This window comes from Salmo salar, chromosome 04 (genome assembly GCF_965601325.2).
Source record: "Salmo salar chromosome 04, fSalSal1, whole genome shotgun sequence".
NCBI lineage: Eukaryota > Metazoa > Chordata > Actinopteri > Salmoniformes > Salmonidae > Salmo > Salmo salar.
Genome location: NC_138294.1, coordinates 76,667,013 through 76,811,191, shown reverse-complemented (window position 1 = coordinate 76,811,191; position 144,179 = coordinate 76,667,013). Strand labels below are relative to the sequence as shown.

At 42.6% G+C, this 144,179-nt stretch overlaps 4 protein-coding genes across 8 annotated transcripts; 2 read left to right on the top strand and 2 right to left on the bottom strand.

Moving 5' to 3' along the window:
* Nucleotides 1-8,988: 8,988 nt before the first annotated feature.
* Nucleotides 8,989-16,901, bottom strand: dcps (decapping enzyme, scavenger). 2 transcript variants are annotated; one of them, XM_014197828.3, is made up of 7 exons: nt 16,667-16,901; nt 16,070-16,220; nt 11,527-11,672; nt 10,706-10,819; nt 10,410-10,520; nt 9,706-10,006; nt 8,989-9,590 (listed from the first exon to the last, which is right to left on the bottom strand). In XM_014197828.3, exons 1-6 carry the CDS (start codon nt 16,868-16,870, stop codon nt 9,740-9,742), a joined length of 993 nt encoding a protein of 330 aa, XP_014053303.1. In that variant the 5' UTR covers nt 16,871-16,901; the 3' UTR covers nt 8,989-9,590; nt 9,706-9,739. The 2 variants fall into 2 exon arrangements, with proteins under 2 accessions (XP_014053303.1, XP_014053302.1); XM_014197827.3 differs by having other exon boundaries at nt 8,989-10,006.
* Nucleotides 16,902-49,311: 32,410 nt separating this feature from the next.
* LOC106603771 (uncharacterized) lies at nt 49,312-84,108 on the bottom strand. Its single transcript, XM_014197831.3, has 2 exons — nt 83,835-84,108; nt 49,312-53,634 (listed from the first exon to the last, which is right to left on the bottom strand). Exons 1-2 carry the CDS (start codon nt 84,025-84,027, stop codon nt 52,823-52,825), a joined length of 1,005 nt encoding a protein of 334 aa, XP_014053306.1. The 5' UTR covers nt 84,028-84,108; the 3' UTR covers nt 49,312-52,822.
* A 30-nt stretch (nt 84,109-84,138) lies between these two features.
* Nucleotides 84,139-96,416, top strand: nhlrc3 (NHL repeat containing 3). Of its 2 annotated transcripts, XR_014392217.1 has the most exons (8): nt 84,139-84,346; nt 88,998-89,153; nt 89,385-89,535; nt 92,754-92,954; nt 93,421-93,512; nt 93,829-93,968; nt 94,738-94,850; nt 94,994-96,416. XR_014392217.1 is itself a non-coding variant. In XM_014197830.3 (7 exons), exons 1-7 carry the CDS (start codon nt 84,254-84,256, stop codon nt 95,247-95,249), a joined length of 1,062 nt encoding a protein of 353 aa, XP_014053305.1. In that variant the 5' UTR covers nt 84,139-84,253; the 3' UTR covers nt 95,250-96,416. The 2 variants fall into 2 exon arrangements, 1 of the variants encoding a protein (XP_014053305.1); XM_014197830.3 differs by lacking the exon at nt 93,829-93,968.
* Nucleotides 96,417-99,015: 2,599 nt separating this feature from the next.
* On the top strand, nt 99,016-124,457 carry emsy (EMSY transcriptional repressor, BRCA2 interacting). 3 transcript variants are annotated; one of them, XM_014197834.3, is made up of 20 exons: nt 99,016-99,379; nt 104,298-104,394; nt 104,531-104,630; nt 104,776-104,850; nt 107,087-107,262; nt 107,844-107,993; nt 108,194-108,453; nt 108,677-108,920; nt 109,158-109,382; nt 109,501-109,650; nt 110,351-110,524; nt 113,430-113,566; nt 113,938-114,114; nt 115,338-115,527; nt 115,866-116,039; nt 116,896-117,054; nt 119,495-119,652; nt 122,007-122,549; nt 123,193-123,621; nt 123,798-124,457. In XM_014197834.3, exons 1-20 carry the CDS (start codon nt 99,377-99,379, stop codon nt 123,993-123,995), a joined length of 3,819 nt encoding a protein of 1,272 aa, XP_014053309.1. In that variant the 5' UTR covers nt 99,016-99,376; the 3' UTR covers nt 123,996-124,457. The 3 variants fall into 3 exon arrangements, with proteins under 3 accessions (XP_014053309.1, XP_014053308.1, XP_082830848.1); XM_014197833.3 differs by having other exon boundaries at nt 104,286-104,394; XM_082974722.1 differs by lacking the exon at nt 99,016-99,379 and having other exon boundaries at nt 104,286-104,394.
* The last annotated feature ends 19,722 nt before the right edge of the window (nt 124,458-144,179 follow it).

Here is a 144,179-nt window from a genome sequence, read left to right as displayed (position 1 = left end):
CTAATTGGGGTTAGCCTTATAAAAATCAACCATGATTTTGTGCTTTCTATAATTTGTGATCATTTACCTCAAGCTTTGATCATTACTAAACCAGCAAAATTCAAATTATTTATGCAAAGAAAGATTCTACAAGAGAACATTGTAAGAGGTATTGGTTTTATGGTCCTGCCAACCGTCCTAAGCATATTATTTATTTTTTTACCTTTATTTAACTAGGTAAGTCAGTTAAGAACAATGCTTTGTGGGTCCAATGCTTTGTGTTTCTGCTTCGGACGGCCTATGTTAAGATCGAAGATTAGTTGGGATTAATAGTGTCATTGATGGCACACATGGCAGTTGGTATCGTACAGAATACCATTTGGGATTGAATATTAGGCCATATCGTCCATTCACTGTAATTTCTAGACAGACAGTACGGCACAAAGCCAATAAACAACAAAAAAACACAAAAACAAAGCAAAATAGAATGAATGTTGTGTGGTACTCTAAATTAACACATAACTGTTGTTCTTGTCTTTATTGCACCATCGCCAATTTCGCTAATAACCGCTGCTGCTTTTTAGGAAGGTTTTACTTGCAATAACTGTGATATGTAGTTGCTTTACCTACCTTATCTGAATGCACTGACTGTAAATAGTACTGCTTCCGGTTTGGAGCGAGCAGTCGCACTACGCTTCGCTCCACAGGTAATATTACACTTCACTACATTACAACGGTTTGATTTGTTTGATCTGAGCAATTCTTCTTAGCTAGCTACATAGCCGTCTTTGTATCAAAGATAATTGTGTAGTTTAGAGTAATTAGAGTAATTATCGAGGTTAGCTATCTTCGTCCTCCTAACGTAGTCAACACTGCTAGCTAGCTAGTCAACACTGCTAGCTAGCCAACCAGCCAACTTCTACCGACTAGCAGCACTGTAGAAACTATTACATTACAACGGAACGACTTGATTAGTGTAGTGTTAGTGTTAGTTAGCCAGCTACATAGTTGTCTTTGCGGTCTTTGTATCTAAGATAATTGTGTAGTTTAGAGTAATTATCGAGGTGAGCTAGCCAGCCGCGACGCGACGCCAGACTTAGTCAACACACCTAGTCATCATTAACCCACTGCTAGCTAGCCAACCGTTACCGACTAGCAGCACTGTAGATACTAATACTTTACAACGGAACGATTTGACTAGTGCAGTGTTAGCTAGCTAGCTACATAGTTGTCTTTGTCATAGCTTGATAATTGTGTAGTTTAGTAATTATCGAGGTTAGCTAGCCAGCTATTTCCGTCCCCCGCGACGCCATTTTTCCAAACCCAGCCAACTATCACCGACGAGCAGCATTGTAGAAACTAAATACATTACAATGGAACGTCTTGATTAGTGTTATGTTAGCTAGCTACAAAGTTGCTTTTGTATCATGACAAGGTGTAGTACTGAAACTATCGAGGTTACCTAGCCAGCTACACGTTCAAAGTCAACAACGCAGCCACTGCTAGCTAGCCTACTCCACCAGCCAGCAGTACTGTATCATTTTCGTCATTTTAGTCAATAAGATTTTTGCAACGTAAGCTTAACTTTCTGAACATTCGAGACGTGTAGTCCACTTGTCATTCCAATCTCCTTTGCATTAGAAGAGGCTACCTCTTCTGTAGCTTGTCAACTATGTGTCTGTCTATCCCTGTTCTCTCCCCTCTGCACAGGCCATACAAACGCTCCACACCGCGTGGCCGCTGCCACTCTAACCTGGTGGTCCCAGCGCGCACGACCCACGTGGAGTTCCAGGTCTCCGGCAGCCTCTGGAACTGCCGGTCTGCGGCCAACAAGGCTGAGTTCATCTCAGCCTATGCTACCCTCCAGTCCCTAGACTTCCTGGCGCTGACGGAAACATGGATTACCACAGATAACACTGCTACTCCTACTGCTCTCTCCTCGTCTGCCCACGTGTTCTCGCATACCCCTAGAGCATCGAGCCAGCGGGGTGGTGGCACTGGAATCCTCATCTCTCCCAAGTGGACATTCTCTCTTTCTCCCCTGACCCATCTGTCTATCTCCTCATTTGAATTCCATGCTGTCACAGTTACCAGCCCTTTCAAGCTTAACATCCTTATCATTTATCGCCCTCCAGGTTCCCTTGGAGAGTTCATCAATGAGCTTGACAAGTTCCTTTCCTGAGGATGGCTCACCTCTCACAGTTCTGGGTGACTTTAACCTCCCCACGTCTACCTTTGACTCATTCCTCTCTGCCTCCTTCTTTCCACTCCTCTCCTCTTTTGACCTCACCCTCTCACCTTCCCCCCCTACTCACAAGGCAGGCAATACGCTTGACCTCATCTTTACTAGATGCTGTTCTTCCACTAATCTCATTGCAACTCCCCTGCAAGTCTCTGACCACTACCTTGTATCCTTTTCCCTCTCGCTCTCATCCAACACTTCTCACTCTGCCCCTACTCGGATGGTATTGCGCCGTCCCAACCTTCGCTCTCTCTCTCCCGCTTCTCTCTCCTCTTCCATCCTATCATCTCTTCCCTCTGCTCAAACCTTCTCCAACCTATCTCCTGATTCTGCCTCCTCAACCCTCCTCTCCTCCCTCTCTGCATCCTTTGATCTCCTCTGTCCCCTATCCTCCAGGCCGGCTCGGTCCTCCCCTCCTGCTCCGTGGCTCGACGACTCACTGCGAGCTCACAGAACAGGGCTCCGGGCAGCCGAGCGGAAATGGAGGAAAACTCGCCTCCCTGCGGACCTGGCATCCTTTCACTCCCTCCTCTCTACATTTTCCTCTTCTGTCTCTGCTGCTAAAGCCACTTTCTACCACTCTAAATTCCAAGCATCTGCCTCTAACCCTAGGAAGCTCTTTGCTACCTTCTCCTCCCTCCTGAATCCTCCTCCCCCTCCCCCCCCTCCTCCCTCTCTGCGGATGACTTCGTCAACCATTTTGAAAAGAAGGTTGACGACATCCGATCCTCGTTTGCTAAGTCAAACGACACCGCTGGTCCTGCTCACACTGCCCTACCCTGTGCTTTGACCTCTTTCTCCAGATGAAATCTCGCGTCTTGTGACGGCCGGCCGCCCAACAACCTGCCCACTTGACCCTATCCCCTCCTCTCTTCTCCAGATCATTTCCGGAGACCTTCTCCCCTACCTCACCTCGCTCATCAACTCATCCTTGACCGCTGGCTACGTCCCTTCCGTCTTCAAGAGAGCGAGAGTTGCACCCCTTCTGAAAAAACCTACACTCGATCCCTCCGATGTCAACAACTACAGACCAGTATCCCTTCTTTCTTTCTTTCTCTCCAAAACTCTTGAACGTGCCGTCCTTGGCCAGCTCTCTTGCTATCTCTCTCAGAATGACCTTCTTGATCCTAATCAGTCAGGTTTCAAGACTGGGCATTCAACTGAGACTGCTCTTCTCTGTGTCACGGAGGCTCTCCGCACTGCTAAAGCTAACTCTCTCTCCTCTGCTCTCATCCTTCTAGACCTATCTGCTGCCTTTGATACTGTGAACCATCAGATCCTCCTCTCCACCCTCTCCGAGTTGGGCATCTCCGGCGCGGCCCACGCTTGGATTGCGTCCTACCTGACAGGTCGCTCCTACCAGGTGGCGTGGCGAGAATCTGTCTCCGCACCACGTGCTCTCACCACTGGTGTCCCCCAGGGCTCTGTTCTAGGCCCTCTCCTATTCTCGCTATACACCAAGTCACTTGGCTCTGTCATATCCTCACATGGTCTCTCCTATCATTGCTATGCAGACGACACACAATTAATCTTCTCCTTTCCCCCTTCTGACAACCAGGTGGCGAATCGCATCTCTGCATGTATGGCAGACATATCAGTGTGGATGACGGATCACCACCTCAAGCTGAACCTCAGCAAGACGGAGCTGCTCTTCCTCCCGGGGAAGGACTGCCCGTTCCATGATCTCGCCATCACGGTTGACAACTCCCTTGTGTCCTCCTCCCAGAGTGCTAAGAGCCTCGGCGTGACCCTGGACAACACCCTGTCGTTCTCCACTAACATCAAGGCGGTGACCCGATCCTGTAGGTTCATGCTCTACAACATTCGCAGAGTACGACCCTGCCTCACACAGGAAGCGGCGCAGGTCCTAATCCAGGCACTTGTCATCTCCCGTCTGGATTACTGCAACTCGCTGTTGGCTGGGCTCCCTGCCTGTGCCATTAAACCCCTACAACTCATCCAGAACGCCGCAGCCCGTCTGGTGTTCAACCTTCCCAAGTTCTCTCACGTCACCCCACTCCTCCGCTCTCTCCACTGGCTTCCAGTTGAAGCTCGCATCCGTTACAAGACCATGGTGCTTGCCTACGGAGCTGTGAGGGGAACGGCACCTCCGTACCTTCAGGCTCTGATCAGGCCCTACACCCAAACAAGGGCACTGCGTTCATCCACCTCTGGCCTGCTCGCCTCCCTACCTCTGAGGAAGCACAGTTCCCGCTCAGCCCAGTCAAAACTGTTCGCTGCTCTGGCACCCCAATGGTGGAACAAGCTCCCTCACGATGCCAGGACAGCGGAGTCAATCACCACCTTCCGGAGACACCTGAAACCCCACCTCTTTAAGGAATACCTGGGATAGGATAAAGTAATCCTTCTAACCCCCCCACCCCTTAAAAGATTTAGATGCACTATTGTAAAGTGGTTGTTCCACTGGATATTATAAGGTGAATGCACCAATTTGTAAGTCACTCTGGATAAGAGCGTCTGCAAAATTACTTAAATGTAAATGTAATGTAAATGTAAATCACTCTGGTATAAACTAAATGACCAAAATGGAAATGAATGTCACTGCTGAAAATAACAAATGACCCATATAAGAAGAAAGAAACACAAGAAACTATCGCTGTGTCAAGTGAATGGGAAACTTTGACTAAACCGGAAATCACACAGAGGAGGAAACAGCAATTAGACCACACTTTACTCTGTGTAAAAACAGCATTTTTCACAAGTTCTCTATTTCACTAATTCACCCATTAAGGTCAGGGGTTGAGCTTTCCAAAATAATTTTCACACCATTGATTGAAATATGGTCATTACTATGGATCTGCATTCGTTCCACTCACAAGGTAGTGAAACTCTCACAAGGAAGTGAATTTGAGAGTGGTTACATTACATACATACTTTCCCAGCCCCACCACTCAGCTTTCTACCGAACAGAAAACATTGGTTAACTGCTTGCGATGGTGGCAGAGGTGGTAAGAGATGCCAAAGCAAATTCTAGGTAAAGATGTAGTCCCAGCCCGCTCATCTGAAAGTGGCACTTCCTACGTTGTTTGTGACACATTTGTAAAAAAAATATATGACCCCAGTCTTAATGGTGTCTGTAGGCTGAAGTACCACTGCAATTTGAAATATATTTGAGAGTATGCACATACACACACACAGACATGCCTAAGTTAGAATAATGGTGAAGCAATTCAAGGTTGCAGTAGGAAAGATGTGCCATTATACAAACTCACCACTCATTGCCCAGACCAGCACAATCTTAGCAGGATCTACATCATAATTATGAAACTTTCCCAGACATTACTGTGTAACCAATAGACCTGCCCCAACAGGACGGAAACAGACCATTTTAGTGAACAATGCTTTCATTTTAGTGAACAATGCTTTTTTTTCAGAACCCAGCATCAAGCACATGGCTCCCCACTGGGAAACGGGGTTAATTTCCTGTCTCCAGCCTTCCTCCTGTGTCTCCCTAATCTCTCCATATGTGTCCATGCCTGTCTTAACAAAGCATGAAAAAATACCTTAAAGTAGAGTGAATATCCACTCTCTTTAAAAAACAAAGGTCACTTCAACGTAAAGTAAAAGACGCAAAAACTAAACTTAAGAACAGGAAGCATATAAATAACGCACATAGAACAGATCTAAGACTTCTTAGACTTGCTTTCAATGAGAATGACAGTTCTATAACTAAACATTTCCATGTGAAGTTGATCATGTTGATTGTGTTTCACAGAGAAGACAAACACTGCACCTTGAATTTTTATCTCTACATCAGATAAGCATTTTGAAATAGTAGCCTGTAGTCACTTCCTATCAGTTTCTTGAGAAGCACCTGCATCAAGGATAAGATTACATCAATGTGACTGTTCACAAATAGCCTAAAAAACGTTGTCATTTAGTTGACTTGAAATTCACCCCAGTTGACGAGTCAGAATCGCTCAGTCTCACTTTATGTGATTAGTCACATTTCTACATTCATAACATCTTTAGGATTATGAAAAAATATGTGATTCCTCAGGATATATCAAAGGTTATGGTGTTTATTATTGTTTAGAAAAATGAAGCACATTAAAAGGGGTCTTCTTTTGAGGCCTCACAATTCTCTGGGCTGATACCAAAACAATGACTCTACAGCAAGACTCTCCAATCCTGTTCTGGGAGAGCTACCGTTTACTCTAACTCTAATCTAGCGCACCTGATTCTAATAATTAGCTGGTTGTGTAGCTGAATCAGGATGGTTACACCTGGAGTTGGAGCGAAAAACCCACAGGAGGGTAGCTCTCCATGGACAGGATTGGGGAGCACTGCAGAGAGATAAGCTGACACAGGACTTAACATACACCTGCTTACAAACTAAAAAAACAACAGCCTTAAGGTGACATTTAATTTTGAACTATCACAACACAGTTAAAACAGTATGTGTGTGTTAAATGTGTGTGAGATAGAGTCTGTATGTCCTGTGAGAACGTGAAGGGGATGTGAGGGAGACTAATCTTGTGGTGAATGTGTGAGAAGAAATGTTTCCACCACCACTACTATAGGCACACTACTGTGTGCACAACAAAGGGGTTTGAAATTAGTATTATTGAGTTGTCTGTTGACTGAGCCACACAGGAGCTCCCAAATACCTATAGATTGTAGTGAGATGTTGGTCCTAGATGCTGATCTTGGGTCAGTTTAGCATTTTCCACACGAAAGGTTAAGGTTAGGATTGAGGGAGGGAAAGCTGATCCTAGAGCTGTACCAAGGGAAACTTCACCTCGGAAACCAATAGCAGCAGACCCGATGTCTGTAGCAGTGAACTCCTGGATGAAGACCTATAAAGTTTACGGCATGGAACTAGCCCATTCTGACGGAGCACCTATTACATCAACAAGATTAGGCTTTAAGGCCTGCTCTGTGATCACTTATTTTGACCAAGGCCCAGTGCACTAATTTATAGGGAATAGGCAATTTGAGACAGAGTCGATGTATTATTTCAAAAGAAAATGAATAGAATACAATGTAGCAAAAGTAACCTCTTTAGCCTCTATCTGGCTTCTATAGGGCTACACACCATATTTAACGTTTCCCCAATTAGCACCAGCTAATTACATGTCTGTAATAGGTTGGTGAGTTTGCAATGAATCAAACTACTATTCACCATCCCTTCTTTTATCTAGCATGTCACATTTGAGTTTGTGTAAAAAGAAAAAGTCAAATTAACTCTTTAAATCCTTCACTAGTCTGATAAATGTAGCCTATTCTTAAAATCAATGTTCTCATATTGTTTGAGAACTTTAAGTCCCCAGTTCAAATTATATCATTTTTTATGAATATGAAATCATATGGCATGATCATATTCCTTAATCCAAACATCATCGTTATAAATTAGTGCAGGCTACATTAGTTAAAATGTAATGCTGCAATGTTGGTAGCCTAACAAAAATTGCATGAATTCGATAAATTATACACATTGTTCAGTGATGCCATCCCAGCTAGCACAGTGGATCTGGGCCGATTCCCGGCAGAGTCGGGCCACTTGGCAGAAAGTCAGACTCGGCCGACGTCAAGTGGCCCAGTCATTCTTTATTCATGGCTGTGTTCTTAGGCACAATTGTGAGTGAGCCCACTCCCTTGGCTGAGAAGCAATCTCACACATGAATGGTCTCAGGATGCTTTACTGTTGGCATGACACAGGACTGATGGTAGCGCTCACCTTGTCTTCTCCGGACAAGCTTTTTTCCGGATGCCCCAAACAATCGGAAAGGGGATTCATCAGTCCAATCCCTGTACCTTTTGCAGAATATCAGTCTGTCCCTGATGTTTTTCCTGGAGAGAAGTGGCTTCTTTGCTGCCCTTTAGACACCAGGCCATCCTCCAAGTCTTCACCTCACTGTGTGTGCAGATGCACTCACACCTGCCATTCCTGAGCAAGCTCTGTACTGGTGGTGCCCCGATCCCACAGCTGAATCAACTTTAGGAGACAGTCCTGGCACTTGCTGGACCTTCTTGGGCACCCTGAAGCCTTCTTCACAACAATTGAACCGCTCTCCTTGAAGTTCTTGATGATCCGACAAATGATTGATTTAGGTGCAATCTTACTGGCAGCAATATCCTTGCCTGTGAAGCCCTTTTTGTACAAAGCAATGATGACGGCATGTGTTTCCTTGCAGGTAACCATGATTGACAGAGGAAGAACAATGATTCCAAGCACCACCCTCCTTTAGAAGCTTCCAGTCTGTTATCCGAACTCAATCAGCATGACAGAGTGATCTCCAGCCTTGTCCTCGTCAACACTCACACCTGTGTTAACGAGAGAATCACTGACATGTCAGCTGATCCTTTTGTGGCAGGGCTGAAAATCAGTGGAAATGTTTTTGGGGGATTCAGTTAATTTGCATAGCAAAGGGGGACTTTGCAATTAATTGCAATTCATCTGATCACTTTTCATAACATTCTGGAGTATATGCAAATTGCCATCATACAAACTGAGGCAGCAGACTTTGAAAATGTATATTTGTGTCATTCTCAAAACTTATGGCCACGACTGTACTTTACCATTTATATTTACGACAATTTAGTACTTTTTGCACCACTGTACTTAAAGTATCTGGTTTTAAATGTACTTAAGACAGTATTTTACTGGGTGACTCCCTTGAGTCATTTTCTATTATGGTACCTTTACTGAAGTATGACAATTCAGTTCTTTTTCTACCACTGCACCTAACACACTTGTCCAAATACATCAAGCATATTCAGATAAGTCACAACTGGCAAACAAAAATGGTCGTACAATTCTTTATTTCTGTTCAACAAATATATTTTTAAAAAGTTTAACAAAAAATGAGCAACTGCAAATTCTGAATCCACCAAGGCAATACAGTACAACTACAGTTGAACCTCAACCCTCGGAAACAAAATAATCTATAGGCTACAGAGAAACAGATACAGTGCTTTCAGAAAGTATTCACACCCCTTGACTTTTTCAACATTGTGTTACAGCCTGAATTTGAAATGGATTAAATCGATTTTTTGGCTCACTGGCATATACACAATTACCCATAACGTCAATGTGGAATTTTGATTTTTGAAATGTTTACAAATGAATTAAAAATGAAAAGCTCAAATGTCTTGAGTCAATAAGTATTCAACTCCTTTGTTATGGGAAGCCTAAAGTTCAGGAGTAAAAAAAATTGCTTAAGTCACAGAAGTTTCATGTACTCACTCTGTGGAATAAATGTTTAACATGATGTTTGAATGACTACATCTCTGTACCCCACACATACAATTATCGGCAAGGTCCCTCAGTCCAGCAGTGAATTTCAAACACAGATTCAACCAATAAGACCTGGGAGGTTTTCCAATGCCTCACAAAGAAGGGAACCTATTGGTAGATGGGTAAAAAAAAAACACATCAAATATCACTTTGAGCATAGTGAAGTTAATAATTACACTTTGGATGGTGTATCAACACAGTCACTATCCCTCTGAGGTCCTACCATAGTAGTGTTATCTTGTTTAGGCGTCTAGACACTACAGCTTGCCGGCATCCTTGAACTTGCTGAGCAAGCCTTCGTCAGCCCGCAAGGGAAAGGAGAGGGAGCGACTGTGGTAGTACTGGGAGTCTGCCTGGAGGTTCTGGATGATATCCGAAAGCAGGTGGGCATGCTCCACCCCGCAGCCCGGGGCCTCGTAGCTCAGGGCGTTGAAGTGGATGTGGAGGTGGTAGTAGGACGGCTGGTAGTGGAGGTACACCTTCAGCTTACTGGCTGCCACACCGTACCTCTTCAGAATGCTCTCCTGTGATAGGGGAAAGCACCATGAAAAACAAGCACAACTATTTGACAGAGTAAGGAGAACTTGCCCCAAGACCCATCAAACTCAACTCTGGACCTCAAAGCCAGTTCAACTGCAGATTTTCATTGTTCCCCTCTAATTAAGAACTGATTTAGACCTGGGACACCAGGCGTGTGCAATTAATTATCAGGTAGAACAGAAAACCAGCAGGCTACAGACCATGTAGTGTAAGAGTTAAGTAGTGATGCTGATCATTAATCTGTACCTAGGGGAAACTTCACCCCGGAATGTATTTGACAGGAAAAGTAAATGGTTTGATGACAAGAAGGTTGCTAAATAAACAGTCAGTATTCCTAGATTTAAATTTAAATACGAAAATATGTATGGATTATAGGATCCTTCTCACCTCTCCCAACTTGCGGATGTTAGTCAGCAATGGCAGATGCAGCGCTGTCAGGTCTCGCAAACTTTTGATGTCCCTTCGATGAACGATGGCAATCAAATGCAAGTCATCCAACTAGGGGGAGGGGGGAAGGGGAAAGTAACCATGTGCTCAATAGGAGGCTTGAATGGCATCTCCATTGTCCACTTTGGCCCTATGTATAAAGTGTCTCAAAGTTGAAGTTCTGATTTAGGATAGGTTTAGACTTTTAGATCACAATGAATAAGACTACTTGGACAGGATCAAACAAGGTATGTCACCTGCTTTTGGTCCCACTTGAAGTCTGGGAGCAGGACAAAGCCGACGTCCTGATCTGGGTCTTCATAAACGATGCGCTCTGCCTCCGCTTTCTTCTCCAAGATGTTGTACACCCACTAGAGGGGAAAAACACAGCGACAAGAAAATCATTGCCACATAAATCATAGAAGTGCAGGTTTACAAATGACAGTCTTTCAATATTGGCAACCATTAACTGGATATTCGAGTGATATTAAAGTAAACTATACCTGACAAGTATGAGAAGTTTAGGTTAATTTCCCCATCCTTTGTGAACTCTGCTTGTCAAGCAGCAGAAGGGCGCATTTGCCGATGTACTGTTACTGTACACTGTTTCAAATACCTGCCATTTGTTGAAAATTGCCCACTCGTGGTCTATGTGGTGATGCAAAGACCTTTATTAGTGAAAGGCATTTCAAGTCTTTTCAGTTAGCCTTTCCATTCCGCTTTGTTCACCTAAAAGAGCCGGCTCCAAACACTTTTTTGTTCAGTAGCCATGATTGTGTTAAACATGGGTGGGGCCTCAGACTGGCCTCTGACGGAGGCCTCCAAATCACTAGTCCGCCCATGACCGCGGCATCACGTTAACCCTTTAAGATCGGAGGAAAGCCCTTACTAATGACCTCTCAAGCATCCGTGACACATTGCCCAATCTGGCTCTTCTATATGGATGGTATTGTAATCCCAGATTGAGGATGATCCCCTGTAAGAGTCGACAATCAAGGCCTCCGGATGTGGAGTGGGAGACTGTGTAGTGGGATACTGTGGGACTAATATTTTCACCTTGAAAGCAATGAAATGCTACCTGTACACTGAAGCTCTGACTCTGAATGTAAGGTAGGGTGATAGAGCGGTAGTCCTCCCCAGTCTCCTGCACCAAGTAGGTCTCCTGGCGCAGGTATTTCTTCACATGCTTCTCTGTGGCCGGACACACCACTGTGGTCTTGATCTCTTTGGAACAAGACAAGGATCAATATCACATCAGATTTCAGTCAGAGATTTGAATTCCATTAGGAAATGATAATGTTGCCACTTCGCATTGCAGAATTATTTGATTTGGTCTAATGTATTGAATCTACAGCTGTCCCCGACTAAAGCAAATCTTGGTTGACAGAGAGTCGTTCTGTTCCAATCGATTGGTCAAAATGTTTAAACTTGTTTTTCCATATATCGACAGACACACCTTATGTGTTTGAATAAAACCAACTACATATGCACTGAGCTTGTCTGATACTTTAAGCACACTGTTTGATTAAATAATTAGGACACACACACACGACTCAAGAAAGAGCCTGATGGTCACACAAAGTTTTAAAAAATGACAGCGAGTGCCCGTGTGACTGGCTCACGTTTTCTCGCTCTCCTCAATGCAGCGGAAAATGCACAACAGCACAGCAAGTGTTTATTGCACTGTCTGTGTTGAAGCTGCAACAATTTCAGCCATTTAGTTTCTTGTTTTTGAATAAAAAAAACTGTTACCGAAATCCCTAATTTGTTTAGGAAAAAAACATTCCCTATTCCCTCAACCCTTGCATGTGACCCTATTGGTCACATGCATGCAATGCTCACATGTTTCGAGTAAAGACATTTCCTCGAAACATGTGAGCATTGCATGCATGTGAACAATAGGGCCTGACCTATAGCCAATCAATCACATCAATAAACTGGTTATAACAAACTCCAAACACAGTAATGTCGACAGCAAAATGGATGCGGAGGACGTGAAAAATGAACTTGTAATGGGCAAATGTTTACAGGTTGCTCAGGAGGAAGTCAGATCTGTGGAAGACATTTGACTAAGTTGTGGAAACTACTGGAGATCTAGAAAAAGGAGGGTATAGGAGCAAGCGTTGCATGAGTATTGTGTGCCAAACAGTTGCTGTTAGAATATAATATTATTTTTTCTGACCGTTTGGAACAGTGTAAACGGTAAATACATTTGTGTACCAGAGAGTCTGTTCTAAAGAGAAAAAAAAAAAGATATCTAAAGCCTTTATTACAGCAGACTAAAAACAGTTGAATGCATTCGTGACTTGTAGTTGATTTATTGTTCAGGCTAATCATTCAAAGCTCCCTTTGTTATTACATTTTAAAACTAAAACGCTTGATTGCTTTTCAAAGCATGAATGTCTCGTTTGCTGTGTGATGGTATGAACGAATGAATGACTGGTTGACACAGTACCCTATATATTGAAATATAGGCTAAGGTATTAAGACTAAACAGGACGCGTTCTTAGGCCTACAGCTCGATGGTGTTATACAAGGCTACTATGCAAAGCCTACTAATGATAATGACATTACTTATTATGATGATCATAATAATTGTAATAATAAGGAGATCAAGAAAAAGGACGGTATAGGAGAGCTGCGTGCATAGTGTGTGTGACAAACAGTTGCTATTAGATTACAATATTATTTCTCCGCTGTTTGCAACAGTAGAAACCCCACTAAATAAATAAGTAATACTAGTCTGTTCTAACGAAAAACTGTAAAGCCTTTATTACAGCTTAGCAAAGATGATTATTTTTTAATATTTTTTAAAAAACAGACAAATCTGTGAAATTGCTTTATCTGACATTTTGCCGTTGCATGAGGCTTGGTGCTCACGGAATCAGTAGGCTATTAAACAAACACTCAAACAGGCAACATCTGTCTTATTTCTGTAGATATACGTGGATGATTTATAAAGCCAGGCACATTTAACAGTTAGGCTATTGATTATAGACATAATTTAAGTTGGTTTGTGCTCTCCTCAATTTTCGTAGACAATTAGGCTAAGCCCTATTCGCACGGGACTAGTATTACTAGAGAATGTTGGTTATGTAATTATTACCCCAGAATGTCCATTATTCCAGGTAGCCCGTATTTGTTAATAAGATTTTTTCTTAACTGACTTGCCTAGTTAAATAAAAGGTTACATTTTCCAAACTGCCTCATGTAATTATTTTTTTTAAATGAATTGACAGTTATGATGGAAGCCTGGAGTTTTTTATCTAGACTTCAGATGTGAGGTAAACGGTGCACTTGCACTTGAGATGCGTTTAAGGCTATGCTTGCGAAAGTGAACTTATCATTTCCAAACGTTTAGGTCAGTTGTATGCTGCTTTGCGATCTAGTACACAGGAAGGGTTAAGTTAAATAGGCAACAACAAAAAATACTAATACAAAAGGGAAACCCAGCCGCAAGCTGCCCAGTGACGCAAGCCACCCAGACGAGATAAATGCCTTTTGTGATCACTTTGAGGGAAGCAAAACTGAAGCATGTATGAGAGCACCACCTGTTCCGGACAAATGTGTGATCACGCTCTCCGTAGCCGATGTGAGCAAGACCTTTAAACAGGTCAACATTCACAAGGCCGCGGGGCCAGACAGATTACCAGGACGTGACTAAGAGCATGCGCGGACCAACTGGCAAGTGTCTTCACTGACATTTTCCTCCTCTCCCTGACCAAGTCAGTAATACCTATATGTTTAAAGCAAACCACCATAGTCCCTGTGCCCAAGAAAGCGAAGGTAACCTGCCTAAATGACTGCCACCCCGAAGCACTCACGTCGGTAGCCATGAAGTGCTTTGAAAGGCTGGTTATGGCTCAAATCACCATCATCCCAGAAACGCTAGACCCACTCCAATTTGCATACCGCCCCAACAGATCCACAGACGACGCAATCTCAATCACACAGCACACTGCCCTTTCCCACTTGGACAAAAGGAACACCTATGTGAGAATGCTGTTCATTGACTACAGCTCAGCGTTCAACGCCATAGTGCCCACAAAGCTCATGACTAAGTTAAGGACCCTGGGACAAAACACCTCCCTCTGCAACTGGATCCTGGACTTCCTGATGGGCCGCACCCAGGTGGTAAGGGTAGGCAATGCTACATCTGCCACGCTGATCCTCAACACGGTGGCCCGTCAGGGGTGCATGCTTAGTCCCCTCTTGTACTACGTAGCCAAGCACGACTCCAACACCATCATTAAGTTTGCTGACGACACAACAGTGTTGGGCCTGATCAACAACAACGAGACAGCCTATAGAGGTCAGAGAACTGACCGTGTGGTGCAAGGACAACAACCTCTCCCTTAACGTAATCAAGACAAAGTAGATGATTGTGGACTACAGGAAAAGGAGGACTGAGTACACCCCCATTCTCACTGACGGGGCTATAGTGGAGCAGGTTAAGAGCTTCAAGTTCCTTGGCGTCCACATCACCAACAAACTAACATGGTCCAAGCACACCAAGGCAGTCGTGAAGAGGGCACGACAAAACCTATTCCCCCTCAGGAGACTAAAAAGACTTGGCATGGGTCCTCAGATCCTCAAAACGTTTTACAGCTGCACCATCGAGAGCATCCTGACGGGTTACAACACTGCCTGGTATGGCAACTGCTCGGCCTCCGACCACAAGGCACAACAGAGGGTAGTGCGTACAGCCCAGTACATCACCGGGGCCAAGCTTCCTGCCATCCAGGAACTCTATACCAGGCAGTGTCAGCGGAAGTCCCAAAAAATTGTCAAAGACTCCAGCCACCCTAGTCATAGACTGTTCTCTCTGCTACCGCACGGAAAGTGGTACCAGAGCACCAAGTCCAGGTCCAAGAGACTTCGAAACAGCTTCTACCCCCCAAGCAATAAGACTCCTGAACAGCTAATCAAATGGCTACCCAGACTATTTGCATTTGCCCCCACCCCCCCCACCCACCCACCCTCGTCTTCTATGCTGCTGCTACTCTGTTATTATTTATGCATAGTCACTTTAAGAACTCTACCTACATGTACATATTACCTCGACACCGGTACACCCTGTATATAGCCCCGCTATAGTTATTTTACTGCTGCTCTTTAATTATTTGACATTTCTCTCTCTTTTTTAAAGTATTTTCTTAACTGCATTGTTGGTTAAGGGCTTGTAAGTAAGCATTTCACTGTATGTCTACACCTGTTGTATTCGGCACATGTAACATATCAGATTTTAATAAGATATCAAATGTTCATATATATCCCCAGGAATATTGACACTTTTACATTTTCTGACAAGCGAGCACTTAGATATGGTCATTTTCACATTCATATGTTTGGAAATTACTTATAGTAAGGATTTGTGAAAATTAGATAGCAATATAGAGTGGGAAAGCGGCCGTGCGTTTGGACAATTAATAGACACTGCAGTAAATAACACATTTGTCTTGTCCAGGCCCGGATTCTACACAGACCAGTGAGCCATAGTCAATCAGAGATACAGTAGGACCTATATGCAAATAAGCTCCCTCAAGGGAATCACGAATTTTCATATCATAAATGTTCATGTCATTTTGGAGCAGATCTAGCCTATGTATCCTGGGGCATACCATTCAAATGAGCAGGGGGTTGGAGTTGATACGTGCTGTAGATATCATTCCTCATGTCCAACTTCAGTCTGGAGCCATTGAAAATCTCCAACAGGGTGTCTTCCCTGATAGGGGTCTTCTCCAGAATGATGACCGCATCCTGGTCGTTCAACTGATAGGGAAATAATACATTGTTGTTTGAGATTCAATGGACAGTCCACCTTGTTAACTAGCTACCTAGACAATCGAACGTTAACAAGGTTAAGTATTTAACTACATGTATTGTTCTCATCTAGTTGCACAGGACATGCATGATACAAATAAACTATTTTATTCAACAAACGACATCTCGCGGCCGTAGGAGGCCATCGCTAAATTGGTTCGTACACTGACGACTGGTCACTTTGACAACAGGCAAGCAAGACGAATTATGCGATGCGAACTTCTACCAAGCTACTAACATTTGCAGTTTAAGTGTCTGCAACCACAACTTTCCAACCTATAAGATATAGCTATTTAACGTTACCACTTATAAACATCTATAAGCTTTTTGGTTTTATTTTAGCTAACTATTAGCCAACATTGACTAACTAGCTAGATACCAGTAACGTTAGTCACCTTTCCGTGTACGAACATATTTTTCTCCCGTGCAGAGTCCCGCAGAACCGTTGTTGTTTTAAATCCGAACAAAGGATTTTCAGATGCTGAATTATTGTGATTATCTTGGTCACTATTCGGGTCATTCTTTAGACGTTTGGCCTTTGCAGCATCAGTTTCATTTCTGTCCGCAAAATCAACTTCACGTTTACCAGACTCCGCCATTTTTATTCTGAGGTACTTCTTCTTCGGTGGGGTTTTACGGCAGACTCTACATGCTTATTGCCGCGACCTACTGGGTGGGGTGAAAACTGAGAAACTTTAATATAGGAAATGAACGAAGGGTGAAAAAACACTCATATCCCCCCAAAACAAACAGCCCAAAACAATATAGCGGCAGCGTAGCCTAGTGGTTAGAGTGTTGGACTAGTAACCGAATCCCCGAGCTGACAAGGAACAAATCTGTCGTTCTGCCCCTGAACAAGGCCGTCATTGAAAATAAGAATGTGTTCTTAACTGACTTGCCTAGTAAAATAAAGGTAAAAAAAATGATTCATGTCTACTCAGATCCCTACACAGGCTCTGGGGCCTGAGAGGGGGGAACTTATTTGGACAATATTCCTTGCAATATTTCAGCTGATAAGTCATGTAGATCCAAAAACCTTTTAGACCCTCACAATGATTTCCAATTTGTACTAGTTTGGCCAGTTCAATGTATCACCTGCTCAATGAATGCAACAAAATCCACTTTCTTCACGATCATTAAGGCCTACTGTGTGCTGAGAATGTTGTTCAACAGTTGCGTTCCTGATATAGGCCTTAATGATCGTGAGGAAAGTGGATTTTGTTGCATTCACTGCCATGTCTTCCTCATCTTCATTTGGTCTAACTATGTCCACTGCCTCCGCATAGGAGACATGCTGGACAACCCTGATACTTGGTACTTCGATCCAGTAGCGGTGCGTAGCGGTGCGTAGCGGTGCGTGGGTAAAATCACAAGCCTAGCCAGTAAAAAAGCCATATTGCAACCTGTTGTGATAATTGCATTGTTTGCTCTATAACCCATTTGTTCATAAGCCATCATGATATACAATGGTCGTAACAACAAAAAGACAACAGTCACACAGTAGGGGAATAAATTAAACTACACATACATTTGTTTCATCACAAAACCAGAGAGCAACATCTGTCCGGTGTAGTCCACATAGCAAATATTGCATGTAACAAACAGGTATATCACCTGCAGCATGGTCAAACAAGTTCATGTTTTCGCCAGTTTACTAAACAGCTATTGATTTAGAACATCGGAGTTACTGCAAGTCAGCACAAAGACAACAGGAGCACTGCCTCCGCTATTCCAGCACCATTTCAACTTAAACAGTTAAACATAATCAAATCAACAAGGCTATATATGCTTACTTTAATACACTGAAAATAAACTTAAAGATACCAAAAACTATTTAGTGCAATCAATGTTGCTAAATATCATGTGGCTGTCCATGATTTCTGTCTGTGCCTTTGTGTGTTTAAAAAAAAAAAAATGAAACGGTCTATAGCTCTGTCATACAGTACACTTTTAGTTTGTGTTGTCATAGGCTACCTAGCTAAAATTCAGTGGTGTAAAGTACTTAAGTAGTACTTTAAAGTATTTTTACTTAAGTAGTTTTTGGGGGTATCTGTACTTTACCATTTACATTTTTGGCAACTTTTACTCCATGCATTTTCCCTGATACCCAAAAGTACAGGAAAATGGTCCAATTCACACACTTACTGTATCAAGAGAAAATCTCTACTGCCTCTGATCTGGTGGACTCACTAAACACAAATGCTTTGTTTGTTAATTATGTCTGAGTGTTGGAGTGTGCCCCTGGCTATCCGTCAATAAAAAAAAGAAGAACATTTGGCCGTCTGGTTTGCTTAATATACTGCTCAAAAAAATAAAGGGAACACTTAACAACACATCCTAGATCTGAATGAAAGAAATAATCTTATTAAATACTTTTTTCTTTACATAGTTGAATGTGCTGACAACAAAATCACACAAAAATAATCAATGTGTCACGTCCTGGCCAGTATAAGGGTTAATTGTTATTGTAGTTTGGTCAGGACGTGGCAGAGGGTATTTGTTTTATGTGGTTCAGGGTGGTGTGTTATTTAGGAGGGCATTTGATTTATGTATTCCAGGGTTTTTGGGCACTGTTTGATATTCATGTAATTCTATGTTTAGTCTAGTGAGTCTGGTTCTATGTTTAGGTAATTGGGGTGGAGACTCAATTGAAGGAAGGTGTGGTCTATTTTCCTTTGATTGAGAGTCCCATATATTAGGGTGTGTTTGTATTTTGTGGGAGATTGTTTCTTGTTTAGCGTGAGTGAGCCTTTCAAGACTGTTCGTTGATCGTAAGTTCGTTTTGTTTGTTGTTCTGGTGTTCACTTGATTATAGTTTAAATAAACGCAGTGGCCCGTCCGCTGCATATTGGTCCTCCTTTGCCAATGACAACTGTGACACAATGGAAATCCAATTTATCAACCCATGGAGGTCTGGATTTGGAGTCCACACTACAGGCTGATCCACCTTTGATGTAATGTCCTTAAAACAAGTCAAAATGAGGCTCAGTAGTGTGTGTGGCCTCCACGTGCCTGTATGACCTCCCTATAACGCCTGGGCATGTTCCTGATGAGGTGGCGGATGGTCTCCTGAGGGATCTCCTCCCAGACCTGGACTAAAAACCCGCCAACTCCTGGACAGTCTGTGGTGCAAAGTGGCGTTGGTGGATGGAGCGAGACATGATGTCCCAGATGTGCTCAATTGGATTCAGGTCTGGGGAACTGGCGGGCCAGTCCATAGCATCAATGCCTTCCTCTTGCAGGAACTGCTGACACTCCAGCCACATGAGGTCTAGCATTGTCTTGCATTAGGAGGAACCCAGGGCCAACCGCACCAGCATATGGTCTCACAAGGGGTCTGAGGATCTCATCTCGGTACCTAATAGCAGTCAGGCTACCTCTGGCGAGCACATGGAGGGCTGTGCGGCCCCTCAAAGAAATGCCACCCCACACCATGACTGACCCACCGCCAAACCGGTCATGCTGGAGGATGTTGCAGTCAGCAGAACGTTCTCCACGGCGTCTCCAGACTCTGTCACGTCTGTCACATTTGCTCAGTGTGAACCTGCTTTCATCTGTGAAGAGCACAGGGCGCCAGTGGCGAATTTGCCAATCTTGGTGTTCTCTGGCAAATGCCAAACGTCCTGCACGGTGTTGGGCTGTAAGCACAACCCCCACCTGTGGACGTCGGGCCCTCATACCACCCTCATGGAGTCTGTTTCTGACCGTTTGAGCAGACACATGCACATTTGTGGCCTGCTGGAGGTCATTTTGCAGGGCTCTGGCAGTGCTCCTCCTGCTCCTCCTTGCACAAAGGCGGAGGTAGCGGTCCTGCTGCTGGGTTGTTGCCCTCCTACGACCTCCTCCACGTCTCCTGATGTACTGGCCTGTCTCCTGGTAGCGCCTACATGCTCTGGACACTACGCTGACAGACACAGCAAACCTTCTTGCCACAGCTCACATTGATGTGCCATCTTGGATGAGCTGCACTACCTGAGCCACTTGTGTGGGTTGTAGACTCCGTCTCATGCTACCACTAGAGTGAAAGCACCGCCAGCATTCAAAAGTGACCAAAACATCAGACAGGAAGCATAGGAACTGAGAAGTGGTCTGTGGTCCCCACCTGCAGAACCACTCCTTTATTGGGGGTGTCTTGCTAATTGCCTATAATTTCCACCTGTTGTCTATTCCATTTGCACAACAGCATGTGAAATTTATTGTCAATCAGTGTTGCTTCCTAACTGGACAGTTTGATTTCACAGAAGTGTGATTGACTTGGAGTTACATTGTGTTGTTTAAGTGTTCCCTTTATTTTTTTGAGCAGTGTATAAGGAAATTGAAATTATTTATACATTTGCTTTTCATACTTAAGTACATTTTAGCAATTCCATTTACTTTTGATTCTTAAGTATATTTAAAACCAAATACTTTTAGTAGTATTTTACTGGGTGACTTTCACTTTTACTTGAGTAATTTTCTATTAAGGTATCTTTACTTTTACTCAAGTATGACAATTGAATACTTTTTCCATCACTGCTAAAATGCTTGCTAGCCTAACTTCATCATATGGGCAACAATGAACCACAGAACCAGCTAGCTAGCTAGTTAACATGAGCCTACTAGGCTAAATCTAGGCTACATACTGTATAGAACTTAAATTGTCTCAGGTCCATGGCCCAACATTAATTTATGGTTAGATCAAAATTGCCATCATAATCATTGGCCTGTACAGAGAATTAAGTCAAAACCACAAGTCCAAATCCCCATCTCCATCCTTGGCGTAGAAAGGGCAGATTTAGCAAGCTAGCTATTGCAGGACATTAACACAAGTAGACCAGAAACAGAAGTTTTTCTGAAAATGACATTTTGCTTAGGAAGTGATTTGGTTGGTTTGAAGCCAAATCCAAACTGGCCTCCCTTGGTGGGTGTTTTTGCTGCACCAGGACAACCCTAAGTTGAGCTCACCTGAATGCTTATTGGCTAATTATATATATGTTTTTTTATCAAGGGAGGCCAAATGCTTGCTGGCATCAATCAATCAAATGCTACGACAGCAACATGTTATGTACTGTACTCTTTTGGTCAGACAGCATCAGATACCTGGGCTACACATACTGAGACAGAAGAGGGGCGCTGTTTCCCTCACTCGGAAGATTTCTCCGGTGAGATTCATGAAAATTAAGAAAACAAAGAGAGAGAAGATAAATTATTTTATTATTTTATTGGTAAAAAAAATGTTGGCAAGCCTGGCTTCCCTTGGTATCCATGAATACACGCCACTACTTCAATCTCCTTCATCCTAACGGGACACTCCTGGAACATGATTCCCTCTACTTTTTTAACATCGTTGATCCTTAGACTCTACTTAAGTGATAATGCCCGCGAAGCCGGTGTTTGTAGGATATATTGGCATGGGTGTTGTTAGGCCCGAGACAAAGTCGAGGGACGGCAAACCGTGCCACTATATCCTACAAGCACCGGCTTTGCGGGCATTATCACTTATTTTGATTCATTTATTCATACCATTTCACCCTTCCAGAAAATATATTCCCGACACAAATCTAGGGTTTCTACCCAAGCCGGCTGGTCACTTGTTCTATTGGTTCGGTTGTCAGAGATGCAAGCCAGTCATTCAGTCTTTTTGTTCTGTATCTATGGACGCCACCCAGTCGTTCGTTCTAAATGTTCCATTGCCATACTGGCTGGCAACATTCTTATCCCTTGCTTGCTAGCTTGCTAACTACGGCTAACTTACAGTCACGTCAAACAGTGCAGCCAGAATAACAGCAAAGTAGACACTTGCCAGGAATCCAAACTTCCTACACTTGCAACGTTGTAGTGGCTTTTGCACATATGCTCTCACCACATATTTTATATATGAGCCATGACTACATGGAAATCTATTCCACAACAGGTAACTGATGCAAGTAGTAGAATCAGATATTATTATTTTTTTTAAATTCACCTTCTAGAACAGTGGGGACTGTGAAGCAACAAACATAGGCACAGACACATGCATACACACACATGATAACATATGCACTATACACACACGTACACGGATTTTGTGTTGTAGATATGTGTTAGTGGAGTAGGGGCCTGAGGGCACACACTTAGTGTGTTGTGAAATCTGTTATGAACATATTCTAATGTTTTTAAAATTGTATAACTGTCTTAATTTTGCCAAACCCCAGGAAGAGTAGCTGCTGCCTTGGCAGCAACTAATGGGGATCCATAATAACTACAAATATAACCCCATCTCTCGAAAACCCTTCTCTGTAGGGTTTTTGCTTGCCAAACATTTTTTTTTTGAAACATATGCTGTTATGCCCCTTATCTTTCATATCAGCAAGAAATAACATTTTAAATAAAAATATACACTTACTGTAGCAGTTTTGCACAGATTAATACACTATGTGTGCCTCCAGTTGAAGAAACTACACTTCCTTCCTAGTTATGCTAACACACAGCCATGTGTTCAGAGAACTCTAGATCGCTAATTAGCACAAGTTGGCACCTATGCCTTCCGTCTGTCTTCCATAAACAAACACTGTAACATGGAGATATGGCCATGTGGGAACACTAATCCTAACCCTAGTTAGCTGGGTTAATATACCCCAGCATTACATCTGCAGGGAGAATGTCATCAAACATCACTAGATCCCTGGTCCGTGGAGCCTTAGTGCCTACTTCTTCTGCTCTTTGGGTAGCCAATCACTCGACTTCAAAAGCAGTACCTCTTGTGGCAAAACTGCAGATACTGCATTTTTTATGTTTTTATTTTACCTTTATTTATACTGGTTTATTCTCATTGAGATAAATATCTCTTCTCCAAGAGAGACCTGGTCCAATAGCAGCAAGGGGAACAACGTTTCAGACAAACCAAATTACATACTCACACACAACATTAAACAAAACTAGAAACACATATACAGTACAACAAAAACATATTACATTTAAAAACACATATCTTGACTAAAAACAGCTGGCCTAAAAACAATTACACTCTTCTATAATATATACATCGATCAAGTGTTTGAACTCCGCCAACGAAACTAGATCATCACATTTTAAAATGTTCAAAAGAGAATTCCAGGACCACGGTGCTAAGTAACTAAAACTATTTCTACCATGACCTGTTCTAATTTTTGGTACTGTTAGAAGCAAATCAGAATGGGACCGTAATTGATACTTATTTACTGACCTAACTAAAAAAGAACAGAGATAAAATGGCATTTTACCCAATATGGCCTTATAAATCAGTGTATACCAGTGTATAAGCCTACGCAAGGTCAATGACGACCAGCCAACAGCGCCGTAGAGATCACAATGATGTGTTAGACGTTTCTGATTTGTAATGAACCTGAGGGCTGCATGATACACTGAATCAAGTGCTCTCAGGGTAGTGGCTGAGGCCTGCATATATATAACATTACTAAAATCTAAAACCGACAGTAATGTACATCGTACCAGTCGTCCCTGGCCACAAAAGAAAAACAAGCCTTATGCCGGTAATACAATCCTATTTTCAGCTTGAGCTTCCTTATCAAGTTCTCTACATGCACAGTGAAGCTCAGCTTATCATCAACCCACACACCCAAATATTTGTACACTTTAACTTGCTCTATATTATGTCCAGCCAATGTAGCAATGACATGATTTGTAACATGCCTGGCATTTGAAAATACCATGCATTTTGTTTTACCCGAATTTAGAATCAGCTTTAAATCAAACAGATTCTATTGTATGATGTTAAATGCTTTTTGGGCATTTTCAAAAGCTAAAGATAAACTACTACCACTTGAATAAAGAACAGTATCATCTGCATAAAAATGAACATCCGCTGTTTCAATAAGATCCCCAATGTTGTTGATATACAAAATGAACAACAGTGGGCCCAAAATAGAACCTTGCGGAACACCTGAGCACTCCTCTATAGACTCAGATTTGCAACCATCCGCCATTACACATTGTGTACGATTTGATAGGTAATTTATAAACCAATCTAGAGCATGACCAGTAATTCCACAACATTTTAACCTTTGCACTAACACAGCATGGTCCACGGTGTCAAAAGCCTTCGACAAATCAATAAAAACAGACACACAATGTAAGTTCTTATCAAGAGCACAGTGGATGTCCTTTAAAACCTTCAATGTTGCTGAAACAGTGCTGTGGCCAGACCTAAAACCTGATTGCATTCCATTTAAGATATTGTTTTCTTGGAAGTAGGTCTTTTGCTGCCTACTAACTAAGGACTCCAGTACCTTTGATAGTACAGACAATTTTGAAATGGGTCGATAGTTGTCAAGTAGCAAGGGATCTCCACCTTTCAGGAGAGGCAGTACAAAAGCAGATTTCCATAACTTGGGGATTTCCTTAACATCAAGCGTAAGGTTAAAAATACATGTTAAGGGGGGAACAATGATGTCAGTGGCTAGGTGTAGGAGGCAGGGGTCTAGTTCATCAGGGCCAGGGGATTTTTTTAAATCAATTTCTTTCAGGGCTTTACACACTTCCGAAACAGAGAAGGATGAAAAGGAAAACCTGGTGAAGGAGTGCACAGGGGTGTCAGGTAAATTTATAGGGGGCTCAATTATAGCTTTGTCCTTTTTAAATAAACTGCCTGCATCTAAAAAATGCTGCTTCAAGGCTTTCAGAATGGAGGTTCTCTCAGTTACAATCTGAGTGTCGACCAACAATTGTTTAGGAAGCTGTGTATCTTTTCTGCACTCAAAACCTTTTACTACTTGCCAAAATTTGGATGGATTATTACAATTTTGTGAAGTAGATTTCAGGTAGTGGTCTGCTTTCAATTTACGGATCATAGCCACACCCATATTTCGAAGACATTTAAAAGCCATCCAATCATCTGCCAAACCAGTCCCTCTTGCTTTAGCCCACATAGCATTTCGTTCCCTTATGATTTTTGTAAGGGTTCTCTCTGCCCTTAATCCTCTTTAAAAGGGGCATGCCTATTGCATACATCCTGGAATGCGTTGTGGAAGTAAGAAAAGGCTAGTTCTACATCAGGGATTAATTCCATTCTATTCCATTCAATGCTAGATACATCATGTAAAAACCCTTGAATATCAAACTGCTTCCAGTTTCTTTTCGTAATAACACGTGGAGATTTCTTAGGAATTTTACCATCTCTCACACAGGCAATAGCACAGTGATCACTTATGTCATTTGCAAAAATACCAGAAGCATTAAAACAATGAGGAGTATTGGTTAAGATCAAATCAATCAAAGAGGATTTCAGAGGATATTTTATATTCAACCTAGTTACACTGTTGAGAATGACCACAGAGAACTTGTCTTTTACACATACAACAACACCACCACCCTTAGATTTACGATCTGTACAAAAAACATTGTAACCATTTATGCCAATATTTTTGTCTGTAATAGATTTTTTAAGCCAGGTTTCAGAAAGCATAAATACATCCGGGTCGGCAGTTTTTATCCATATATTCACAAAAATCAAGCTTCGGCAGAAGGCTTCTTACATTCATATGCAAAAACTTCAGGCCACTCTGACTACTTAATTCGGCAGGGGTAAGAATGTCAGGACCTGGATTAGACTGGACATTTCCAGACAAAAGTAGCAGCAAGATAATGGCAAGTCTAGATCGAGGGTTACAACATTTGGAGTTACAGACAGCACTTGAACGAGAATCCATAGTCACCAGAGTCTTTAACGCCGCATATTTCAGGAGATGTGTGAAGTCGAGAGACATGGTTAAGTACCAAGAGAACAGTCCTGACATGTAAGCGCAAGAGTCTGATTTCTCCCATATTGCTCGGGAGAAATGTGCGTAGTTCTCATGTGCATTTCCGGAGCAAGCATGGGGTTTCTCACAATACTTGAAGGAGAAACAATCATATATTTCCTCATTCACAGTGCAACGGGCTCCAAATGTATCGCCAACATTGTAAAAGCCAAGGGTAGACACCAGCAAAATGAACAGCAGCATCATGTTGCCACAACAAAGGAGTTAAATACTTATTGTCACGACTTCGGCGAAGTGTTGCAATGAGGAGAGTGTTGCAGTGAATTGGCCCAGCATCGTCCAGGTTAGCGTCATCCAGACCTATGAGGGGTGATCCAAGCGGTTCAAAGAGCTATTTTTTTCTACCAATCAAATTTGTCTGACAATCAAAGTTCCTCAGAATAACTCACGTCGGAGAGTTAGATAAGATGCAAGCATAACCCTTTACTCTGGTATAACATGTTACAGGCCATTTTGTAATGCATTGCTAGGTGCCTCCAGCTGTGGCAATGTCAAATCAAATATATTTATAAAGCCCTTCTTACATCAGCTGATATCTCAAAGTGCTGTACAGAAACCCAGCCTAAAAGCCCAAACAGCAAGTAATGCAGGTGTAGAAGCACAGTGGCTAGGAAAAACTCCCTAGAAAGGCCAAAACCTAGGAAGAAACCTAGAGAGGAACCAGGCTATGAGGGGTGGCCAGTCCTCTTCTGGCTGTGCCGGGTGGAGATTATAACAGAACATGGCCAAGATGTTCAAATGTTCATAAATGACCAGCATGGTCAAATAATAATAATCACAGTAGTTGTCGAGGGTGCAACAAGTCAGCACCTCAAGAGTAAATGTGGCCAGAATTGAAATAAACCCAACCTAAAGAAAACTGTTACAGTGCCTTTCATTCCGTAACATACATTATTTCCTATCATTGCACAAATCTCAGGTTTGGACGAGACTAACTTTATGACCAAAGTTAACCTATTTCAGCTGGGTAGTCAATTTTTACACAATAATAAATGTTTCTGATTGATATTGATGACACATAGGTCATTTTCAAAATGAGAAATTGCTTTTTACGGGCAATCATTCATTAAATGCAAAGCTGAGTGTTCTAAAATAAAATGTCATTTGTCAAATGCTTTGAAAACAATACATGTAGACTAACAGTGAAATGCTTACTTACAGGCCCTTCCTAACAATGCTGAGAACAAATAATAGAAAGACAATAACACAATGAAAAGATATACAATGAGTAACGATAACTTGGCTATATACACAGGGTACCAGTACTGAGTCGATGTGCAAGGATACGGGTTATTTGCTCATTCAAGGGTTTTTCTTTATTTTTACTATTTTCTAACTTGTAGAATAATAGTGAAGACTTCAAACCTATGAAATAACACATGGAATCATGAAGTAACCAAAAAAGTGTTAAACAAATCAAAATATATTTTATATTCTTCAAAGTAGCCACCCTTTGCTTGATGACAGCTTTGCACATGCTTGGCATTCTCTCAACCAGCTTCACCTGGAAGGCTTTTCCAGCAGTCTTGAAGGAGTTCCCACATACAGTTGAAGTCGGAAGTTTACATACACCTTAGCCAAATACATTTAAACTCAGTTTTTCACAATTTCTGACATTTAATCCTCATAAAAATTCCCTGTCTTAGGTCAGTTAGGATCACCACTTTATTTTAAGAATGTGAAATGTCAGAATAATAGTAGAGAGAATTATTTATTTCAGCTTTTATTTCTTTCATCACATTCCCAGTGGGTCAGAAGTTTACATACACTCAATTAGAATTTGGTAGCATTGCCTTAAAATTGTTTAACTTGGGTCAAACATTTCGGGTAGCCTTCCACAGGCTTCCCACAATAAGTTGGGTGAACTTTGGCCCATTCCTCCTGACAGAGCTGTTGTAACTGAGTCAGGTTTGTAGGCCTCCTTGCTCGCACATGCTTTTTCAGTTCTGCCCACACATTTTCTATAGGATTGAGGTTAGGGCTTTGTGATGGCCACTCCAATACCTTGACTTTGTTGTCCTTAAGCCATTTTGCCACAACTTTGGAAGTATGCTTGGGGTCATTGTCCATTTGGAAGACCCATTTGCAACCAAGCTTTAACTTCCCGACTGATGTCTTGAGATGTTGCTTCAATATATCCACATAATTTTCCATTCTCATGATGCCATCTATTTTGTGAAGTGCACCAGTCACTCCTGCAGCAAAGCACCCCCACAACATGATGCTGCCACCCCTGTGCTTCACGGTTGGGATGGTGTTCTTTGGCTTGACAAGCCTCCCCTTTTTTCTTCCAAACATAATGATGGTCATTATGGTCAAACAGTTCTATTTTTTTTCATCAGACCAGAGGACATTTTTCCAAAAAGTACAATCTTTTTGGAGAAATTTGTGCTGTTGCAAACCGTAGTCTGTCTTTTTTATGGCGGTTTTGGAGCAGTGGCTTCTTCCTTGGTGAGCAGCCTTTCAGGTTATGTCAATATAGGACTCGTTTTACTGTGGATATAGATACTTTCGTACATCTTCACAAGGTCCTTTGCTGTTGTTCTGGGATTGATTTGCACGTTTCGCACCAAAGTACGTTCATCTCTAGGAGACAGTCATACCTGAGCGGCATGACAGCTGCATGGTCCCATGGTGTTTATACTTGCGTACTATTGTTTGCACAGATGAACGGGGTACTGTCACGATTCCCACCGACGGTGGCGCCCCCTCCTGCTCGGGTGGCACTCGGCGGTCGTCGCCACCGGCCTATTAGCTGCCACCGATTGCCTTTTGCTTTTCCCATTTTTTTGGTTTTGGACACCTGTGGTCAATTAGCCATTAGAGGGGCTATTTAGTTTGGCCCGCTCCTTGTTGTGCGGGATTGATTGTTGTATGTCGACTTCGTGTTCGTGTCGGCTTTGCATTGTCGCTCATTGTGTTTATTCCCCTGTGCTTGGGAACTTTGTTTTTTCTTCAAGTGTTATTAAAAACACCACTCCCTGTGTTCATTGCTTCCTGCGCCTCATTCCTGCAACGTGACTACCAAAGCCCTTACAGAATCCCGCACCTTCTGAAAAGGCATGGAATCAGCGGGAGCAGCGGGCACTCCTCTGCCCTCGATGGAGGAACGCGTGCTCCACCACACGACGGTCCTACACCGCATCGGATCGGCAATGGACCAGATGATGGAGAGGATGGACCGATGGGAGAGAAGTGGTATCCTCTCTCCACCTCCCCCGATACAGCCATCTTCGCCTCCCACGACGTCTAGCTCTGGCGCGCTTCGTTTGGCGCTCCCAAGGGAGTACGATGGGGCGTCGGCTGGGTGCCAGGGATTTTTGCTCCAGCTTGAGCTGTACCTGGCCACCGTCAGACCTGCTCCCACGGGAGAGGAGAGCGTGAGTGCCCTCGTTTCCTGCCTGACGGGCCGAGCTCTGGAGTGGGCTAATGCGGTCTGGAACGGCCCAGACTCAGCGAGGGACCACTACCCAGAGTTCACCCACCGCTTTCGGGCCATGTTCGACCACCCTCCGGAAGGAAGAGCGGCGGGTGAACGGCTGTTCCACCTCAGGCAGGAGACGAGGAGTGCTCAGGACTTCGCGCTGGAGTTCAGGACCTTGGCTGCTGGGGCGGGGTGGAACGACAGGGCCCTCATAGACCACTACCGCTGCAGTCTCCGGGCGGACGTCCGGAGACTGGTGCGTATCAAGAAGGGAGACGAGTGGAAAACCGCCTTTAGTACCACATCAGGCCATTATGAGTACCTCGTCATGCCGTATGGGTTGAAAAATGCTCCAGCCGTCTTTCAATCCTTTGTTGAAGAAATTCTCAGGGACCTGCACGAGCAGGGCGTGATTGTCTATATTGATGACATTCTGATATATTCCGCCACCTGCTCCGCGCATGTGTCCCTGGTGCGCAAGGTGCTTCGTAGACTGCTGGAGCATGACCTATACATTAAGGCTGAGAAGTGTGAGTTTTCCAAACGAGCCGTCTCCTTTCTGGGTTATCGCATTTCCACCACGGGGGTGGTGATGGAGTGTGACCGCGTTAAGGCCGTGCGTAATTGGCCGACTCCAACCACGGTGAAGGAAGTGCAGCGGTTCTTAGGCTTTGCCAATTACTACCGGACGTTTATCCGGGGTTTTGGCCAGGTAGCGGCTCCCATTACCTCACTGCTGAAGGGGGGGCCCGGTGCGTTTGCGATGGTCGACGGAGGCGGACGGAGCCTTCAAGAAGTTGAAGACGCTGTTCACCGACGCACCCGTGTTGGCGCACCCGGACCCGTCTTTAGCGTTCATAGTGGAGGTGGACGCATCCGAGGCTGGGGTGGGTGCCGTGCTATCACAGCGCTCGGGTACGCCATCGAAACTCCTCCCCTGCGCTTTCTTTTCGAAGAAGCTCAGTTTGGCGGAGCGTAACTACGATGTGGGGAACAGGGAGTTGCTAGCGGTGGTCAAAGCCCTGAGGGTGTGGCGGCACTGACTTGAGGGGGCTAAGCACCCCTTTCTCATCTGGACCGACCACCGAAACCTGGAGTACATCCGGGCAGCGAGGAGACTGAATCCACGTCAGGCAAGGTGGGCCATGTTCTTCGCCCGGTTTAGGTTTACCATCTCTTATAGACCGGGTTCCCTGAATACTAAAGCCGACGCGCTGTCCCGTCTCTATGACACGGAGGACCGGCCCATCGATCCAACTCCCATCATTCCAGCGTCTAGGCTGGTGGCACCAGTGGTATGGGAGGTGGACACGGACATCGAGCGGGCATTGGTTTTGGAACCTGCGCCTGCGCAGGTGCCCGTGGGGCGCATGTATGTGCAGCTCGGTGTTCGTGATCGTTTGATTCGGTGGGCGCACACGCTACCTACTGCGGGTCATCCTGGTGTGGCGAGGACAGTGCGGAGTCTAAGGGGGAAGTACTGGTGGCCCACCTTGGCTAAGGACGTGAGGTCCTATGTCCCTTCCTGTTCGGTGTGTGCCCAGAGTAAGGCCCAGAGTAAGGCATCTACCGAGAGGGAAGTTACAGCCCCTCCCCATTCCACAACGACCATGGTCGCACCTGTCCATCGACTTCTTGACAGATCTTCCCCCCTCTCAGGGGAACACTGCGATTCTGGTGGTTGTGGATCGGTTCTCTAAGTCCTGCCGTCTCCTCCCATTGCCCGGTCTCCCTACGGCCCTGCAGGCTGCTGAGGCCATATTTACCCACGTCTTCCGGCACTACGGGGTGCCGGAGGACATTGTCTCTGATCGAGGTTCCCAGTTCACATCCAGGGACTGGAGATCGTTTATGGAGCGGCTGGGGGTCTCAGTCAGTTTGACCTCCGGTTATCACCCAGAGAGCAATGGGCAGGCGGAGAGGGTGAACCAGGAGGTGGGCAGGTTCCTGAGGTCGTATTTCCAGGACCGGCCAGGGGAGTGTGCGAGGTATATAGTCCCTGGGCTGAATTAGCCCAGAACTCACTTCGCCACTCCTCTACTAACATATCACCCTTTCAGTGTGTGTTAGGTTACCAGCCGGTCCTGGCACCATGGCACCGGAGCCAGACCGAGGCTCCTGCGGTGGAGGACTGGGTCCAGCACTCCAAGGAGACCTGGAGAGCCGTCCAGGACTCACTAAAGGAGGCCAGTGCGTGGCAGAAGAGGAGTGGTGACCGCCACCGCAGTGAGGCGCCCGTGTTCGCACCGGGAGACAGGGTCTGGTTCTCGACCCGGAACCTGCCCCTCCACGTGCCCTGCCGGAAGCTGGGGCCGCAGTGTGTGGGGCCCTTCAAAGTCCTGAGGAGGATAAACGAGGTGTGTTATCAGTTGCAACTCCCTTCCTATTACCGTATTAACCCCTCGTTTCATGTGTCTCTCCTCAGGCCGGTGGTAGCTGGTACCCTTCAAGAAGATGAGGTGCCGGAGGTCCCTCCGCCCCCTCTGGACGCTCCGGGGGTCCCCGGCGTACAGCATACGGGCCATTCTGGACTCGAGATGCCGGGCGAGGGGCCTGCAGTACCTCGTGGACTGGGAGGGGTACGGCCCGGAGGAGAGGTGCTGGGTGCCGGCGGAGGACGTCTTGGACCCATCTATGTTGAGGGATTTCCACCACCTCCGTCCGGATCGCCCTGCGCCTCGCCCTCCGGGTCGACCTCGAGGCCGGTGTCGGCGCGCTGCGGGAGCCGCGCGTCAGGAGGGGGGTACTGTCACGATTCCCACCGACGGTGGCGCCCCCTCCTGCTCGGGTGGCGCTCGGCGGTCGTCGTCACCGGCCTATTAGCTGCCACCGATTCCCTTTTGCTCTTCCCTTTTTTTGGTTTTGGACACCTGTGTTCAATTAGCCATTAGAGGGGCTATTTAGTTTAGCTGGCCTGCTCCTTGTTGTGCGGGATTGATTGTTGTATGTCGACTTCTTGTTCGTGTTGGCTTTGCATTGTCGCTCATTGTGTTTATTCCCCTGTGCTTGGGAACTTTGTTTTTTCTTCAAGTGTTATTAAAAACACCACTCCCTGTGTTCGTTGCTTCCTGCGCCTCATTCCTGCAACGCGACTACCAAAGCCCTTACAGGTACCTTCAGGCATTTGGAAATTGCTCCCAAGGATGAACCAGACTTGTGCAGGTCTACAATTCTTTTAATGAGGTCTTGGCTGATTTCTTTTGATTTTCCCATGATGTCAAGCAAAGAGGCACTGAGTTTGAAGGTAGGCCTTGAAATACATCCACAGGTACACCTCCAATTGACTCAAAGTATGTCAATTAGCCTATCAGAAGCTTCTAAAGCCATGACATCATTTTCTGGAATTTTCCAAGCTGTATAAAGACATAGTCAACTTAGTGTATGTAAACTTCTGACCCACTAGAATTGTGATACAGTGAATAATACGTGAAATAATCTGTCTGTAAACAATTATTGGAAAAATTACTTGTCATGCACAAAGTAGTTTTCCCCAAACTCTAGTTTGTTAACAAGAAATTTGTGGAGTGGTTGACAAATGAGTTTTAATGACTCCAACCTAGGTGTATGTAAACTTCTGACTTCAATGGTCCAACTCATCCCAAACCATCTCAATTGGGTTGAGGTCGGGTGATTGTGGAGGACAGGTCATCTGATGCAGCACTCCATCACTCTCCTTCTTGGTCAAATAGCCCTTACACAGCCTGGAGGTGTGTTGGGTCATTGTACTGTTGAAAAAGAAATTATAGTCCCACTAAGCGCAAACCAGACCATAAGGACCTTAAGGACAGATTTCTACCGTTCTAATGCCCATTGCTCGTGTTTCTTGGCCCAAGCAAGTCTCTTCTTATGATTGGTGTCCTTTAGAAGTGGTTTCTTTGCAGCAATTTGACCATGAATGCCTGATTCACGCAGTCTCCTCTAAACAGTTGATGTTGAGATGTGTCTGTTACTTGAACTCTGTGAAGAATTTATTTGGGCTGCAATTTCTGAGTGGCAGTTAACTCTAATGAACTTATCCTCTGCAGCAGAGGTAATTCTGGGTCTTCCTTTACCGGATTGACTGAACTTCATGTCTTAAAGTAATGACGGACGGTCATTTTTCTTTGCTAATTTGAACTCTTCTTGCCATAATATGGACTTGGTCTTTTACCAAATAGGGCTATCTTCTGTATACCACCCCTACCTTGTCACACACAAATGATTGGCTCAAACGCATTACGAAAGATAGAAATTCCACAAATTAACTTTTAACAAGGTACACTGGTTAACCTCTTACATCTAGACGTTCCGCTAGCGGAACACCTGCTCCAATATCCAATGATAGGCGTGGCGCGAATTACAAATTCCTCAAAAATACAAAAACTTCCATTTTTCAAACATATGACGATTTTACAGCATTTTAAAGACAAGACTCTCCTTTATCTAACCACATTGTCCGATTTCAAAAAGGCTTTACAGCGAAAGCAAAACATTAGATTATGTCAGCAGAGTACCCAGCCAGAAATAATCAGACACCCATTTTTCAAGCTAGCATAAAAAACAAAACCACAGCTAAATGCAGCACTAACCTTTGATGATCTTCATCAGATGACACGCCTAGGACATTATGTTATACAATACATGCATGTTTTGTTCAATCAAGTTAATATTTATATCAAAAAACAGCTTTTTACATTAGCATGTGACGTTCAGAACTAGCATTCCCACCGAACACTTCCGGTGAATTTACTAAATTACTCACGATAAACGTTCACAAAAAGCATAACAATTATTTTATGAATTATAGATACAGAACTCCTCTATGCACTCGCTATGTACGATTTTAAAATAGCTTTTCGGTGAAAGCACATTTTGCTATATTCTGAGTAGATAGCCCAGCCATCACGGCTAGCTATTTTGACACCCACCAAGTTTAGCCCTGACCAAACTCCGATTTACTATTAGAAAAGTTTGATTACCTTTGGTGTTCTTCGTCAGAATGCACTCCCAGGACTTCTACATCAATAACAAATGTTGGTTTGGTTCAAAATAATCCATAGTTATATCCAAATAGCGGCGTTTTGTTCGTGCGTTCAAGACACTATCCAAGGGTGACGAAGGGTCATGCGCACGACGCATTTCGTGACAAAAGATTTCTAAATATTCCATTACCGTACTTCGAAGCATGTCAACCGCTGTTTAAAATACATTTTTATGCCATTTGTCTCGTAAAAAAACGATAATATTCCGACCGGGAGTGGTGGTTTTCATTCAAAGACGAAAGAATAAAAACATGGAGTCGACTCGTGCACGAGCCTCAGTCTCATAGTACTCTGACCGGCCACTATCCAAACGCGCTAATGTTTTTCAGCCAGGGCCTGCAAAGCCACGATTCAGCTTTTTGCCGCCTTCTGAGAGCCCATGGGAGCCGTAGGAAGTGTCACGTAACAGCAGAGATCCCCTGTTTTGGATAGAGATAATCAAGAAGGCCAAGAAATGGTCAGACAGGGTACTTCCTGTGCAGAATCTTCTCAGGTTTTGGCCTGCCAAATGAGTTCTGTTATACTCACAGACACCATTCAAACAGTTTTAGAAACTTTGGAGTGTTTTCTATCCAAAGCTAATAATTATATGCATATTCTAGTTTCTGGGCAGGAGTAATAATCAGATTAATTCGGGTACGTTTTTTATCCGGCCGTGAAAATACTGCCCCCTAGCCATAACAGGTTAATTTAATTGCATTCCAGCTGACTACCTCATGAAGTTGGTTGAGAGAATGTCAAGAGTTTGCAAAGCTGTCATCAAGGCAAAGGGTGGCTACTTTGAAGTATCTCAAATATAAAATATATTTTGATTTGTTTAACACTTTTTTGGTTATTCCATATGTGTTATTTCATAGTTTCGATGTCTTGATGTCTTCACTATTATTCTACAATGTAGAAAATAGTAAAAATAAAGAAAAACCCTGGAATGAGTAGGTCTGTCCAAACTTTTGACTGGTACTGTAGATATAGGTAGAGGTAAAGTGACTAGGCAACAGGATAGATAATAAGCAGTAGCAGCAGCGTGTGTGATGAGTCAAAAGAGTTACACCATGCCCAAACCAGATGCGCGTGTGCGCATCGTGTGCAAATTTATTTTATCCCCCGACACTAAACGTGATCACGACACGCAGGTAGAGATATCAAAACAAACTCTGAACAAATTATATTAATTTGGGGACAGGTCAAAAAGCATTAAACATTCATGGCAATTTAGCTAGCTTGCAGTTGCTAGCTAATTTGTCCTATTTAGATATCTAGCTTGCTGTTGCTAGCTAATTTGTTCTGGGATATATACATTGAGTTGTTATTTTACCTGAAATGCACAAGGTCCTCTACTATGACAATTAATCCACACATAAAACGGTCAACCGAATAGTTTCTAGTCATCTCTCCTCCTTCCATGCTTTTTCTTCTTTGGACTTAATATGGGGATTGGCATCTAACTTTCATCGTTACCACAACAACCGACTGAACTCAGTTCATCTTTCAATCACCCACGTGGGTATAACCAATGAGGAGATGGCACATGGACATCTGCTTCTAAAAGCCAATGAGGAGATGGGAGAGGCAGGACTTGCAGCGCGTTCTGCACCACAAATAGATGCAACTTATATTTTAGCGCCTGGCAACGGAGACGCTCGTTGGTGCGCGCGAGCAGTGTGGGTGCAATGATTGAATAACATGTATGTGTACATTTATTTTGCGACGCTCGCGCATGCGATGTGGCCGGTGTGGTCAGCATGTCAATGCAAGGGGGGGGGGGGGGGGGGCAATGCAGATGGTCTGGTTAACTATTTAGCAGTCTTATGGCTTGGGGTAGAAGCTGTTCAGGGTCCTGTTGGTTCCAGACCTGGTGCATCGGAACCGCTTGCCGTACGGTTGCAGAGAGCAAAGGCTATGACAATTTTTAGGGCCTTCCTCTGACACCGCCTGGTATTGAGGTCCTGGATGGCAGGAAGCTTGGCCCCAGTGATGTACACACTACCCTCCGTTGCACCTTGCGGTCGAATGCCAAGCAGTTGTCATACCAAGCGGTGCTGCAGCCAGTCAATATGCTGTCAATGGTGCATCAGTCAAACTTTTTGAGGATCCAAGGGCTAATGCTAAATTATTTGCAGTCTCCTGAGGGGGAAGAGGCGTTGTCGTGCCTTCTTCCCGACTGTGTTGGTGTGTGTGGACCATCTTAATGAGGTGGACACAAAGAAACTTGAAGCTCTCAACCCGCCCCACTATAGCCCTGTCTATTGTGGACAACAGGTTTTGTACTGTGTGTTGATCAATGGCGGTCAGTGCCGTATAAGATGAGCGAGAACGTTTTTTTTAAATGTTTTATGAGCATAGCCTTATTTATATTACAGCATACTGGATGACTGTCATTCATATTCCATTCACCCAGTTCAATGTAACATCGATAGGTTTAGGCTACTACATGATACTCACATTTTCCCTATACCTATTATGAGGTTGCTACAACCTACACTATGAATTAAAGTTTACAACGTAGGTGCACACAGGCCGAGAAAACATTTTAGGGTGACAGTGACACATTGGCAGACAAAACGTTTCTTAAACGGTCTAACACAAATCGGCGGAATGAATAAACCCCTGATCACACGTAAACACAGTTCACTTTCATAGCAGCCATGTTGTATTCCTTCTCGCATCTATGCTCTCTCCTCCTCTCCCCTTTTCCCTTCGCTTATGGACTTCAATGCACAACACATCAGCTGTATGTGACCAGGAGAAAAAAACTTTCCAAGCAGTAACGTTACAGCGTTCAGTTAGTAAGCAGTTTAGCAGTTACACCGGCGGGCCCCGGTGGCAATAAATTAGTAAAACCTAAAGCTTACCTTGACTTGGAAGAGTTCCAGTGTTGTGTTGGATAGTCATAGCCAGCTAGCTAGAAAGCATCCCTTTGTTTGAGCCAGATGTTTGAGTAGGTTAAACTAGCGAGCTGCATTTGCTAGCTAAGTAAGCGAAAGCGAAAAAAATGACAAAATATATCTCGCTTCTCCTTCATTTTTGAAGAAATTAATTGCTTAAAATCTGTTCAACTATCGTCTTTCTCTCTCTTTGAGTCAACTACTCACCACATTTTATGCACTGTGCAGTGCTAGCTAGCTGTAGCTTATGCTTTCAGTACTAGATTCATTCTCTGATAATTTGATTGCATGGACAACATGTCAGTTCATGCTGCAAGAGCTCTGATAGGTTGGAAGACGTCCTCTGGAAGTTGTCATAATTACGGTTAAGTCTATGGAAGGGGGTGAGAACCATGAACCTTCTAGGTTTTGTATTGAAGTTAATGAAGCTAGCAGTCCTCCGGCTACACTACAGTGCTACATTAGAGAGTGCTGTTGAGGCTACGGTAGACTGTCATTGCAAAACAGTGTGTTTTAATCAATTATTTGGTGACAAGTGAATATATTTACTATAGTTTTATCTAAAAAGGATACATTTTAAATGTTTTACTATTTTTATGAAATTCAATGAGGATGGTCCTCCTCTGAGGAGCCTCCACTGGTGTTGATGTGTGCAAATAAATACACAATATACGTAGAAATGTGTTGTGTAAAGGTTTCTTGTATAAATTGAATGGTAGAAAGTCCATTCTTGCACAAATAACTTTAGTGTAGGTTATTGTGAAAAGAAATTAGGACCAGAAGATTAAATTGGGATCTGGGAAACAGAGTGTAAACAAAGTACATTTTTTGTTGTTAAATCTATTAAAAAAAACTTTTAAACACATTTGTTTTACAATTTACACAGTAATGTCTATAAGTAATGTTTGTCCCAGAACAAACTGTGAGTTTGGAGATTCCCTAAAAACACGCCACTTCAATACATCGAATCCAAGATGGCGTAGCAGTCAGACGTCTTTGTCTTTGTCCTGTCGTGTCCCTTGTATATATCTTTTTACATCTTTTTCTTCGCATATCTTTTAAAAATATTTTACTAAACCTCAACTTCTAAATACTCTCCTGCAACCCGCCTCACCCAATGTGGCGTGGACCTGTTTTTTTCCTAAAGTATTTATATTTACTTCGGATCTGGAATCCCTCAACTGAAGCTAGCCAGCTAACTACCTACCAGCTATCAGTCAGCAAACCATTGCTAGCGGTCATCAGCTAACCTTTAGCTCGGCAAGCTCTCGCCAGTTCGTACAACGTGACTCAAACCAGAGCATAACGGACCTATTATTATTGTTATTTTTTTCCCCCTAAATCCCCGGATTCCTACCGCAAACTCCTGAACATTTTCATCTGGATCTTCGCAACTAGCTAACCACAATCCCGGGTGACTACTCCTGGCTAGCGTTTCCATCCCGGAGCAAGCACCAATTAGCCTGAAGCTAGCCAAGCCAGGGCCCCTGAACTACCACTGAAGCCCACTCCTGGGCTACAATATCCGGACCCCTTCTACTGCCGGTACGGGGCACGGAATCCCGCCGATCCTCTACGACTGGAATACCGACATAATCTGCCCGAGGATTCCAACAGGCCCCTCAGGCGCGACGTCCGCTGAAGGCCCATTCTGCTAACCGCGGCCTACTAGCTACCTAGAGCTACTTGGAACCCTACTAATTCCACGACTGGTCTATCAACGTCACCGTGCGAAGAGGCAAAAACAGACTTACACCCATCACGATGTCCCCCAAAGGCTAACTTGCTAGCCCCGGTCTGCTAACTGCTAGCTTGCCTGCCCCGGTCTGCTAACTGCTAGCCCCGGTCTGCCAACTGCTTGCTTGCTAACCCGGTCTGCTAACTGCTAGCTTGCCAGCCCCGGTCTGCTAATGGCTAGCTTGTTTAGCCCCGGCCTACTAACTGTTAGCTTGTTAGTTAGCATCGGCCTGCTAACTGTCTGAATCGCCGTGTCCCCAGTCAGCCCAACCACTCACTGGACCCATATGTTCACTTGGCTACGCATGCCTCTCTCTAATATCAATATGCCTCATCCATTACTGTCCTGGTTAGTGATTACTGTCTTATTTCACTGTAGAGCCTCTAGCCCTGCTCAATATGCCTTAACCAACCATGTTGTTCCACCTCCTATATATGCGATGACATCACCTGGTTTAAACGTCTCTAGAGACTATATCTCTCTCATTATTACTCAATGCCTAGGTTTACCTCCAATGTACTCACATCCTACCTTACCTTTGTCTGTACACTATTCCTTGAATCTATGCTATCGTGCCCAGAAACCTGCTCCTTTTACTCTCTGTTCCGAACGTGCTAGACGGCCAGTTCGTATAGCCTTTAGCCCTACCCTCATCCTACTTCTCCTCTGTTCCTCTGGTGATGTGGAGGTCCTGCAGTGCCTACCTCCACTCCCACTCCCCAGGTGCTCTCATTTGTTGACTTCTGTAACCGTAAAAGCCTTGGTTTCATGCATGTTAACATTAAAAGTCTACTCCCTAAGTTTGTTTTACTCACAGCTTTAGCACACTCTGCCAACCCGGATGTCTTAGCCGTGTCTGAATCCTGGCTTAGGAAAACCACCAAAAACCCTAAAATCTCCATCGCTAACTATAACATTTTCCGCCAAGATAGAACTGCCAAAGGGGGCGGTGTTGCAATATACTGCAAATATAGCATGCAGAGTTCTGTATTACTATCCAAGTCTGTACCCAAACAATTCTAGCTTCTACTTCTAAAAATTCACCTTTCCAGAAACAAGTCACTGTTGCCGCTTGCTATAGACCTCCCTCTGCCCCCAGCTGTGCCCTCGATACCACATGTGAATTGATTGCCCCCCATCGATCTTCTGAGCTCGTGCTACTAGGTGACCTGAACTGGGACATGCATAACACCCCGGCCATCCTACAATCTAAGCTTGATGCCCTCAATCTCACACAAATTATCAATGAACCTCATAGATGTCATCCTAACAAACTCACCCACCAAATACACCTCTGCTGTTTTCAACCAAGATCTCAGCGATCACTGCCTCATTGCCTGCACCCGTAATGGGACTGCGACCAAACGACCACCCCTCATCACTGTCAAACGCTCCCTAAAACACTTCTGCGAGCAGGCCTTTCTAATCGACCTGGCCTGGGTATCCTGGAATGACATTGACCTCATCCCGTAAGTAGATGATGCCTGGCTATTCTTTAAAAGTGCCTTCCTCACCATCTTAAATAAGCATGCCCCGCTCAAAAAATGTAGAACTAGGAATAGATATAGTCCTTGGTTCTCTCCAGACCTGTCTGCCCTTCACCAGCACAAAAACATCCTGTGGCGTTCTGCATTAGCATCGAATAGCCCCCGTGATATGCAACTTTTCAGGGAAGTTAGGAACAAATATACACAAGCAGTTATAAAAGCTAAGGCTAGCCTTTTCAAACAGAAATTTGCATCCTGTAGTACAAACTCAAAAAAGTTCTGGGACACTGTAAAGTCCATGGAGAATAAGAGCACCTCCTCCCAGCTGCCTACTGCTCTGAGGCTAGGAAACACTGTTACCACCGATAAATCCACTATAATTGAGCATTTCAATAAGCATTTCTCTAAGGCTGGCCATGCTTTCCACCTGGCTACCCCTACCCCGGTCAACTGCCCGGCACCCTCCACAGCAACCCGCCAAAGCCCCCACCATTTCTCCTTCACCCAAATCCAGATAGCTGATGTTCTGAAAGAGCTGCAAAATCTGGACCCATACAAATCAGCCGGGCTAGACAATCTGTACCCTCTCTTTCTAAAATTATCTGCCAAAATTGTTGCAACCCCGATTACTAGCCTGTTCAACCTCTCTTTCGTATCGTCTGAGATTCCCAAAGATTGGAAAGTTGCCGCGGTCATCCCCCTCTTCAAAGGGGGTGACACTCTAGACCCAAACTGCTACAGACCTATATCTATCCTACCTTGTCTTTCTAAGGTCTTCGAAAGCCAAGTTAACAAACAGATTACTGACCATTTCGAATCCCACCGTACCTTCTCCGCTACGCAATCTGGTTTCAGAGCTGGTCATGGGTGCACCTCAGCCACGCTCAAGGTCCTAAACGACATCATAACCGCCATCAATAAGAGACATTACTGTGCAGCCGTATTCATCGACCTGGCCAAGGCTTTCGACTCTGTCAATCACCACATTCTTATTGGCAGACTCGACAGCCTTGGTTTCTCAAATGATTGCCTCGCCTGGTTTACCAACTACTTCTCTGACAGAGTTCAGTGTGTCAAATCGGAGGGCCGACTCTCTTCTCTGTATACATCAATGATGTTGTTCTTGCTGCTGGTGATTCTCTGATCCACCTCTACGCAGATGACACCATTCTGTATACTTCTGGCCCCTCTTTGGACACTGTGTTAACTAACCTCCAGACGAGCTTCAATGCCATTCAACTCTCCTTCCGTGGCCTCCAACTGCTCATAAACACAAGTACAGCTAAATGCATGCTATTCAATCGATCACTGCCCACACCTGCTCGCCCGTCCAGCATCACTACTCTGGACGGCTCTGACTTAGAATACGTGGACAACTACAAATACCTGGGTGTCTGGTTAGACTGTAAACTCTCCTTCCAGACTTACATTAAGCATCTCCAATCCAAAATTAAATCTAGAATCGGCTTCCTATATTGCAACAAAGCATCCTTCACTCGTGCTGCCAAACATACCCTCGTAAAACTGACCATCCTACTGATCCTCGACTTCGGTGATGTCATCTATACAATAGCCTCCAACACTCTACTCAACAAACTGGATGCAGTCTATCACAGTGCCATCCGTTTTGTCACCAAAGCCCCATGCACTACCCACCATTGCGACCTGTACGCTCTTGTTGGTTGGCCCTCGCTTCATACTCGTCGCCAATTCCACTGGCTACAGGTTATCTATAAGTCTCTGCTAGGTAAAGCCCCACCTTATCTCAGCTCTCTGGTCACCATAGCAGCACCCACTCGTAGCACGCGCTCCTGCAGGTATATCTCACTGGTCACCCCCAAAGCAAATTCCTCCTTTGGTCGTCTTTCCTTCTAGTTCTCTGCTGCCAATGACTGAAACGAACTGCAAAAATCTCTGAAGCTGGAGACTCATATCTCCCTCACTAGCTTTAAGCACCAGCTGTCAGAGCAGCTCACAGCTCACTGCACCTGTCCATAGCCCATCTGTAAACAGGCCATCTATCTACCTACCTCATCCCCATACTGTATTTATTTATCTTGCTCCTTTGCACCCCAGTATCTGTACTTGCACATTCATCTTCTGCACATCTACCATTCCAGTGTTTAATTGCTATATTATAATTACTTCGCCACCATGGCCTATTTATTGCCTTAACTCACCTCATTTGCACTCACTGTATATAGACTTTTTGTTTTCTTTTGTTCTACTGTATTATTAACTGTATGTTTTGTTTATTCCATGTGTAACTCTGTGTTGTTGAATTGCTATGCTTTATCTTGGCCAGGTCGCAGTTGTAAATGAGAACTTGTTCTCGACTAGCCTACCTGGTTAAATACAGGTGAAATAAAAAAAAAAAAAAAATTAAAACATCTACGACTGCAAGTGAGTATTTCGTCGCAGGTTAGGAGAACTTAAGTAGCAGGTTAGGAGAATTAACGTAGCAGGTTAGGAGAATTAGGTTAATAAAAGTGTTAGGTAAAATGCTCTCCTAAACTGCTATGAAAAGTCCCTTCCGATCGTAGCTGTATCGAAGTGGCATGTTTTTAGGGAATCCTGTGTGATTGTTGGATACTGAACATAACATCCGCCTCACAACTTAATAGTGGATAATGGAGTTTGCATGAAGGAAACAGACACAAACTTATGATCAATTTTGATGGGAATTACTGGGACAGTGATTATCCCCAGGTTTAAAATGGCAGATTCAATGGTAATTTTAACACACAGCAAAATATAATGTTCCACAAATGCCATGTTCTAGAATGCCGCGGTGGGGTAATGTATTAGATCGACACATTTCATTTCTCAATACAAATTACAACTTTGTCTACAAACTAAATTGAATGTAGAAAGTTGCTGGAGACTGCTAAGAAATCCTTAATATATCTTCAAAAACAACAAATGAGGCCTTCAGAAAATGTACATTCGTCACATCATACCGATTCGAAGGGCCAGAGACTAGAGTGGTATGTCCTTCCTATTCTCTGACATATTTCTCACAAATGACATTGTCATGCTTCCTCCCTCTGGACCAAATAAGGGCTGGGCAATATGCAAACATTTAGTATGCATGGAAAGGGTGAATGGGAAAATAAGTTTGAAGTTTCCTCAGCTCTCTGTCTTATTTCAAATAAAATAGAAATTCCATAACTTGAAAGCCCCCATTGCTAAAGTAATTTTGGGATGGTAAGCTTTAATATCAGTTCAGCCATTTTGGCACAGTGACTCACTACCCAAACCAGATGCAACTGGTTTCATGTAGCTATGAGAAGTCATGTGATCTTCTACTGCTATCTTGTGGATGAACTGGGAATCAGGAGATATACACAACATGACCAAAAGTATGTGGACACTTGCTCGTTGAACATCTCATTCCAAAATCATGGGCATTAATAAGGAGTTGGTCCCCTCTTTGCTGCTATAACAGCCTCCACTCTTCTGGGAAGGCTTTCCACTAGATGTTGGAACATTGCTGCCTGGACTTGCTTCCATTCAGCCACAAGCATTAGTGAGGTCGGACACGGATGTTGGGCGATTAGGCCTGGCTCGCAGTCGGCGTTCCAATTCATCCTAAAGGTGTTCGATGGGGTTGAGGTCAGGGTTCTGTGCCAGGCAGTCAAGTTCTTCCTCACCGATCTCAACAAACCATTTCTATATGGACCTCGCTTTGTGCACGGGGGCATTGTCATGCTGAAACAGGAAAGGGCCTTCCCCAAACTGTTGCCACAAAGTTGGAACAGAATCATCTAGAATGTCATTGTATGCTGTAGAGTTAAGATCTTCCTTCACTGGAATGAAGGTGTCTAGCCCAAACCATAAAAAATAGCCACAGCCCATTATTCATTCTCCACCAAACTTTACAGTTAGCACTATGCATTAGGGCAGGTAGCGTTCTCCTGGCATCCGCCAAACCCAGATTCGTCCGTCGGACTGCCAGATGGTGAAGCGTGATTCATCACTCCAGAGAACGTGTTTCCACTGCTCCAGAGACCAATGGCGGCGAGCTTTACACCACTCCAGCCGACGCTTGGCATTGCGCATGGTGATCTTTGGCTTGTGTGCGGCTGCTCAGCCATGGAATCCCATTTCATGAAGCTCCCAACTAACAGTTATTGTGTTGATGTTGCTTCCAGAGGCAGTTTGGAACTCAGTAGTGAGTGTTGTAACTGAGGACAGACAATTTTTACCTTCAGCACTCGACGGTATCTTTCTGTGAGCTTGTGTGGTTTACCACGTCGCGGCCAATAATACAATAACAGCACTTACAGATGACCGGGGAAGCTCTAGCAGGGCAGAAATTTGACAAACTGACTTGTTTGAAAGGTGGCATCCTATGACGGTGCCACGTTGAAAGTCACTGAGCTCTTCAGTAGGGCCATTCTACTGCCAATGTTTGTCTATGAAGATTGCATGGCTGTGTGCTGAAATAGCCGAATCCACTAATTTGAACTAGTGTCCACATACTATTGTGTGTGTGTAATATATATATATATATATGTGTATTTACATTTACACCATTTACATCATATGCCTCTTAAGATCCCAGTTCCGCTTGAAACATAGGTAGAGACTTCTTTTTCATTCCTGTAAGACAAAAAATGAAGGCATGACCCAAGCCCTGCACTTTTAAAATGGCTGTGTTCCTATGGGAATTTGCAGATATCTAGAGAGCGCCATGATTCGGTAAAATACGTTTTTCTTTTATCCTTTCAACCCTATATCTTTAAAATCTCTTATTTCCCAACATTTGGAGGACAATTATGTTGTTTTAACTGGAATGATGTGGTAAAGCCTTTTTTGCAAAAAGAACATCTATATGGTCTTTCCCCTGTATGATTCCTCATATGCACTCGCAGGTGTCCAATTTGACCGTAGCATTTCCCACATTCATTGCAGAAATAAGGTTTCTCCCCTGTATGGGTCCTCATATGCCTTTTCAGAAAAGATTCCCAATTGAACCTTTTGCCACAAACATGACACCTGTATGGTTTCTCCGTATTGTGAGAAACCATAAGCACCTTTCTCATATGAATCTTGTTCTTCATATGCCTCTTAAGATCCCAGTTCCGCTTGAAACATTTGCCACAAATTTGACAAGTAAATGTTTTATCTGATACTCTGTAGCCGTCTCCATCAGGTTCTGTTTTTATCTCAGTTGTGTTGGTGGGTGAATCCACAATTCGGATTTGGAAAAGATGAGAGGGCTGAGGTGGTTCCTGATTTTTCCCAGAGGCAGGAGTGAATATGAACTCTTTGTTATCAGAATCCAGTCTTTCAAGCAGCTGTTCCCCTTGACTGGTCCAGAGGTCCTCCTGTTCCTCTTTAATCTGCGTGGGCTCTGGGTCCTCCTGCCCCAGACTGGGGTTGCACTCCTGCTCACAGTGTTGCTGCTCAGTTGGAAGCTCCTCTTCAGAGACTTGGAAAGAGAGCTGCTGGAGGTCTGGAGAGAAGGATAGGGAATTAAGAATCTTACCATTTTTTTTATTTTTTTTACATATTTTCAGAATTAATGGGACCCTATGGCCTATGGTTATACTAAGGCAACAAAATATATACAGTGCATTCGAAAGTATTCAGACCCCTTGACTTTTTCCATATTTTGTTATGTTACAGCCTTATTCTATTCTAAAATTGATTAAATACTTATTCTCCCTCATCAATCTACACACAATACCCCATAATGACAAATTCTAAAACAGGTTAAGACATTGTTGCACATGAATTAAAAATAAAAAAGAGAAATACCTTATTTACATAAGTATTCAGACTCTTTGTTATGAGACTCGAAATTGAGTTTAGGTGTATCCTGTTTCCATTGATCATCCTTGAGATGTTTCTACAACTTGATTGGAGTCCACCTGTGGTAAATTCAATTGATTGGACATGATTTGGAAAGGGACACACCTGTCTATATAGGGTCCGATAGTTGGCAGTGCATGTCAGAGCAAAAACCAAGCCATGAGGTTAAAGGAATTGTCCTTAGAGCTCCGAGACAGGATTGTGTCGAGGCACAGATCTGGGGAAGGGTACCAAAACATTTCTGCAGCATTGAAGGTCCCCAAGAACAGTGGCCTCCATCATTCTTAAATGGAAGATGTTTGGAACCACCGAGATTCTTTCTAGAGCTGGCCGCCCGGCCAAACTGAGCAATCGGGGGAGAAGGGCCTTAGTCAGGGAGACGACCAAGAACACGATGGTCACTCTGACAGAGCTCCAGAGTTCCTCTGTGGAGATGGCAGAACCTTCCAGAAGGACAACCATCTCTGCAGCACTCCACCAATCAGGCCTTTATGGTAGGGTGGCCAGACAGCAGCCATATGACAGCCCACTTGGGGTTTGCCAAAAGGCACCTAAAGGATTCAGACCATGAGAAACAAGATTCTCTGGTCTGATGAAACCCAGATTGAACTCTTTGGCCTGAATGACAAGCGTCACGTTTGGAGGAAACCTGGCACCATCCCTACAGCGAAGCATGGTGGTGGCAGCATCATGCTGTGGGGATGTTTTTCAGCGGCAGGGATTGGGAGACAAGTCAGGAGGGAAAGATGAACGGAGAAACGTACAGAGAGATCCTTGATGAAAATCTGCTCCAGAGCGCTCAGGACCTCAGACTGGGGCGAAGGTTCACCTTCCAACAAGAAATGACCCTAAGCAAACAGACAAGACGACACAGGAGTGGCTTCTGGACAAGTCTCTGAATGTCCTTAAGTGGCCCAGCCAGAGCCCGGACCCAATCAAACATCTCTGGAGAGACCTGAAAATAGCTGTGCAGCGACGCTCCCCATCCAACCTGACAGAGCTTGAGAGGATCTGGAGAGAACAATGGGAGAAACTCCCCAAATACAGGTATGCCAAGCTTCATACCCAAGAAGACTCGAGGCTGTAATCGCTGCCAAAGGTGCTTCAACAAAGTACTGAGTATAGGGTCTGAATACTTATGTAAACGTAATTTTTCTGGTTTTTATTTGTAATAAAAACCTGTTTTTGCTTTGTCATTATGGGGTATTGTGTGTAGATTGATGAGGGGGAAAAAAGCAATTTTAATCAATTTTAGAATAAGGCTGTAACATAACAAAATAAGTATTTCAGTCTGTAATAAAGCCCTTTTGTGGGGAAAAACTGGGCCTGGCTCCCTAGTAGGTGGGCCTGGGAGGGAATATGCCCACCCACTTGGGAGCCAGGCCCACCCATTATTTATATAAACTCAACAGAAAAAGAAATGTTCCTTTTTCAGGACCCTGTCTTTCAAAGATAATTTGTAAAAATCCAAATAACTTCACAGACCTTCATTGTAAAGGGTTTAAACACTGTTTCCCATGCATGTTCAAAGAACCATAAACAATTAATGAACAAGCACCTGTGGAACGGTCGTTAAGACACTAACAGCTTACAGACAGTAGGCAATTAAGGTCACAGTTATGAAAACTTAGGACACTAAAGAGGCCTTTCTACTGACTCTGAAAAACACCAAAAGAAAGATGCCCAAGGTCCCTGCTCATCTGCATGAACGTGCCTTAGTCATGCTGCAAGGAGGCATGAGGACTGCAGATGTGGCCAGGGCAATACATTGCAATGTCCATACTGTGAGACGCCTAAGCAGAGCTACAGGAAGACAGGACGGACAGCTTATCGTCCTCACAGTGGTAGACCATGTGTAATAACACCTGCACAGGATCGCTACATCCGAACATCACACCTGCGGGACAGGTACAGGATGGCAAAAACAACTGCCCGAGTTACACCAGGAATGCACAATCCCTCCATCAGGGCTCAGACTGTCCGCAATAGGCTGAGAGAGGCTGGACTGAAGGCTTGTAGGCCTGTTGTAAGGCAGGTCCTCACCAGACATCACCGGCAACAACGTCGTCTATGGGCACAAACCCACCATCGCTGGACCAGACAGGACTGGCAAAAAGTGCTCTTCACTGACGAGTCGCGGTTTTGTCTCACCAGGGGTGATGGTCGGATTCGTGTTTATCGTCAAAGGAATGAGCGTTACACCGAGGTCTGTATTCTGGAGCAGGATCGATTTGGAGGTGGAGGGTCCGTCATGGTCTGGGGCGGTGTGTCACAGCATCATCAGACTGAGCTTGTTGTCATTGCAGGCAACCTCAACGCTGTGCGTAACAGGGAAGACATCCTCCTCCCTCATGTGGTACCCTTCCTGCAGGCTCATCCTGACATGACCCTCCAGCATGACAATGCCACCAACCATACTGCTCATTCTGTGTGTGATTGTCAGTGTTCTGCTATGGCCAGCGATCTCAATCCCATTGAGCAAGTCTGGGACCCGTTGGATCGGAGGGTGAGGGCTAGGGCCATTCCCCCCAGAATGTCTGGGAACTTTCAGGTGCATTAGTGGAAGAGTGGGGTAACATCTCACAGCAAGAACTGGAAAATCTGGTGCAGTCCATGAGGAGGAGACGCACTGCAGTACTTAATGCAGCTGGTGGCCACACCAGATACTGACTGTTACTTTTGATTTTGACCCCCCTTTGTTCAGGGACACATTATTCAATTTCTGTTAGTCACGTCTGTGGAATTTGTTCAGTTTATCTCAGTTGTTGAATCTTATGTTCATACACATATTTACACATGTTAAGTTTGCTGAAAATAAACACAGTTGACAGTGAGAGAATATTTCTTTTTTTGCTGAGTTTAAAAACAAAATGCCCCCCAAAAAATATCCAAGAAGGATGTTAAACTTTATTAAAACATACATTTGTTTTACAATGTACACATTGTCTGTCCCAGAACACTAAGACGGTTGGATGCCGGTTACGTTTGAGGACATCTGTAAATACATACGCCTCGCAACCTCGGTGTGAATCATAAAATGTCCGTTTTCCACGCCGGGTGAAGTACTTGCTGCATTAACTGCTCCTGTGCGATTCCTCATATGCCATATCAGGCTACTCCTCTGCCTGAAGGATTTGCCACATTCCTTGCACTGACAGTTTTTCCCTAGTCTCTAGATTGTTACCAGAACACACACACACACACACACACACACACACACACACACACACACACACACACACACACACACACACCGTTGTTTTCTCCTGTGTGTGAATGACCATGGGATTTTTAATTGGGATGCCTTGATTATTTTCTACACGAAGAGCATCTGTATGGTCTCTCCCGTGTGCCCCTTCATACACCTTTTCAGATCAGATTACCAATCGAAACGTTTGCCACAAACATGAACATTGAACTGTTGTTCACTTGTGTGTTCCCTCATATTATGCAAGTTGTGACTGAAGCATTTGCCACATTCACTGCATCAGTAAGGTTTCTCCCCAGTATGGGCCCTTGTATGACTTTCCATAAGAGTTCCATTTGAAACATTTACCACACGAGGAGGGTCACAAATGTGACTTTCCAGATTTCAGACACAAGTCATTTAATTTCACAAGTCGTCCAATTCTCATGGTTTTTAGCCGTACCCTTATCCTACTCCTCCTCTGTTCCTCTGGCTATGTAGAGGTGAATACAGGCCCTGCAGTGCCTAGCTCCACTCCGATTCCCCAGGCGCTCTCTTTTGATGACTTCTGTAATCGTAAAAGCCTTGGTTTCATGCATGTTAACATTAGAAGCCTCCTCCCTAAGTATGTTTTATTGACTGCTTTAGCACACTCTGCCAACCCGGATGTCTTAGCTGTGTCTGAATCCTGGCTTAGGAAGACCCCCAATAACTCTGAAATCTCCATCCCTAACTACAACATTTTCAGACAAGATAGAACGGCCAAAGGGGGCGGTGTTGCAATCTACTGCAGAGATAGCCTGCAGAGATCTGTCCTACTGTCCAGGTCTGCACCCAAACAATTTCAACTTCTACTTTTAAAAATCCACCTCTCTAAAAACAAGTCTCTCACCGTTGCCGCCTGCTATAGACCACCCTCTGCCCCCAGCTGTGCTCTGGATACCATATGTGAACGGATTGCCCCCCATCTATCTTCAGAGTTCGTGCTGCTAGGTGACCTAAACTGTGACATACTTAACACCCTGGCCATCCTACAATCTAAGCTTGATGCCCTCAATCTCACACAAATTATCAATGAACCTACCAGGTACAACCCCAATGCCGTAAACACGGGCACCCTCATAGATATCATCCTAACCAACTTGCTCTCTAAATACACCTCTGCTGTTTTCAACCAAGATCTCAGCGATCACTACCTCATTGCCTGCATCTGTAATGGGTCAGCGGTCAAACGACCTCCACTCATCACTGTCAAACGCTCCCTGAAACACTTCAACGAGCAGGCCTTTCTAATCGACCTGGCCCTGGTATCCTGGAAGGATGTCGACCTCATCCCGTCAGTAGAAGATGCTTGGTTATTTTTTTTAAATGCCTTCCTCACCATCTTAAATAAGCATGCCCCATTCAAGACATTTAGAACCAGGAACAGATATAGCCCTTGGTTCTCTCCAGACCTGACTGCCCTTAACCAACACAAAAACATCCTGTGGCATTCTGCATTAGCATCGAACAGCCCCCGTGAAATGCAACTTTTTAGGGAAGTTAGACACCAATATACACAGGCAGTAAGAAAAGCCAAGGCTAGCTTTTTCAAACAGAAATTTGCTTCCTGCAACACAAACTCAAAAAAGTTCTGGGACATTGTAAAGTCCATGGAGAATAAGAGCACCTTCTCCCAGCTGCCCACTGCACTGAGGATAGGAAACTTTGTCACCACCGATAAATCCACTATAATTGAGAATTTCAATAAGCATTTTACTACGGCTGGCCATGCTTTCCACCTGGCCACCCCTACCCCGGTCAACAGCACTGCACCCCCCCACAGCTACTCGCCCAAGCCTTCCCCATTTCTCCTTCTCCCAAATCCAGATAGCTGATGTTCTGAAAGAGCTGCAAAATCTGGACCACCACAAATCTAGCTTTAAGCACCAGCTGTCAGAGCAGCTCACAGATCACTGCACCTGTACATAGCCCATCTATAAATAGCCCAAACAGCTACCTCTTACCCTACTGTATTTATTTATTTATTTAGCTCCTTTGCACCCCAGTATTTCTACTTTGCACACTCATCTACTGTCAAATCTACCATTGCCTTACCTCCCTTATCTCACCTCATTTGCTCACATTGTATATAGACTTATTTTTCTACTGTATTATTGACTGTATGTTTGGTTTACTCCATGTGTAACTCTGTGTTGTTATATGTGTCGAACTGCTTTGCTTTATCTTGGCCAGGTCGCAGTTGTAAATGAGAAGTTGTTCTCAACTTGCCTACCTGGTTAAATAAAATAAAAAATAAATTAAATTTCACACACGGCTACATTCTGAAACACCATTGCAGTCTCCATCTGGTTCTGTTAAACTCTTCAGTTGTGTTGGTGGGATAAAGATATTAACCAATTTGGATTTGATTCATATCTGAGGGCTGAGGTTTTCGATCCTCCTGATCACATTTACTTTTCACACAGGCAGGAGTGAATATGAACTCTTTGGTATGAGACTTCAGCCCTTCCAGCTGCTCTTCTGCCCGCCTCATTGGTCCAGAAATCTTCATGTTCCTCTTTAATCTGTGTGGGGTCTGAGTCCTGCTTCATTCCTGCTCACAGTGCTGATGCTAAGGGGGAACATCCTCTGCAGAGACTGGGAGAGAGACCTGCTTGAGGTCTACAGAGGAGGATAGGAAAATTATCTTTCACAAAAAATGTATTCCTTAATGTTTAATATGGTACGGTACATTTATTGATTATTATAAATCACTCAGAAAATGTCCTTACACTTTCACAGCTTGAATATATTTCAGCATGGTCATTTAACATCATCAGAGAGAAAAAAGGAAAGATTATTTCATTAAGGAAATAAATACATGTCCAGTTATCTGATTACAGCAAAGTGGTGAGCTTACATTGTACAGCGTGCATACCATAAAAGAAACAGACACCAAGAACAAACGTAAACAATGGAACAAATGGCAACAAATGGGGCGGCAGGCCAGCATTTCAACCCTACATTATAACAAAACAATCTGAAAAAGTCAAAAGGAGTGAATACTTTTTTTATATCCACTGTATATTGTTTCTCTCCAGTGTGAAAAATCTAAATGTCAGTTTTCCACTCAGGTTGAAAAAGTTGCTGCATTATTGGCTTCTGTGTGTGATGCCTCATATGGTTGCTCAGAGTTCCCTTCTTCCTGAAGGATTTGCCACATTCCTTGCACTACTGTAATTTCTCCCCTGTGTGTGCACTCAAATGTTTAGTCAGACTTATTTTCTGGTTGAAGCATTTACCACAATATTGACAGCAATAGCGTTTCTCCCCTGTATGACTTGCTGTATGTAATCTTAATTGAAATGCTGTGGTAAAACATTTTCTGCACAGAGGACACTTGTGTGGTTTCTCCCCTGAGTGTCGCCTCATATGCACAGTCAGATGTCCGATCTGACGGAAGCATTTGCCACATTCATTGCAGCCATAAGGTTTCTCCCCGGTATGGGTCCTCTTATGCCTTTTCAGATCAGATTCCCAATAAAACAGTTTGCCACAAATATTACACCTAAACGGTTTCTCCCCTGTGTGTCCCCTCATATGCACTGTCAGATGTCCGATCTGACTAAAGCATTTGCCACATTCACTGCAGCAATAAGGTTTCTCCCCAGTATGGGCCCTCATATGCCTTTCCAGAGCAGATTTACAGTTGAAACATTTGCCACAAACAAGACAAGGGTTTTCACCAATGTGACTTGGTTTCATCTTGATCCCTTTAGTTGTACTGGTAGGGGACTCCACAATTTGCATTTGGAAAAGATGTGAGGGCTGAGGTGGGCCCTGATTTTCGACAGAAGCAGGAGTAAATATGAATTCTTTGGTATCAGACTCTAGCTCTTTAAGCTGCTCTCCCCCCTGACTGGTCCAGAGTTCCTCATGTTCCTCTTTAATTTGTGTGGGCTCTGGATTCTCCTGCTTCAGACTGGGGCTCCACTGCTGCTGTTCAGAGGGGACCTCTTCTGGGAGACAGAGCTGATGGAGGTCTGGAGAAAAGAATAGGAAAGAAGAATCTTTCAAAAACTATTAATTCCTTAACCATTGTCTTACATGGTTAGTTGGTACACTTATTGTCCATTTATACTGGATAGACGCATGGTTGCTTTGAGTTGGGAGCAGTCTGACCGCATGCCTTTTTATCGGATTCTTCCAGAGAACCTTGAAGCCTCTGTTGCCTGATCTTCCATCATTCTACACTCAAAACGACTAAGTCCTACGATTTACAATGTTAAATAACGCTAATACGTGAACACCACTTTTTATTTCTTTACTGTAATAAGCTTGGGAAAAAACCTTTTGAAAAAAGATTTGAAACTCTGTTGGCGCTCAAATCAATTACAAAATCCACAACCCAATGCTCTTTCTGGAAAGTGCCATGGGCCAGCTGTTGCTAGCCTAGTCTGCGGCTTGCTGATGGCTAGCTAATGTTACTTTCAGCGTCCAAATGTTGACAAAATTACTAATATGCTTACCAAACCGGCTCCGCACGTGCGTCATCGTGCGAGTGTTGATTTTGTCTATCCCCATCAAATGTAATGCACCAACTTTAAAGGTGCATTACAGCCACCCATTGGACTGGAGTGTGGACCTTGTTCATCTTTTAAATCACCCACATGAGTATGCTAGAGGTCGACCGATTAATCGGAAAGGCCGACTGCGTGGCAGGCTGACTACCTGTTATGCGAGTGCAGCAAGGACCCAAGGTAAGGTGCTAGCTAGCGTTAAACTTATCTTATAAAAAACAAATCAATCAATCTTAACATAATCACTAGTTAACTACACATTGTTGATGATATTACTAGTTTATCTAGCTTGTCCTGCGTTGTATATAATTGATGCGGTGCCTGTTAATTTATCATTGAATCATAGCCTACTTCGCCAAACGGGTGATTTAACAAGCACATGTCGTGGCACCCATGTGTCCCTAACCATAAACATCAATGCCTTTCTTAAAATCAATAGACAAGTATATTTTTTAAACCTGCATATTTAGTTAATATTGCCTGCTAACATGAAATTCTTTTAACTAGGGAAATTGTGTCACTTCTCTTGCATTCCGTGCAAGCAGAGTCAGGGTATATGCAGCAGTTTGGGCCGCCTGGCTCGTTGCGAACAGTGTGAAGACCATTTCTTCCTAACAAAGACCGTAATTAATTTGCCAGAATTGTACATAATTATGACATAACATTGAAGGTTGTGCAACGTAACAGCAATATTTAGACTTAGGGATGCCACCCGTTAGATAAAATACGGAACGGTTCCGTATTTCACTGAAAGAATAAACGTTTTGTTTTCGAAATTATAGTTTCCGGATTTGACCATATTAATGACCTAAGGCTCGTATTTATGTGTGTTATATTATAATTAAGTCTATTATTTGATATTTGATCGAGCAGTCTGACTGAGCGGTGGTAGGCAGCAGCAGGCTCGTAAGCATTCATTCAAACAGCACTTTCCTGCATTTGCCAACAGCTCTTCGCTGTTCTTCAAGCATTGCGCTGTTTATTACTTCAAGCCAATCAACTCCCGAGATTAGGCTGGCAATACTAAAGTACCTATTACAACATCCAATAGTCAAAGGATTATGAAATACAAATGGTATAGAGAGAAATAGTCCTATAATAACTACAACCTAAAACTTCTTACCTGGGAATATTGAAGACTCATGTTAAAAGGAACCACCAGCTTTCATATGTTCTGAGCAAGGAACTTAAATGTTAGCTTTTTTACATGGCACATATTGCACTTTTACTTTCTTCTCCAACACTTTGTTTTTGCATTATTTAAACCAAATTGAACATGTTTCATTATTTATTTGAGACTAAATTGATTTTATTGATGTATTATATTAAGTTAAAATAAGTGTTCCTTCAGTATTGTTGTAATTGTCATTATTACTATATATATATATATAGTAAATATCGGCTTTTTTTGGGCCTCCAATAAATCGGTATCGGTGTAAAAAAAATCATAATCGGTCGACCTCTAGTATATGCTCTTAAAAATCTATAAGTAGGTGGGAGAGGCGGGATATTCAGCACAGCAAGCGTCTAAAATATACTGAACGTAAATAGAAAAGCAATAGTGTTAGGCCCATGTTTCATGAGCTGAAATAAAAGATCCCAGAAATGTTCCATACGCACAGGAAAACTTTTTTTCTCAAATTTTGTGCACAAATTTATTTATGCTCACTAACAGGGATGTTTCTCTTTTACCAAGATAAGTCAAGTGGTGGTCACACCAGATACTGACTGGTTTTCTGATCCATAACCCTACTTATTTTTTAAGGTATCTGTGACCAACAGATGCATATGTGTATTCTCAGTCATGTGAAATCCATAGATTAGGGCTTAATACATTTATTTAAATTGACTGATTTTCTTATATGAACTGTAACTCAGTAAAATCATTGAAATTGTTGCATGCAGCGTTTTATTTTTGTTCTGTGTTGAACCAAGTTCTATTTTAACGCCTGGCTACGCAGACACCCATTGATGAAATGATTGAATAACATGTATGTGTAAATGTATTTTGCAACATGGCCGGTTTGGTCAGCATAAGTCATGGCATTAGAAAAAAAAAAAAAATGCCATTATCATGTTATGTTCCCGGATGCGCACACACACATACATTTCTAGCTTATAATTAGTTAGCTACAATGACTAGCTAGCTATGTTACCTACAATTATCCATCTAGCTAAGCTAACTAGCCAGCCAGGCAAAGCAGGGTCATGGGTGGAAGGGATGCAACGTCTGTCAAAACCGACATCATACTTACCAAAATCCCCTAGTATTTTTTATCAGCAGCGGTGGCAAAGGTGTGGGGGGTGCTGGGGTCACCACCATGTACAAATTAATAGGGGATATAACCTTAACCACCAGAGCTAGTTCATGGTGGTTAGCATGCAACAACAACAGCTGGGCGCTAGTTAGAAAGTTATGTTAATTTTGACGGGCGAGTGAGAAATAACTTGTAATAATATATTATTCTAAACAAAATTCTAAGTGTGAAGTACGCATTGGTCTAAAGAAAGGATATTCAAGGAAGGAAGAGTGTGATTTAGGCTGTTTGAGAAGGTTTGAATCCTAAGCAACCTGCATACACATTGTTTGAAGTACTATAAACCAGCGTAGCTACCGTAGCTGTGTGCTGGAAAACCTTGGTAGAGCATGGGTGGAATAGGCATTGTGGTGCTCGTGAATTTCCTTTAGAGCTTCAGACCAACGCCCAACTTTTCACTTGAAGTTTTATGTTTTTAATTTCCATGGTTTTTACACCAGAAGGTGATTATACAAAATTATACAACATTTCGACTTGCAAAAGATGTCTTTCAAAAATGAAATTTGCGCTTCCAAATTATTATTTTTTTTATTATTTTTTCTTAAATCTGTGTGTTTTGTCTCACAATTATTATCCAGGTCCCGGTTTCCCAAAAGCATCTTTAGGCTAATTTAATCGTTAGTACCTTCATAGGCACATCGTTAAATCTCAGAGATGTTTCCCCAAAAACATTGTTACTAAAGTCACAGTTGAAAACACTTGTTATTTACCGACTGCCTCAGACCACTCGTAGAAGAGATACCTGGGTCTTTGAAGCTTTTTTGCCCTTTCGTGTCACTATGTACACAGAAGATCTCCTCTAAACATAAACACCTTGATTCTATCTGTCTCTCTGTGACAGTCGATAACCTAAGAACAAAGTTGACTACAATACAAAGTAGCCAAATGTCTTTGCAATTGTTATCGACAAGCAAAGGGTAAAAATATGCTTCAAATGAAAACCGAGAAGACTGCATTAAAATATAAAATACAGTAGGCTACATGGGCCTATATATTTCAATCATATTTAAATCCATTTTCTTCTATTTTGCTAATTGTAGGCTACTGTCAATTTCATGATGTGTAGGCCTAACAACATGTGCTCAATGAGGTGCCAAACATTTGATTTCGTGCATTAGAATAAGACGCCTCAATATTTGCAGCCATAGGTGATAATTTCTTTCTAGGAGCTGATTCGTCGTCTCTATTGAATGTTAAAGGTAAGATTTGGTGAACGCTGATCCGAGAGGACCTCTGGCTTTCTTTCGATTCTATCAGTAAGTCTAACAACGCACTTATTGAAAGTTCTCCCAGGTGCTGTTTTGGGAAACGCATGAAAGTCAAAGGAGACAACTGAGACGTGGATAGTGTATGTTTGCCATCAGAGGGTGAATGGGCAAGACAAAATATTTAAGTGCATTTGAAAGGGTATGATAGTACAGTAGGTGCCAGGCACACATGTTTCTGTCAAGAACTGCACCGCTGCTGGGTTTTTCCCTCTCAATAGTTTCCCGTGTGTGGTCCACCACCCAAAGGACATCCAGCAAACTTGACACAAATGTGGGAAGCATATAAACTCAGTAAAAAAAGAAACATCCTCTCACTGTCAACTGCGTTTATTTTCAGCAAACTTAACATGTGTAAATATTTGTATGAACATAACAAGATTCAACGACAGACATAAACTGAACAAGTTCCACAGACATGTGACTAACAGAAATGAAATAATATGTCCCTGAATAAAGGGGGGGTCAAAATCAAAAGTAAGTCAGTATCTGGTGTGGCCACCAGCTGCATTAAGTACTGCAGTGCATCTCCTCCTCATGGACTGCACCAGATTTGCCAGTTCTTTCTGTGAGATGTTACCCCACTCTTCCACCAAGGCACCTGCAAGTTCCCGGACATTTCTGGGGGGAATGGCCCTCGCCCTCCGATTTAACAGATCCCAGACCTGCTCAATGGGATTGAGATCCGGGCTCTTCGCTGGCCATGGCAGAACACTGACATTCCTGTCTTGCAGGAAATCAGACATACTGCTTGTTCTGTGCGTGATGGCATTGTCATACTGGAGGGATGTCATGTCAGGATGAGCCTGCAGGAAGGGTACCACATGAGGGAGTCTTCCCTGTTACGCACAGTGTTGAGATTGCCTGCAATGACAACAAGCTCAGTCCGATGATGCTGTGACACACCGCCCCAGACCATGACAGACCCTCCATCTCCAAATCGATCCCACTTCAGAGTACAAGCCTCGGTGTAACGCTCATTCCTTCGACGATAAACGCAAATCCGACCATCACCCCTGGTGAGGCAAAACCGCGACTCGTCAGTGAAGAGCACTTTTTGCCAGTCCTGTCTGGTCCAGCGACGGTGGGTTTGTGCCCATAGGCGACGTTGTTGCCGGTGATGTCTGGTGAGGACCTGCCTTACAACAGGCCTACAAGCCCTCAGTCCAGCCTCTCTCGGCCTATTGCGGACAGTCTGAGCACTGATGGAGGGATTGTGCGTTCCTGGTGTAACTCGGGCAGTTGTTGTTGCCATCCTGTACCTGTCCCACAGGTGTGATGTTCGGATGTAGCGATCCTGTGCAGGTGTTATTACACATGGTCTGCCACTGCGAGGACGATCAGCTGTCCATCCTGTCTCCCTGTCGCGCTGCCTTAGGCATCTCGCAGTACGGAAATTGCAATTTATTGCCCTGGCCACATCTGCAGTCCTCATGCCTCCTTGCAGCATGCCTAAGGCACGCTCACGCAGATGCGCAGGGACCCTGGGTATCTTTCTTTTGGTGTTTTTCAGAGTCAGTAGAAAGGCCTCTTTAGTGTCATAAGATTTCATAATTGTGACCTTAATTGCCTACCGTCTGTAATCCGTTAGTGTCTTAACTACTGTTCCACAGGTGCATTATCATTAATTGTTTATGGTTCATTTAACAAGCATGGAAAACAGTGTTTAAACCGTTTACAATGAAGATCTGTGAAGTTACTTAGATTTTTACAAATTATCTTTGAAAGAAGGGTCCTGAAAAAGGGACGTTTCTTTTTTCTGCTGAGTTTATTATTTGACAATATATCGTATCGTTTGACCAATATCGCAATATGATTTTTGCGCTAGTTGGCTGTACCTGCACCAAAACTCCAGTATTTTTCCTTTATTTGATTGTTTTCCCATCTTCTTTTTAAATAGTGAGCTAATTTGTTTTGAGCACTATTATTTCCAGGACTGATCAAAACGTTTGTTTTCTCATGGCTCTCTTGTCCTCTGCAACAGACATATGGTGAGTAATATGTTTGGAACATCGAATCGCAATACATATCAAATCGGAATGAAAGTACCATGATAGTATCGTATCATGAGGTCCAGCCCTAGACTACAGCTCAGCGTTCAACACCATAGCCCCTTCCAAGCATCGAGCCACACCATTGAGAGCATCTTGACTTGCTGCATCACCGCTTGGTATGACAATTGCACTGCCCTCGGCCACAAAGCGCTATAGGGTTGTGCGGACTATCTTGCACTGACTCTGCACACTCACAAGATTATACACAGTGCCTTCAGCAAGTATTCATACCCCTTGACTTGTGCCTCATTTTGTTGTTTGACAGAATTCAAAATGTATATTATTTTACCCATCTACACACAATATCCCATCATGAGAAAGTGAAAACATGTTTAGAAATGTTTGCAAATTCATTAAAAATGAAATACATAAGTATTCACACCCAAGTGAATACGTTAGAATCACCTTAGGTAGCGATTACAGCTGTGTGTCTTTCTGGGTACGTTTCTAAGAGCTTTGCACAACTGGATTGTACAATATTTGCCCATTATTCTTTAAAAAAAATTCTTCCAAGCTCTGTCAAATTGGTTGTTGATCATTGCTAGACAACCATTTAAGTCTTGCCAAAGATTTTTAAGCAGATTTAAGTCTAAACTGTAACTCGGAACATTCACTGTCTTCTTGGTAAGCAACTCCAGCGTAGATTTGGCCTTGTGTTTTGGGCTATTGTCCTACTGAAAGGTGAATTCATCTCCCAGTGTCTGGTGGAAAGCAGACTGACCCAGGTCTTCCTCTAGGATTTTGTCTGTGCTGAGCTCCACTCCGTAGATTTTTTATCCTGAAAAACTCCCCAGTCCTTACTCAGTAATGTGTTGTGTTGAATTTGACCCAAAATTAGCTTTGAGACACATTTTTTGCAGTATTACTTTAGTGCCTTGTTGCAAACAGGATGCATGTTTTGTAATATGTTTTATTCTGTACAGGCTTCCTTTTCCCTCTGTCATTTAGGTTAGTATTGTGGAGTAAGTACAATGCTGTTGATCCATCCTCCGTTTTCTCCCATCACAGCCATTAACTGTAACTGTTTTAAAGTCACCATTGGCATCATGTTGAAATCCTTGAGTGGTGTCCTTCCTCTCCAGCAACTGAGTTAGGACGGACGCCTGTATCTTTGTGGTGACTGGGTGCATTTGGTACAAGACCCAAAGTGTAATTAATAACTTCACCATGCTCAAAGGGATATTCAAAGTTAGATTTTTTTTTACCCATTTACCAATAGGTACCCTGCTTTGTGAGGCATTGGAAAAACTCCCTGAATCTGTGTTTGAAATTCACTGCTCGACTGAGGGACCTTACAGACAATTATATGAGGTCATTCAAAAATCATGTTAAACATCATTGCACACACAGTGAGTCCATGCAACTTATTATGCAACTTGTTGAGCAAATGTTTACTCCTGAACTTATTTAGGCTTGCCATAACAAAGGGGTTGAATTCTTATTGACTCAAGACATTTCAGATTTTCTTTTTTTAATTAATTTGTAAACATTTCCAAAAACACAATTCCACTTTGACATTATGGAGCACTGTGTGTAGGCCAGTGAAAAAGTCTCAATTTAATCAATTTTAAACTGAAGCAAAATGGGGGGGGGGGGGGTCATGGGGTGTGAATACTTTCTGGAGGTACACACACACACACACACACACACCTGCTCCTCTATTCTTTTTCCTTACTCTTATGATCTATTCTGATGTCTAGTCAGATTGATCTGGTACTGGTACTCCCTGTATATAGCTTCATCCTTGTGTATTTTATTCTTCGTGTTACTATTTCTTAATTCCACATTGTTTGGAAATGCTCGTAAGCAAGCATTTCATGGTAAAGTCTACACCTGCTGAATTCGCTGTATGTGCAAACGCTGTTAGAAGTAATTTCCTTAGTATGTGACATCACAATTTAGCAAGTGGGAGAAGTCAGAGCTCAGAGATGATAGACAAGTTTCCCACTAGTAATTACTAGTTGGAGGGGCGTTGAATTAGATTTTTCCCAGTCGTATACTGGTATTTACAAATTAACGAGATGTTATGAATGTAGCATTACTCCAATCAAAACTAACGCTTAACACTCTCCCAACATCTGCAGACAGATTCAGACTCCTGTTACAAGCAGCAGTATGACAGTTTTGACAGAAGCTGCATCCCTTCTAGATGGGGCTAGTAGTAGTAGCTAACTAGCTACAGTGAATCCAGCAAGTAAAATAGACAACTCTGCTTAAAATGTGATATTCATGAAGATAACATACAACCTGTTTGTAATGTTTCAAGACACGTATTCAAGATAGGTGGCTCTCAACTGTACCCACATCCAACCGAATAAGACGCTTCACAGTTGAGCTTGACCTCGTCAGCAAAATATATACTTTGTCATTAAGATATAAAACATTTTTATACCCAACAACTTACAAGTTCATGGATATCATCATCATTGTTGGCAAAATACACATTTTAGAGTGGGAGGGGGAAACCCCTGTGCACACAGGCAGATACTTCTGTAAGGCTGTTTTTATTCATCAGTGGCACTATTGTAGCTATCCAGTACACAGTTCTGTGCATGCCCAGTTAAATATTAGAATGGTGGTGAAGTTTGACGTTTTCTTATGTGAAATGCTAAATGTTCCTCATCTTAGTAATACGTGTCTTTGGCTGAGGGCTGCTGCACGAATTTTGAAATTTCAAAAATGGCCACACATTGATCAGGTCACACACGCAGTCACATCCTCCTAGCGCTGAGCAATAAACCGAAATGTCTGTAATTTGTTTTTTTAAAACAACTAATTGACCGACGTAGGTTAAATTATTTGAATTCCATTTATTTTTATATTTTTCTGTGAGCTCAATGCGCACACTACACAATTTCTCTAGAGATAAATCAGATCCAGCCTGAACTGTGCAATAAAGTAGGGAGTAGTAGTTTCCAACAGGCCAATATTCTACAGGTTTGCACATAAAACTGGTAATTAACTACAATGACCATAATCCATTGCGCATCTACTTGTCCAGTCTGTTTCTCTTTTACGCCTGCTACAGAAGAGACAGAAGAATACGCGATCGTGAGGGGATATAAAGAACAGCTGTTGCATTGAAGTCGGAGGTTTACATACACCTTAGGCAAATACATTTAAACTCAGTTTTTCCACAACTCCTGACATTTAATCCTAGTAAAAAGTCCCTGTCTTAGGTCAGTTAGGATCACCACTTTATTTTAAGAATGTGAAATGTCAGAATAATAGTAGAGAGAATGATATATTTCAGCTTTTATTTCTTTCATCACATTCCCAGTGGGTCAGAAGTTTACATACACTCAATTAGTATTTGGTAGCATTGCCTTAAAATTATTTAACTTGGGTCAAATGTTTTGGGTAGCCTTCCACAAGCTTCCCACAATACGTTGGGTGAATTTTGGCCCTTTCCTCCTGACAGAGCTGGTTAACTGAGTGAGGTTTGTAGGCCATCCTTTTTCAGTTCTGCCCACACATTTTCTATAGGATTGAGGTCAGGGCTTTGTGATGGCCACTCCAATACCTTGACTTTGTTGTCCTTAAGCCATTTTGCAACAACTTTGGAAGTATGCTTGGGGTCATTGTCCATTTGGAAGACCCATTTGCGACCAAGCTTTAACTTCCTGACTGATGTCTTGAGATGGTGCTTCAATATATCCACAATTTTCTTACCTCATGATGCCATCCATTTTGTGAAGTGCCCCAGTCCCTCCTGCAGCAAAGCACCCCCACAACATGATGCTGTCACCCCCGTGCTTCATGGTTGGGATGGTGTTTATCGGCTTGCAAGCCTCCCCCTTTTTCCTCCAAACATAACGATGGTCATCATGGCCAAATAGTAATATTTTGTTTCATCAGACCAGAGGACATTTCTCCAAAAGGTATGATCTTTGTCCCCTTATGCAAACCGTAGTCTGGCTTTTTTATGGAGGATTTGGAGCAGTGGCTTCTTCCTTGCTGAGCGGCCTTTCAGGTTATGTCAATATAGGACTCGTTTTACTGTGGATATAGATACTTTGTACCTGTTTCCTCCAGCATCTTCGCAAGGTCCTTTGCTGTTGTTCTGGGATTGATTTGCACTTTTCGCACCAAAGTACGTTCATCTGTAGGAGACAGAACGCGTCTCCTTCCTGAGCGGTATGATGGTTGCGTGGACCCATGGTGTTTATACTTGCGTACAATTGTTTGTACAGATGAACGTGGTAACTTCAGGCATTTGGAAATTGCTCCCAAGGATGAACCAGACTTGTGGAGGTCTACAATTTTTTTCTGAGGTCTTGGCTGGTTTCTTTTGATTTTGCCATGATGTCAAGCAAAGAGGCACTGAGTTTGAAGGTAGGCCTTGAAATACATCCACAGGTACACCTCCAATTGACTCAAATGATGTCAATTAGCCTATCAGATGCTTCTAAAGCCATGACATCATTTTCTGGAATTTTCCAAGCTGTTTAAAAGACACAGTCAACTTAGTGTATGTAAACTTCTGACCCACTGGAATTGTGATACAGTGAATTATAAGTGAAATAATCTGTCTGTAAAACAATTGTTGGAAAAATTACTTGTGTCATGCACACAGTAGATGTCCTAACCGACTTGCCAAAACTATAGTTTGTTAACAAGAAATTTGTGGAGTGGTTGAAAAACAAGTTTTAATGACTCCAACATAAGTGTATGTAAACTTCCGACTTCAACTGTACCTCTACCTGAAAATACATGATCTAAGTGATTGATAGTTGGTATTCAGCCGTCCAAGAAGTACACATCATTTACTTTGAAGAACTACAAAATATTGATTTTGTCACAGTATAGGCTGCAGCTCTATAGAGAAGACATGACTTGGAATAAAATCATATATGTCACTACTATCACGGCACTTTTATTAATAAATATAGGACAAAACACACATCACGACAATAGAGACAACACTACATAAAGAGAAAGCTAAGACAACAACATAGCAAGGGCAGCGACACATCATGGTAGCAAAACAACATGGTAGCAGCACAAAACATGGTAAAAACATTATTGGGCACAGACAACAGCACAAGGGGCAAGAAGGTAGAGACAACAATACATCACGCAAAGCAGACACAACTGTGAGTAAGTGTCCATGATTGAGTCTTTGAATGAAGAGACTGAGATAAAACTGTCCAGTTTGAGTGTTTGTTGCAGCTCATTCCAGTCACTAAGGTTGCAGTGACATCCATAACCTGAGCGGAAACCAGATTGCATACCTTAGAGAACACTATAGACATCAAGAAAGCCAGTCAGTTGATTACTGACAAGTTTTCCAACACTTTTGATAAACGGCAAAATAGAAATAGGCCATATAACAGTGAGGATCAGCTTGATCTCCCCCTTTAAATCAAGGACGAACTGTGGCTGCTTTCCAAGCAATGGGAACTTCCCCAGAAAGGAGAGGTTAAAAAGGTTGGAGATGATAGGGGCAGCAACCTTAAAGAAAGGGTCTAAACCATCTGAACCAGATGGTTTTGGGGGTGTCAAGTTTAAGGTGCTTCTTTAGCACCTCGAACTTAGTGACTGCCTGCAGGGGAAAAAGAGGGAGAAGCATCGGGGATAGTCGCATTAGAAGGGGTGGAAGACCTAAAAAAAGCACTAATCGCTCAGCACTACATCCACCAAACATCACTCGAAGACTATTGAAGAACAGTGCACACCATTGTGAGAAAACATGTTCAGTACAAACTGTTGTTTAAACTGAACACACCCCAGGTTAGACATAACATTATGACTAGAAGGGATTCTCTCCTACTAATAACAAACAAAGGTCAACACGTGCACCTCGAACTATGAGTCAAACAGGTATAAAAAGGGATGAAAGGTGTCGCTGTACCAGTTATCAATAAAATGCATTATTTAAATAATGCTACTTTTTAATTAAACTGCTTTTTAGGATTGAGTAGCCTAACTGCCGTAACTGTTTTAGCATTGGCTACCTAGCATGAGGACGAAAAGGGCAGTTTAATTCAAAACAAGCACTATTTCAATCTTAGAGATTTACCGTTGTCTGGGGTGTATTCATTAGTCGCAGTCCGTAGCAAAATATTTTGTCTGTTGCAAAATGCCTTTTACTCTAGAAACCAAACGGAAGCAAGCAGAAGCAAACAGAATGACATGGGAACAGACCCAAAGGAATTTGTCCAATAGAAACTCGTTTTCATTGTAACAGTTTGTTGCAAAACGTTTCACAACTGTCTTCGACTAATGAATACACACCTGTATTGAGGTACGTTTTCATAACCGTTTGACTCATAGTTCACCCAGGTGCACGAGTTGAGCTATGTTCATTACGACTAGGAGAGAATCCGCAAGCCCCAGGTAGAAGGCCCTGCTCAAATACGTTTCGAAGCAGCATTATTCCAAGCTACAGAATTGTAACCGTGATATGTGATGATAGTTTCTGCAAAGATGTTGGGAAATGCAAGATGTCTGGGAGCTAAACTGACAAGATGTCTGGGAGCTAAAATGGCAAAGGAACTCCTCACTTGGTGCAACATGTGGATTTAATTTTTCAGAATTGTTTTGAGAATCACCTGCAACTGGACACGGCCATTAGATACTTTTTCATTCTCGATTCGGAAGAAAGTGTATCACCAAGAACAGGTTAGTGGAACATTTGCCTGCTATGCTTTACACTAGCTACCAGAGGAGTGGACTCAAGTCAAATGAGTTAAGGACTTGAGACTAGACTTGATAGAAAATAAAATAACTTGAGACTTAGAGCCTCAAGACTTGGGACTAGACTGACTTGAAATTATCTGGCCAGGTTTTGAAACGTCTTGTCACTAATCTTGTGGTCTTTCGTGGACAGAGTCTCCATGGATTAAGCTGCTCTCCACGCAGCCAGACAGTATCGCACTTGCAGAAAAACAGATTGGCTAGTGTAACACACACTCTGCCCTCTGATTGGACCAGCAAACTGTCAATCAACACAGGTCGGGTGAGCTAGCACAGTGAGAAGGTTTTGGTGGGTCGCGAATGTGAAACTGAAAATACATATTTTACATATGCTCTTTCCATGACAGACTGACCAGGTGAATTCAGGTGAAAGCTATGATCCCTTAGATGTCACTTGATAAATCCACTTCAAATCAGTGTAGATGAAGGGGAGGAGAGAGGTTAAAGAAGGTTTTTAAGCCTTGAGACATGTATTGTGTGTGCCATTCAGAGGGTGAATGGGAAAGAAAAGATTCAAGTGCCTTTGAACAGGGCATGGTTTGTGTTAAGAACTTGGGTCTGGGCGATATCGAATGAATTTAAAGAATTCAAATGTATATTTTTGCGCGATATTCCAAAAGCCTAAATTTTTTGTTTTTATGAGTGTTTATGTTCACATGTTGAATTTTTGGTCTTGTCGCCTTCGCTCCCCTGTGCTGTGTGCATCTTCCCATTTATACCAGAGATCTGTATATAATGATGAGATGCACATCGCCGCCCTAACAATGGGAGTCGTTGTCCCAAAGGCAGGCGACAAGTTTAGGTCCAAAATAAGCCAATAGAAACGCATTTGCCTTATTTTGGACAGATGTTAGTGAGAGTGAAACCTCTCCCGTCGCCTCTTCCTCTATGGTTTACACACACACACCAAGCTCCTCCTCCTGCATCTCACGCCAACAAAGTTGAGACCACATCTTCCTCTCTAACCAGCAGTTTCAACTCGCTATTTGCATTTGAGGTTTGGTCCAACAGAATCGGTCATACGGACATCAAAACACATTGAGACATTATTTTACTGTAATAGAAAAGATAAAAAGGATATTGTTAGAAAAGTTGTCTCAACTACTCATATCACATGCAGAGCAGACACTACTAAAACGAGAGTATCAATGAACAGAGGCCGAGCCTTCTCTGGTCTCTCCTCCTCCCGTTACGGGGTCTGAGACGCCGAAGCCTCCCACCATTAGCTCTGACAAATTGAAAACCCTAGTCACTGGCGACACCATTACCCGCAGCATTAGACTTAAAACGAATCATCCAGCGATCATACACTGTTTACCAGGTGTCAGGGCTACCGACGTAAAGGCTAATTTGAAGATGGTGCTGGCTAAGGCTAAAACTGGCGAGTGTAGAGAGTATAGGGATATTGTTATCCACGTCGGCACCAACGATGTTAGGATGAAACAGTCTGAGGTCACCAAGCGCAACATAGCTTCAACGTGTAAATCGGGCTAGAAAGATGTGTCGGCATCGAGTAATTGTCTATGGCCCCCTCCCAGTTAGGGGAAGTGATGAGCTCTACAGCAGTCTCTCAACTCAATCGCGGGTTGAAAAATGTTTTCTGCTCCTCCCAAAAGATAGAACTTGTAGATAATTGGCCCTCTTTCTGGGACTCACCCACAAACAGGACCAAGCATTGCCTGCTGAGGAGTGACAGACTCCATCCTAGCTGGAGGGCTGCTCATCTTATCTACGAACTTAGACAGGGCTCTAACTCCCCAAGCTCCACAATGAGATAGCCAGACTGCCAGCTTAGTGGAGTCTGCCACTAGCACAGTCAGTGTAGTCAGCTCAGCTATCCCCATTGAGACCGTGTCTATGCCTCGATCTAGGTTTGGCAAAACTAAACACCTGTTCGCCTTAGCAATCTCACTGGAATAAAGACCTCCTCCATTCCTGTCATTATTGAAAGAGATTGTGATATCTCACATCTCAAAATAGGGCTACGTAATGTTAGATCACTCACTTCCAAGGCAGTTATAGTCAATTAACTAATCACTGATCATAATCTTCATGTGATTGGCCTGACTGAAACATGGCTTAAGCCTGATGAATTTACTGTGTTAAATGAGGCCTCGCCTCCTGGTTACACTAGTGACCATATACCCAGCGCATCCCGCAAAGGCGGAGGTGTTGCTAACATTTACGATAGCAAATTTCAATTTACAATTTTTTTTTTAAACATTTTTTAATGCGTTTTTGTCTTTTGAGATTCTAGTCATGAAATCTATGCAGCCTACTCAATCACTTTTTACAGCTACTGTTTACAGGCCTCCTGGGCCATATACAGCGTTCCTCACTGAGTTCCCTGAATTCCTATTGGACCTTGTAGTCATGGCAGGTAATATTCAAATTTTTGGGGACTTCAATATTCACATGGAAAAGTCCACAGACCCACTCCAAAAGGCTTTCGGAGCCATCATCGACTCAGTGGGTTTTGTCCAACATGTCTCCGGACCCACTCACTGCCACAGTCATACTCTGGACCAAGTTTTGTTCCTTGGAATAAATGTTGTGGATCTTAGTTTTTCCTCATAATCCTGGACTATAGGACCACCATTTTATTACGCTTGCAATTGCAACAAATAATCTGCTCAGACTCAGACCCAAACCAAGGATCATCAAAAGCAGTGCAATACATTCTCGGATAACCCAAAGATTCCTAAATGCCCTTCCAGACTCCCTTCAACTACCCAAGGACGTCAGAGTACAAAAATCAGTTAACCACCTAACTGAGGAACTCAATTTAACCTTGCACAATACCCTAGATGCAGTCGCACCCCTAAAAACAAAAAACATTTGTCATAAGAAACTAGGTCCCTTGTATACAGAAAATACCCGAGCTCTGAAGCAAGCTACGAGAAAATTGGACCGGAAATGGAGCTACACAAAACTGGAAGTCTTCTGACTAGCTTGGAAAGACAGTACCATGCAGTATCAAAGAGCCCTCACTGCTGCTCGATCATCACTTTTTTTCCAACTTAACTGAGGAAAATAACAACATTCCAAAAAAAATGTTTGATACTGTCGCAAACCTAACTAAAAAAAAAGCATTCCCCAAGAGAGGATGGCTTTCACTTCAGCAGTGATAAATTCATGAACTTCTTTAATGAATCGATCATGATCATTAGAAAGCAAATTATGGACTCCTCTTTAAATCTTAGTATTACTCCAAACCTCAGTTGTCCTGAGTCTGCACAACACTGCCAGGACCTAGGATCAAGGGAGACACAAGTTTTTTAATACTATAGCTCGACACATTGATGAAAATAATCGTGGCCTCTAAACCGTCAAGCTGCATTCTGGACCCTATTCCAACTAAACTACTGATAGAGCTGCTTCCATGCTTGGCCCTCCTATGTAGAATATAATAAACGGCTCTCTATCCACCGGATGTGTACCAAACTCACTAAAAGTGGCAGTAATAAAGCCTCTCTTGAAAAAGCCAAACCTTGACCCAGAAAACAAAAAACTATCGGCCTATAATCAAATCTCCCATTCCTCTCAAAAAAATTGAAAAAGCTGTTGCACAGCAACTCACTGCCTTCCTGAAAGACAAACAATGTATACAAAACACTTCAGTCTGGTTTTAGACCCCATCATAGCACTGAGATTGCACTTGTGAAGGTGGTAAATTACCTATTAATGGCGTCAGACCGAGGCTCTGCATCTGTCCTCGTGCTCCTAGACCTTCGTGCTGCTTTTGATACCATCGATTACCACATTCTTTTGGAGAGATTGGAAACCCAAATTGGTTTACACGGACAAGTTCTGGCCTGGTTTAGATCTTATCTGTCGGAAAAATATCAGCTTGTCTCTGTAGATGGTTTGTCCTCTGACAAATCAACTGTAAATTTCGGTGTTCCTCAAGGCTCCGTTTTAGGACCACTATCGTTTTCACTATATCATTTTACCTCTTGGTGATGTCATTCGGAAACATAATGTTAACTTTCACTGCCATGCGGACGACACACAGCTGTACATTTCGATGAAACATGGTGAAGCACCAAAATTGCCCTCCCTGGAAGCCTGTGTTTCAGACATAAGGAAGTGGATGGCAGTAAATGTTCTACTTTTAAACTCGGACAAAACAGAGATGCTATTTCTAGGTCCCAAGAAACAAAGAGATCTTCTGTTGAATCTGACAATTAATCTTGATGGTTGTACAGTCGTCTCAAATAAAACTGAATGACCTCGGCGTTACTCTGGACCCTGATCTCTTTTTTGACGAACATATAAAGGACAGCTTTTTTTCCCCCATCTACGTCACATTGCAAAAACGTATCCACGCTTGTGTAACTTCTAAGTTAGACTACTGCAATGCTATACTTTTCGGCTACCCAGATAAAGCACTAAATAAACTTCTGTTAGAGCTAAACATGGCTGCTAGAATCTTGACCAGAATCAAATATTTTATCATATCACTCCAGTGCTAGCCTCTCTACACTTCCTGTTAAGGCTAGGGCTGATTTCAAGGTTTTACTGCTAACCTACGTTTTTGGGCAGAAAGTTTCAGATTTTTGCAATGTGACGTAGATGGGGAAAAAAAGCTGTCCTTGACATTACATGGGTTTGCTCCTACCTATCTTTCCGATTTGATCCTGCCATACATACCTACACGTATACTACAAGACGCAGGCCTCCTTACTGTCCCTAGAATTTCTAAGCAAACAGCTGGAGGCAGGGCTTTCTCCTATAGAGCACCATTTTTATGGAATGGTCTGCCTATCCATGTGAGAGACACAGACTCAGTCTCAACCTTTAAGTCTTTATTGAAGACTAATCTCTTCAGTAGGTCCTATGTTTGAGTGTAGTCTGGCCCAGGAGCGTGAAGGTGAACGGAAAGGCACTGGCGCAACGAACCACCCTTGTTGTCTCTGCCTGGCTGGTTCTCCTCTCTCCACTGGGATTCTCTGCCTCAAACCCTATTACAGGGGCTGAGTCACTGGCTTGCTGGTGCTCTTCCATGCCGTCCCTAGGAGGAGTACGTCACTTGAGTGGGTTGAGTCACTGACGTGATCTTCCTGTCCGGGTTGGCGCCCCCCCTTGGGTTCGTGCCGTGGGGGAGCTCTTTGTGGGCTATACTTGGTCTTGTCTTATGATGGTAAGTTGGTGGTTGACGATATCCAAATTGGCTAAACTTGAAATATAAAGATTAGCTGGCTAATCACTAATAGCATGTGGGATTGAGAGATTGTTGATGAGACCTGTGTCAATTTTATATAGCCTAATACCTGCTACAATAAGTTATTCACTATTAGTGAATGTGCATTATGTATGGTTCTAGTTAATTTGGAACAAAAAAAGGGCATTTTCACTGAATGACTTGAAAGACAGATTAGTGATTATTGCAACAACAACAAAAAATGCTGCTTAAACTATTGGGTCTTTTGGTTGGGGAAGGCTTATATTTAGCCTAGGTATAACTTCATCACAAGTCCTGAATTCATTAGGTTATTGCTGACTGTTTGAAATTCTGTGTATTTGACCTTTAATAGTACAACAATGCTTATTTTGAGAATTATTATTATTCCACCAAAATTTTTAAGTTGAGATATAGAGTACACGTGAAAATTACACCCAAGTTTGAAAAAAATTTAGATATTATTTTTAGGCCATATCGCCCAGCATTACAAGAACTGCAACGCTGCTGGGGTTTTCACACTCAACCGTGTTCCGTGTGTATCAAGAATGTTTCACCACTCAAAGGCAATCCAACCAACTTCACAACTTTGGGAAGCATTGGAGTCAACGTGGGGCAGCATCTCCGTAGGATGCTTGGCACCTTGTGGACTCCATTCGCTGACGAATAGAGGCAGTTCTGAGGACAAAATAGGTGGGGGGGTGCAACTCAATATTTGGAAGGTGTTCCTAATGTTTGGTATACTCAGTGTATAGCCTACCATTTGTATTTTATATTTATACCTTTGCTCATTCGATCTGGTCACTAACATAGGCCTACGGACTTGCACCATTTTTAAAATAATGTTTCTAAACATCTCATCTGAGCTTCAGAACCCCCCAAAAAGTTGTGCGTTTTGACTGTAGACCAATCATCAGCATTGGCACGCTCAGATATCCTGATTAGCGACCAGAAAGCACTTGTTTCCTGGTGATTTCATTTATCATTTTCATATTTCAGATAGGCCTAGTTTGGGTGGGTTTTTAATTATATGCCTCAATGGTGCTATATGTATACAGCAAGTACTATATAGCGTAGTACTACGCTTGCTAGTGTAGTAACGACTACCTAACGGCTTCCCTGTTTCGGCTATTGCTGTTCACTGGACCCTATGATCACCTGGCTACATAGCTGATGCCTGCTGGACTGTTCATTAATCACGGTACTCCATTTTTATTTATTTTGTTTATCTGTCGGCTCCAACCTCGAACTCAGGCCCTGTGTGTAGTTAACTGACTCTCTCTGCCCATTCATTGCCATTTACGTGTTGTTTACTTAGCTGATTAGCTGTTGTCTTACCCGTTGTCTTAGCTAGCTCTCCCAATCAACACCCATGATTGCGTTATGCCTCGCTTTATGCCTCTCTGTAATGTCAATATGCCTTGTATACTGTTGTTTAGGGTAGTTATCATTGATTTATTTTACTGCAGAGCCCCTAGCCCAACTCAACATGCCTCAGATACCTCTTTTGTCCCACCTCCCACACATGCGATGACCTCACCTAGCACTAGTGCCTCCAGAAATACAACCCCTCTTATCGTCACTCAATGCCTAGGTTTACCTCCACTGATCCCATACCCTACCATACCCGTCTGTACATTATGCCCTGAATCTATTCTACCACGCCCAGAAATCTGCTCATTTTATTCTCTGCCCCGAACACACTAGACGAGACCAGTTTTGTTAGCCTTTAGCCGTACCCTCATCCTACTCCTCTGTTCCTCGGGTGATGTGAAGGTTAACCCAGGCCCAGTGTGTCCCCAGGCACTCTCATTTGTAGACTTCTGTAACCGTAAAAGCCTTGGTTTCATGCATGTTAACGTATTCTTATCGGCAGACTCAACAGCCTTGGTTTCTCAAATGACTGCCTCGCCTGGTTCACCAATTACTTCTCAGATAGAGTTCAGCGTGTCAAATGGGAGGGCATGTTGTCCGGACCTCTGGCAGTCTCTATGGGGGTGCCACAGTGTTCAATTCCCGGGCTGACTCTTTTCTCTGTATATATATATCAATGTCACCGCTCTAGCTGCGGGTGATTCCTTGATCCACCTCTACGCAGACGACACCATGCTGTATGCATCTGGCCCTTCTTTGGACACTGTGTTAACAAACCTCCAAACAATCTTCAATTCCATACAACACTTCTTCCGTGGCCTCCAACTGCTCTTAAATGCAAGTAAATCTAAATGCATGCTCTAAAACCGATCGCTGCCCGCACCCGCCCGCCTGACTAACATCACTACTCTGGGCGGTTCTGACTTAGAATATGTGGACAACTACAAATACCTAGGTGTCTGGCTAGACTGTAAACTCTCCTTCCAGACTCATATTAAGCATTTCCAATCCAAAATTAAATAGAGAATTGGCTTCCTATTAGCAACAAAGACTCCTTCACTCACGCTGCCAAACATACCCTCGTAAAACTGACTATCCTACCGATCCTCGACTTCGGCGATGTCATTTATAAAATAGCCTCCAACACTCTACTCAGCAAACTGGATGCAGTCTATCACAGTGCCATCTTGTCACCAAAGCCCCATATACTACCCACCACTGCAACCTGTACACTCTCGTCGCCTGGCCCTCACTACATATTCGTCACCAGACCCACTGGCTCCAGGTCATCTATACGTTTTTGGTAGGTAAAGCCCCGCCTTATCTCAGCTCACTGGTCACCATAACAACACCCACCCATAGGACACGCTCCAGCAGGTATATCTCACTGGTCATCCCCAAAGCCAACACCTCATTTGGCCGCCTTTCATTCCTATTCTCTGCTGCCAATGACTGGAACGAATTGCAAAAATTGCTCAAGTTGGAGACATATCTCCCTCACTAACTTTAAGCATCAGCTATCTGAGCAGCTTACCGATCGCTGCAGCTGTACACAGCCCATCCAACTACCTACCTCCTCCCCATATGGTTTATATTAATTTTTTTTGCACACCAGTATTTCTACTTGCACATCATCATCTGCACATCTATCACTCCAGTGTTAATTTGCTAAATTGTAATTACTTCGCTACTATTAGCCTATTTATTGCCAAACCTCCTTACTCCATTTGCACACACTGTATATAGATTTTTCTATTGTTTAATGATTGTACTTTCATTTCTCCCATGTGTAACTCTTTTGTTGTTTTTTGTCGCACTGCTTTGCTTTATCTTGGCCAGGTCGTGATTGTAAATGAGAACTTGTAAAAAATAAATAAAAACGTATAGTACATTTGTAAAGTTTTCAGACCCCTTGACTTTTTCCACTTTGTTACGTTACAACCTTATTATAAAATTGATGAAATTGCTTTTATCCCCCTCAATCTACACACAATACCCCATAATGACAATGCAAAAACAGGTTTTTAGAAATTTTTGAAAATGTATTAACAATATAAAAACAGAAATATCACATTTACATAAGTATTCAGCCCCTTTACTCAGTACTTTGATTAAGCACCTTTGGCAACGGTTACAGCCTCATGTCTTCTTGAGTATGACGCTACAAGCTTGGCACACCTGTACTTCGTGAGTTTCTCCCATTGTTCTCTGCAGATCCTCTCAAGCTCTGTCAGGTTGGATGGGGAGCATCGCTGCACAGCTGTTTTTAGATCTCTCCAGAAATGTTTGTTCAGGTTCAAATCCGGGCTGTGGCTTGGCCACTCAAGGAGATTCAGAGACTTGTCGTGGCTGTGTGGGTAGGGTGGTTGTCCTGTTGGAAGGTGAACCTTCTCTCACGATCTCAGATTGGGCCGATCTCGAGCAGATTTCATCAAGGATCTCTCTGTACTTTGCTCCATTCATCTTTCCCTCAATCCTGACTAGTCTCCCAGTCCTTGCCGCTGAAAAACATCCCCACAGCCTGATGCTGCCACCACCATGCTTCACCGTAGGGGTGGTGCCATGTTTCCTCCAGATGTGACGCTTGACATTGAGGTCAAAGAGTTCAATCTTGGTTTTATCAGACCAGAGAATCTTATTTCTTATGGTCTGAGAGCCCTTTAGGTGCCTTTTGGCAAACTCCCTCTTCATTTCTCAACGTTTGTACCAACAGATGTAGCCTATTGAATATCATTTTATTTATTTCGGAATGTTGCATTGCAAGTGTCAAATATTATTGATTCGATCACAACTCCCACAGTAAAGGGAAACGTTGTTAACTAAGGGGGAGTTCAATTAAATCTCGTGCTTCTCTGTGCAGGTTGTTATTTCTTCTGCGCTGCAGTCCCAGCGGAACTGCACGCCCAGTTTCGAGAAAACATTGATCACCAGTAGGGCTTCATGCTACCACATCATTAGAAATGTATTTTCATAAACACAACATGACTGCAAGCAACGAAATGTCTGACTGAAATACTGGACAAAACATCTAAATTAGTTGCATTTGAATTTGTTGATAAAATGCAAGACTGTCCCACACAATCTGGTACATGTTTTGGTTGAAAATACGTCTTCTCAATTTATTGTGCTAGCTAAATGAGTTCCTCCCTTACATGAGGTAATCTGTAAATTAGTGGATATAGGGGAAAACATTGGTGAAAACAATGTTAAATTACAGTGTCAGATGAGCGATTTTCTGAAGGAAAGAATGGTATTTACAGGGAACTGAGGTAAAGACAGTTTCAAGTTGGATATTCGATGGATATTTGCGCTTTCAAACCACTTGAGCCACAGACTCCAAATAAGACTCATGATGTTGGAAAAATTGCGTACAACATTGCACAGGTCTTATTTTCACGATTCGGACATTCATTCGCTTTCCAAAGCTAATAAACACGTGGAAATGTGAGCAGCATTTTGTATTCCAAGTTGAATTAGTTATGGAGCGTAAACAAAGTACAAACTTTTTTTACATTCAAATTTCAATAGCTCCTTGGTCATGTGACCTAGTGACTTCAAACAGGGTTCAGAATGTCCACTCAGTGGGCCTACACATTACACACCCTTTAGTTTGTTCATTTTCATCTCACATGGTTTTACATTAATTTTTCAAAATGTAGAATTTCAATAGCTCCTTGGTCATGTGACCTACTGACCTCAAACAAGGTTCAGAATGTCTACTGACTATACCTTCATATCACACACCCTGATGTTTGTCTACTTTCATCTCATGCTATTAGACTTAAATCTGTAAGCTTTGCAGGCCTTCATTTTACATGGGTGTTAAAAAAAAAAAAAATTTAAGTCAACAAATGTTCCATCCTCGCAATAACTATCTTTCACATGGACACTGAAAAGATCCACAAATGGCTGTATGTGGTATGGATCAAGGACAGTAGAGGTGTTCAAACAGAGGTGCTTAAAGGAAGGCGCACAGGTAGGCCTCATGAAAAACAATGTTTCATATGCTCTTTTTAATCACAGTAATAGACAGTGATTTGAAGGTCACAGTGAGCTTGATAACGTGAAAGAATCATTTTCATACCATTACTTTCATATACTGTACATTAAGACAAATCCTTCTACGTTGAGTATTAGAACGCAGTTTCCATAACCTGATATTGACTTGATATTTGAGTGTATTCACAACAAGCCACCTGCAGACAACTTACAAAATGCAATATTGCATTCGAGGGTTCGTTTTTCTGATGAAAATAGTTATTTGATGCATTGCCTACTATTTCTAACTGGGAAAATAAATTCCGACGTCTTTTGTGAGTAAAATCCTTTTTCCAAAATTGATTTAGGTACTTTTTTGTGAAGAGGTATGAGGGTTGTGATATGGGTCATTTAATATTAAAATCATTTAAGGGATCAATACATTTCTATATTGCTTCCCCAGTATCTGCATGAACCATCAGGCCAAGTGTTTTTGGTTGACCCTGCTGGACAGAAAGAGAAGGAATCGGAACACGCTGCAATCAAATTCAGGTCTTAGTTATTCCATTGTACTGGATCTAATAAATACTAGCATTTTACATAAATAAGTATTACACTTATGAATGTATGACATACTGTGAAAGAGCCAGCAGCCAAGAGTTTTTCACTTTCAGACATGCGCAGAGCAGACTGGAACCACAGGGGTTCCCTGTAAAGAGAGAGTAATCCAAAAGGCACAGACACACCCCATGACTTTCAATTGGCACCGTTGACCTGTATGTATTCTCTTCTGATTGGCTCTGTGGTGCACAGTCTGACAGTCAGACTGAAGTGCCAGAGATATGAGGAGAGACATCCTCCTTTGTATTTATGGGATCAAATATTTCCTAACACTTTGGATCCTATTCTTGGACAGTTAGAAGACACAATGCATTAAAAAAAAATATTACTAATTACCGTCCATGAGTAACCTCAACCTTGTGGGTCTATGGGTGTTTGGGCCAATAAAGTGCCAACTCAATTCTACCACTGACTAGCCTCTCATGCCCCTATGAACGGGGACACAGGGCAATAGTTTTGAATCTAAACCAGCCCTTTTTTACTGGAGTACACGAACCCCTAATTGTGGCTCTTTTCTTGACACATAGCAGCAGTTTACCAGATAAGAAGTCAAGAAGATCAAAAAATAGATTGTTGTAAGGGTGTATTACATCCTGTGCTGGCCTCATTGACATATCCATTCTGGATTCTGAGTGGTAAAATCAAAGCTGAAAAATTAAAAATCGACCTTTCCAGAAATAAACCTCTCACTGTTGCCGCTTGTTGCAGAACCCCTCAGCCCCCAGCTGCGCCATGGACACCATATGTGAATTAATTGCCCTCCATTTATCTTCAGAGTTTTTTCAGTTAGGTGACCTAAACTGGGATATGCTTAACACCCCGGCCGTCCAACAATCAAAGCTAGATGCCCTCAATCTCACACTTTTTATTTATTTATTTTACCTTTATTTAACCAAGTAGGCAAGTTGAGAACAAGTTCTCATTTACAATTGCGACCTGGCCAAGATAAAGCAAAGCAGTTTGACACATACAACAACACAGAGTTACACATGGAGTAAAAACAAACATACAGTCAATAATACAGTAGAAAAATAAGTCTATATACAATGTGAGCAAATGAGGTGAGATAAGGGAGGTAAAGGCAAAAAAGGCCATGGTGGCAAAGTAAATACAAAAAAAGCAAGTAAAACACTGGAATGGTAGATTTGCAGTGGAAGAAAGTGCAAAGTAGAAATAGAAATAATGGGGTGCAAAGGAGCAAAATAAATTAATAAATACAGTAGGGGAAGAGGTATGGGCTAAATTATAGATGGGCTATGTACAGGTGCAGTGATCTGTGAGCTGCTCTGACAGCTGGTGCTTAAAGCTAGTGAGGGAGATAAGTGTTTCCAGTTTCAGAGATGTTTGTAGTTCGTTCCAGTCATTGGCAGCAGAGAACTGGTAGGAGAGACGGCCAAAGGAGGAATTGGCTTTGGGAGTGACCAGAGATATACCTGCAGAAGCGGGTGCTACAGGAGGGTGCTGCTATGGTGACCAGTGAGCGGAAATAAGTGGGGACTTTACCTAGCAGGGTCTTGTAGAGGACCTGGAGCCAGTGGGTTTGGCGACGAGTATGAAGCGAGGGCCAGCCAACGAGAGCGTACAGGTCGCAGTGGTGGGTAGTATATGGGGCTTTGGTAACAAAACAGATGGCACTGTGATAGACTGCATCCAGTTTATTGAGTAGGGTATTGGAGGCTATTTTGTAAATGACATCGCCAAAGTCGAGGATCGGTAGTATGGTCAGTATTACGAGGTTATGTTTGGCAGCATGAGTGAAGGATGCTTTGTTGCGAAATAGGAAGCCAATTCTAGATTTAACTTTGGATTGGAGATGTTTGATGTGAGTCTGGAAGGAGAGCTTACAGCCTAACCAGACACCTAGGAATTTGTAGTTGTCCACATATTCTAAGTCAGAACCGTCCAGAGTAGTGCTGCTGGACAGGCGGGCAGGTGCAGGGAGCGATCGGTTGAAGAGCATGCATTTAGTTTTACTTGTATTTAAGAGCAGTTGGAGGCCACGGAAGGAGAGTTGTATGGCATTGAAGCTCGTCTAGAGGGTTGTTAACACAGCGTCCAAAGAAGGGCCAGAAGTATACAGAATGGTGTCGTCTGCGTAGAGGTGGATCAGAGACTCACCAGCAGCAAGAGCAACATCATTGATGTATACAGAGAAAAGAGTTGGCCCAAGAATTGAATGCTGTGGCACCCCCATAGAGACTGCCAGAGGCCCGGACAACAGGCCATCCAATTTGACACATTGAACTCTATTAGAGAAGTACTTGGTGAACCAGGCGAGGCAATCATTTGAGAAACCAAGGCTATTGAGTCTGCCGATGAGGATTTGGTGATTGACAGAGTCGAAAGCCTTGGCCAGGTCAATGAATACGGCAACCCAGTATCGTTTCTTATCGATGGCGGTTACGATATCGTTTAGGAACTCGAGCGTGGCTGAGGTGCACCCATGACCAGCTCTGAAACCAGATTGCATAGTGGAGAAGGTGCTGTGGGATTCGAAATGGTCGGTAATCTGTTTGTTGACTTGGCTTTCGAAGACCTTAGAAAGGCAGGGTAGGATAGATATAGGTCTGTAGCAGTTTGGGTCAAGAGTGTCCCCTCCTTTGAAGAGGGGGATGACAGCAGCTGCTTTCCAATCTTTTGGAATCTCAGACGACACGAAAGAGAGGTTGAACAGGCTAGTAATGGGGGTTGCAACAATTTCGGCAGATAATTTTAGGAAGAAAGGGTCCAGATTGTCTAGCCCAGCTGATTTGTAGGGGTCCAGATTTTGCAGCTCTTTCAGAACATCAGCTGACTGGATTTGGGAGAAGGAGAAATGGGGAAGGCTTGGGCGAGTAGCTGTGGGGGGGTGCAGTGCTGTTGACCGGGGTAGGGATAGCCAGGTGGAAAGCATGGCCAGCGATAGAAAAATGCTTTTTGAAATTCTCAATTATAGTGGATTTATCAGTGGTGACAGTGTTCCTAGCCTCAGTGCAGTGGGCAGCTGGGAGGAGGTGCTCTTATTCTCCATGGACTTTACACTGTCCCAGAACTTTGGATGCAGTCTATCACAGTGCCATCCGTTTTGTCACCAAAGCCCCATATTCTACCCACCACTGCGAACTGTATGCTCTCGTTGGCTGGCCCTCGCTTCATATTCATTGTCAAACCCACTGGCTCCAGGTCATCTAAGTCCTTGCTAGGTAAAGCCCTGCCTTATCTCAGCTCATTGGTCACCATAGCAGCACCCACCCGTAGCACGCGCTCCAGCAGGTATAATTTCACGGGTCACCCCCAAAGCCAATTTCTCCTTTGGCCGCGTTTCCTTCCAGTTCTCTGCTGCCAATGACTGGAACGAATTGCAAAAATCACTGAAGCTGGAGACTCATATCTCCCTCACTATCTTTAAGCATCAGCTATCAGAGCAGCTTACAGATCATTGCACCTTTACGTAGCTCATCTGTAAATAGCCCATCCAACTACCTCATCCCCATATTGTTAATTATTTTATATATACATTTTTTTTGCTCCTTTGCACCACAGTATCTCTACTTGCACATTCATCTTCTGCACATCTCACTCCAGTGTTTATTTGCGAAATTGTAATTATTTCGCCACTACGGCCTATTTATTGCTTTACCTCCCTAATCTTACTTAATTCGCGCACACTGTATAGACATTTATATTGTGTTATTGACTGTACGTTTGTTTATTCCATGTGTAATTCTGTGTTGTTGTTGGTGTCACACTGCTTTGCTTTATCTTGGCCAGGTCGCAGTTGTAAATGAGAACTTGTTCTCAACTGGCTTACCTGGTTGAATAAAAGGTGATTATTTTTTATTTTTTAAATACTGTATGTGGAAATGTCTTATGTCCATCCTACATGTAGTGTTGGTACATGGAATATTCCTCAACTGCATATATCATAAATTGCCATTGCAAATAGAAGTATTATGTTCAACAACTGACATTTTCAGATATTATTTTGACAAACACACTTTGGTGTTTACAATTCATCCTCTATTGTCATAGATTTGGTGGGCACTGTCATCTGTGATATGACTTTCTTTAAGCACATACTGATGAAACTGTCACTTAATATATATTTTTTAAAGTCTACAAACGCTCTACATTTATTCACTCTGTGATAGGGTTGGATCCTATATGCTACTTTTATTATTGTCCTGTAAAAGGTTCAGTGCCTATAATTTAGGCTGTGTGTAGAATGGGGCATAAAAGGAAATTACCTCTACTAATAAATTACTACTAGATTATAGTGATAAGGAAAACAGTATACAAATTTGGCTTGTGTATTCATTTGCCTATAAGTAATCATAATTCCATTCTTTTTTACATAAAAAAAGAGAATACTTCAAAATGAGAAGATCCTGCCATGGAAAAGACGACTGGGCGGACATAAAGTGGAAAGGAGGGGAAATAACTCACACCATGCAGCAGGACACCTTCAGCTGTGGGGTCTTTGTAATGCAGGTTTGATAGTTATATTTTAAATAATGAATTGTTAGCTGTTATGTGACAATTAGAGTTTTGACCCATTTTATTTTTTGGTGTAGATGGCCAATGAAGTTGCACAGAACTTCCCCAACATCCCCTCCCAAATTGATATGGAACCTTCAAAAACACATGGAGCAACTGCGAAAATAAATGGCTGAGGATATACTAAAAATGTCTGGTATGTAATGACATTTAATTCAAAGTAAATGTAAATTCTTTATTTTTATGTAGTTGTGTGGGACAGCCATATGTTCAGTTCATGCCTATGATTTCAAAGTTCAACAAAGCCAACAACTGCTTCATGTGTGCCACTGATAAAGAACCTGGATGTGGCCCAAAGACTGACTGGGTTAGTAACTTTTTTAAACATGTTTATAATCTTTTGACAACAGTGACGGCATGTAAGACAATTTATGATATAACACAATGGATGACTAATTCGTCATTCTGCATTGATATTTGATATTATTTATAACGTGTTACGCTTTGTTGTTTTGATTGAATGTTTTGCATGCCAACGGTGGTTCCATGTGCTGTGCCTAGGAATGAAGACAAAAGAGTTCAGAGTAAAGAACAAACTGGAAGTGCAGTCTTTGTTGTTGAAAATGTATGGTATACCCAATCCACACTGAAGAGGCTCTGAAATGTACATCAATTAAGTTTCATACTTAACTTTAATTAAGTGTCTATTGACATGTTGGAAAAGATTAAAGGTCTACAATTTGTTTAATTTGTCAATATTACATTTTTATTCATTTATTTACTGTATTGACCAGCATACCCACTGCAGCCTACCTCACTAGCTCACTCTCCATCCCTGATTTGGACAATTAATAGCATGACTCTCGTACTTTGCCCTTTTCCTTTATGGTTGATATTAACGACGAAAGGAGATATTATCTGTCTCTCTCCTATTGTGTACCACTGTTAAATACTGTGGAAAAATTTTAAACAGGGAAAATAAGTACTTACAACTACCAATTATTGTAGATAAATAAAGAAATGGGTAAACACAACACTGGACTGAACCCCCTAATTGTCAAACGAATATTAATCTACAACAATATAGAAGATACATGACTAGAGGTTATGCAATATGGGTGTATATCCACTGCATGCTTCTTAGGTGTGTAATTGACATGACCAAAGAGCTATTGCAAATATGAAACTATGAAAAATGTACGTTACACTGCATGATTTTACAGTACACAAACAAGAGTGTGCAATATAGAAGGGTAGTCAGCAGACATTAGGTCACATGACCAAGGAGCTATTGAAATGTTAGATTTAGAAAAATGTATGTAAAACCATGAGCTGAAAATGGACAAACTAAAGAATGTGCAATGTGTGCCTATGCCATCGGGTTAGCTACAACCAGTTTTGAAAGTGTAAGGAGTAATGGTTAAAGAGCTATTGAAATTTGAACAATTTGATTTGTCACTATGTTGACGGTCCCTAACTACTGTTGGTTGACGCAAGGAAAACTGCAGGCGAATATCCAACCTGAAACTGTCTTTACCTCGGTTTACAGGGACTATGTTTGGGAAACCCTTATTCCCAATCCCACTTTCTCCCCATGGCCGCAACCATCGCACGATGAACGGTAACTTTGGCCATTAGGGTCGTAGCCTACATTACATGCTTCAAACCATGACTCGACACAGTAGTTGCTACAAACCTGCTCGATGTAATTTTATCTCCGGACTGAAAACCAAATCTAGCAGCCGTCGTAAACGCTTGATCTCCTCCTTTGAACTGGAAATTTCGTCCTGGTATTCTGTTATCGTTTTTTCCACTTCTACGTATATCTCCACAGCAACCGCGGTTAGTCGCTTGGTAAGAAACACATTCAACAACTGTAGTTTGGACATTTTTGCAAGACCTAATGTAAAAGACTTGACCACTTCTAGCTAGCAGACTCGCTACGTATGGAAATAACCTCTCAGACAAAATGTACCCAAGACCACGTGACCTCATCCGCGAACATCGTCATGTGATCACAATAGGAAGTGGCGTTAGCACCTTTGAATCAGACGAAAAGACTTAGTTGGGTGGAAGCGCCCGATATATTTGATTGTTAACCTTCAAGGTTTCCCCATGAAAAGACGAAATCATTTGTGTTTGATAGTGACGACAATGGGGACACTTTTTCTGCTTATGGTGGTATTATATGGTTCAATAAATTCACAGGTACGTAGCTCCTTTCAATTGTTTTTATGGTATTGACTTACCTGTTTTGCTGACTGTCAGCATCATGTCCTTCCTTGCCCTTGTTGAGTTAGCTAACAGTTGCCAGAATCAATAGTTACTTGTCATATGTGCCCTAATACATAGATTACAAAATTATTTCTCACTTAAAACCCTGTTCAGAACAAACTGTCTGTTTTAGAACAGGATCCTGTCTGTCCTGTTAAGATATCCTGTCAAAATACTGAGCTGCATTCAGTACGTCTTTGTACTGAACGATCAGTTGAACAACGGGATGGGTTGTGGTAAAGGCCCTGTTTGAGACCATCAAATCCATGATGTAAATAGTGACTGACTGATCTACAAATATTAATGAGTAGTTCATTATTGTGCAAAATGATTTGGAGATGAATCAGTCGGATGCAATGTAGAACAAGCCCAAAGACAGTACAGTATAAAACCCCACAGTGGAAGTGTCATAATACCCATAAAACCTAGCGGCCAAACAGGGAAATGGTTCCAATTGATTTCTAGCATTAATTTTACCCTTTGGGGATTTTAGAAACACTTCAAGTAAGGACTGTGTTTTGTGTAGGCTGACCCTGGCGTGACGTTTTGATAACCATGTAAATCTCTCTCTCGGACAAGGTGATTTTTATCAATATATTCGGCTCTATTTAATCTCAAATTCTTAAATGCTAATTAGCATCAAAGTAGACATCATGCAAAACTACAAATCCCTACAAGCTCCTGCACGTCATCTCTAGCTGACACCTTTGCTAACAGGTATTATGTCAATTTAAAACTTGCGCAAGACAGTTAACAGAATTGTCAATTTAAAAAAATGTAGCTAATTTATTCATTACTATATTTAGATATTAGATAGTTAATTCAGACATTGTTACCTTTGCCTCAATTCAGCAGTCTCTTCCAATCATGGTATTTGTGGTTCTTTATGATAGCCACATTAGCAGCTAATCAGTAGTTCTTTTTTTGTGGGGGGGGGGGGGGGTACAGGTGAATATATTGATAAATCACCTTGTACTAGAGAGATTTAAACGGTTATCAAAACGTCACGGCAGGGTAAAGGTGACCGCTTGCTTTCCAGACGAAACAGTTTGGTAGAGTTTGTACATATAATATGACAATATTTTGTGACGTTTTGGACTTCGGTGAGGTTTTTTTCGGCTGTTTGGGCACCCATTTTTTTATAGTGGCAAGCCGAAGTCTACACCCCTTTGTCTGTGATTGGTCAACAGTAGGGATTCTTCAATTAAGACTTTGTTGTCATTCAATGAGAGACGACTCGTTTTCATGCACATTTTTTAATTTACTGCACCAAACATCTTAGATGTAAAATTGCGCAACTAAGATCTCTTCTGAAAAAATGTCAACTCAAGAAATCTGTCATTAATTTTATCTTTGATTAATTCTGACTATTTTCAGGAAGTGTATACTCACCACAGCATCTCAAAATGGACATACAGTAATATTGAAGCTTTTTTTCTAATTTCTGAAGCGAAGGTCTTTTATTAAGGGAGTATTGCGAACACACTTGTTTGATGGGAACCATTTCCCTGTTTGACCGCTAGGTTTTATGGGTATTATGACTGATACTGTGGTACTGTGAAGATAGGCAGAAACTGCTTCTCCAATATAAATCCCCGATCACGCTTGTTGGCGATGTTATGGTGACGTTGGCTAGCTAAACCAAAAATAGTTAATCTGTGTCGTTTACAGTGGGAGCAAATGAAGCATAGTGGGCAGAACAAGCAAGGAGGTAGGGCAGGTTTGAGCATGTATTTGTATATTTCCATTAGGGAACACCACCTGTGAAGTATGAAAACTGCACAAACTCAATTCGACCTTGCACTCCTAAAAACACATTTTTTTTCAACTTTGGAAAAGCATAGACTCCGTAAAACTTTGTACACTGTGTTCTGAACAGAGTTTTTAGTTTTGGGAACAGAAAAATTGATTGAAATCAGATTTTTCATAGATGACAAAATGTGCAGAATGTCGGCCCAGTTTCACCTAGTGTCATCCTCTCCCACTACCTGCGACTGGACTTCCACTCACTACCACATTTGGTGGTGAGAAAACGTTGTAAACGGATGCTTCAGCTTGATAGCCTTGTGACGTGTCTGGGTTACCCCTTCTGTCTGTGATAAGCTAATGCAGAAACACATCATCGGGTCTAAAGGTTGTCTGGCGCCGAACTGCGAATGTGCAGGCCGTCAAAAATTAAAGACACTCCTTCGATATAAAATTGCTTTTGACCAAAATGAAAACGTGTCAATTTCACAAGGTTGGAGTAATAACTTGTTTAGCTACTTAGGATATTGGCTCGAATCTAGGTTGTGCCTTTAGATTTTGAGAGAATTAACAACTAAGGAAGAATATTTCACTTCTGTCATTGACTTCTCAAATCCCAAACCCCGGCTTGTTCTGATCTCAAGCATTCCCCGGAAGTTTTGCTTTGTTGCGCCTCTGGGTTTAGAAACTTTGTTTGTGGGAACCATCATGAAACTGAATAAATACATGTTTTTTTATCTTGGAATGTGTAAAGGGGATTTTCAGGTGAATAAAAAAAGAAAGCAGTCGTTGATAATATCAATAAAAAATCTGTCCGGTTTATTACAAGTTGCAACAAGGAGACACCTCCAGAACAGTACTAATGAAAATGTCTGGCCCATACACTACAGAACGTTCTTTAAACACCAGCCTGAGAGGCTTGAAGGAAGTCACAATATCAGCTGCTACAGAATCACACAGTGTCACAGATTCTTTATCTGTTATTCAACACTGGCAGACATTTGATACTGGCAGCTAAACAGGTCAAAGGTAGTACTTAGTTACAACCGATAGAAAACAACTTAATTAAATATGGTACTTAAACACACGGTAAATCCTGTTTTCCTACCCCCAATGGAATGCATCTGTCTGCATCTCCCCGCACATACAGTGCCTTCAGAAAGTATTCACACCTCTTTAATTTTTACACATTTTGTTGTGTTACAGCCTGAATTTGAAATGGGTTAATTCTAGATTTTTTTTTGTCATTACACACAATAGCCCATAATGTCAAAGTGGAATCTTGTTTTTAGAAATTGTTACAAATTAATACAAAATGGAAAGCTGAAATGTCTTGAGTTAATAAGTATTCAACCCCTTTTATGGCAAGCCTAGATAAGTTCAGGAGTAAAAATGTGCTTAACAAGGCACATAATAAGTTGCATGGACTCACTCTCTGTGCAATAATAGTGTTTAACATGATTTTTTAATGACTACCTCATCTCTGTACCCCACACATACAATTATCTGGAAGGTCCCTCAGTCAAGCAGTGAATTTCAAGCAATGAATCAACCACAAAGACCAGGGAGGTTTCCAAATGCCTCACAAAGATGGGCACCTATTGGTAGATGGGTAAAAAAAGCAGACATTGAATATCCCTTTGAACATGGTGAAGTTATTAATTACACTTTGGATGGTGTAGCAATGCATCCAGACACTACAAAGATACAGGCGTCCTTCCTAACGCAGTTGCCGGAGAGGAAGGAAACCGCTCAGGGATTTCTCCATGAGGCCAATGGTGACTTTAAAACAGATACAGAATTTAATGACTGATAAGAGAGAACTGAGGATGGATCAACAGCATTGTAGTTACTCCATACTAACCTAAATGACAGCTTGAAAAGAAGGAAGCCTGTACAGAATAAAAATATTCCAAAACATGCATCCTGTTTGCAATAATGCACTTAAGTAAAAGTGCAAAAAAATTGGCAAAGTAATGTCCTGAATACAAAGCGTTATCTTTGGGGCAAACACAACACGTCACGGAGTACCATTCTTCATATTTTCAAGCATGGTGGTGGCTGTATCATGTTATAGGTATGCTTGTCATCAGCAAGGACTAGGGAGTTTTTGAGGATAAAAAGAAATGGAATAGAGCTAAGCACAGGCAAAATCCTAGAGGAAAACCTGGTTCAGTCTACTTCCCACACTGGGAGACAAATTCACCTTCCAGCAGGACAATAAGCTAAAATTCAAGACCAAATATACACTGGAGTTGCTTACCAAGACGACAATTAATTTTCCTGAGAGGTCTAGTTACAGTTTTGACTTAAATCGTCTTGAAAATCTATGGCAAGAGTTGAAAATGGCTGTCTAGCAATGATCAACAACCAACTTAATAGAGCTTGAAGAATTAAAAAAGAATAATGTACAAATATTGTACAATCCAGGTGCGCAAAGCTCTTAGAGACTTACCCAGAAAGACTCACAGCTGTAATCGCTGCCAAAGGTGATTATAACATGTATTGATTTAACTTATTTAATCAATATATATTAGTCTTTTATTTTTCATAAATTCTAACATGTATAAAAAATATATATTCCACTTTGACATTAGAGTATTTTGTGTAGATCGTTGCCAAAAAAATGACAATTAAATCCATTTTAATTCCACCTTGTAACACAACAAAATGTGGAAAGAGTCAAGCAGAGTGAATGCTTTTTCTGAAGGCACTGTACCATCAAGTTTATTACATATCAATCCATATCAACAGTAAATCAAATACAGCAAAATAATTAGGCCTAATCAATAATTTCCCATTAGAATGCATAAGGCAATGTTTTTTGTTTCTTTGGCAGCAATTGGAAACATCTGGCCTAAAACCAGATTACAGACTTCTTGGGCGACCACTGTACAAATTGGATATCAACTGGCCCAAATATCCCGAGCTTTTCAGCGGCGAGGTATTTGGAGTGGCTGTCAACCAGTATGCCGGTGTAGTATATGTTGCACAGGTCAGTATGTTATCTTGATGTCCTGTATTTGATGTCCTGTATTTGATTTATAACCAATGGTGTTATGATACAAAACTTAAAGAGACAAAGGGAAAAGAAAAAGCAAGGCTTAAAAAAACAGATTAACATAACATTATCATTGTAAAAACAGTGCTGAGTACAGATGTGCTGTACAAAATAGATGGCAATGTAGGCTATTAGGTATTAAATAACCAAACTTCTATGTCACAGAGAGGTGAGACGGTGCCAAAGGTGCTGGTGTTCACAACAGACGGAGAGTTCCTACAGGCCTGGAACACGAGCACCCTGGAGATGCCCCATGGGATCTTTTTGGCCGATGCCGCCACCAACCCCACCGTGTGGGTCACGGACGTAGGAAACGGTGAGGCCTCACAGCAGACCTAGACCCGGTTTCCCGATAGAGATGGAACTTAAGCTTATGAGTGTAACGATGCACCTTTCCTACAGCGGCTGAAGATGTAGCATGCGTTTCCCAAAACACCATGCAGAGAGAATGGTTGCTAAGTGTGTCGTTGGAGTATGTGTCGATACTGATAGGATCAAAAGGAAGGGAGTGCTGCTTTCGGATCAGCTTCATTCAGCTCTTTCCTCAACATTGTAATTACAGTGCATTCGGAAAGTATTCAGACCCCTTCACTTTTTCCACATTTTGTTACATTAAAGCCTTATTCTAAAATTGATTAAATAAAACATGTTCCTCATCAATCTACACACAATATTCCATAATGACAAAGCAAAACAGGTTTTTAGAAATGTCTGCAAATCTATAAAAAAAATCTATTAAAAAAATACCTTATTTACATAAGTATTCAGACCCTTTGCTATGAAACTTGAAATTGAGCTCAGGTGCATCCTGTTTCCATTGATCATCCTTGAAATGTTTTTACAACTTGATTGGAATCCACCTGTGGTAAATGAAATTGATTGGACATGATTTCGAAAGGCACACACCTGTCTGTATAAGGTACCACAGTTGACAGTGCATGTCAGAGCAAAAACCAAGCCATGAGGTCAAAGGAATTGTCCGTAGAGCTCCGAGACAGGATTGTGTCGAGGCACAGATCTGGGGAACTCCAAAATCTCTGAGGCAATGCAAGTCCCTAAGAGCACAGTGGCCTCTGTCATTCTTAAATGGAAGAAGTTTGGAACCGCCAAGACTCTTCCTAAAAAAGAACCCGATGGTCACTCTGAAAGAGCTCCAGAGTTCCTCTGTGGAGATGGTTGTCCTTATAGGTTCTCCCATCTCAAGATAGAAGTCTTTGGCCTGAATGCCATGCGTCACGTCTGGAGAAAACCTGGAACCATCACTACGGTGAAGCGTGGTGGCAGCATCATGCTGTGGGGATGTTTGTCAGCGGCAGGGACTGGGCGACTAGTCAGGGTCGATGGCAAGGATGAACGGAGCAATGTACAGAGAGATCCTTGATGAAAACCTGCTCAGGACCTCAGACAGGGGCGAAGGTGCACCTTCCAACAGGACAACGAACTTAAGCACACAGCCAAGACAACGCAGAAGTGGCTTCGGGACAAGTCACTGAATGTCCTTGAGTGGCCCAGCCATAGCCCAGACTTCAACCTGATCAAACATGTCTGGAGAGAATCTAAAAATAGCTGTGCAGCGACGCTCCCCATCAAACCTGACAGAGCTTGAGATGATCTGCAGAGAAGAATGGGAGAAACTCTCCAAATATAGGTGTGCCAAGCTTGTAGCGTCATACCGAAGAAGACTCGAGGCTGTAATCACTGCCAAAGTGGCTTTAACAAAGTACTGAGTGAGTAATGGGATATTGTGTGTAGATTGATGAATAAGGCTGTAATGTAACAAAATGTGGAAAAAGTGAAGTGGTCTGAATACTTTCCGAATACGCTGTATTTCACAATACTGATGCCGTTTCAGCTCCTATAGAGATATTACTATCTACGGCTGCAAATATTCTAATGCTTACCCAATAAAAATGCTCTAAATCACAGATTTTGCATGTTGCGCACATGTTCGGCTGCACCATTAAATATTTTTTGACAAATTACAGATCGTAGCTTACAAGTAGCAAATAGAACTCAATTGATTGAACATAGTTTACTTGTTTATCTTTTAATGCAGTCATCTCGGTTTGTATTTGAAGCATATTTTTATATGTTGCTTGTTTGTATCAATTGCAAAGACATTGGCAACTTTGTTTATGTAGTCAACTTTGTTCTGAAGTTATTGAGGTCACAGAGAGAAGGATAAACCATGTGGTTCTATGTTTAGCGGAGATCTTCTGTGTATGTGACGCGGGAGGGCAAAAAAGCATCTAACAACGCATTTAGCTGTTCTACAAGTGGTCTAATGTAGGGTTCAGATTACGAGTGTTTTCAAGTGCAACGTTAACGATAGTTTTGGGAAACCACTCAGAGATTTAACGATGGTCCTACGAAGGTTCTAACGATGAACTTAGCCATAAAGAGCCACTGAACAGGGCGATTTGCACGTGTTTTTCTATCGCTCATTAGAAAACTAGATTTCGGTCTTAGAGGTGTGTTTCTTGACCGATTCCGCATTTGGTTAATGTTTGTTCCCTATGAGACACTGTAGATGCAGAAGCCTATTTCACTTCCTCAAAATTCCCAGAATTAATCTAAGAACTCATGAAATCTGTAATACATTTTTACATTTTGGCCGAGGATGTTTTAGATGCACAATTTTGCATCTAACCAAGGTATTTGGTGCAGTATTTCTCAAGTAAAAACATTTACGAAGTGTAGTCTTATGTAAACAGTCGGAGCTGCTGGGCAGATCTGTCTCACTGTCTATGCTATTGGATAGAGAGCAATCACCGCAGATGTTCACATTTTTTACATTTTTACATTTTAGTCATTTAGCAGACGCTCTTATCCAGAGCGACTTACAAATTGGTGCATTCACCTATAATATCCAGTGGAACAACCACTTTACAATAGTGCATCTAAATCTTTTAAGGGGGGGGTTAGAAGGATTACTTTATCCTATCCCAGGTATTCACCTTATGTTAGTGGGCAAATGGACATTGTCAAATCAAAACTTAACCTTAATTTACCGGTGTGACACACAGATGTTCCAAACTCTGTTTTAGACGAGACTGACTGCATGACCAAAATCATCCTATTTACACTTTGTAGTCAATTTTGACTCTAAAATAACTGACTCATATCGATGCCACATAGGCCATTTTCAAAGGGATTTGTTGCTTTTTAAAGGCATATGCTTTTTAAGATGCTTTTGGGAAACCGGGCCCTGGGTCGTGTTCATTAGGACACGCAATGGACAACATTTTGCAACGGAAAACTAAAATAAGCGCTATTGTGAACGTATTCTATGTACTAAACACGTTAGTATTGACAAAATACGGTGTATTTACCTTGTTAGTCATACACACATCTGGTTGATAAACAATGGATCCAGCTAAAGTACCTTGCCTAATAGAAAACAGTTTTTACACAACCTCATCTATTTCCCAAAATATGAGCCTCCTTGACCTGTCTGCTATCTCATTGCTTAGAACGCTGCTGTAGTCTGTGTTTTGAGTGACTACTGTACTTTTCCTATCCAATCTGTTGTAGGCCCGTATGGTCACTCCATTAAGCAGTACTCTCCCTCGGGCAAGCTGCTCCAGGTGCTGGGCTCAATGGGGGAAGCCGGCTCTGGGGTCAACCCGCTCCAGTTTGACCAGCCCGCTGAAATCTTTGTCCACAGCTCTGGGGAGATCTACATAGTGGACGGGGACGGAGGGATTAACAACCGCCTCATCAAACTGTCCAAAGGTGATTAAATTTACATTTACATTTACGTCATTTACGTCATTTAGCAGACGCTCTTATCCAGAGCGACTTACAGTAGTGAATGCATACATTTCATACATTTTTGTTTTTCTGTGCTGGCCCCCCGTGGGAATCGAACCCACAACCCTGGCGTTGCAAACACCATGCTCTACCTACTGAGCTACAGGGAAGGCCATGATGATGACATTCTAACCACAGAGAGCCTAGAATAAGTTATGAGTTCTATATGTCATTCTGTGGTTATAACATTACGTTCTGTGCCAGAGCCACACTTCCAAAATGCCATTTACATAGAAATATAATTTCTAGAATGGACATTCCCATTAAGGTTCTGATAATTCTATTTGTATGGCCATTCATAGAAAATGGTGATACTACCCATTGAAATAACATAATGCTATAGCCATGGTGTGATCCATGTTATAACCTCTATATGGTTTCTCTACAGACCTGGAGGTGCAATGGATGCACGGAGAGAAGGGCCAGGGCCTTGCACAGTTCTACATCCCCCATAGTGTGGCAGTAGATAACTATCAAAGGGTAGGTGCATTGTGCAGGACTCTGCTGTACAAGCAGTGCTGTGTTGAAGACAACTTGAAGTTCAAAACCTTATTGTCCAATATTGTGAAGTGATGTCTAAGCAGGCAGCTCGTGGTTGAAATGCTTCACAAGCTGAAGTCTCATCTCACTCAACTTTATAGAACTGTACCTGATACAGATTGATGGTGACATTTTCGTAGTGCAAACGAATTGTGCAAAGTGCAAGAAATACTGTAAACATTATAATTTTGCAGTGTAATTTAATGTGAAACTTTTCTTCAATTATATGCGTTATATGGGCTCCCGAATGGCTCAGCGGTCTAAGACACTACATCTCAGTGCAAGAGGCGTCACTGCAGTCCCTGGTTCGAATCCAGGCTTCATCACATCCGGCTGTGATTGGGAGTCCCATAGGGCGGCGCACAATTGGCCCAGCGTCGTCCTGGTTTGGCCCGGGTAGGCCTTCATTGTAAATAAGAATTTGTTCTTAACTGACTTGCCTAGTTAAATAAAGGTGAAATAAAATAAATAAGGAGGCGATTAATTTAAGTAGAGTTTAGTAAGCTGGGCATTACATAAATACACGGAGTGTACAAAACATTGGGAACACCTGTTCTTTCCATGACATAGACTGACCAGGTGAAAGCTATGATACCTTATAGATGTCATCTGTTAAATCCACTTCAATCAGTATAGATGAAGGGGAGGAGACAGGTTAAAGGAGGAGTTTTAAGCCTTGAGACATGGATTGTGTATGTGTGCCATTCAGAGGGTGAATGGGCAAGACAAAAGATTTAAGTGCCTTTGAACGAGGTATGGTAGTAGGTGCCAGGCACACCGGTTTGTATGTCAAGAACTGCAACACTGCAGGGTTTTTCACACTCAACAGTTTCCTGTGTGTATCAAGAATGGTCCACCACCCAAAGAACATCTGTCCAACTTGATACAACTGTGGGAATCATTGGAGTCAACATGGGCCAGCATCCCTGTGTAACGTTTTCCACGCCTTATAGTCCATCCCCCGACGAATTGAGGCTGTTCTAGGGGGAAAAGTGTGCAACTCAATATTAGGAAGGTGTTTCTAATGTTTTATACACTCAGTGTAGTCTCCTCTTTATAATGCATATTATTTAAGAAAAATGTCAAATGAAATCACACTGCCAGATTATGAGGTTTATGGTAAGCTTTGGATTTTATGGTAAGTGTGTGTTGTGGTGTTGCGTAGGTGTGGGTTGCTGACAGAGGAAACAAGCGAATCCAGGTGTTTAATTCTGTGACTGGAGACTGGCTTGGAACATGGGGAAGCTGTTTCAATGAGGACGCACCCTACTCTGTTAGGTTGGTAGTGATAGTCCCAAGATTTACCTGTCAGTCCTATTTTGTTTTCTTTCATGGACTAACTGGTTTTGCTAACTGCAAATCAATATTATGAAGGTTTCCTTAATGTTATGTACACTCAGTGTAAGTAATTATCCCCATAGGTTGACACCAGACCAGAAGTACTTTGTGGTGGTGCAGCTGAACACCAATCAGATCTCCCTACTGGAGGCTCCACCTGTGGGTGTGATTGGTCAGTGCCAGGTGGTCAGTGTCATCCAATTGGCTGAAGACGTCAAGCCCCACCTAGTGGACCTGGACCTGAAGACGGGGGCTCTGTATGTGGCTGAGATTGGTGCCCAGCAGGCTCAGAAGTTTACCCCATTCAGCCTGGGTACTGGCTTCCTGCAGGATGGTTGATGCACTTTATTATAGGCCGTGTTCCAGGCGGACTACATTGCAGACACAAAACAGATCTCAGAACACCTGGATTGGTGTTTAACATATCAGTTAACCACATCATATGACAGCAATCTGATGCCCGACTGCGCAGTCTATGACGTGGGCACAGAACCACTGGCTGATGCAGTACAACGTCTGCAATGTAGTTGGCCTGGAACACGACCATAATCATTTGATGAGAAGTTAACATGTATATTTAAATAGATTCAAATGAGCCAAGCCAAGCATTTATTGGACAAATCAAAGATGCCATTTTCTCCCCATACTGCTCATTTGAATACTTATTTACCCCAGGCTCACTAAGGCATAAAGTCCTTTGTATGTAACGTGCTACGCCAATCAGGAACTCTTAACCAGCTCTATGTTTACTGTTTAGTTCTTATGGAGGTATAGAAAAGTATTGCATGTCCAACTAACCAATCTCACCGGTCACTTATGTTAGCGGCTTGATGTTAACCAAACCTCATGATCCTGTTACTTAATTGCATGAAAGAAATGGTTGTAAGAACAATAATTTGAATTTCTTTAATGCAGCTATGTTTTAAAAGCGTCAAAGTGACTTGTGCTGTATGAGGTACTACTACTATCAAGTTTAGAAACTTGTTTTCTTACTTGCAGTATGTTTGATCACAGTAATATGACCAGTGCTATTCAGATTAGATTTGAAAGGGTTTGGTCTCATCCGCTAGCCTGTATATCTTTTGCCAGGGGAAGTGTCGTGATATATGAAATGTGTGGTTTTGCATTGAAAGTGTATAACATAAGCTTTCAATGCATAACACAAGCTTTCAATGCAAAGCATAACATTATTATGCGTGTGTGTGCATATGGTTTCATTGGAATTACAAGTCATATCATACTGTCTTTTTTGTGTTTTTACTCTGGGGAACAAATCTTATTTTATGGGGAAATGTTTACATTGCTTGCCCCTGAATATTGTTTGTGGTTATATGCATATCATATTTTGATTGTATGAATGTACTGTGATTTGTTTCTGCTGCTTTTTATTTGTGCCATATCTTAGTCATGCTCGGCATCATTTTTTTTTATGTTGCTTGTTGTTCTTTCATTTTCAAGGGTAAAGATTGACAGAAATAACATCTAAATAAACTTTTTGAAAACCAATTTTGTCATCATGATAAAGCTTCCCCTGGCTTTTGTCTCATTATTTTGATGCATGAATACCAGGGGAGGACGGCTCATAATAATTTCTGGACTGGAGTGAATGGAACGGTATCCAAAACATGTTTGTTACCATTCCAGCCATTATTATGAGCTGTCCTCAGCAGCCTACACTGATGAATCCACAACCCCTTCATGTAAAGGGATTCTGAAAACAGCAAGGCAAAGAAAAACAGACCAAAAACAGGAATTACAGTCTGAGTGACAAATTTAATTAGATTATCAATCCACAGTAATTGCTCTCAAAATGCTGTTAGAACTCTGGTTTAGTAGAATACAGTTGAAATCGGAAGTTTACATATACTTATGTTGGAGTCATTAAAACTTGTTTTTCAACCACTCCACAAATGTCTTGTTAACAAACTATAGTTTTAGCAAGTCGGTTAGGACATCTACTTTGTGCATGACACAAGTAATTTTTTCCAACAATTGTTTAGACAGATTATTTACAATTCCAGTGGGTCAGAATTGTACATACACTAAGTTGACTGTGCCTTTAAACAGCTTGGAAAATTCCAGAAAATTATGTCATGGCTTTAGAAGCTTGCTAATTGACATAATTTGAGTCAATTGGAGGTGTACCTGTGGATGTATTTCAAGGCCTACCTTCAAACTCAGTGCCTCTTTGCTTGACATCATGGGAAAATCTAAAGAAATCAGCCAAGACCTCAGAAAAAAAATTGTAGACCTCCACAAGTCTGGTTCATCCTTGGGAGCAATTTCCAAACACCTGAAGGTACCACGTTCATCTGTACAAACAATAGTATGCAAGTATAAATACCATGGGACCACACGGCCATCATACCGCTCAGGAAGGAGACACGTTCTGTCTCCTAGAGATGAACGCACTTTGGTACAACAAAGTCAAGGTATTGGAGTGGCCATCACAAAGCCCTGACCTCAATCCTATAGAAAATTTGAGGGCAGAACTGAAAAAGCGTGTGCGAGCAAGGCCTACAAACCTGACTCAGTTAACCAGCTCTGTCAGGAGGGATGGGCCAAAATTCACCCAACTTATTGTGGGAAGCTTGTGGAAGGCTACCTGAAACGGTTGACCCAAGTTAAACAATTTTAAGGCAATGCTACCAAATACTAATTGAGTGTATGTAAACGTCTGACCCACTGGGAATGTGATGAAAGAAATAAAAGATTCTCTCTACTATTATTCTGACATTTCACATTCTTAAAATAAAGTGGTGATCCTAACTGACCTAAGACAGGGAATTTTTGCTCGGTTTAAATATCAGGAATTGTGAAAAACTGAGTTTAAATGTATTTGGCTAAGGTGTATGTAAACTTCCGACTTCAACTGTAGGTGTTTCTTTTGTCCAGGTGGGAAAGGGCAGTGTGGAGTGCAATAGAGATTGCATCATCTGTGGATCTGTTGGGGCGGTATGCAAATTAGAGTGGGTCTAGGGTTTCTGGGATAATGGTGTTGATGTGAGCCATGACCAGCATTTCAAAGCACTTCATGGCTACAGATGTGAGTGCTACCGGTCGGTAGTCGTTTAGGCAGGTTACCTTAGTGTTCTTAGGCACTATGGTGGTCTGTGCCCATGTTGGTATTACAGACTCAGACAGGGAGAGGTTTAAAATGTCAGTGAAGACACTTGCCAGTTGGTCAGCGCATGCTCGCAGTACACGTCCTGGTAATCCGTCTGGTTGGGGTATGTACGTATGGTTACTGATGAAGCCAATGACTGATGTGGTGTACTCCTCAATGCCGTAGGATTCCAGGAACATATTCCAGTCTGTGCTAGCAAAACAGTCCTGTAGCTTACCATCTGCTTCATCTGACCACTTTTTTATTTATCTCATCACTGGTGCTTCCTGCTTTAGTTTTTGCTTGTAAGCAGTTATCACCAACCTCCTGTGATGGATATACTGACAATATACATGTCTCTCCACACAATGGGAGTCGTTGTCCACAAAGGAGCATGGCGGGCTGTCTTGCTCCCTCCTACCCTCTCTTTGCTCCCTGCCTGTTTCAATACACTGGTGTCAGAAGTGGGATCGGACCTTGCATCCACGACAGTGCGTGTGCTTGGCCGGAGAGCGCGTTCCTGTAAGACGTAGAGTCGCAAGCTAACGCGAGGACGTGCTCTTTGAAAGGAGTAGTGTAACGCCTATGGGTTTATAAGCGCGGATATCGACTCTGCCGCTCGAGCATGCTTTTGCGGCAGAGTCGATATCCGCGCTTATAAACCCAGGGTCGTTACATTATATTAGTACACTCGTAACAACTTAAGATTTACGAAACTCCTATTCGATCAAATAAACCATTCATTTTTGTTGTTGACCAAATTCGACACTGATTGACTTTGACGCCAACTGCTGGAGGGAGACCAATTTTTCCGCCGAGTTGAGCATCTCCCTTCCTCCAACCCAACCTCTGTTTAAAAATGACATTTGAGAGAAACGGTATGAATGGGCGGGATTTATAACTTGTGACTGTAGTAACTAGTGACGACCAAAGCCCGTGCACAAAGAATGTCAACAGTGACGTCATTGGGTCCTAAAAAAAGTGATAGAAAAACCGCCTATTTGGATTTATGTCACTGGGTATACATGTATGGGTTTCTTTTTTAACCGTTTTTCATTATTATTCCATATGTGAACAAAATAAGGGTGTTATAGATCGCAAAATTATAAATATTAGATCTTACCTTTTCAAATTCATGTCAATCCAATCCAGGTTTATTTTTGGACAGCATTATTTCAGGCCCAAGTGTTTCGGCGTTATTCAATCATGGCGGAATTGAAGGTCTTTGGAACTGAGGTGGATCCTCAGTAAAGAAAAACATATTTTTCATATTTTGGTGTGTGCAACTTCCGTTGGATTAATATGTAATAATGTATTGATCTTTTCAATCAGGACTGTCATAACGACGTTGCAACACTGCATGGTAAGTTGGAAGAAGGAAAGCTACCAGCTAGCCGAATAGCTAGCTATCAAACGTCGTTAACTTACTCCCAGGGGGATGTTTGCACAACTTGACATGCTTGATAGTAGCTAGAACTATGCAAACAGTTTATCTTAGTGTTACATATTATACAAATATATATTTATTTGCTGTAATGTTGTATTTTGAGTGTCATGCACTCTCAATTTAGTACTTAACGCGTTAACTCGCTAATGTTGTTGTGCAGGCTAACGCTGGTTTTGCAAACCAGAGTAAGTCATTTGGCACCCGTAGGCTGCTTCTAACTATCTAGTGTCACTGTTTAGCCACGCAACTAAATGCGCTTTCTTCCTATGTCAATGATATTAGGACGGTAGAATTGAAGGAGTATTTAAACCTCGTAATGAAAGGATGTCAACAGGTATCAACCAATGATATGTATTAACCCTAGATGACTGACAGGGGGCGTTGTTTTGAAGCTACCGCGCAGGCATTCTGGTACGATCATCTCTTTTCACGCCACTTCCATTCCAGGTTAGGATCATTTATGCAGCAGGCTAGGAGACTGAGGTTAGGAAAAGGGTTAGCGTAAAAAATAGGAAAAGGGTTAGTGCTCTCCTAACCTGCTACGAAAATCACTTCTTAAAAGTGTGTCCCATTTGGTGCTCCTCTGTTGGGGGGGAGAAATAAATAAAAAATTAAGAGGTACGATTACAAATATCCTACCAACGGGACATCAAAAACTGTAATATCCTATGTTTCACGGAATCATGGCTGAATGATGACATGGATATACGCTGCACCGGCAAGACAGAACAGCACACTCGGCACCACAGACAGATGCTGGCACAAAGACCTCACTCAGTCAGCTGTATAAGGAAATAAGCAAACAGGAAACCACTCACCCAGAGGCGGCGCTCCTAGTTGCCGGAGACTTTAATGCAGATAAACTTAAATCAGTTCTACCTAATTTCTATCAACATGTTAAATGTGCAACCAGAGGGGAAAAAATTCTAGATCACCTGTACTCCACACACCCGTACAAAGCTCTCCCTTGCCCTCCATTTGGTAAATCCGACCACAACTCTATCCTCCTGATTCCTGCTTACAAGCAAAAATTAAAGCAGGAAGCACCAGTGACTCAGTCTATAAAAAGTGGTCAGATGAAGCAGATGCTAAACTACAGGACTGTTTTGCTATCACAGACTGGAACATGTTCCGGGATTCTTTCGATGGCATTGAGGAGTACACCACATCAGTCACTGGCTCTATCAATAAGTGCATCGAGGACGTCGTCCCCACAGTGACTGTACGTACATACCCCAACCAGAAGCCATGGATTATAGGCAACATTCGCACTGAGCTAAAGGGTAGAGCTGCCGCTTTCAAGGTGCGGGACTCTAACCCGGAAGCTTACAAGAAATCCTGCAATGCCCTGCGACGAACCATCAAACAGGCAAAGCGCCAACACAGGGGTAAGATTGAATCATACTACACCGGCTCTGACGCTCGTCATATGTGGCAGTGCTTGCAAACTATTACAGACTACAAAGGGAAGCCCAGCCGCGAGCTGCCCAGTGACACGAGCTAAATCACTTCTACGCTCACTTCGAGGCAAGCAATACCGAGGCATGCATGAGAGCATCAGCTGTTCCGGACGACTGTGTGATCACTCTCTCTGTAGCCAACTTGAGTAAGACCTTTTAAACTGGTCAGCATTCACAAGGCTATGGGGCCAGACGGATTACCAGGACGTGTGCTCCGGGCATGTGCTGACCAACTGGCAGGTGTCTTCAATATCATTTTCAACATGTCCCTGATTGAGTCTGTAATACCAACATGTTTCAAATAGTCCCTGTGCCCAAGAACACGAAGGCAACCTGCCTAAATGACTACCGACCCGTAGCACTCACGTCCGTAGCCATGAAGGGCTTTGAAAGGCTGGTAATGATTCACATCAACACCATTATCCCAGAAACCCTAGACCCACTCCAATTTGCATACCGCCCAAACAGATCCACAGAGGATGCAATCTCTATTGCACTCCACACTGCCCTTTCCCACCTGGATAAAAGTAACACCTATGTGGGAATGCTATTCATTGACATCAGCTCAGCGTTCAACACCATAGTGCCCTCAAAGCTCATCACTAAGCTAAGGATCCTGGGACAAAACAACTCCCTCTGCAACTGGATCCTGGACTTCCTGACGGGCCTCTCCCAGGTGGTGAGGGTAGGTAGCAACACATCTGCCACGCTGATCCTCAACACAGGGGCCCCCCAGGGGTGCGTGCTCAGTCCCCTGCTGTACTCCCTGTTCACCCACGACTGCATGGCCAGGCACAACTCCAACACCATCATTAAGTTTGCAGATGACACAACAGTGGTAGGCCTGATCACCGACAACAACGAGACAGCCTATAGGGAGGAGGTCAGAGATCTGGTCGGGTGGTGCCAGAATAACAACCTATCCCTCAACATAACCAAGACTAAGGAGATGATTGTGGACTACAGGAAAAGGAGGACCGAGCACGCCCACATTCTCATCGACAGGGCTGTAGTGGAGCAGGTTGAGAGCTTCAAGTTCCACGGTGTCCACAACAAACTAGAATGGTCCAAACACTCCAAGACAGTTGTGAAGAGGCCATGACAAAGCCTATTCCCTCTCAGGAAACTAAAAAGATTTGTCGTGGGTCCTGAGATCCTCAAAAGGTTCTTCAGCTGCAACATCGAGAGCATCCTGACTGGTTACATCACTGCCTGGTGCGGCAATTGCTCGGCATCTGACCGCAAGGCACTACAGAGGGTAGTGCGTACGGCCCATTACATCACTGGGGCTAAGCTGCCTGCCATCCAGGACCTCTACACCAGGCGGTGTCAGAGGAGGGCACTAAAAATTGTCAAAGACCCCAGCCACCCCAGTCATAGACTGTTCTCTCTACTGCCGCATGGCAAGTGGTACCGGAGTGCCATGTCTAGGACAAAAAGGATTATCAACAGTTTTTACCCCCAAGCCATAAGACTCCTGAGCAGGTAATCAAATGGCTACCCGGACTATTTGAAATGTGTGCCCCCCCAACCCCTCTTTTATGCTGCTTCACCTCTCTGTTTATCATATATGCATAGTCACTTTAACAAAACACTCATGTACATACTACCTCATTTGGCCCGTCCAACCCGTGCTCCTGCATTTTGGCTATCTGCATTGTGTACCACCCACCACCCCCTCTTTTACGCTTCTGCTACTCTATCATATAAGCATAGTCACTTTAACCATATGTACATACTACCTCAATCAGCCCGACTAACCGGTGTCTGTATGTAGCCTCGCTACTGTTATTTTTCACTCTCTTTTTACTGTTGTTTATTTCTCTACTTACCTATTGTTCACCTAATACCTTTTTTGCACTATTAGTTAGAGCCTTTAAGTACCGTAATTTCCGGACTATTAAGCACACCTGAATATAAGCTGCACCCACTGAATTTTTTAATTTTTTTATTATTTTGAACATAAATAAGCTGCACATGTCTATTAGCCGCAGGTGCCTACTGGTACATTGAAACAAATGAACTTTGCACAGGCTTTAACGAAACACGGCTTGTAATAAAACATTTGCAGTAAGCTTTAGTTGTCTTTTTTGCACTGAGTCAATTCCTCACGCTGCTGTTTCCAACGTCTTATCATCGACTCATTAAGACCAAGCTCCCGTGCAGCAGCTCTATTTCCTTTTCCAACAGCCAGATCAATCGCCTTCAACTTGAAAGCTGCATCATATGCATTTCTCCGTGTCTTTGCCATGATGAGGGTGACAAAATGACTACCGTAATCAGAATGATGGGAAGTTTGGGAGCGCTCGATTTAATCTAAACAGTAAACAAAAAAGTTTTTGACCTTAACCCGTTCGGCAATTTCATTGGTCTAATGAAAGCTTCATGCCGCCATAAGCACGTCACAGAATGTGTTTTAAAAAAAACATTTAAAACGGGAAAAATCCATATATTAACCGCGTCATTGTTTAAGCCGCGAGGTTCAAAGCGTGGGGAAAAAAGTTGCGGCTTATAGTCCGGAATTTACGGTAAGCATTTCACTGTAAGGTCTACACCTGTTGTATTCGGCGCGCGTGACAAACTTTGATGATGATGATAATAATAATAATAATAATAAAAAAATATATATATAAGGATTTTGGAAGCTATAGAAATGCTTTTATTCTACACTTTGTTTTTGACAAGTATATTCCATTATAGACACCTTAATGCATAATTCAAAATGATATGTTAACTGAACATAAAAATGTATAAAAACATACTACTTAAAGCAGTTTTTCTTTTAGAGAATACTGTTACTGTCCCCACTACAACAAATAAATACTTAAATACATGTAATTTTGTCCTTGCAACATTTGATTGAAATACTGTAGTATTCCATTCATTTCTATTGAGTACTGCGCCTTAGGAGTACCAATATGGCCGACAGGTGGCTTCAAAGCCTCTCATTGGCCATTACATAACATCCGTAATCCAGGGTTTATACACATAATTGGTACCAACTCAGGGAATAAGCTTACTAATAACAATAGACCGGTGGCTTATGTTAGTTAACTAGCTTGTATCAATCCTGATTTGGAAGCTGCTGGCAATACTTGTTTATGGTTTAATAATATCCATGTTCAGATATGGAACTTCTATTACTGACATCCAAATTGCATTATCCAGTTCTGATATATTATGACTTATCGGTACACAGTGCTAGACCTTCTTCCACCATTACTTTGTACATGAAAGGTACCCTGACACTAAGAGTTGGAGAAACATATTCATATTTCAAATAAAGTATTTGTAGTGCATGGATAATCTAGAAGATTACATATTTGACATGTCCTCTTCTCTTCTGCTCACTCTTAATGTAGTTGATGATTCAGCAGGAGAAACCGCAGCTGGCCGGCACCATGCCTGTGGTGTGGCCCACCCTCCTTGACTTGGGCAGGGATGAGTGTAAGAGAATCCTCCGTAAACTTGGTAAGTGCCTTTCAACTTATCCGGCCTCTGGCTTGCCTGATGCATGAAGTGATTTGTCACTTTCAAAGAACCCCAAATGTTACTGCTATTTCAGAGTAAAAGTTGTTTTTAATGATTAACCATATTGTTTCAACAGAGCTGGAGGCGTATGCCGGTGTTATCAGTGCTTTGCGAGCCCAAGGCGACCTCACCAAGGATAAGAAGGATCTCCTTGGAGAACTCACTAAAGTCCTCAGGTAAACCAGCAATGTCACTGTATATTTTTCTCATAGCTAGAGGAACCTATGAAATATGGGGCCTTTTTCTTAATAAAAACAAACTTGGCTTGTGACTTAATTGCTCATACTTTCTTTGCTAATACTGTATGGTTGTCTCCTACAGCATTTCAACAGAGCGTCATCGTGCAGAGGTCCGTAGGGCAGTCAATGATGAGCGCCTTACCACCATTGCCTATCAGTAAGTCAAGTTACCCTCTTAAGATGATCAATACTAAAACTACATACACATTATGACCTACTAGTACACGCATCAGCCCCTCAATTTATCATACATTTACCATGAGGAGTACACCACATCAGTCACTGGCTTTATCAATAAGTGCATCGAGGACGTCGTCCCCACAGTGACTGTACGTACCCCAACCAGAAGCCATGGGTTACAGGCAACATTCGCACTGAGCTAAAGGGTAGAGCTGCCGCTTTCAAGGTGCGGGACTCTAACCCGGAAGCTTACAAGAAATCATACTATGCCCTGCGACGAACCATCAAACAAGCAAAGCGTCAATACAGGGCTAAGATTGAATCGTACTACACCGGCTCCGACGCTCGTCTTATGTGGCAGGGCATGCAAACTATTACAGAATACAAAGGGAAGCACAGCCGCGAGCTGCCCAGTGACACGAGCCTACCAGACGAGCTAAATCACTTCTATGCTCGCTTCGAGGCAAGCAACACTGAGGCATGCATGAGAGCATCGGCTGTTCCGGACGACTGTGTGATCACTTTCTCAGTAGCTGACATGAGTAAGACCTTTAAACAGGTCAACATACACAAGGCTGCGGGGCCAGACGGATTACCAGGACGTGTGCTCCGGGCATTTGCTGACCAACTGTCAGGTGTCTTCACTGACATTTTCAACATGTCCCTGATTTGAGTCTGTAATACCAACATGTTTCAAGCAGACCAACATAGTCCCTGTGCCCAAGAACACGAAGGCAACCTGCCTAAATGACTACAGACCCGTAGCACTCAAGTCCGTAGCCATGAAGTGCTTTGAAAGGTTGGTAATGGCTCACATCAACACCATTATCCCAGAAACCCTAGACCCACTCCAATTTGCATACCGCCCAAACAGATCCACAGATGATGCCATTTCTATTGCACTCCACACTGCCCTTTCCCACCTGGACAAAAGGAACACTTATGTGAGAATACTATTAATTGACTACAGCTCAGCGTTCAACACCATAGTACCCTCAAAGCTCATCACTAAGCTAAGGATCCTGGGACTAAACACCTCCCTCTGCAACTGGATCCTGGAAGTCCTGACGTGCTGCCCCCAGGTGGTGAGGGTAGGTAGCAACACATCTGCCACGCTGATCCTCAACACTAGAGCTCCCCAGGAGTGCGTGCTCAGTCCCCTCCTGTACTCCCTGTTCACCCACGACTGCATGGCCAGGCACAACTCCAACACCATCGTTACGTTTGCACACGACACAACAGTGGTAGGCCTGATCACCGACAGCGATGAGACTGCCTATAGGGAGGAAGTCAGAGACCTGGCCGGGTGGTGCCAGAATAACAACCTATCCCTCAACGTAACCAAGACTAAGGAGATGATTGTGGACTACAGGAAAAGGAAGACCGCCCCCATTCTCATCGACGGGGCTGTAGTGGAGCAGGTTGAGAGCTTCAAGTTCCTTGGTGTCCACATCACCAACAAACTAGAATAATCCAAACACACCAAGACAGTCGTAAAGAGGGAATGACAAAGCCCATTCCCCCTCAGGAAACTAAAAAGATTTGGCATGGGTCCTGAGATCCTCAAAAGGTTCTACAGCTGCAACATCGAGAGCATCCTGACTGGTTGCATCACTGCCTGGTACGGCAATTGCTCGGCCTCTGACCGCAAGGCAATACAGAGGGTAGTGCGTACGGCCCAGTACATCACTGGGGCTAAGCTGCCTGCCATCCAGGACCTCTACACCAGGCGGTGTCAGAGGAGGGCCCTAAAAATTGTCAAAGACCCCAGCCACCCCAGTCAGAGACTGTTCTCTCTACTGCTGCATGGCAAGTGGTACCAGAGTGCCAAGTCTAGGACAAAAAGGCTTCTCTGCAGTTTTACCCCCAAGCCATAAGGCTCCTGAACAGGTAATCAAATGGCTACCCAGACTATTTGCAATGTGTGCCCCCCCACACCCCTTTTTTTACGCTGCTGCTACTCTCTGTTTATCTCATGCATAGTCACTTTAACCCTACGTAAATACTACCTCAATCAGCCTGACTAACCGGTGTCTGTATGTAGCCTGTCCTTTTACTGTTGTTTTATTTCTTTACCTACCTATTGTTCACCTAATACCTTTTTTGCACTGTTGTTTAGAGCCTGTAAGTAAGCATTTCACTGTAAGGTGTTGTATTTGGCGCACGTGACAAATAAACTTTGATTTGATGACAATTGTATTTGTCTTGTCAAGCATGTCAGGTCCCAACAGCTCCTCAGAGTGGTCCATCGAGGGGCGTCGGCTGGTCCCACTGATGCCCAGACTGGTCCCCCAGACTGCCTTCACTGTGACGGCCAACGCAGTGGCCAGCGCCACAGCCAATCAGAACGCTTCGCTTCTGCTGCCTGCCGAAACAGGAAATAAAGAAGGTACGATCAGACAGCTCAAGGTGGAAATTGCTCTTAACCACAGATCTAGGATCACATTACCTTGCTCCTAATCTTAACCTGAGGGTTAATCCATTTGAATTCAATCACTTTTTGACAGCACCTCTTTTGATTTGAACTAAACCTTCCATATGTATTTGCCCATTTAAATTGACTTTTTGAACCTGAATGCCAAAGTATTTAAGAGATAAAAGTGCTCATACTTGACCTATTTTACATGCCCCCGCCATTTCACTGGAAAAGATAAACTATTCAGATATGATATCATTTAAAAGCTTACGAACAGGGTTGTCAAAATATTTTATAATTTCTAGAATTTGTTTAATTTAAAAGTTTAACTTAAATGTCAATTATCTAAAAATGTGTAAACTCAGACTTTAAAAAAAATATTACCATATGTTGTAGCTTAGACCCTATTTTACGTCATCTGGCCCTGTCAGTAGTTAGGAGTAACTTTCTACCTGCAACATCAACTGAAGAGGGAGGAAGACATTAAATGATTAATCACTTATGTCTCCTTATAGTGTATTTTTATATGAAGCATGGTTGTTATTTGTTTGCAGTGGTTGTTTGCTACTCCTACACAAGCACCACTTCCACCAGTGCCACGGTGCCCAGTGGCAGTGCAGCAGCCACGGTGAAATCCCCCCGTCCGGCCAGCCCCGCCTCAAACATGGTGGTGCTGCCCAGCGGGAGCACCGTCTATGTGAAAAGTGAGTGTCAGAACAGAGATTCCATGTTTGTTTATTATTTTACTTTGGAAAGAAAAATAAGTGTTATTTAAGAATTTTGCATTGGTTAATAAGGAGTCTCCGGTGTGACACTCACTAAACAGAACCTGAAGTCTGTCAATGTTTTTCTGCATTCTTTGTCTCCGTCTGTATGTTTCTCTCTCTCTCTCTCTCTCCCCCAGGCGTGAGCTGCTCGGATGAGGACGAGAAGCCGCGTAAGCGGAGGCGGACTAACTCCTCAAGCTCCTCCCCTGTGGTGCTGAAGGAAGTGGCCAAGGTGGCCCCGCCCATGTCCAAGACCATCACTATGCCGGTGAGCGGCAGCCCCAAGATGAGCAACATCATGCAGAGCATCGCCAACTCCCTGCCACCGCACATGTCCCCCGTCAAGATCACCTTCACCAAGCCCACCACCCAGACAACTAACACCACCACGCAGAAGGTGAGCAGGACAGAACTGACTATTGTTCAGTATAAAGCCTCTTGTTCTATAGGCAAAGAGTCAATATAGTGAGGTGTGAGCCAGATAATATAGGAATGGTTGGATATGTTTGAATGATCGTAAGTGATTGCATACTGTTTGCAAACTCGATTGTAAGTGATTGTGTACATGACCTTGATTGTAAGTGGCTGTGTAATTTACTGTATAATGTATGTTTTGTCAGGTGATCATTGTGACGACCTCTCCAAGCTCCAACTTCGTTCCCAACATCCTGTCCAAGTCTCACTCACACAACTACGCGGCGGCCATGTCCAAGTTGGCGTCCACCTCCATGCTGACCTCGGCTAACCAGAAGCAGACAGTGTTCATCCCGGCCAGCTCTAGTCCCTCCTCGGCCCCAAACACGGTCGCTGTGACCACCATGGTTTCTTCCAGCCCGTCTGTGGTCATGTCGACAATAGCGCAGGGTAGGTTTGAATGTCCCACAATAGAATGTCCCACTTCCTGCAGTGTTTTCAAATAGTTTGTTTACTCAGGATTTATTACCGGCCTTCGCCCAATTTAGACAAAGATTGTCTTGTTCTAGCTACTAAGACCTTTCATGTATACAACATTTTATTGAAACTGGAGTTGTACTGAATTGTGTGTATCTGATTGGTCCTTGAAACTGACCACTATTGCTTGTCCTCCTCTCCCTGTGCCAGGTGGCTCGTTGACGGGCATGAAAGTGGCCTCCGCCAGGCTCCCCTCTCCTAAGACCATGGTGGGCTCTCCAACCCAGATTCTGGCCCAGTTCCCCAAGCAGCACCAGCAGTCACCCAAGCAGCTGCAGCAGGGCTCCTCCATGGGGGCCGGCGCCATGGGCCAGGCCCAGTCCTCCACCACTCTCCCCGGCTCCAAACCCACCATCCAGATTAAGCAGGAGTCAGGTGAGTACAGGGCGTGATACCCAAATCTACTGGTGTTAGTACTCTACCCTGAGTGTGCAAGTGTACAGAAAGTGTTAATCATGTATTTAACTAATGATTTGTCTAATTGTACCTGTAGGTGTGAAAATCATCACCCAGCAGATGCAGCCCAGTAAGATCCTGCCCAAGCCCTCCTCTGTAGGCATGTCCAGCAGCAGTTCCTCCCCCATCATGGTTGTCAGTAGCAACGGGGCCATCATGACCACCAAGTTAGTGTCTCAGCCCACAGGTGTGCCTTCTCACATACTGCTTTTCAACTGTTACACTAGTGTATACACACGGATGTTTTACTAGGTAAACATTGTTTCCAAAGCTAGGGCTGACAGTGAGGACTTGTGAAGAACAAAATCAACAACCTCTGCATAATCTAAACAGTTGCTTTGTGAGGAGGTATTAACCATTGATGGCGTAAACCCATGTTCAGTTAGCCATTATGTAAATGCTGCCAGAAAAGCCCCAGTGGCTTTCTTGGTCCCAGGTTAGAGCAGGTCCACCGAGGCCATGGCCCAGTGAGTCCCAGGAGCCAGGCTGTGGAGGTGGAAACACAAAAGTCTGAGGCTGTTTGGTAAAATACCAAGGTAAATCCTCAAGTGTAAATGCACCAACAGTAAACTCACAAAACAGACAACTGTTGTCCAAACATGTAAATAATACACAAGGACAGTACATGTCTGCACTGGTTTGGATAATCTGTGTTTTAATCCTTTATTACTTAGTGTGTTTCTTATTTCTCGTTTGCTTTTTTCTAGTAATACATTGTTATAGATTTTTTGCATTGTTGGGTTTTGAGTTTGCAAGAAAGTCATTTCACTGTACTTGTGCATGTGACATTAAAACTTGAAACTAGATATTGATATGAAGAAATACTTAGCGAAGCTCTGTCAATTTTTTTTCTTTAAGTTGAGGAAAAAAACATTGATTTTGTGCAGGCACCCAGGCCACATACTCAAGGCCCACTGTGAGCCCCTCCATTGGCGCCAGGATGGCGACGTCAACCAGTGGTGCCACCTACGTCAAGACCACCAGTGGTAGCATCATCACGGTGGTCCCCAAGTCTCTAGCCACACTGGGCGGCAAGATCATCAGCAGCAACATTGTGTCTGGTGAGTTTGACAGTTCTGTAGTGTTACTAGGGTTTCGGTGGGGGGGGGAATTTACCAGTGATGTTTACATTTACCAGTTAACTACTGGAATTTTTTATACTTTAAAGGATTTTAAATAATTTACATAACAAAATGTTTTTTTTTTTTTTTTTCATATGAAAAATAGAATCACAAAGCTGTCAAACATCCTCAGTATAACCTATCAACTTAGTCAATACCGTTGCTGTTTAATATGAAGGTTTCTGTCTGGATTAAATTTGTTATTTTACTATGTCAATGTATCTTTGTTGTAAATACTTTGGGGCTGAACTGGTGGAAGTTGTGAAATAAGTGAATGGTTGGAAGCGTTGCAGAGTAAATTGCAGATTTGTTTTAATTTTTTTTAAATTAATTAGGCTATTTTCTCCTAAACCATATTGTCTATCTACTAGAAACTCATAGACAACATGGACACGGATATAAAAATGTATATGAATATATACAATGGTGTTAAGTATTACTTTAAAATACTTTAAAGTACTAAAGTAGTTTTTTGGGGTATCTGTACTTTACTATTTATATTTTTTTACTTTTACTAAACTACATTCCTAAAGAAAAGAATGTACTTTTTACTCCATACATTTTCCCTGACACCCAAAAGTACTAATTATATTTTGAATGATTAGCAGGACAGGAAAATGGTCCAATTCACGCACTTCTTAAGAGAACGTTTTGGTCATCCCTACTGCCTCTGATGTGGCGGACAAAATAAACACATGCTTCATTTGTAAATTATGTCTTAGTGTTGGAGTGTGCCCCTGGCTAATTGTTCATTTATTTATTTTTAAGAAAATGGTGCCGTCTGGTTTGCTTAATATAAGAATGTGAAATAATTTGTACTTTTCATACTTAAGTATATTATAGAAATTACATTTACTTTTGATACTTAAGTACAGTACCAGTCAATAGTTTAGACACCTATTAATTCCAGGGTTTTTATTTATTTTTACTATTTTCTACATTGTAGAATAATAGTGAAGACATCAAAACTATGAAATAACACATGGAATCATGTAGTAACCAAAAATGTGTTAAACAAATCAAAATATGTTTTAGTTTCTTCAAAGTAGCCACCCTTTGCCTTGATGGCACACTCTTGACATTCTCTCAACCAGCTTCACGAGGAATGCTTTTCCAACAGTCTTGAAGGAGTTCCCACATAAGCTGAGCACTTGTTGGCTACTTTTCTTTCACTCTGCGGTCCAACTCATCCCAAACCATCTCAATTGGGTTGAGGTCGGGTGATTGTGGAGGCCAGGTCATCTGATGCAGCACTCCATCACTCTCCTTCTTGGTCCAATAGCCCTTACACAGTCTGGAGGTGTGTTGTCAGTCATTGTCCTGTTGAAAAACAAATGATAGTCTGACTAAGCGCAAACCAGATGGGATTGTGTAGCCATGTTGGTTAAGTGTGACTTGAATTCTAAATAAATCAAAGACCGTGTCACCAGCAAAATTTCATAGTTTTGGTGTCTTTACTATTATTCTACAATGTAGAATAGTACAAAAAAACAAACCCTTGAATGAATAGGTGGGTCCAAACTTTTGACTGGTACTTATATATAGCACACGCTACATGGCCATAAGTATGTGGACACGTGCTTGTCGAACATCTCATTCCAAAATCATGGGCATTAAATGGAGTTGGTCCCCCCCCTTTGCTGCTATAACAGCCTCTACTCTTCTGGGAAGGCGTTCCACTAGATGTTGGAACATGGCTGCAGGGACTTGCTTCCATTCAGCCACGAGCATTACTGAGGTCGGGCGATTCGGCCTGGCTCGCAGTCGGCGTTCCAATTCATCCCAGAGGGGTTGAGGTCAGGGCTCTGTGCAGGCCAATAAAGTGCTTCCACACCAATCTAAATTGTCATGCTGAAACAGGAAAGGGCCTTCCCCAAACTGTTGCTACAACGTTGGAAGCACAGAATTGTCTAGAATGTCATTGTATGCTGTAGTGTTAAGATTTCCCTTCACTGGAACTAACAGGTCTAGCCCGTAGCATGAAAAACAGCCCCAGACCAATTATTCATCCTCGCATTCGGGCAGGTAGCGTTCTCCTGGCATACCTCAAACCCAGATTAGTTTGTCGGACTGCCAGATGGTGAAGTGTGATTCATCACTCCAGAGAACGCCTTTCCACTGATCCAGTGTCCAATGGAGGCAAACTTTACACCACTAAAGGCCGACGCTTGGCATTGCGCATGGTGATCTCGGCCATGGAAAACCATTTTGTGAAGCTCCTGACAAGCAGTTATTGTGCTGATGTTGCTTCCAGGGGCAGTTTGGAACTCTGTAGTGAGTGTTGCAACCGAGGACAGACTATTTTTACACACTACGCTCTTCAACACTCAGCGGTCCCGTTCTGTGAGCTTGTGTGGCCTACCACTTCGCGGCTGAGCCGTTGTTGCTCCTAGACGTTTCCACTTCACAATAACAGCACTTACAGTTGACCGGGGCAGCTCTAGCAGGGCAGAAATTTGACAAAATTATTTGTTGGAAAGGTGGCATCCTATGATGGTGCCACGTTGAAAGTAACTGAGCTCTTCAGTACGGGCCATTTTACTGCCACTGTTTGTCTATGGTGGTTGCATGGCTGTGTGTGGCTGAAATAGCAGAATCCACTAATTTGAAGGGGTGTCCACATACTTTTGGCTATGTAGTTAATCCAGTATACATTTAATACAGTTTACATAGATTAGCAAAATTACCAATTTAATTACCAAAACAATTATTCTGTTTACTTTTGCAACCCTAAGTGTTACGAATTTTTGACTGAACATCTAGTTGCAGAATTGTCGAATTATAGTGACTTCAAATGTTGTGTTTTGGCGAACCTTTTAGATGTTCTTTCCCCCTTCCATTGCAGGTACAACAACTAAGATAACCACCATTCCTATGACGTCCAAGCCCAATGTTATTGTGGTGCAAAAGACCACTGGCAAAGCAACGACCATCCAGGGCCTGCCTGGCAAGAATGTGGTCACCACACTGTTGAATGCAGGGGTCAGTTCAACATGATTGTTATTATAAATGAAACCATTGTAATTAAGACTTTTTTTTTATGTTAGATTTTATTTATCTAGATTCTAAGTAATTATATTTCAGAAGTGTTCAAATGTATTGACCCTAAAACGTATTTTCAATTTTTTTGGTAGTTATAGTTTAGCCTTTCCGTCTGATCAGTCTATTGCTTTCAGCTCCATATTATGCATTTACATGTTTATTTTTTCAGTTGTCATTTAGCAGACGCTCTTAATTCATAGCGACTTACAATTAGTACATTAATCTTAAGCTCTGGTCAAAAGTAGTGCACTATATAGGGAATAGGGTGCCATTGGTTACAGAACCAAAATATGAATGCCTCTGTGCCATAGGGTGAAAAGACCCTGCAGGGTGTGCCGGGGTCCAAGCCAGCCATCATCACAGCCTCCAGACCCATCACCAAGATGATCGTGACCCAGCCGAAAGGCATGGGCTCAGGGGTGCAGCCCAACAACACCACTAAAATCATCCCCACCAAAATAGTGTACGGCCAGCAGAGCAAGACCCAGGTCAGTAACAGTCCAATGCTGTCTGTAGGGTGAAGTTGCCCCTAGATGCTGGCTCTTGGGTCAGTTTTGCCTTTACCCCACTAATGGTTAGGGTTGGGGAAGCTGATCCTAGAGCTGTCTGTACCCTGGGGAAACTTCACCCCGGAGCGTCTCAGCCACTCAACGAGTAGTGTGAACGAGATCATTTCGAACTCAAAGCTCTTTGTCTTGGACACAGTTCTTTCGGAAAGTTTTCAGACCCCTTGACTTTTTCCACATTTTGTTACGTAACAGCCTTAACTTAAAATGGATTGAAAAATAATAATAATTCCTCGTCAATCTACACGTAATACCACATAATGAAAAAGCAAAAACAGGTTTTTAGAATTTTTTTGTAAATGTATACATTTAATTTACCACAGGTGGACTCCAAGTTGTAGAAACATCTCAAGCATGAGCAATAGATACAAGATGCACCTGAGCTCAATTTCGAGTCTCATAGCAAAGGGTCTGAATACTTATGTACCTAAAGGTGTTTGTTTTATTTTTAACACATTTGCTAAAATCTCTAAACCTGTTTTCGTGGCCTCCGGTGTGGCGCAGTCGTCAGTTGAACGGTGTTTCCTCTGACACATTAGTGCGACTGGTTTCCGGGTTAAGCGAGCAGGTGTTAAGAATTAGCACGGCTTGACGGGCCATATTTCGGAGGATGCATGACTCGATCTTCGCCTCTCTCGAGCCCGTTGGGGAGTTGCAGCGACGAGACAAGATTGTAATTACCAATTGGATTTCACAAAATTGGGGAGGACAAGGGAGGTAAAATTACAATTAAAAAAATATATATATAAAAAAAAATGCTTTGTCTCTGGGTTATTATGTGTAGATAAAATATATTAATAATACATTAATAATACATTTTTAGAATAAGGCTGTAACGTAACAAAATGTGGAATAAAGGAAGGTTTCTGAATACTTTCTGAATGCACTGTATATTTTAACTTCTGTCCTGAATTACCAATGCATCAGGTCAGTGTAACTTTAGGATTGCAAGACCATACCGCTTTAAATAGGCACATTAGTTAAATGTATGATGCAAAAAAAGGAACACCAGTACACTTGACATTGGTCTCAGCTGTGCTGTACTTTATGGAGCAACAAGAACTATTTCTCTGGTGCCATTCACTGAGCTCTTCTAGGTGTGTAATATCGAATATAACGTTTTTTAAACATTGTTTCCTGTCCAGGTGCTGATCAAGCCCAAGCCCATCTTCCAGACTGCAGTGTTGAGCGAGCAGACCAGGCAGCTGGTGAGCGAAACACTGCAGCAGGCGTCCAGGGTGGCTGACGCACAGGAGGGGGCGCTGAAGGATGAGTCAGGTGGCATAGCCGAGGGCAGCTTCCCACCCGCCGAAGGCTCCCATGGCAGCAGTCACGGTACGTTGTGGCACTCCACATATCAGCAAGAGTACATGATATAGCCTGCAGCCTAACTACAAGAACAAAAAGGACACTCAAGTTAAAACTGTGTATTGTAGTCTCACACAGCTATTCACTACCTCATCTGTAGTATGAAAGTGTATCTATTTTCACAAGTATCCAGCTAAGTTCAATTCCCTTCACTTTCAAATGGTATAAACTCCACTCGCATAATATAATTATTTTAATTCCCTTTTACTTGAATGCCATGTCCAATTTAATTCCCACATCGACTGTAATCTAAAGGGAATCCGCACAATTCCATATGACTTGTTTTGGTTGTTGTCATTGGTCAGACTCCCAGCCCGTAGTGCACATCATCTCCTCCAGAGGGCAGGAGTGGGCCGATCAGCATGAAGTGTCGGTGGAGTCCGGCCCCACCATCATCTACCAGGACGTGTCTACGGGGAACGTGACCCAGTCGGCCACCTCAACCATTAAGGCCCTGCTGGAGCTGCAGCAAACCACAGGTGACTAACAGACTGACCACCGTCACCATGACAACTACCACACCACTTACCAGGGTTGGGGTCAATTCCATTTTAATTCAGAAACGGAGTAATCTTCATGGCAACAAGGCTAGTCACCTGTTAATAGTGCTTGTTATTATGGCTCGGATTCTATCCCAAGAGTCAGTGGAAGAACTCTGGGGGTTTTCCAAACCACTTCCCCTTTGTAATCTTTACTGCTGTGGACTGTTCACTGACTTCTTGTAAAATGCTGTTTGTTGCTTGATATGGTCATTGAGTGCAACTGATGCCTGATATACAAAAACATCCCCCTTTTAGTGTTTGCAGATAGAAACTAGATGGAGCCATTGCCATATTGCAGCTATCTAGTCCTTGCTATAGTGGTAGGGTTGGCTAATCTTGGCAGGGTTTTGTACCAGACCTGATTTTAAAATAATATAGATATTTAATTTGTACACCAGATTAGTTGAATTAGGTGTGTTAGGTGCTGTGCGAATATCCTGACACTGCAGCCCCTAAAACAACATGAAATTTAATACAAACGACTTGAGAAGAAAGCCCCAGCTTCCGACACCTCAGGTTTTCCACACATGGCCGACACACAATTTCTTACCGGTGTGATTAATAGGCCTGTGGCGCACACAAACACAGCCTGATAGCAGGTCAAGTGACTGGACTCTCTGGGACCTGATTCTGGGAGAATCGGATGTAAAAGTGTTTGTCGTTGGGGTCAGATTGCTCTGAACTCTAATTCTCATGTAAGTGACGGTACTTTGTCGTCCCGCGTCTTTCCAAATATGAATGGAGTAGTTGTTTATTAGATGACTGATGGTGACAGTCTCTGTTGCCTTTACAGTGAAGGACAAGGGTGAGGCGAAGCCCAGGCAGCACACCATAGACCTGAGCCAGATGGCTGTGCCCTTTCAGATGGCCCAGGACAAGAAGCAGCAGGATCCAGTCTCCCCTGGGACATCCACTGTAGAGACTGAACCATCCACTGAATACATCACTGCTGGTACATGAACTGACCACTCAGGTTGCCTCCCAATGGCACCCTATTCTCTATATAGTGCACTAATTTTCACTGAGGTCCAGCCCTGTTCAAAGGTAGTGCACTATATAAGGGATAGGGTGCCATTTGGGAAGCGAGCTCAATGAAACATTTCTCCTTGGGCATTACACACAGCCAAGACACTATAATCTGTCTTACTTTTTAGTTTTTCAGATTTGATCAATTGTCATATAACACTGTATTGTCATCACTTTAGGAGGACACCTAAAAAGATCCCCAAAGTGATATGGTGTTCACTTTCTTTTCATACTGTTTCATTGTGAAATATATTGATGTACAGTACCAGTCAAAAGTTTGGACACACTTTGGCATTCTTTCAACCAGCTTCATGAGGTAGTCCCCTGGAATGCATTTCAGTTAACAGGTGTGCCTTGTTAAAAGTACATTTGTGGAATTTCTTTCCTCCTCAATGCGTTTTGAGTCGATAAGGTAGGGGTGGTATAGAGAAGATGGGCCTAAAAGACCAAGTCCATATTATGGCAAGAACAGCTCAAATAAGCAAAGAAAAATGACAGTCCATCATTACTTTAAGACATGAAAAACTTAGAAAGTTTCTTCAAGTGCAGTCGCAAAAACCATCAAGCGCTATGATGAAACTGACTCTCATGAGGACCACCACAGGAAAGGAAGACCCAGAGTTACCTCTGCTGCAGAGGATACGTTCATTAGTTACCAGCCTCAGAAATTGCTTCAGAGTTCAAGTAACAGACACATCTCAACATCAACTGTTCAGAGGAGACTGCGTGAATCAGGCCTTCATGGTCGAATTGCTGCAAAGAAAGCACTACTAAAGGACACCAATAAGAAGAAGAGACTTGCTTGGGCCAAGAAACATGAGCAATGGACATTAGACCAGTGGAAATCTGTCCTTTGGCCATAGCATTCTGCAGGAATACGCCATCCCATCTGGTTTGCGCTTAGTGGGACTATCATTTGTTTTTCAACAGGACAATGACCCAACCCACCTCCAGGCTGTGTAAGGGCTATTGGACCAAGAAGGAGAGTGATGGAGTGCTGCATCAGATGACCTGGCCTCCACAATCCCCCAACCTCAACCCAACTGAGATGGTTTGGGATGAGTTGGACCGCAGAGTGAAGGACAAGCAGCCAACAAGTGCTCAGCATATGTGGGAACTCCTTCAAGACTGTTGGAAAAGCATTCCAGGTGAAGCTGGTTGAGAGAATGCAAAGCTGTCATCAAGGCAAAGGGTGGCTACTTCGAAGAACACTTTTTTTTGGTTACTACATGATTCCATGTGTTATTTCATAGTTTTGATGCCTTCACTATTATTCTACAATGTAGAAAATATTAAAAATAAAGAAAAACCTTTTAATGGCTAGGTGTGTCCAAACCTTTGACTGGTACTGTATATCATAGTTCGTCACCCCTTAATGATATTACACCTTGGATGGAAAATTATACACTTTCCTACTCATGTATTCAGGGGTTTACACACAATCGTAGCCCTTAACCACGCAGAAATAAGCAAAGTGAAAAAACAGCAGGCTGTTCTATACTTAGCTGTACTCACTAAAGAAGGTCTCGAAATAATGCCGTTCCGAGTAATTGAGAGCAATTCCATGTTAAAAACAGGGTTTCCATCCAACCTTTTTTATGCGAGTAAAGTATGTCAGATAAAACATTTTAATGATAGGCAAAATACAATAGACAAGGTGGGATATTTTTGTGTCGGGAAAATTAATTATGCGATAAATGGTGGAAACAATTTTTTTATCCACAAATATTGATATAATAACCCTTATATTGAATTAAAGTAGGAGTCACCCGATGACATGCTGTGTGGTCCTCCCACAACGACTCGTCGGAAGAGCATGCAGTTTATTAGGCTACAGATGAAAAAAAAAATTAGGCTACAGATGAAAAAAAAAAAATTTAAAAAATGTATGAGTTGTATGAAATGTATGCATTCACTACTGTAAGTCGCTCTGGATAAGAGCGTCTGCTAAATGACTAAAATGTAAAATGTAAATGTAAGTTATGATGAACTTCAGAGGGTGGTGAAAGTACAAGGTGACGAGCTTGATTCTCCTTTCCAATAAATATCGAGGGTCTTATTCTGGTGACATGATTGATGTGTGGCTGCCATTTGACAAATAAAAATAATCTCGCTCTTTTGTCCATAATGATCTCATCATGTAGGCTATACGTGCGCTCTAGCCAACAGTGCTATCTGTGGACACTGTACTGTATCTGTTGGCTGGAGTGCACGTGCCTTTTATCTGCAACAAGTCAATTTAATGGAATCACCCCTCTGGTGGGAAAATGCGCATTTTGTTTTTAAGTGGATTTTAGAATATTCGCATGCATAATCTGTTGCCAATTGGATGGGAACCTAACTTATGATGATCTCTCTTTGTGCAGTTAAAGCCAGCCGGGCCGGACCATCCTCTGGAGGCGACATGGTCATGTCCGCTAGCCAGCAACTGGTGGCGTCCTCACAGAGCACAGGTCACACCCCCATGGTGGTCAAGTCCATCCCAACTTCCTCTGCGGTCACCGTCACACGCATTGTCCAACTGGTGAGACAAACGCCTACCTAGTATATGAACTTAAAAATCACATACATGTTCGTCTTTTGAATTCTTCTTTTCCTATGTTTTATCAAATCTTATAGTGCATGTTATACTGCATTATCTATCTCACTGGCATAGGATCTCACTGTTCATCAGGTAAGTGTACCAGTGTACAGTTGAAGTCGGAAGTTTACATACACCTTAGCCAAATACATTTAAACTCAGTTTTTAACAATTCCTGACATTTAATCCATGTAAAAATTCCCTGTCTTAGGTCAGTTAGGATCACCACTTTATTTTAAGAATGTGAAATGTCAGAATAATAGTAGTGATTTATTTCAGCTTTTATTTCTTTCATCACATTCCCAGTGGGTCAGAAGTTTACATACACTCAATTAGTATTTGCTAGCATTGCCTTTAAATTGTTTAACTTGGGTCAAATGTTTCGGGTAGCCTTCCACAATCTTCCCACAATAAGTTGTGTGAATTTTGGCCCATTTCCTCCTGACAGAACTGGTGTAACTGGGTCAGATTTGTAGGCCTCCTTGCTCACACACGCTTTTTCAGTTCTGCCCAAAAATAGTCTATAGGATTGAGGTCAGGGCTTTGTGATGGCCACTCCAATACCTTGACTTTGTTGTCCTTAAGACATTTTGCCACAACTTTGGAAGTCATTGTCCATTTGGAAGACCAATTTGTGTCCAAGCTGTAACTTCCTGACTGACGTTTCTTCAATATATCCACATAATTTTCCTACCTCATGATGCCATCTATTTTGTGAAATGCACCAGTCCCTCCTGCAGCAAAGCACCCCCACAACATGATGCTGCCACCCCGGTGCTTCACGGTTGAGATGGTGTTCTTCAGCTTGCAAGCATCCCCCTTTATCCTCCAAACATAATGATGGTCATTAGGGCCAAACAGTTCTATTTTTGTTTCATCAGACAAGAGGACATTTCCCCAAAAAGTACGATCTTTATCCCCATGTGCAGTTGCAAACCGTAGTCTGGCTTTTTTATGGAGGATTTGGAGCAGTGGCTTCTTCCTTGCTGAGCGGCCTTTCAGGTTATGTCGCTATAGGACTCGTTTTACTGTGGATATAGATACTTTTGTACCCGTTTCCTCCAGCATCTTTACAAGGTCCTTTGCTGTTGTTCTGGGATTGATTTGCACTTTTTGCACCAAAGTACGTTCATCTCTAGGAGACAGAACGCGTCTCCTTCCTGAGCGGTATGATGGCTGTGTGGTCCCATGGTGTTTATACTTGCGTACTATTGTTTGTATAGATGGACATGATACCTTCAGGCATTTGGAAATTGCTCCCAAAGATGAACCAGAGTTGTGGAGGTCTACAATTTCTTTTCTGAGGTCTTGGCTGATTTATTTTGATTTTCCCATGATGTCAAGCAAAGAGGCACTGAGTTTGAAGGTAGGCCTTGAAATACATCCACAGGTACGCCTCCAATTGACCCAAATGTTGTCAATTAGCCCATCAGATGCTTCTAAAGCCATGACATCATTTTCTGGAATGTTCCATGCTGTTTAAAGGCACAGTCAACTTAGTGTATGTAAATTTCTGACCCACTGGAATTGATACAGTGAATTGTAAGTGAAATAATCTGTCTGTAAACAATTGTTGGAAAAATTACTGCACAAAGTATATGTCCTCACCGACTTGCCAAAACTATAGTTTGTTAACAAGAAATTTGTGGAGTGGTTGAAAAACGAGTTTTATTGACTCTAACCTAAGTGTATGTAAACTTCCAACTTCAACTGTGTCAATATGCACCAATATACAGGTAACTGCCAAAATAATGGAAACATGAGGGATACAAATAGTGTTGAAAGCAGGTGCTTCCACACAGGTATAGTGTGAGTTAATTAAACAATTAACATCCATCCCATCATGCTTAGGGCCATGTATAAAAATGCTGGGCAGGCCATTATTTTGGCTACCATGGCTATGTCTCCATAGGATGACAATACCCCCATCCACAGGGCACGAGTGGTCACTGAATGGTTTGATGAGCATGAAAACTTAATAAACCGTATGCCATGGTCGTCTGTCACCAGATCTCAACTCAATTGAACACTTATGGGAGATTCTGGAGTGGCGCCTGAGACAGCGTTTTCCACCACCATCAACAAAACACGAAATTATGGAATTTCTCATGGAAGAATGGTGTTGCGTAGAGTTCCAGACACTTGTAGAATCTATGCCAAGGTGCATAGAAGCTGTTCTGGATCATGGTCGCCCAACACCCTATTAAGATACTTTGTTGGTGTTTCCTTTATTTTTAGCAGTTACCTGTATTTCCATATATACCACTATTGTCAATGATAGTATAATGTCATTCCAGGCGTCGGAGGGCCAGCTTATCCACAGTAAGCAGGTGGAGGAGATGGTGATGGAGGAGGGCGAACTAGAAGGGGACACCCTGGACCCCCAGACGGGCCTGTTCTACCGTTCCATCCAACTCGCGGCAGCCCCTGCCCCTCAGCACCACACACTCCCCCAACCCCAAAGCCAGTCACACTCTGAGCCCCAGTCGGAGCAGGGCAGACACATCCCCCACTCCACCCAACCCCCACAGCTACACAGCAAGCCCCAGATGAGCCAGCCTTCCTCCACCTTGGTGAAGAAGCCACCCCAGCTCCATGAGCAGTACCAGCCCCAGGCTCTAGGGCAGAGCCTGAAGGAGAGGCCCTCCTCTGCCTCGGGATCCCCCCAGCTGGTGGGCCTGGGCACCCCTACAAAGCCACCCTCCCTCACCCCCCAGCTCCCCAAGCTGCAGCAGGCACCCACCTCCCACCACAGGCCCATCCATACACAGCTGTCCCAGCCGCCACCCCTGCAGGCCCACCACCCGGTGGGTGCAGACAAGACCCCTTCCGCAAGCCTGGTGAGCATCATCCCTCTCTGATGGACCTCCAGGGCCCAGTGACTATTTTATTTATTGGTCCGGGACAGATCAGGTTGACACAGTGAATCATTAACTGTGCCATAATGCTTTAGAATAGAACTTAATTTAAACTTTATTTGCCCTCTAGATGGATTTTGTCTTACACATTTAAAAGCATTTACACCGAGTACACATTCCATACATGTAAATCTTGTTCTGATTCATAGCACTTCTCCCTTGATGGGCCTTTTTAAGATCAACGAGATAAGACAAAGCTCTGGGCACCATGACACAAATTCCGTTCCAATCAGATCAGTGTAATTTGTACAGTAGCACAGGGAGCCTGACAAAACCTTCACAGCCCTCCCTGTATGACAACCTGAAAATAAATTACCATTGTTTTTCATTCAAAAAGTGGCACCTGGGTTTGTAGAGTTTCCCCATGCCCTACACTAGTTCCAACCATAGAAATGGAAGGGGAAGCCCTTTCAGACTATGGCAATTTGACTAACACTCATGGGTACATTCAATATGGCCGCTGGTCTACATATTACAGAACATTGACTTGAATGGCAACGTCTGTTCTATTCATTTCTATAGTTCCAACCAAATTAGTTTTTCCCCTCTCTCTCCCCCGACACAGCCGCCAATCATCACCCAGGGCGCCAGCATCACCAAGATCACCTTCGGCGGTAGCAGCAGCCACCAGTCCCCGCCCGTGTCCAGCAGTGGCGAGGCCACAGCGAAGCTGGTCCCCGCCGAGCCCAGCAGCTCGGGCCCATCCGGCAGCGAGAAGCCTTCCGTTTCAGACATCCTCAAGATCTCCATGATGGAAGCGGAGATCGACCCTAGCGCCGAGCCAATGGTGGTGGACTCGTCCAGCGACTGCAGCCCCTACGGGAAGGGTGTGGGGGCAGGGGGAAATTTAGGTGTGTTGGGGGGCTCAGGCCCGGTCATCAGCAGCTCGGGGGCCTCCCTGCACCACTCATCCCACTCCAAGCCCCAGCACAGCCAGTTTAGCCGCATCCAGGGCCTAGTGGCCAAGGGCAAAGAAGACCTGGACGTCATTGAGGTACATTTCTGCGATTTCAATGATTTATGTTATAGCAAAGCATTACCAATTACATATTCTGAGCCATATGATTAACATTTCTTAAACATTGCTTATTATATAGGACAACAGTCATCTAAGCTTTTAACATCTATAGACAATAAAAGCTAAATAACATCCGTTACTCCCCTCCCCAGGTTATCCCTCGGTACTCTATCATGCCAGACTCCAGCCAGTCCAACGTGGTGGTGGAGCCCAGCGGCTTCCTGGAGATCAGCAACTACACCAGCCAGCGGCTGGACGAGGAGAGCGTCATGGAGCAAGAGGTGGACAGCAGCAATGACGAGGCCACCACTGTCAGCCCCATGGAGGGCTGCGCCGACCAGTCCCAGTGACCACTACACATGTCAACTCCGTCACATCACACACGATGTGTGACAGGGATGATGCAGAGATGAGGGTGATTACGGTCATCACAGTGACTTGTGGTTACCTCCCGACTGAGTTAGAACCCTAATGACTTCACGGTATTTGCATAACGGTATTTGATTAGATCAATTGTTGAACACCATTTTTGATTTGGTCTCCTTCGACAATGTAAATTTGAATACATGATAGTACAGTTTGAGTTTCTGACTTGTAATAAATAAGTCTGATAGCCTTCAGATCACTTCAGTTTGTTTAAAGTGGGCACATACAGTGCAGTGATTCAAGATTTGTCACAGACAATAATGGCTGACCATAAAGGGATTGTAGTAACCCTTGAGGAATTAGCACTTTGAAGTTGAAACAGTTGGTAAGAACAATTGTTGGAAGAAAAAAAGAAATGCAAACAAATAAATACACTTTCAACCTTGTTAGTTTGATGGGGGTTTCTGTTTTGTGTTCTCTCTGTGTAACTTTTTAGAATTTTAACTAAACTTTTATACAACAGCTTACAACTGTTTTTCTGTTACAGGACTGCACACAATTTGGCATTTGGTGAATGTCGTTTTGTACATGACCGATCAGTCCATATTAATGAATTGACCTTTCAACATGAGGAAATCACCAATGTTTCCACCAAATTATTATTTGCATTAAATCCTAGGGGTAAAAAGAAAGGCTTTATGTGAGGGCTAGATGTAAGCTAGGCTAGTGTGTGTGTGTGTGTGTGTGTTGGGAAGTTTCTGTGAATACCAGCACCCTTTTGTTAGTGCCATAAGTCTGGGTTGTATAATTTAAATTTTTGTCATTTAGCAGATGCTCTTATCCAGAGCAATTTACAGTAGTGAGTGTGTAGATTATTTTTTTTGCACTGGTCCCCCATGGGAATTGAACCCACAGCCCTGGCTTTGCAAGCACCATGCTCTACCAACTGAGGCTATACAGATTTTATGTGTGTGTTTACACAATGTGGTTGGTCTAACTGCTGTGTAGTCAGCGATGGAGATGGAGGCTAGCCATTGTGCTAACTTGCCTACAGAGCATCCGTGTACTGAACTGGCTGAAAGGGGAATCTGTCATTCATTATAGGGTGCTTTTGCCTTCTCGTTGGTCTTTGGCGAATCTTCTCATGTTATCCACACAGAGGGACTTTCTGTGTCCGGCTATTGCTAAAGCCAGGAGTATGCCCAAGCCCAAGGGAGGATGATGTAGACCTACAACTAGCTCTCCCCTCATTTACTACTTTGGGTGGTTAGCATTGTGTACTAACAAACCACATTAGTAGCCAAAAGATGATTCAACGGTTCGTTTCGCAATCTTTCTGGATACAGATTTGGACATTTTGGGCGTTGCTTTGTGGTTGTTTCTGGCTGAACATGTGACAAGCACCTGTTTTGTTAATTGAAATTGTAAGTGATACTTCAACTCACATGGATTCTAAATCATGCCTCAAAGCCTTTGTAAAACTGAAAATATGTAAGCATGGCCGCACATACCATAATAAATCAGGTGTGTTTTGTAACAATGGGGGACCACAGACATAATCATCATTGTCCTTTTATTTAGCCTTTGGTTGTTTTGTATGTTGCCCTAATTACATGCACAAGGTGTTTATAACCCATTATCAGTCACTATTTACAAATGTACTTCATAATATTATTCCACAAATTTCCATTTGAAAATCCCTTTGTATATATATCATTGACACCGTGCAAACTGGCCGTCTTGTTTGCTGCACCTGTTTTATAACTGTATTTACCCATTACAGCTAATGGGGGGGGGCAGTGCCCCTGTGACAACACTTTTGGACCCCCTTGTGGCCCCCCTAAATGTGGAGTATGAAATCATTTTTGCTATCACATCCGTTAGTAGACAGTGGCAACGCGGAACACTAATGATTATGAACATGGTCTTTTGCCTGCTAATGCCTACAATGCAGTGAAGAAAACGATATGACAACAATAACGTCTAATGTAACTGGCCCCTCTAACAGTACAACTGGCCCCAGCTTGCCCCCCCCAGTTGAAATGGTCTAGAACCGCCACTGCAACAAACACTCATTTTTGTTGCAAAATGTTTCCAGTTGCAAAACATTTTGCAACGGTGTGCATTAATAAATGCATTAATAAATGCACCCCCGGCTTTCTCTTTCCATTTTAGTACAATTAGAGAAATAAGGAAGTGAGGTCACACGGGAAGCCCCTTGTGGGATACCATAGCAAAAGCTGTCGTAACCTCTACGCTAGAATTTCCATGAATAATAGATTCTCTTTAAATTCTAAATCGACCTTAAAAACCCCTTGACGTTGTCCGCGCCCCGCGGAAATGTAATTAGCGTAATAAAAAAAATCCCCATAAAAATATCTGTTTAAACTATATTTTTTGCATGTGCTGCAATCCACCGCATCCACGGTTGTCGGCCATGCGCAACTGCGGTGAAAAGTTGCAGGGCTATAGTGTGTTTGTCAGACCATGAAATATCACGAAAATTGGTATTCTCACGAAAACGTCTGTAGCATCCAAACTGATATGACCCCTCTGTGGAAAGATGAGACTCTCACGAACACGTCCTCTGTTTTGCTATCCGATCTCCGACTCGTCCAGTAGGTTCTGCCAACTTCTGTCTGTAGCGTCTGAAAAGTTTGGGCTACACACTAATATGACCCATCTTTGGAAAGGTGAGACTCACGAACACGTACATGTAAGTGTTTTGACTTGGACGCCTCACAAGACTGAAGGTAGCCTGGTACCAGTTTAAAAAAATGAATGGGAGTATATATATGGAAGTAGTTTAGTGCCTAAAACAAAAAAAGGGTTTTTATATTGTCCCCTGATCGTTCTTATCTCTCAGATATAGGACAGACTCTTCCAAACAAAAGTTTTTCCATGTATGAGTCTTTTATTCAATGTGTTTCTATGGGCTATAGCAGAAAGGTCAAATTCAATGTTTCATCAAATGTATATGTGTGTAAAAAAATTATGCCTAAAGGTGTCTTAAAATTCTACATCAAATCGCTAAATGATCATTGTTATGACCATCTTAAAAAATGTCATATGTTAGCTTAGTATACCCCATTTTGAATTGGGTCTACTGTATCTGAAACCTGTGCTAGTTGATTCCATTGAATACAACCTTTTTCAATTGCAATCCCCAACAAAAATGTGCGTAGTGCTACTTGAGAAGTCTCAATTGCTGAATGTAACTTCATAAAAGAGAAACGGAGAACTTTCACTGCCAGGCTTGTGGTTCAGGCTCCCAAACCTCTGTGTGTGTTTAGACCTTGCCACCACAGATCGACCAGCGCAACCACAACTAGAACACAGCCATCCAACTCCGCTACCCACCTCAGCATGGGAGCAAGCAAGTCTGTGCCTCAATATAGGAATACTCTTTTTACCCAACCGTGCTGACCCGAACCGTACTATACTGGCTCAGATCATTTCCTTTCACTATGTCCTTTCCATTACTATTCCAGCTACTCTGGTGGCTGCATACCCAGCCCAGTCCAATTGGTTTGGCTTAGCTAAGTAATCACAACTTGTGCATTTATTTCAGTCACACACAGATCATTTTTCTTAAGTTCAGATCATTTAACTTAGGTTCACTATAAGGTGTATACCTTATAGTGTATACCTTATATGTTAATTAAAACGGGATACATTCTTGCTCTTGTTGTTGGACATGTCCTTCCTTCTAAGACGTCTACTGGCATCACTAGAAGAAGAATCTTTAACATACACACTCGGGTTGTACATCTGATGTACAATCGATTTAATTTTCACACAATGGTTGTGCTATTTTTTTGTGATAAAACCGTTGTCCAACCAATGTTTGTGTCATTGTTTTTGTACAGAAACATTGCACTGTATCACAACCATTGTGCCAAAAGCATTGTACATCAGTTCAGTGTGTGCGGAGTGGAATCCAGCCAGAATCTGGTTTGTGGTAAGACTCCTGGTTAACCCGATCCCTCACTTTAATACTCACTGTGGTGTCCACGGAGGGTGTTGAATGGGCATTTGGGGCCATATGTATTAAGTCTCAGAATACGAGGGCTGATTTAGGGTCAGGTTTTCCTTTTAGATTATAATGAATAAGACTTCATGGACAGGGTGGATCTGATCCTAGATCAGTACAGAGTGAATCTGTTTCTAGATCATTATGCTGTGGCTCACTCGCTGGTAGATTCGGGGGTGTCATCTGTTTTTCTACCCTGCTATCGATGTCTGACCGGGCTTAGTTGAGGTGGAAGGGTCACTCCGACTCCTTTTTCAGTGACTGGGCCTCTGGGTATTCCTGTATTCATCAACCTGGCCTGCTTTTGGTCTGCCTTTCTCCTGCTTTGGAATTGATATCCTGGGTTGAGTGTGCCCTCCTCAGGCTGAGATCTGTCCGGCAGCCCAGACGTATTTGGACGTGGCCCTTGGATATGTGGCTCTATTTGTGGCTCTATATAGTGGCGAAGTAATTACAATTTAGCAATTGACACTGGAATGATAGATGTGCAGATGAGGATGTGCAAGGAGAAATTCTGGTGTGCAAAAGAGCAGAAAAAAACAAATATGGGGATGAGGTAGGTAGTTGGTTGGATGGGCTATTTACAGATGGGTTGTGTACAGCTGCAGCGATCGGTAAACTTCTCTGACAGCCGATGCTTGAAGTTAGTGAGTGAGATATAAGTCTCCAACTTCAGTGATTTAATTTTTATTTTTTTCCCCCTATTCGTTCCAGTCATTGGCAGCAAAGAACTGGAAGGAAAGGCGCCAAAGCAGGTGTTGGCATTGGGGATGACCAGTGAGATATACCTGTTGGAGCACGTGCTACGGGTGGGTGTTGCTATCGTGACCAGTGAGCTGAGATAAGGCGGAGCTTTACCTAGCAAAGACTTATAGATGACCTGGAGCCAGTGGGTTTGGCGACGAATATGTAGCGAGGACCAGCCAACGAGAGCATACAGGGTCGCAATGGTGGGTAGTATGTGGGGCTTTGGTGACAAAACGGATGGCACTGTGATAGACTGCATTCAATTTTCTGAGTAGAGTGTAGATTACAGCCAGGTGTCATGTCACTGACGCTCTCCCCCCGAACTTCAAGGAGACGTGCAGGTGTGTGTCTGTGTGTGTGTATTTCCATATTTATGTATTTCTGTGTGTATGCTGCTACATGACAACTCCCATCTTTTCCTGTATAACATCAGAAAGCAGTAGAACACCACAGAGGTTCTTGTCAACATGTGAAGTGTGTGTCAAAATCTGTCACCAATATGGACTGCGCTGGTGAGGTAAGCATACTGCATCTGGTAGGGCATTTTTAAAATCAGCGCCTTTTCTGGATTTTTCAGCACTTTACTGCTGCAACTGAAATAACAATTTATTGTTATAATTTCTGATTGATGTCGATTACAAGTGAATGAGACACGTGCCGGACAGAGTAGCCAAAGCCATGTGCTAGGCATCTGATGAGATAAAGTGAAATGTTTTACACCTCATCAGCGAAGACAGTTATTATAATGCCCATTTATAACACAATCTATCAACGGCTAAGCATTATCAGACAGTTTGTCAATGCTTCTAATGTTTAAAGGCCTCAAATCCACATCAGTCCAACATTGAGCCTCTCTGTAGCCAGCTCTTTTAGACTACACTACCATTCAAAAGTTTGGGGTCACATAGAAATGTCCTTGTTTTTTAAAGAAGAGCACATTTATTCTCCATTAAAATGACATCAAATTGATCAGAAATACAGTGTAGACACTGTTAATGTTGGAAATGTCTATTGAAGCTGGAAACGATTGATTTTGTATGGAATATCTACATAGGCGTACAGAGGCCCATTATCAGCAACCATCACTCCTGTGTTCCAATGGCACGTTGTGTTAGCTAATCCAAGTTTATCATTTTAAAAGGCTAATTGATCATTATTAATCCCTTTTGCATTTATGTTAGCACAGCTGAAAACTGTTGTCCCGATTTAAAGAAGCAATAAAACTGGCCTTCTTTAGACTAGTTGAGTATCTGGAGCACCAGCATTTGTGGGTTTGATTACATGCTGAAAATGGCCAGAAACAAAGACCTTTCTTCTGAAACTCGTCAGTCTATTCTTGTTCTGAGAAATGAAGGCTATTCCATGCGAGAAACTGCCAAGAAACGGAAGATCTCATACAACGCTGTGTACTACTCCCTTCACAGAACAATGCAAACTGGCTCTAACCAGAGTAGACAGAGGAGTGGGAGGCCCCAGTGCACAGCTGAGCAAGAGGACAAGTACATTAGAGTGTATAGTTTGAGAAACGGAGCCTCACAAGTCCTCAACTGGCAGCATCATTAATTAGTACCCATAAAACACCAGTCTCAACGTCAACAGTGAAGAGGCGACTCCGGGATGCTGGCCTTCTAGGCACAGTTCCTCTGTCCAGTGTCTGTGTTCTTTTGTCCATCTTAATCTTTTCTTTTTATTGGCCAGTCTCCGATATGGCTTTTTCTTTGCAACTCTGCCTAGAATGCCAGAATCCCAGAGTCGCCAGGATGCTGTAGATATTCCATAAAAAATCAGCCGTTTCCAAAGTAGTCATTTACAACATCAATAATGTCTATACTATATTTCTGATCAATTTGATGTTATTTTAATGGGCAAAGAATTTGTTTTTCTTTCAAAAACAAGGACATTTCTAAGTGAACCCAAGCTTTTGAACGGTAGTGTATATAAATCATTGGTTTTGCCCTGCTGAATACGGCCCTGGATTGGTCAGAGAGAGAGCATGCTGGTTGGCCAGGAAAGAGGCTGTGCTATGCCGTACTCCCACAGTGAAATCCTTGGTTTATGTTCAGGGCCGGCTCCAGGCATAAGCGACGTAAGAGGTCGCTTATGGTCCACGGCCGCTAGGGGGCCCCGGCCAAAGAAAAAACATTTGGGGTCTAAACTTACTGTTGAGAGTTAGAATATTAGAATACACAAGGTGCAATTTCTGAATTTGGTTGTGCAGCAGCAGTTTTTCTCCTGTTATCAGTCACTGACAGTCACTAAATTAACTATGTCTGCTAACAATTTTTTATTTGGTAAATTAGTCTAGCCAGCTACTGTATCTAAACTTGTAGTAATCCAGTAGACGTCCAGTAGAGTTGCATGAATTTTGTTATTAAATTGCTAAACTTCACTCCGCCCCATGGCAAGATGTATAGAATTGCAGAAAGTTTGCTTTAAAACTGCAACACTTTCTCTACTCCCCATGGCAAAATGTATAGAATTGCAGAAAGCTCGCTTAAAAACTGCAACACTTTCTCTACTCCCCAATGGCAAAATGTGTAGAATTGCAGGAAACTTTAAAACTTAAAGGGATACTTCTGGATTATGGCCCTTTATCTACTTTATCTACATCCCCAACAACAGTAGTATGCTTGCAGATACCCATAGACTTCCAGTCATTGCACTGGCTAGCATTGGCTTGCGAAACTACCTCTAACTTCCTTCATAATGGACACAGAGACATAACAATGGTATCCACTAATTCATCAGACTCTGGGGAAGTAGATAAAGGGCCTCATTGCCAAAATCCCAAAGTACCCCTTTATTTTTTCACTCCGCTGTCAAGGGGGGGGGGGGCACTTGTTTTGCGAGCGAGGGGATTTTGCTCGCTTAAAGGCTGTTTATGTTGATTCTCATGGAGAGACAGATAGCTTAGCTCTGTGCTCATCCCTATGGTAGATGTCTTAGCTGGACTTTGAACTTCTGACCACAACCACCAGTTGGTTAGGAGCATAGGGGAGGATGAGGTTTAGGAGGGAGAGAAGAGGAAGGGGAGATGAGGAAGATGGGAAGCAGGAAGGGGATAGGAGGACGGAGAGGAGGATGAGCAGGAAGAGGAGAGGAATAAATGGAGGAGAGGATAGGGTAAGAGAGAGAAGGTGCAAGATGAAAGGAGGAGCAGGGGGTAAAGAGGATGATGAGGAGGAGAAGGATGTACTGTAGATAGTATGGGGGTAGACTGACCTCTGGAAAGCATTTAGCTGAAGACCCCCCCCCCCCCCCCCCCCAAAAAAAAAAGTGAGTCTGCCTGGGAATGTTAGGAGCAGAGGACATAAATAATGTTGGCTGAAGGTCACCTTTGATCTCTCGGTTTCTCATGTTCCCTCTCAGAGACAGACTGTGCAAAACCTCTGACCGGAGTATCAGTTCTGGGTTGTGTTCATTGGGACACAGTTTGCAATGGAAAACGGAATTTAGCGTTTCTTACTGGACTAAGTTTAGACATTACCTAGACTCCATTTCAGAGCGTCTTCTTTCCGTTTCGTGCCTACTGAACACAGCCTTCCTCACAGAGATTGTCAGAGTTTGAACATGACTCATCTTCATTGGAAACATCCAGGAAGCAATGAAGAAATAAAAACCTATGGTGTCAGTATATGATTAATTGCAAAATGTTCCTAATTATTGCTAACGTTTCCTAATTTCATACACATTATTGTTCGCCAATGTTGGCTCATGTGTGTTGTAATCCAACTCTGGGTCATATTCACTAGGAACCAAACTGTAGCAAACAGACCTAAACATGGAGGGATTACCTTAATTTGTCCAATGAGAAACGCATGTTTTCGTTTTCTGTTGCAAAGCGCTTTTCTACGTTGTGCGCTATTGAATTTGACCCTGGGTTCCCTCTGACCAATGAGGTTGGACATACACAGACCATAATGTAAGAGGTCAGACAGTCAGCAGTGTTTGATAAATGTCAGTGTATATTTTCAATGTTTTTGTCATAATAAATGCTGCCATCATATCGCATTGTCTCTAACTTGTTTTACTGTGAAAATGTGTTCAAAATGCCGTAGTCTGTAATTTCAGGTCTTTGGCAGATTTTAACCTTGAATTTTTGAGAAACAGAACATATTGAATGATTTCCTCCCTCTCTGGTAATGTGCATTTTGTGTTATTTGCTATCTTTCAGAACGATCATACTGGAATAACGTCCTCAACTCTCTCAAGTGTCCCATCATTGTTTTGAGGGCAGGTGGCGGATGTCTGCCAAAGAGGTAGCAATTGTCAGAATAAGTCATTTAATTGAGTTTAGTCCACCAAGTCAGCATACCCTATTTGTATCCCAAATGGCACACTATTCCCTACATAGTGCACTACTTTTAAAAAGTAGTAGGGAATAGGGTGTAGGGTGCCATTTGGGACATTGCACCCACTCTTAACAATGAGGAAGTCCCCTTGTAGCATCTGTAGTCCATCCCTATGTGAGAAGTACCCTTCACACACTATCAGGTTCCCCTCTCCCACACACTCAATAAAGGCCACAGACAGAGGGGCGGTACACTCTACTTAGACAGATAGTGGGTGTACATTTCACTTAGTGAATAGCCTAGTGGAACAAAGTCAGGGGCAGTACCAGCGAAAGATAAGCAAAATGTCAGTGACGCAGCGCTTCTGTAAACTATGACAGAGCAAAAAGAGTGTTTGTTCTATATCGGTTTTTACCACATCTCCATCTGCCGATGAGTACTGATGTCATGTTATTTCCACGTTGTCTCTGTATGCCTCAACACTGGTATCAAAAACATTAGGGACCCAGTTTAAATGATAACAACATAAAAATATTTTATGCAGCATTCATAGTCTTCATAAGCACTACAATGTTGCCAAAGGTGGCATAAACCTTTTGCCAAGTATTTATTTAAGAGCAAGTTAAATTTACCGAACCATCCAGTTTCTAGTACTTTTCCACCAGTCTAACCATTGCTGTCATGTGTGTAACTGTTTGAGTATTTGTATATGTATTTATTATGGATTCCCATTAGCTGCTGCCACTCTTCCTGGGGTCCGGAAATCTTTTGGCAGTTATACAATTTTAAACACATTACAATACATTCATTACAGAATTCACAATACACTAAGTGTGTGCCCTCGGGCCCATATTCCACTACCACATATCTACAACACAACATCTGTGTGTGTGTGTGTGTGTGTGATAGTGCGTATGTTATCATGTTTGTGTATGCATGTGTCTGCCAAGCTTTGTGTTGCTTCACATCCCTGCTCTTCCATAAGGTGTATTTTTATCTGTTTTTAAAAAATCTGATTCTACTGCTTGTATCAGTTACCTGATGTGCAATAGAGTTCCATGTAGTCATGGCTCTATGTCGTACTGTGCGCCTCCCATAGTCTGTTCTGGACTTGGGGACTGTGAAGACACCTCTGGTGGCATGTCTTGTGGGGTATGCGTGGGTGTCTGAGCTGTGTGCTAGTCATTTAAATAGACAGCTCGGTGCTTTCAACATGTAGTGGGTGCACCTCGCACAAATACAAGTGGTGATGAAGTCAATCTCTCCTCTACTTTGAGCCAGGAGAGATTGACATGGATATTATTGTTTTCTCTCTGTGTACATCCAATGGCCAACCATGCTACTCTGTTCTGAGCCAATTGCAATTTCCTTAAGTCCCTCTTTGTGGCATCTGACCACACGACTGAACAGTAGTCCAGGTGTGACAACTAGAGCCTGTAGGACCTGCCTTGTTGATAGGGCTGTTAAGAAGGTAGAGCAATGCTTTATTATGGACAGACTTCTCCCATTCTTACCTACTGTTGTAACAATATGTTTTGACCATGACAGTTTACAATCCAGGGTTACTCCAAGCAGTTTAGTCACCTCAACTTGCTCAATTTCCATATTATTTATTACAAGATTTAGTTGAGGTTTAGGTGAATGATTTGTCCAAAATTCAATGCTTTTAGGTTTTTAAATATTTAAATATATATAACTTATTCCTTGCCACCCATTCTGAAACTAACTGCAGGTCTTTGTTAAGTGTTGCAGGCATTTCAGTTTATGAAGTAGCTGTAGTAGCTGACGTGTATAGTCATTCACATACATAGACACACTGATTTTACTCAAAACAAGTGGCGTGTCGTTAGTAAAGATTGAAAAAAGTAAGGGGCCTATACAGCTGCCCTGGGGAATTCCTGATTCTACCTGGATAAAATTTAAATGTAACCTTTATTTAACTAGGCAAGTTGGTTAAGAACAAATTCTTATTTACAATGACGGCTTACCGGGGAACAGTGGGTTCAGGGGCAGAACGACAGATTTTATCTTGTCAGCTTGGCCATTCAATCCAGCAACCTTTCAGTTACTGGCCCAACGCTCTAACCACTAGGCTACCTGCCACCCCATGTTGGAGAGGCTTCCATTAAAGAACACCCTCTATGTTCTGTTAGACAGATAACTCATTATCCACAATATAGCACGGGGTGTAAAGCCATAAAACATACGCTTTTCCAGCAGCAGACTATGATCAATAATGTCAAAAGCCACACTGAAGTCTAACAAAACAGCCCCCACAATCTTTTATCATCAATTTCTCTCAGCCAATCATCAGTCATTTGTTTAAGTGCTGTGCTTGTTGAATATCCTTCCCTATAAGCGTGCTTAAAGTCTGTTGTCAGTTGGTTTACTGTTGCATTGTATCTGGTCAAACACTATTTTTTCCAAAACTTTACTAAGGGTTGGTAACCGGCTGATTGGTCAGCTATTTGAGCCTGTAAAGGAGGCTTTACTATTCTTAGGTAGCAGAATTACTTTTGCTTCCCTCCAGGCCTGAGGGTGCACACTTTCTAGTAGGCTTAAATTGAAGATATGGCAAATAGGAGTGGCGATATTGTCCGCTATTATCCTCAGTAATTTTCCATCCAAGTTGTCAGACCCCGGTGGCTTGTCATTGTTGATAGACAACAATAATATTTTCACCTCTTCCACACTCACTTTACGGAATTAAAAATTACAATTCTTGTCTTTCATAATTTCGTCAGATATGTGTCGTGTCAGCGTTTGTTGCTGAATGTTGGAGCTGAGTTTGCCTTTTTTCCCCAAAATGAATTGAAGGTGCTCCAAAGCTTTTTACTATCATTCTTTATGTCATTTATCTTTGTTTCATAGTATAGTTGTTTCTTCTTTTTATTCAGTTTAGTCACATGAATTCTCAATTTGCAGTACGTTTGCCAATCGGTTGTGCAGCCAGACTTATTTGCCATTCCTTTTGCCTCATCCCTTTCAACCATACAGTTTTTCAATTCCTCATTAATCCACAATGATTTAACCATTTTTAGTCATTTTCTTAATGGGTGCATGCTTATTAGTAACTGGGATAAGCAATTTCATAAATGTGTCAAGTGCAACGTCTGTTTGCTCCTCATTACACACCACAGACCAACACATATTCTTTACATCAACAACATAGAAATCACTACAAAACTTATTGTATGACCTCTTATGCACTATATTAGGCACAGCCTTTGGAACTTTGGTTTTCCTAGATATGGCTACTATATTGTGATCACTGTAGCCATATTACTTCAACAGTATTTAACATGAGATCCTCTCTAATCTTTACAGGAATGTGGTTCTGAATATAAATATCAACACCTCCACCATTAGTATTTCTGTATTTTCTGTACATTTTATAAGCTTGTATTGCTACCACTGTATCATCAACAGTATTGTCTAAGTGAGTTTCAGAGAGAGAATATAAATGTCATCTGTTACTGGCAAGATATTAATTTCAATACATATGTTAACGTAGACAAAAAAAATTTGTTCACTTTTCTGACATGGTTGCTTGATTTCATTGCTTTACTGGGAAGCTTTGCGTAAGTAGATACAGTTGAAGTCAGAAGTTTACATACACTTAGGTTGGAGTCATTAAAACTTGTTTTTCAACTACTCCACAAATTTCTTGTTAACAAACTATAGTTTTGGCAAGTCAGTTAGGACATCTACTTTGTGCATGACACATGTAATTTTTCCAACAATTGTTTACAGACAGATTATTTAACTTATAATTCACTGTATCACAATTCCAGTGGGTCAGATGTTTACATACACTAAGTTCACTGTGCCTTTAAACAGCTTGGACAATTCCAGAAAATGATGTCATGGCTTTAGAAGCTTCTGATAGGCTAATTGAAATAATTTGAGAGAATTGGAGGTGTACCTGTGGATGTATTCAAGGCCTAGCTTCAAACTATTGCCTAATTTTAGCAACCAGGAAATGCCGGAGTGATTTCTGCGTAGTGCATCTTTACATTTTTTGTTTCTTTTCAAATTAGACTGGCACTAGTCGTGAAACCCTGAACACACCAACATCCAGTGGGAACCCTGACTGTATGTGAAAAGGAGTTAACTACGTGTCTTTGGTTTTAATGTTACATGTCTCTCTCTTATGTCCAAGGACTTATGGACACCTGCTAAAGGGAGGATACAGTAGGGCCCCAACTATTTGGTCTCTTACTGCTACTTACCCTATCTGAGCTGCCTAACCAACCTACCACGATCCTCCACCCTGTCTAGGCAGATCTAAGATGGCCGATTCCAAGGTGGTATTCAAACTTTGTTCTGTCAGCTGCCAATGTAAACACTATCCAGCTAACTAGCAGCCGGCTCCTCACAGAATGTTGTAAATATATATATTTAGTACCCTTCATCACTGTTTTTATAAGTATGTCACAGTGCTGCTCACAAACTCTCTCTAAATTGCAACATCTGGCTATCGTTAGCTACGCTACTCTCCATGACTTGTCCACATCCATTTAGATCCACACACACACGTTGTTTGCGCATGTGCATTGCCTACCGGTGGGTGATTAGCCTACAGCCAAATAAACGTTCATGCACTTGCGAACTTTGCTGGAGTTGCTAGCTGGCTAATTGTTTTCTCTTAGATATGGAGTTTACTATTGCAACCTTTTGATGGCAAATTTATTCAATCTTATAGTTGCTGAGGGTCTTCTTTTCCAGGCAGGTGTTTCCACTGCAAGAGCACAAGCCGATAATGGCGCTACCGTTGCACCGCAGTAATTACCTATATTGTTGAACTTGTCTATGTAAATTATATAGAATTACATTTTAATTCTGTAACGTTCATAGCTGACTCCACTTGTACATTTTGGGTTTGTTTACGTTATGTCTTGCCTGGGTTTGTTTTGTCGCCCTGACAGGTTGATATTTCATAATCACAAATGACGTAAATGAGACTTACTGAGTCTGGCTTTAAACAGGCAGCGTAATCCTCATGTACATTCTCAGGATCATTGACACTCTTGTCAGCATGGGTTAATGGTGCACACTAAACAGCAATGGCTGACTCAAGATATGTAGCTACCGCACATGAAACCAGTTAAAACTCAAAAGGACTTCATGGGAAACTTCTGTAACATTCTTCAGAACAGGAAATGTATTGGTCATCCTGGAGAGAAAACAAGGCTCTGTCTCCATCCCAAATAGCACCCTATTACCGACATAGTGCACTACCCTATGGGCCCTGGTCAAGAGTAGTGCACTACGTAGGTTTAATTTGCACTATGGGCCCTGGTCAATAGGAAATAGGGTGTCATTTGGGACACAACCTCTGTCTGACATATGCAAACTTTTGAAATTCTGCCCTCCATAAACTCTCATCTCTGACCAGGGACCCTCCTAGATCACTAAAGAGCTGTGGAGCGCAACTCTGAGGGCCATTTTTTTTGACTAATTATGTTTTTTTCCTGGCTCGAATGACTGAAACAAAAGGATGTCTAGCTCAATTTGTTGAGACATGGTCTAGTTCTCTAGTAAATGTAATCAGCCAGTGCAGCAATGTAAATGTTCATGGTCTCAAGCAGACCAAATGTAGTTTTCGCCTGTAACCGCAAAGCAATTGTTGGCGTTGCTGAACTCCATGGATTACAAGCTTAATTTCCAGCATTAACTGACAGACACTGGGCTACCTTCAGAAAAGCGATTATGCGCTTCTTACATGCTGTCACCCGCTAAGATCCCCATCGCAAAATGAAAAGGAAAAAAAAGCTCCCTGTTGCTGAACCTTTGTTTTCGTAACCATGTTAGGCAACATTTTGCTATGGACCTACTTATCTTCAGTCGGTCAGTTGTCCGCCCTATTTGGTATTAATTGTCCTTGCCAAATTGTTTCATGGAGCAGGACAGCATCTGTTTCCTGTTTACAGCTCCAAGTCGTCATAATACAGTAAAGGGGAGAGAATATGAGTTCTGGTGAAAAGTTAATAGGGTTTTATAGGGGGAGATAATGTCTGCATCTCAAATGGCACCCTATTCCCTATATGGTGCACTTCTTTTGACCAGAGCCCTATGAGCCCAGGTCAAAAGAAGTGCACTACATAGGGAATTGGGTGCCATTTGGGAAGCAGCCGATGATAATGAAATGGTAAGTAGTACCCCTTTTCACAGCCTATCTGGGTGGTTGGGTTCTGTTACTGTAGGTCTCTTTTCCTGGGAGGTCTGGTCTCCAGACCTGGGGGAGGACTAGGAAGAAATACACACATCACAGCTCTGTGAGCTAGGCAACCATAGAGGACAAAGTGGTCTTGATCAGGAGTGTGTGTGCGTGCATATGAGTATACTTACGAGTGCGTGACTGGGAGAAGGTTCTGAGTCCATGACTGATAATGACTCGGTCCACCACCACTCTGTTTCACGTCAGGAAAGTGTGTGTGCATGTGTGCTAAGCTTTGGCTGTGTCTGGCTCTCTGCTCTCCGGCCCCCTGGCTCTGATTCCCTCCCTCATAAGGTTGGCTTGGCATATACAGATTCACATTATTCTCACAGCGCAATCCTAGTTCTCCTCATAGCATTCTATCACACTGCTCCCATACCTTCTCCCCCATCCTCACCCCATTTATCTCTGAGGAGCATGGGAGAGGTCAAGGGTGACCAGTATGGTGTAATCTCTGTCCCCGCTCACTGAAAACACTATTTTACTTGTATAACTAAGATGAAGTGTTTTATTCTAAACTCCATCTGAAAAAATGAAACCCCTGCATCTTTGAGACTATAGTTACTAGGGGACAGCTGTTGTGTCTCACGTCCGTATTCAAACATCGGGATGGGAGGGTGGACATGAGAACAGAACACAAACAAAAAGACTCAGGACAATGGAATCAAACCATATGCTGCTCAGTTTCCTTGATAAATCAGTTGTTTGCATGAAAAACATAACACCATTACAAACATTTGGCTTGTTCACTTTGAGGTGTTATGAAAACCAGGGTGGGTCGGTCTTTTCATTGTTTGCAGTTCGTTTTATAGTCATTTACCAGGGTTAGGAAAGTGATGCCTGCTAAATAAACTAAATCTTTTGCCAAATAACACAGCCTATGAGGATTTCATTTAATAGTCGCTTTTTGGAAGAAACGGGACTAATCAAAATCGTCCATAAGTCTTTCTTAAAGACGCTATTTTTTTTATTCATAAATCACATCATTATTTATATACTCTATGTGAGTGGTTAGCTATAGTCCGTATACCAGGTTTCCACAACTGGCAGCCCACGGCCGAACTTGGTGGTTTTATTTGGCCCCCAAAGTTTTCTGAGCAAAATATGTTTTATTTTAATGTTTTATTGTTGGACATAAAAGACTGTAAAGACACCAGGAAATCAGCTCCAAGTGATATTAATTTAAGGAATCCGTTTCCAAGTATTCCTAGGCATAATAGAGAGATGTGATCGTATACAAATGTAAGCAAGGTTTGAAATGATTGTTTTAGTCAAACATTATATCTGTTTGGGCTTCTTGCGGTCAATTTCCAGTCTACAAATTATTTGTAATTATGTACTGGCCCCCCGACCATCCCCACAAGGCAAAATTGGCCCGCGACTGAATCTAGTTGATGATCCCTGCCGTATAGTCTTGGAATTTCATACTTCCCTTTTGTAAACACAGTTGGCCACAAAAAGATCGACTTTGACGTGGTTTTGGAATTTCCTTGCGTCCCATGGAGACCAGGTCCCCTCTTCAGGGAATAGTATATTACTTGTCTGGACAGTTTGTTAACGGGTCGTTACAAAGTCTAAAACTAATTTATATAAAGGACTTTTATAAGGAGGTGGAGCTCACTATTTGAATGTAACTTGTATCATAATGACACAGTATTATTAGAAACAAGTTTTGTTCAGTGGGCTGCTCATCCTTAAGTTGGGTATAGAGGCAGAGACGGACTGGCCATAGAGCAATTCTGGCAAATGCCAGGGGGACTGGTCCATCTTTAGTGCAGAAATATTATTATTTGGCTAACAATGGGGTCTTGAGGGGAGAAAAAAATGGTCCGGTGTGTTAGAACTGCCCGGGATGATTTCTTGTCCCAGTCCGTCCCTGTGGTGCAGTTTGACATAAACACGGCTCTCTCCCGTGACTCAGTGGTGACCAGTGTTCAGTGATTCAACACTACTTGAGTAACGGCCAAAGAGGAAAGTGACTGAGGTCTGCTTCCAATTAAGAAACTGTAAGCATCTCCTGTACTCCGCTCTTATCTCTGACTGTGTCATAAACAAGTCAAAATACTGCAGGAGGGGTCAAAAAAGCAAGACAGGAAATCTGTGTCAAAGGAAATGATGCCTTTAGGCGGGTTGGCATGGAATTGCCAACAACATCTGTCTGGTAAAGGAACAGGAAAACAAGGTGTGAGTGTTGTGCACTTGGTACATGTGTGAGCCTCAAAAATAGTTTTTGGTACTTATTTTTACAGCCCATGAGGAGAATTTCAATACATAGCCCTAGGCTATTTAAGTCACTTCAACAAAAATGTGTTTGAGTTACATAGATATGACATAATAAGCATAGATGTCGTATTGATTCGATTTTTTTTTTGTCTATCTTAAGCACTCAATGAGAGAGTCAATCATATTGTGAAAGGGAAACCCTCACTTTATTCATAGGTCCAGTACAAGTGTGAAAAGAGCAGTGGAGGGCCTTTTAAATAATGCTCAAAACCCTCCCACTCCCTAGATGTCTCAGACAGATGGAAAAGGAATCTGAGCCATGGGTTGTTTGTGGAGTTTGCTCTCTCCTTATGCAACAGCTGACCACTCCACGTGTAGTTACAGTAATGGATCCCCTATGACGGGGCTATGCCTGTTCCATGTGAGGGACGAGAAACAATTCTTCTGCTCTGGCCTTGGGCCTTTAATACTCCATCCATGATAACGCTCTCCTGTAGTATTTAATTAAAGATTGCTTAATTCTGCTGAGCTGGGGTGTCATCTGGTCTGTCCTCTCTTTCTCCAAAGCTAGCCAAGAGAATGACATTCAAGAGTGTGAGAGACACCAAAATGAATCGGAATTGTGGGGAATATTTCAATTGGCAAGCCAACAGTCGAGCATAGATCGTTGGCTGTACTTACTGTGAGACAGTCAAAACAAGGGACTGAGTTCTGCAGATACCAAAATGCCTTCTAAGAATGGTGGCGGCGAGTGGGCGAAAAGTCTGTGTGTGACATCCCCTTTATATTAGCCGTGAACAGAAGAACAAGATTACGTTTTAGCACATGCTTTAGCGCTGGACACCTGTCAAAACAGAGGGTCCTGAGGAATTTGTGTTCATCTTAAGGGGAGGCAAGGAGAAAGGGCCCTCTATTGTCTGTCTGTCTGAGCGCAGCCCTGGGGAGGTCATGTCATGGAAGAAAAACAAATCAGGCTGCTGTGGCAAGTCTATAATTGATTCCACTTGTGCTTGTTATTAGGCCTTACTGTAGTGTAGGGGGAGATGGGAGCACAGAAGAACTGGTTCATCTATTACATTTTTACAGGACAAAGGAAAGAACTATAACAGAAGCCTAAGACTGAGATTTGGAAAGTGTCCACTGAAATGTTGGTTCAATGGAGTCTCTTATCGTCTCTAGCCGTAGACTTGATCAATGTCATTTTGATGGTTATGGAGGGTTTCCTTTATCTACTAACAACATTGGAATTGAGCTTGTTTGTTTCAACACATACAATAGTTAAAAATAGCTGAAGTCCTCCAGCAATTTTCAGTGCCTATTAACTGGTAGAATTGATGAATATACCGAATCTGCCTCCACTTGCAGTTTAAGCCAGTAATTCAAAAATAGACCTCATTCCTAAAGCCTATCAAAAGTAGGCAATATTAGTTTTCAAATGGTTAGATAATTTAAAATATTTTGTGGAAATTATAGATGGTGACTTTTCCAAACGTTAAAATAAAATGTAATTCAAGTTACTTTTCGAACTGTGATCTGAAAGTTATCCACAACATGATTTATGTAAAAAAAAAAAGAAGAAAAAAAAAATATATATATATAATATTTATTAACAGTATTTATTTTAAAGGTATGCACTTTATCAAATGCATATATATATATATATATATACATACATACATACATACATACATACATACATACATACATACATACATACATACGTGTTCCAGACGAATTAGTGTGGGTTGGCTGTGGCATGATGACACACAGAACATCTGTTTTGGGATGAAAGCGGAATAAAACAAATGTTAAGGAGTGATAAACCTCTTTGCTCTCCACAGAAAGTAGCCACAAACCACAGTGTCTGTCCAGCCTCTGTTCTCTAGCACTGAAGTTGTTTGAGGATGCAGACAGAGTTTTCACAGTCACATGACAGCAGTTTTTGAGGGATAAACAACAAATTTAGGTTAACTAATTCACAGGCATGGAGGTCTTGGGGACGCAGTAATGAACAACCCATGGCCATGTAAACACCTCCGTATGAAGCAACAAACAGAAGATGACCCCGCCGCCTTGGCTTTGATTTTCTTTCAGCTTCCCAAGATTCACCCAGTAAACAAAAACAATATCCTGGGGCCCCATGTTGTTTTGTCTGGAGAGGAGTTTTGCTTTAGGGTCAAACGTGGAATGGGGTCAACTCGTCTGGGGCACGAGAAGGGGTTGCTATCTTTGAGAGAGGCGTTGGAGGGGGAGCTCACACTACTACTGAGCCTCTGCCTCACTGTGTATTTGAACTGGCAAACATAGAGCGGGCCAGAGTGGACCCACTTTTAAATCCAGAAAAACAAGTGAGAGAACTTGAGCCTGAGGGGAGTTTTGTACTGTGAGTTAGTCTGGCCGATTGATTTCCTTTCCCTCTGTTATCAAGGGAAATGTTGAATTCATGGAATTGCGAAACACAAGACATTCTCTCTGCTTTATTAAATATCAACTAATATGAGTTTTGAGTTTAGGCAAACAATGAGGCGGCTTACATCCTGACCTGCTGGGGACCTTTTATGTAACACAGTGTCATTTGAATAGAATTTAGACAGTCAACCATATAGGGGCCTGTTTTTCCCTCAAACTCTCACAGTATATCAAACGCCTCTGG

What these genes read in the sequence shown, in the direction of transcription:
- LOC106603771 (XM_014197831.3), bottom strand. Translation starts at nt 84,027, where the DNA reads ATGTCCAAACTACAGTTGTTGAATGTGTTTCTTACCAAGCGACTAACC. An exon ending in GATAAAATTACATCGAGCAG is followed by an intron (nt 53,635 to 83,834) that starts GTTTGTAGCAAC and finishes TCTTTTCTCCAG; the next exon opens with ACCTCCATCAGCTCTGTCTC.
- emsy (XM_014197833.3), top strand. An exon ending in CCAGATTAAGCAGGAGTCAG is followed by an intron (nt 109,383 to 109,500) that starts GTGAGTACAGGG and finishes TTGTACCTGTAG; the next exon opens with GTGTGAAAATCATCACCCAG. An exon ending in GCCAGCAGAGCAAGACCCAG is followed by an intron (nt 114,115 to 115,337) that starts GTCAGTAACAGT and finishes TTTCCTGTCCAG; the next exon opens with GTGCTGATCAAGCCCAAGCC.
- dcps (XM_014197827.3), bottom strand. Translation starts at nt 16,870, where the DNA reads ATGGCGGAGTCTGGTAAACGTGAAGTTGATTTTGCGGACAGAAATGAA. An exon ending in TCAAGTGGGACCAAAAGCAG is followed by an intron (nt 10,521 to 10,705) that starts GTGACATACCTT and finishes CCCTCCCCCTAG; the next exon opens with TTGGATGACTTGCATTTGAT. An exon ending in ACATCCGCAAGTTGGGAGAG is followed by an intron (nt 10,007 to 10,409) that starts GTGAGAAGGATC and finishes CCCCTATCACAG; the next exon opens with GAGAGCATTCTGAAGAGGTA.
- nhlrc3 (XM_014197830.3), top strand. Translation starts at nt 84,254, where the DNA reads ATGAAAAGACGAAATCATTTGTGTTTGATAGTGACGACAATGGGGACA. An exon ending in ATGGTTCAATAAATTCACAG is followed by an intron (nt 84,347 to 88,997) that starts GTACGTAGCTCC and finishes TTTCTTTGGCAG; the next exon opens with CAATTGGAAACATCTGGCCT. An exon ending in GGTCACGGACGTAGGAAACG is followed by an intron (nt 89,536 to 92,753) that starts GTGAGGCCTCAC and finishes AATCTGTTGTAG; the next exon opens with GCCCGTATGGTCACTCCATT.